At 29.4% G+C, this 144,179-nt stretch overlaps 5 protein-coding genes and 2 pseudogenes across 6 annotated transcripts in view; 4 read left to right on the plus strand and 3 right to left on the minus strand.

The window, feature by feature from the left end:
- Window positions 1–3,752: 3,752 nt before the first annotated feature.
- Window positions 3,753–4,088, minus strand: LOC122859877. The gene has a single exon (XM_044163560.1). It carries the CDS (start codon window positions 4,086–4,088, stop codon window positions 3,753–3,755), a length of 336 nt encoding a protein of 111 aa, XP_044019495.1.
- A 13,841-nt stretch (window positions 4,089–17,929) lies between these two features.
- Window positions 17,930–33,351, plus strand: LOC122859563. Its single transcript, XM_044163230.1, has 3 exons — window positions 17,930–18,528; window positions 31,759–32,129; window positions 32,237–33,351. The coding sequence occupies exon 3, from the start codon at window positions 32,292–32,294 to the stop codon at window positions 32,823–32,825; it is 534 nt and encodes a 177-aa protein (XP_044019165.1). The 5' UTR covers window positions 17,930–18,528; window positions 31,759–32,129; window positions 32,237–32,291; the 3' UTR covers window positions 32,826–33,351.
- Window positions 33,352–36,245: 2,894 nt separating this feature from the next.
- On the minus strand, window positions 36,246–49,676 carry LOC122859549. Of its 2 annotated transcripts, XM_044163212.1 has the most exons (8): window positions 49,482–49,646; window positions 49,246–49,330; window positions 42,282–42,489; window positions 41,316–41,472; window positions 38,742–38,810; window positions 38,178–38,325; window positions 36,952–37,132; window positions 36,246–36,386 (listed from the first exon to the last, which is right to left on the minus strand). In XM_044163212.1, exons 3-8 carry the CDS (start codon window positions 42,487–42,489, stop codon window positions 36,259–36,261), a joined length of 891 nt encoding a protein of 296 aa, XP_044019147.1. In that variant the 5' UTR covers window positions 49,246–49,330; window positions 49,482–49,646; the 3' UTR covers window positions 36,246–36,258. The 2 variants fall into 2 exon arrangements, with proteins under 2 accessions (XP_044019147.1, XP_044019146.1); XM_044163211.1 differs by lacking the exons at window positions 36,246–36,386; window positions 36,952–37,132; window positions 38,178–38,325; ... (1 more) ...; window positions 41,316–41,472; window positions 42,282–42,489 and adding an exon at window positions 43,750–46,843 and having other exon boundaries at window positions 49,482–49,676.
- A 22,423-nt stretch (window positions 49,677–72,099) lies between these two features.
- LOC122859878 lies at window positions 72,100–73,997 on the plus strand (annotated as a pseudogene).
- On the plus strand, window positions 73,447–94,805 carry LOC122859555 (annotated as a pseudogene).
- Window positions 94,806–98,548: 3,743 nt separating this feature from the next.
- Window positions 98,549–99,894, minus strand: LOC122859879 (cellular nucleic acid-binding protein homolog). Its single transcript, XM_044163562.1, has 2 exons — window positions 99,795–99,894; window positions 98,549–99,240 (listed from the first exon to the last, which is right to left on the minus strand). The coding sequence occupies exons 1-2, from the start codon at window positions 99,892–99,894 to the stop codon at window positions 98,549–98,551; spliced, it is 792 nt and encodes a 263-aa protein (XP_044019497.1).
- Window positions 99,895–139,457: 39,563 nt separating this feature from the next.
- LOC122859545 (open rectifier potassium channel protein 1-like) overlaps window positions 139,458–144,179 on the plus strand; it is a 101,163-nt gene continuing 96,441 nt past the window's right edge. The window contains exon 1 of the mRNA XM_044163206.1: window positions 139,458–139,850. Within this exon, the coding sequence (XP_044019141.1) occupies window positions 139,709–139,850 (142 nt within the window). The 5' untranslated portion in view covers window positions 139,458–139,708. The remainder of the gene's footprint in view (window positions 139,851–144,179) is intronic.

Raw genomic sequence — 144,179 nt, forward strand, 5'->3', positions numbered from 1 at the left:
TAATAAACCAATAAATAAATGTCTTTGATTTGCAAAAAAAATATCATTATTATAATACCAATTATTAATTTTTTTGTACTTACTGTACTCGTCTACTTTACACTCCTTACTCATCTTGTCATGTGTTAAATTGTTGTTAAATTTCTGTCATTTGTTGATAACTTGTTGCTAAATTTATTGTCTATCCAACTATACATAACCTTTATTTTTATTTTTTTTATAAATATCGGTCCGATAGTATCCGTCCCGATAGTATCACCTTGATAATATCGATATCCGATACTATCGATATTTTAGTAAAAAAATATATAATATCGATATATATTTTTCCGAATATATCGGTGATGATACATCGAGATATATCGATATATTATCGGTGCTTCCGATATTTTTTTGACTATTGCCCAACCCTAATGTTTATACAAGGTGCCGAACCATGCTGTCCGTGTGAGTCAATATAAAAAACATATTGATAAGTTAAATTGTAGCGAAATCACTTTCCCCATAACATGGGAAAAAATAAAAATTTTTAAAAGAAAAAATGAGTTGAAAATTGATATTTACGGAATAGAGAATGATGATGATGATGATGATGATGATGAAAGTGATGATGATGATGAGGAAAAAAAACGTAGAAAAGAAAGGATTGTTTCATATTATATCAGCAAAAATGAATCTAATTTGGAAACAATTCATCTCTTAATGATCAAAAGAGATGAAGAAGCAAAAAATGATGATGATGATGATGAGTTGGATTCACAAAAAAATTTATCACAATATCATTTCGCTTTGATTAAAAATTTATCAAGATTAGTAAGTGCGCAAATTTCTAAACATAATAGAAAGAAAATAATTTGTAATCGCTGCTTATGTCATTTTCAATCTCAGAAATCTTGTGATAATCATGAAAAATTATGTAGTGAAAAATGTAAAAGTGCAATGTTATTACCGACTGCAAAAAAAAATATTTCAAAATTTATAAGCTAAAAACATCAATTAACGGTACCATTTATAATTTATGGTGATTTAGAATGTTTATTGGAAAAAGTGCAGAATGAAGAACTTGAAAAAAATCAAATTTATCAAAAACATGTTCCAAGTAGTGCAACATATTATTTAAAGTGTAGTTATGATGACTCACTTTCCAAGTTCAATTTTCATAGAGGTAAAAATTCAATTGAATGGTTTATTACAGAGCTTGAACAAATTGCTCATCAAGTCAATAAATTAATAGATGATAATAAACCAATGTCTCTTACACTAGATGAAGAATTACAATTTTTGAATGCTAAAATATGTTATATTTGTAACAAAATTTTACAAAAAATGACGTTAAAGTACGTGATCATTCGCACTGGACCTCAGAATACCGAGGTGCCGCCCATCAAATATGCAATATTAATTATCAAGAATCATGTATTATCCCAGTAGTATTTCATAACCTCACAGGCTATGATGCACATTTTATCATTAAAAAAATTAAAAAACCAGTTCGAAGGTAAAATTGATATACTTGGAATCAATAAAAAAAGATATATTTCATTGACAAAACGTGTCAAGGGAACTAGAATAAGATTGAGATTCGATGACTCATATAGATTCATGGCTAGTTCCATCGATTCATTATCAAATAATTTAGATGATAATAAAAAAACAATAACAAAAAATCACTTGTGACGGAAATTAAAATTTTCAATACTCCGGTGGGTCATGTGCAATTATTAATTGGTTCATTTTTTTTTTTTTTTAAATAATTTTCTCATATTTCTCATAGGTTATGTCGTTTTGTTTACTACGGAATATTATTATAAACATATGTTTATCTGTGTGAGTGCGTTTTACTGAGCAGGGCTGCCAACTTCGTGCGACTAATCTGCCTCAATATAATTTTGACAGATTCCAATGTTAATCAGTTCCGTGACTCCGAAAATAAAATTTTGTAATTAACCATCAATATCTTCGTCAATTTTTAAGATATCGCGTTCATATTTGCGGCAAATTGTAGATAAAAATAAAATGAAACTTTAAATTAGTCAGTGGAAGTTAATCGGATGGATAGTTTAAGAGTTATTAATTTTTTAAAAAAAAAGACAAAATGACAAATTTGATATTTTTAGCATTTACAGCTTTAATAATTACTTTTTAAAAAAACGAAAATATACGAATTGTAGATATTAAAAATACGCTTCTTTTGATCATAATATGAAGTCTAAGTTAGTTAAGGAGCTACGACACTTTTTTTTTTTTCTTAGACAAATTCAATACGTAGGTGACGCGAAGCGTCCCACCTACGTAAAAGTCTATGTAAAAATGTTTATGAATTCAATTTAATTACAAAGAAGGGAGTTTTTCCATATGATTATCTTAATAAATGGGAAAAATTTAATGATACAACACTTCCATTGAAAGATCAATTTTATTCAAAATTGAATGAAGAAAATATATCAGATGAAGCATATGCACTAGACCGTTTCAAAAAAAAAAAAAAAATTTTTTTTTTCTTCTCTCCCACCCCCTAAAATCTTAGTATTTAACAAGACAAACAATCTACTATTTTCGATTTTTTTTTTTTTTTTTTTTTTTAATGTTGCTCATCGACTTTGAATATTTTCCATTTAAAATACATGTAAGCAGAGTGTTCATTTTATACTTTTGTTCATAACTTTATCAATTTTCAAGCTAGAGACTTGGAAATACGACTATTCGAAAGCGTAAAAAAAAAGCTTTAAAATACATATTGAAAAAAAAATTTGCAATTAACTGTTTCGCGGCTAGAAAACTTTGTAAACGTTGTTTTCTAAAAAAACGATAATTTATTTATTCGAAGACCTCTGAGCATTCATCAAAAAATAAAAATTCGGCATATAAGATATATTGTCTAAAGCTTTTTGATACAGCTTTCTAAATAATCATCTTGAATTCAAATATATTGATTATAAATAACAAGAACAACTGAAAAAATTGCTCTTAGTTGGGAAGATGATAAACGACAGCTAATTGATGGTGAGACTGACACTTTGCCATGGGGTTATATACCTGTTGAACGAATGTGTTTGAGTAAAAGTATATTTAAAAGAAAATATGAATGATGTAAATAAAAGTTGTATAAATGTATATAATAAAAAAATAATTGTAAGAAAATAAATACGCATTGTTTTTTTATTTATCAGTTCATTGATTATCTATTTACTGATTATGACTATTGTCAAATCCAAGATATTTTACATACATTTTATTCCCTCGTCTTTTCAAAACTTTTATAATCAAATAAATGTCAGAATGTCGAACTTTTTGTAGCTCTTCAGTATAAAAGCTTCCTTGTATTGGATTCTCTTGATAGTCTTTAAGCTTATACGTTACAGGTAATGTTTCATTAATTTTAGTAATTGTGAATATTTCATTTGTCCAATTTGGTTTATATCCTTTATCAAAGACATGCTTATATTTACTTATTCTTACATGTTGATTTAATTTAAATTTGATTTTAACATGACAATGATTTAAACTTTTAAATACAGTTTGTTTTAATATTTTAATATTTTTACCAACAACTTCAACATGTTTCATTTTAATTGTGCGATGTTTGGTATTATTATATTTTTTAATTAATTCTGACAGCAATTTCAACCATTTAAAATTTCCTTGCATTCTTAATTCAAAAAACATTTTGTTTTTTAGCGTTCTATTGAATCGTTCAACTATTGATGCTTTTAAATGAGTAAATGTTGAATACATATGAACATTATATTTTTTTAACATTGTTTTAATTTTGGATTATAAAATTCTGTTCCTTGATGCACATGAAGATTTTTGCATATTCGATCTTTTTCAAATATTGATTCCATTGGTGCTGATACCTCTTTTCCAGTTTCATTTTTAAGCCCAACAGCCCAGTTGAATTTTGAAAAAATATCAATGACTGTTAGAATATAATTGTATCCAGAATTGACCTTTGAATGTACAATCATTTCAACAAGATCAGCTTGCCACGTTTCATCCTTATCACGAATATCAACTTTACGTCGTAAAAAATTTTTTCTTGTTGGAGCATGTAACTCACGCACAACGTCTCTTTTATAGTCTGTCATAGTTCACTGACGGATGTATACAGACTGATTTTTTTTATATTAATATATTAATCCACATTCTCTTAAATCTTCAATAATTGACATGATCTCATCATCATGATTCGGATTACCAGCTGCTCTCGATGCTACTAATAATCGTAATCGATCAACAAGTTCATTCGGATTATCCCAGTAGATATAATTGACTCTATTTGGATTATTTTTTCTAAGAGTCATAACCGTTGGTAATAATCCAGTACCATAATAATCATTATTATTATGAGTTGCAATAAAATCAATATATTTTTGTGATGATGGATTTTTTATTGGCATATTAAATCTATGATATTGATGATATGCGTTTGTACTATTAATAATTTCATTATAATTTTTTTCATCAATATCAGTGATAGTTCTTTTGTCTGGTGATTTCATAAATAATAATTCCATCAATCCGGGTGTTATTTTGTATGATGTATCAAAAATATTTAATTCATCATCGTTAAAGAAAATTTTCACATTTCCAATTTTGTAATCGGATTTTATTTTTTTACACCATAATCCCACTGTATACTATTGATTTTTCCTAAGTAATTATCTATTAAATCTTTATTTGATTCTTCTACAAATGTTTCCTCACCTTCATCAGCAGTATCATATTCACCTTCTTGTTCAGTTCATCAATATCTTTGTCAATTTTTAAGATATCGCGTTCATATTTGCGGTAAATTGTAGATAAAAATAAAATGAAACTTTAAATTAGTCGTTGGAAGTTAATCGGATGGATAATTTAGGAGTTATTAATTTTTTTAAAAAAAAGACAAAATGACAAATTTGATATTTTTAGCATTTACGGCTTTAATAGTTACTTTTTAAAAAAACGAAAATATACGAATTGTAGATATTAAAAATACGCTTCTTTTGATCATAATATGAAGTCTCTAGGTCTATCGGTTAAGGAGCTACGACACTTTTTTTTTTTTTTAGACAAATTCAATACGTAGGTGACGCGAATTGATTCTTCAATATCAGAAGTACTATAATTATCCTCAATTAATCATTTTTTGTTGATCGTTGTTGTTGGCAGTTGTGCAGCTAATTTGTTAAGCGGTGTGACAACAGGTTTAAGATATTCATTCGCAGCTTCTGATATATTTTCTTTCCTCAATTTTATCAATTGATATTTTTTACGAATAACGTCTTGTACTTTTTCAATTTCACTTAAAAATTTTGTTTCATCAACTAGTTCTTGCTCACAAAGAAGCATGTTGATCCTTTGCGATTTGACAATTAACTAATAAAATTTAACAAATCGTTTTGTTATTTATAGTTATGAAGCAGTCAAAATTTTCTCTATATCTTCCTTTATCTATATCTCTATCTTTATCGATACACAGAAAGCAATATTTTTCTTTCAAACAATCCACACACATCTGACGGAATTTACTATACTCCATATCAATATTAACATGATCATGATGTATACGCTTTAAATTCGTATCATCTTGAGGAAAGATAATTAAAAAATGAATATTGTCACGTATCAAATGTTTTGGTATTCGTGCATATGATTGACATAAGTAAAAAGAATCAACAGCTTTGTGTCTTCCCATACAAAGAAATTCTTTAATATGATCCTGCTTTTCAGTTGCAACGTCATCAAATATAAACAACGAATTTGATTTTGCTTTGTCAACTGGTACGACTTGATCGTTGTCAGAAAATTTATAATAATTTATTTCTTCAAGTGGTTCTAGTAACTTTTTTAAATATTGATATTTTGGTTGGTGTAATGATTTACTATAAATATAAATATTTGCAAATCGTCAACCATTTGGATCAACAATTAAACTCATTAAAGCGTTCGTTTTACCACAATTACTTCCTCCAATTATCCCACATCTTATTGTATTTGGTAGTAAATCACCATGACGTTTTTCTATTAAACCATTACCACTTTTTGTTGTAATTATATCAAAGTTTATAACTGGTGATTTTAGAGCTTGTTTCTGGTATTCCATCGTGATGAGCACTGAGCTCAAATCATATAAATTCAACCGTTTTATACCATAGCAAATCAGTCTGTTATAAACTATGATTGAGCATACATCGAAAAAGAAAAAGAACAAAAAACGTTGTGGAAAAGAAATACTCAATAAAATAATCAGAATTACCATTTGAACTTCATCTACCTGGTTATTCATATTGCGGACCAGGTACCAAGTTAGAGAAACGTTTAGCAAGAAGTGACCATGGAATTAATCCTTTGGACGCAGCCTGTAAAAATCACGATATTGCATATTCGAAGAATTGTAACGATATCAAGGCAAAAAACGCAGCTGATGATATTTTAGCTCGTGAAGCAGCTAAACGTATTTTTTCCAAAGACGCAAGTTTAAGTGAGAGAGCAGCAGCTACATTCGTTACTGGAGCAATGAAAGTAATATCGAAATTTGGTATGGGTTGTATTACTGAGAAAAAGAAAAAGAAATGTACGAAGAAAAAACCATTATCTTCGTTGAAAAATAAAAAAATAAAAAAGAAGACTGGAGGAAAATTAATAAAAAATAAAAAACGTGCAGTTAAAAAAAAGAAAATAACAAAAAAAAAAATATCATTTTTAAAAATCGTACAAGCAGCAAAAAAAGCAATGAAGGGATCAAATAATTTATCAGTTCCAATTAAATCAGCAATAAACGGTGCGAGAGCAGCTATTAAAAAAAATGGTGGCAAGAAAGCTATTACAGTACCTAGAGTTTTACCAGTTGCTAAACATATCGGTGGTGCACTACCACTTTTAATCCCGATTTTCTTAGCTATATCAGCATTAGGTGGGTTAGTTGATGGAGCATCTGGTGTTGTGAAAGCTATCAATGCAGTAAAGACGGGTAAAGAACAATTGAATGAAAATGAGCGACATAATAAAATGCTGGAATCGTTTGCCATTGGAAAACGACTTTATTTAACACCACATAAAAGCGGTATGGGACTTTATCTGTCTCCAAAAAACTTCAACTGATGCTACCACAAAGAGCTTTAACTGACGGTGCTTTATTAAAATTTGTTGAACAATCAAAAATTGCTAATTTTCGTGGAGTTTTTATGCGAAATGATTTGCCAAAAGATGGACCATGGAAAAAAGAGTGTGAAATCATTAATTGAGATGATAAAAGAAACCCTGAAACACATTGGGTAGCATATAAAAAACTCAATAAAAATTCAGCAATATACTTTGATAGTTTTGGCAACTTACAACCACCGAAAGATCTTGTCAGTTATCTTAATGTTGGTAGCATCAATTATAATCATAAACGTTATCAAGATTGGAATACGTATAATTGTGGACATTTATGTCTCGCATTTCTCACAGGAAAACTATAAAAGCAGAAGAAAAAAAAATTTCCAATCAGTTATTTATCAACCTTCACAATGAACGATTCGTTTACTTTAGCTCTCACCGGTAAATCTTCAGTCTTAGAAACTGATTACTTTCCATCTATACAATTATCAAGTGAAAAAAATTATTCGTTAGCACTTATTTCATTTTTATCATTTAATTCATTACCAAATATCGATCATGAAAATAATATAATTTCATATTTTGACATTTATGATAAAATTGAAATACCAACTGGAAGTTATAAATTAAATGATCTAGCTGCTTACTTAGAAAAAAAAGGAATCAAAATTACATATAATAAAAATACTTTACATTCATATATCACAAGTGCAAAAGATATTGATTTTTTATAACCAAAATCACCAGCACGTTTACTAGGATTTACACCGAGACTATTAAAGGCTAATACAACATATGAATCAAACTACCCGATTAATATTTTAAAAGTGAATACATTGAGAATCAAGTGCAACATTACAACAGGAGCTTACGTGAATCAACAAAAAGTTCATACAATATATAACTTTTTTCCTGATGTACCACCTGGTTATAAAATAATTGATGTACCAGCTAATCCAATTTATATACCAATTACTGTTAAAACCATTGATCATTTACAACTAAAAATTGTTGATCAAAACGGAAAATTAGTAAATTTCCGTGGTGAAACAATAACCATTACGTTACATGTAAAATCATAGGAATGGGAATTTGCTTCAATTCACGCGCTATAAAACGTGGGGCATCGTATAAAAGCAGCACATCATGGACACCTCCAGTCAGTCTGAATCGAGCAGTCAAGAAGTTGACACTTCAGAATATAAATTACCTGCAGAGTCTAGGTCTAAAAGTAAAAAAAAAATTTGGAACTTTAATTGGATAAATATAACTTGTCTTAATTGTTTTACACGTTAAAATAAGTGATGAAAATATTTTCGATATAAACCCGTCAGTTCAATTCAACAATGAAATATCAAACTATGAGCTACATGCTCATCAGTCATTTGGATCAACCAGTTTCGATAATAGTGATGAAATAAGAATATCAATACAGAATCAAGATTTGTTTGTTCTACCATCAAAAAGCTATATACGTATGAGTGGAAAATTAACGCAACAACATGCTGCTGCAAATGCAGAAGATCCACTTGCTGATATTTTTTCTTTAACGTTAGTAAATGATGCTATGTGTTTTTTGTTTGATGAAATGCGTTATGAATTAAATGGAGTTTTAATTGATAAATCAAAGAATGTTGGCATCACATCTACAATGAAAAATTATTTGTCATTAAGTTCAAGATTGAATTATTAAAATGCAGGGTGGATAAATCAAAATGATATGAAATTAATAAATGATGATGGATATTTTGATATATGCATTCCATTAAATATAACTTTTGGCTTTGCTGAAGATTATCAAAAAATAATGCGAAACATGAACTTATTATGATACGATCACGTTCAAATTTGAATGCGCACGTACGAGATAATGAGATAGTTCCTGATATGCCAGAATTTGATTTAAAACTTACAAAAATTGAACGGCTTGTACCGTAATGTTATCAAACAAAAATAAAATTGATATAATGAAATATATACAAAAAGATCCTGTAATTTCTATTTGATTTAGAACTTGGGATTTATATAAATATCCATTGCTGCCACAAACAACTCATTATATATGGACAGTGAAAACTGCAACTCAACTGGAAAAGCCACGTCATGTTATTCTTGGTTTTCAAACGAATAGAAAAAATGATTGGCAAAAAGATGTAACACATTTTGATCATTGTAAAATAACAAATGTTAAACTTTATCTTAATTCTCATATTTTTCCATATGGGAATTTGAATCTTGATATTGAAAAAAATCAATTTGCTTTATTATACGATATGTATGCTAATTTTGCAGAGTCTTACTATGGCTCAAAAATAGGTTTAGTAACAAAAGATAATTTTATTAAAAAATCTCCATTAATTGTTTTTGATTGTAGGAAACAAAATGAGTTTTTAAAGACTGGTGCTGTAGATGTACGCTTAGAATTTAAATCGAAAGAAAACTTTCTTCAAGAAACGACAGCATATTGCTTAATTTTACATGATAAAATAATTGAATATAGACCAATAAGTGGAATAGTACATAAGTTAACATAAATTAATTATAACTAATGATTTTCTAATAAATAAATGAACACATGAAAATAATTTGGTTTTAGTCTATTCATATATTTATTTAATTTATTTCATTCACATTTCCTCATCATCATCATCATCGAAATCACGTAAATTATATGTACTATCATCTAATATTACATCTTGATTATTTTCAGCATCGAGAACCATGGTTAGTGTTCCTTTCTTGACAGCATTTTCTAGCTCCTTAAATTCTTGATCATCTTGATTGAAATGTGTAGCAAATCTTTTTGGTAGATATACATAATTTTCATTGTCGAGTTCAACTGTTAGCGCTGGACCATTTGATGTTGGAAATCTCGCTACTTTAGTAATTTAATAAACTACTTTACTCTTCAAATCTTTCAATGATTTGCGTTCGTTAGCTTTTTGAAGTTTTTTTGCTTTTGCAAAACCCATTTTTAATATCTGTAAATGGAAAAGTTATTTTTTAGTTAACAAAATAATTGAAAAAACAATGATAATATCAATAAGTTCATAAAAATTTATAAATATATAATAAAACTTACTTGTTGGTTTCTAAGACTGAGCGATGGACTGAACGATGAGTGATGTTTAATCTCTGTGCACGAGAATATATACTAAATCTCAAGTCCCCCACCAACGAAAAAGTTCCCTTTCCTCTCTTTACTAAGAGTGGGGGAACGTCGTGATTAGTTGATATTTTGTGGGAGAAGGAAAATCAGGTGATGCTTATCCCGGCTAAAAATTTTTTCTTCTCAGAAAATAGTTTTGACTTTTTATTATTCTAATCTTTTTAATCTTTTAATCCTATAATCTTCTTTATGGAATTTATAACAATAGATGAGAAAAAATATTTTTTTGAGAAAAGCTAATAATTCCTGTTTGAACATGTTTTAGTATATTTTCTAAAATTTAATTTTTTAATCCATTGTTGTAAGATGATTTATCAATTTTTATAATAATGAAATCTAGATGGTATTTTTCCTGTTTAAACATGTTAAAACTTGTTAAAACTTGTTTCTATTATTTTATTATACAAACTAAATCTTTATTTTTTATATCTTATATTGAAAGGAAGGAAAGAAAGATAATTTTAAAAAATTAACAACTTTCAAAAATTTCGTTTCACATCATTTATTCATTAATAAAATCCAATTCTCCATTGTCAGTTCTTTCTTTACATTTAAAAAAATCTTTTTCTAGTACATAATAAGAACTTCATCTTCACAATCATTTTGTATTGGATGTTTTTTGCATCGTTTTAATTTTTAAATTGTTGAATTTGAACGTTGTTCTACAGATAATTTTTCCCAAATTTCATCAATTTGATGTGATGCAAATTTTATAATAGCCATCACTGGAAGTGAAGCAATATTTTTTTGTGTCAATTCAGTTATATTTTCAACTGCACAAAAATGTAAAATGGATTTTTTCATGTTAGCTCTTGTTGAAAATTTGTTAACATACCAATATTTGTATCTTCGCGCATTTTCATATGCACATTTGTAAGAACTGCATAAAGGATGTGAATTCATATGTCGTATTGCTGGATGTTCCATCTCTAATATTTTTATATCTGTACAACCCAAGTCTTCTAAATTAAAAATTGTCATCGGATTAAAACGTAAAATCAATGTTAACCATTTTTTTCTATCTTCACCTTTGACAAATAAAGAATTAAACTTTCTAACTAATTCTTCAATGATTATTGTTGATACGTTATTATATTGATCATGATCAGCTTCCCAAGATATCCCATGACAATTTTTTTCACAATTATTCACAGTATTTTTATATTCTTCTGTTAGATGTGATTTTTCACAAGGTGGTTTGAATATTTTTATAGTTGGTGTTGGTGGAGATCTTGAATTTATAGGTTGGATAACCAATTCTTTTACACCAAATAAACCTTGAGGTTCTTGAAATCCTTCAAAATCAATGAATGGTGACATTTTGTTTTAATATTTATCTACTCAACTCAACTCAACTCAACTCAACTGAATAGTGACCAGTCCTGAACTGATGATATTTCTTTTATATCTCTGAATAACCACTCCCCTCCTTTTCTATCCCTTCCACTTCCTATTTACTCCTACCATTTTTTACCCCCTCCATAACTTATTTTACAAACATCAAATAGATGATGAAATAATGAAATTACTTACAATACTTTCTGTAATTTGTCTTGATGATGCAAAAGCTAAGGTTCCAATTTATAAAATGAGTGGTCCTCAGTTCGAACCATCATCAAGACAAATTTTTTTTTCTTTTTTAATTTCATCAACATTGATTTTTATACAAACAAAACATAAATTTACAATTGATGTCCCTGGAAGCTTCAATTTTACATGAGCTGTTAATTTTTTTATCATAGCTTTAATAATCAAAAGAAGTTAAATATAAAAAAAAATAGCAAAATTTTAAAGTATATAAAGGTAAATAATTTGCTGGATAAAAAAAAAAAAAAAAAAAAATCACTTGTGACGAAAATTAAAATTTTCAATACTCCGGTGGGTCACGTGCAATTATTAATTGGTTTATTTTTTTTTTTTTTAAATAAATGTCATATTTCTCATAGGTTATGTCGTTTTGTTTACTACGGAATATTATTATAAACATATGTTCATCTGTGTGAGTGCGTTTTACTGAGCAGGGCTGCCAACTTCGTGCGACTAATCTGCCTCAATATAATTTTGACAGATTCCAATGTTAACAGTTCCGTGACTCCGAAAATAAAATTTTGTAATTAATCATCAAATCTTTGTCAATTTTTAAGATATCGCGTTCATATTTGCGGCAAATTGTAGATAAAAATAAAATGAAACTTTAAATTAGTCGGTGGAAGTTAATTGGATGGATAGTTTAAGAGTTATTAATTTTTTTGAAAAAAAGACAAAATGACAAATTTGATATTTTTAGCATTTACGGCTTTAATAATTACTTTTTAAAAAAACGAAAATATACGAATTGTAGGTATTAAAAATAGGCTTCTTTTGATCATAATATGAAGTCTCTAGGTCTATTGGCTAAGGAGCTACGACAATTTTTTTTTTATCTTAGACAAATTCAATACGTAGGTGACGCGAAGCGTCCCACCTACGTAAAAAAAAAATTAGGCGCTTTTTATTATAATATTATGAACATGTATCGCAAGCGTTATCGTGAAAAAGCGCCTAATTTTTTTTTTTTTTTTTTTTTTTTATCCAGCAAAATATTCAACTTTATATACTTTAAAATTTTGCTATTTTTTTTTATATTTCACTTCTTTTGATTATTAAAGCTATGATAGAAAAATAAACAGCACATCTAAAATTGAGGCTTCCACTGACATCAATTGTAAATTTATGTTTTGTTTGTATTTCACTCATTTTGTTTAACTATAGTTATTATTATAATAATAATTTATGAAAATTCGCGAGAAAGAATATAAAGAATTATATTCGTACAATTCAGGTGCCTGAACCTGGTCTGCATAAGTCCTAGAAAAATTATCTAGAATACTCATCAGAAGCGTCTTGATTTGTACCACTTTGTAATAATTTGTACTAATTTGTACCACTAAGCAAGAAATTAGTATCTTAAAAATAACAAAAAAAAGTTATTTACTCAAAAATGTTAATTAACAATCGAATATCTGCTTTAATTATTGAGGTACAAATTCTGCTCTCCCTGGTGGAAATATTACTACAGCATTACTCCGGCATTTCTCTGTTTTGAAATTATTCCGGCAAAAAAATCGTGGCAGATTAATTTTTCCGACATTATTCTCATGCCGGAGTAATTTTTCCGGAAATGGGCCAAAAACGGAGTAATGCCGAAGAAAGCCGGAGTAATGGCGGAGAAATATTTCTTTCAGGGCTTGACGGTACAAGTTACCTCACGTTTGCTCTTTAAAATAAAAAATAAATTATTTTAAAATCTTGAATTTTGGAGGCACCATGCAATTTTTAATAAAAATGTTTGATTAACAATTGCATGGCGCCTTTAAAAATCAATATTTTTGAATAATTTTTACTTTATTTTAAAGAGCAGAACGTGGGCTAATTTTGTATCCTTAATAATAATAACAAAGTATTGTAAATTGAAATTTTGGAGTAACATGTTTTTTTATTATTATTATTATTGAGGTACAAATTAGCTTAACGTCTGCTCTTCGAACCAAAAAAAAAAATATTTGAAAATATTGAATTTTAAAGGCACCATGCAATTGTTAATTAAAAATTTTCATTAACGATCACATGGTGCTTCAAAAATATTTTTAAATAATTCATTTTTCATTTTAAAGGGTAGAACGTGAGCTAGAATGGAATGCGTACCTCAATAATTAAAGCAGATATTCAATTGTTAATTAACGTTTTGGAATAAATAATTTTTTTTTTTGTTGTTATTTTTGAGGTACAAATTCAGGGGTTTAGTACAAATTATTCTGCGTCTGTAGCAATTTTTTTCCTCCCTGAGTCATCTAGAAAAAAAAACTGGTTTTAGCCCTTTCTCCACTCTTTAATTTTAAGGTACAAATCAAAACAGTTGCGGTGTAAAATAGTACAAATTACGACGCTTCTAATGAGTATATTCTAGATAATTTTTCTAGGACTTATGCAGGCCAGGTTCACGCACCTGTACAATTCTTCTACATATTTTCATTTAACCGTGAATGATAAAATAATAACGATATTAATTATATATAAGAAATAACAAATCTTCTTGCATATAAATAAATCGAAAATTGAAACATGTATATGTGGCGTTCTTAGCCAAACCACGGGGTTTGCGGCCTGACCCGATTTCGCTCATTTTTTGATATGTTGTAGATTTTGGCCTTAAAAAAAACCCGAATTTTTTTTTCTTTCAATTTTTGGGAGCGCCACCATCGAATTTCAGAATATCTCGAAGAGCCCCCTTTTTTTTTGCTGAATTTTTGATCATATAATAATAATAATAATAATAATAATAATAATAATTACATAGAATGTATTAGTACTTCAATAATCTACTGTATAAATTTCGAAGCATTCTCATATTCGGAGAAAAATCGACAAAATCCCTTAAAATTAAAATTTTTGTTTCAACTTAAAAAAATTATAAAAAGATTTGCAAGAAATGACATCCCTTGAACAATTTGAGTTATAGGATGACCTTTAATTTTATTGAAAAATAAGATGTTATTGGATATTTCGATCAATTAATCCATATTAATAATTAAACTGCACCTGAATAGCCCAAGGAGGTATTCGAACATAGATGTACAGGCTAAAGTGAATAAAAATATTTCGTTCTGTTTTTTTTTTTGGTGCAGGGCTGATGTCAGCGCTGCAGTTGGCAGTTTTCGAACTGACTTACTCCGAAATTTTAGGCTTCAGCGACATCCTATGCTTCAACACAGTAAAAAGGCAAAGCTTACACTTCTTATTCAACTCCATGGTTTATACACATCATGCAATCGAATTTGAAAATTCAATATTTGTAGTCTTTTATAACTTATAATTTGTAATACATGAAACGTGTGTAAAAAAATGACCCATTTCATAAATTTACGTGTAATAACCCATGTATTTATCAAAGATTTAATTCAAACTAAAGAATCTAAGTAAAGGGATGATCTTGTCAATGCGAAGCTTCAAGTAAGACAGTCAGACTTAGACTAACGCTTTTACAAATATTATTTTTCATCTTAATTTCCTTTTTGCCTTTTTCAATATCCTTGAAAAAGTGAAATCTTCCAAAATATGTTTACAAGGACAACGCAACATACTTTGACACTTAAATGTAATAAAAACAAATATGTTCATTCTTATACCTGAGTTCCCAACATGCGTTTTACCTTTTACTTCGTTTTTACCATTACCCTCTTGTTCAAAGTCTACCGACAAGTAAAAAAAATTAAATATGTTCTTCTAACAGTAATAAAAAAATTATGGAATGACCCATATAAATTTTTCTTTTTTTATCTTAAAGCAGACTTCATTCTCGATGATTTAATATAATAAATGATTTTTCCCATGCATAATTGACGCTTTTAAATTGATTCTTACGTCTAAGTAAGAAAACCCCATGTATTTTAAACGGGAAACTTCACCCTCTTACAGGGGGTGGCTAGGATGAAAATAAAAATTTCTTATATAGCCCAAAAATTTTTTAAATTTTTTTCCAACGATATTAGGGGGCGGCACGATGAAAATTTTGCCATCACCCAAATAAGAACCACCGTAATATGTATACATGCAAATGCAAGTATTTTTCATTTACATTCATTTACAACATTAATATACCTATTAATATACTTATATTACCATTATTTATGTGAAATAATATTTCCTAAACTTAAAACAAAATATTGAATTATTATACAATAATAATTTATTCATAATATTCACGAATTTTATGTTTTAAAAGAAGAGAAATAGACATTGATGTGTTAGTTTGAAAAAGAAAATTATTATTGTAATTGTACAATTATTTCACAATATAATTTATTCATACTTTTTTAATCAAAGTAAAGGAAAAATGGTAAACTTGATACATATATATTTATAATTATTAAGTTTATTATAGTGAATTAAAAAAGGTACTTTTCAGTTTAAAAAATAATTTTTCGTTTAAACTCAAAAGTACCTTTTTTTCAATAAGTATAATATATTACGTATAAAAAAACACAGTGATATTCAAAGTTTCAATATCGATATTATTAAGATCTAACTATACATTATATTTCATCTGTCGATGTTTATTAATTTCCAATTATTCAAGTTCATTCAACATACTAAATGCGAAATAGTGTTTGTAAAATATAATTTGGAAACTGAACCATCGAGGTGCTGTAATGTATAGGTACACAGCATATAAAAGTAAAAACGTATTAATATGAAAATAAATTAAAAAATATCAATAAAACGAATACAAATCTATTATATCGACACTTTCAGAGGATATTATCATATCCCAGACAACATGTTTTTTTATCAGTTTTTATAGTAAATTTTCTCATAATTACGGGAAAAATTCCTACACATGTGCAAAGTAGTTGAAAATGGAGTTGAAGTATGGAAAAAACGGCTATTTCTCGGGTATATATCGTGAAGTTATTAAAATAACGATTAATTCTAAAATTTATTAATATCAATCAATAAAGCTCGTCAAGGAGAAAAAAATGTTTCGATAAGAATTCAGATAATAATTTATAAATTTCAATATATGGCTAGTTCCACGTGTTATTCAAATTTGAAAAATAGATTCGTCCAAAATATTTTTTTTATTATTTTTTAGCGAAAAATAAACAATACGTGTTTTTTTTTTTTTTTTTTTTTTTTTAAATTTCGACTTGTAATTTTTTTAGTTTTGATTTTTGAGGACTTTTTGAAAAATATACCAGATTTTGCATGCTTTTTACTCAAAAATTAGTGACTGAATCAAAAAAATTATAAAGACAAAAAGTTTAACTTTTATTCATAGTTTACAAATAAAAACTTTATAAAATTGTTTAAACAATTTTTCTACCATTATTTATTAAATAAACAATTGAAATCGATTTGTCTCAAACTTGGCCCCATTTTATTTTTTTTTTTTTTTTATCAATAAATAATCCTCGAAATACAAGAAATTCTTAAGGAAATTATGAGTTTAGCATTTTCATAACTTTTTGAGATACGAATAAATAAAGAGTGAAAAACACGGTCCGCGCGCTGTCTCTCACGGAAGTGTGTATCTATATATAGTCAAGCGGCACGCAGGACCGTGTTTTTCACTCAAAAATTAAAAATTTCCTCAAAAGCCTCAAAAATTGTTGAGAGATTATTATTGATAAAAAAAAAAAAAAAGATTTAATGGAGGCCAAGTTAATGAAATAAATAATGAAGTAAGTGTTTAAAATAAGCAAATTTTATTATTGTAAACTATAAATAAAATTAATTTTGATTCAGTCAATAGTTTCTGAGTAAAAAGCATGCAAAATCAGGTATATTTCTTAAAAAGTCCTCAAAAATCAAAACTCAAAAAATCACAAGTCAAAATTTTTTGGAAAAAAAAAAAAACACGTATAAAAGATATCATCCCGACAAAAATCCTGAAGATAAAAGAGCAACTGAAAAAACTCAGTATTTCATGAATATATCCCAATGTAAAAAGCACAGATGTCCTCGCTTATTCTCGCTTTTCTTTCTCACTTTAATCATTGCTGTCTCACACATTGAAATTCGGTCGAGTTCGTCATCTGTCGTCGTCATTCGGTTTGTACATTGAAATTCGATCAAGTTCGTCATCTATCGTCATTATTAGGTATATCTCTGTCCTCTATTCCAAGCATCACGATCACTTCACTCAACTGCACTCAACTCAACAGTCAACCACTCGAACCAGCAATTAATTATCTCAGCCATCTTTCATTTATTAGCATGTTTATTAGCGTCGTCCGTCGAGCGTTCACAAAGTGTCTGAAAATTTTATTGTTCAATTATCAAAAATAAATTCAGTTACAAAATACATTTATTGTATTTGATGTTCAATATTTATAATTGTTTATTTTTAAATAAAAAAATATGATTAGTGCCATCAAGTGAATATTAATGAATCTTAATATAATTGTGATATTGATCAAAGCATTTTTGGCGCGCCATTATTGAGTGGCATCCAGCGTCTAACCAAAAAAAAAAAACAAAAACCCATTAAATTATCATTGTTAAATTTGTTTGTGATAATAAAATTAATAAATTATTATGCTTCAATTCATTATAAAAAAAAAAGTTGACTTAAAAATCAAATCAATAAATTTTTTAGTGAAAAAAATAATTTTTTTGTTTCCAAGCACGTGGTAACAACGAGTGTGTTAAATAATTAAAAAATAAAAAATAGGCGAATTCGAATTCACATCAAATGAAGAAATTGCTGCATTTCAACCTGGTGAACGTAATGTGTAAGTATTTTTGTATCAGGAGACCCGGTGGGGTCACGCCTCAATTTCAGAACGAAAAAAATATATAGAACGAACGCGAACTCTCTACCGGGTATAAGTATTTTAAGTTTGTGCTCTGTGACGTCATAATTTCTAATTTATCAAATTGCAGTCTAACTATTGGCCGAAAAAAATAAATAAAAATAGTTTTATTATATATATCGATGACCCTCTTTCTAATAAGCCTACTTTCGATTTTTTCCAATAACTAATAAAAAAGATATCAACATCAGTAAAAGCCGAAAACAAAAACTTATTAAAAAATAAATTTCTAAGCTAAATGTCCTCGTTGCCCCCACTCTCGAGACGTTTCATGTCGTACATACGGATATGTGCATGTATGCATAGTTATCGATTTTTTTCTTGTCCGTGTGTGTGTTTGTTCTTTTTTTTTTTAATTCTCCCTTAGCTACATATATATGGGGCATTCCATGTCAACTCACAGGGTTTTTTCCCTCACCCTCTCGGATTCGAGAAGAATATTTTTTTTGAGTTATTCATCGACTCAGATGTACCTCTGATTTTTTTTTCATTTTTACCATCATTAACCGCCGAGCTAGAATCAAAAAATGCCTCCTTCACAAAAGTAAACTACGATTTCGCCATTTTTTAAAATTCTGATTTTTTAACTGCAGATAGTAGAGCACAAGATTAGCTCAATTTCCAAATTTTATCATGGGATAATGATGGGTTCATTATAAAAAATTTTTTTTTCCATGTGAAAATTACTAAAATCAGGCAAGATCATATCCCAAAAAACAGGTTTTTTTTTTTGTTTCTTATAGGAAATTTTCTCACGATTACGGGAAAAATACGAAAAAAATTCCCACGCATAAGCAAAGTGGTTAAAAATCAAGTTGAATTATCGAAAAACGACTATTTATCGATTATTTATCGTACAGCTATAAAAATAACGATTGATTCTAAAATTCAATAATGGTGATCGATAAAACTCGTCAAGGAAAAAAAAATGTCTTAATAAAAATTTAACATCTTGTGAAGTGTGGTTTCCTCACTTTATTTATTTATAATTAATTTAATTTCAAACAAGAATTTAAAAGAGAGACACGAAATTTATATTTAATATTAATAATAATGAAACAATTTATTTAACAATTAGACTATAATAATTTAACGAAACACAATATGTATATATTATTGATCGTGAGGTGGCATAGCCACATCACCAATACAAATTTATAAGTATAGTTCCGACGCACCGTTTGGCTTGGTGGCCGGACTAGAAGCGAAGAGAGCGGAGTCTCACGCAACAAGAAGTAGTGAGGGTTCTCGTACCCACACATAGATACATGGCTAAAACACCTCACTGACTATGTCACATGACCTGTCAGTGCGGTGGGAGACATCAAATATTCTATCTCGCTACAGTACCCCCCTATTATGTTTATTTTTTGACATACAATTAAAAAAATAGACATAATACAATTACTCAATATTTGATGACTCCAAAACAAAACTTATTCATACATAATTACAAAGACATATAAAATATTCAACATAATAACACACAATATTAATAATTACAAAATTAAAATTTCTCAATGATCATTAAATAAAATTAAATTATCTTTCTTTTAAAATTAAAATTTACCTTGAAAACTTTAACATAATAATAATAAATGAAATCAAAATTTAAAAATTTATATCAGTCATTTTTTTTTTTTTTTTTTTAAATTAAAATTATTTTGTTTAAAATTTGACCTTGAATATTTAAAATTTTTAAAAAATATATAAATTATTAATTGAATTATTTATAAGAAGGATATAATACATATTTTATAATTTTTATAAAATTTTGATGTCTTTGCGCCACTCATTGAATACTTCCAGCATATTGCAGGAGTAGCATCCACCATAATATAATTTGGTCCTCACATGGCATATATTGAATGCGCCATTGAAGTTCACATACAAGTACAGTGGTTATCATGTCACCTGGTCCTTGGCACGAGGCAAATGACAATAGCCAACTTGATTTCCCATTTTCCATCACTTAATTGACAATCCAAGACATATATATCACACATGTCCCAGTGACCATAATATTTTTTCCTGCCTCCAAATTTACCATCATGCTTGGACTTATTGAAGTGCCTATTATTATTTTTTATTAAATGCAAACAATTTAATTTTATCTTGCATTTAATTTTATCATCATTTATCATTTTATTATGTACCAATTTGGATTTTACTTTATTTTTGTGTTTATTTTTGGTACAATCTATTTTGTGTTGTTGACCAGTATTTATTTTTTCAATATTATTATTCATGACCTTGAAATGAATTTTCTTTTCACTGGTATTTAAATTATTATTATTAATATTATTTTTACACAGATTATTATCACAAATTACTTGGTGACAATTATTTATTTTATCAACACAATTGTTGTGATTTTCATGCACAATATTTAATTCATTTCCATGGTAATTATTTGTTTTTTCAGTGCATTCATTGTGATTATTATTCACAACATTTGTTAATCTATTTTTATTATCAACAATCTGTGCTGGATTTTGTTGATCACAAATTATTATTTCACCATGACTGTTGTGATTTTCATGCATAACCATGATTTTATCTTTATTTTTACATACATTATCAACACTTTTATTTTCACATATGTTATCAACAAAATTTAATTTATTTTGTTGATTACAATTTATTTTATCATTTTGATTGTTGTGGTTATTCATCACAACCTTGAATTTATTCTTATCTTGATTATCAACAACTATTGCTTGATTTTGTTGATCACAACTTATTTCATCACCATGATTAGCATTTTTTGAGGAATCACCCCTCTGCTGATCATTCATTTTATTCATGACTGCCGCACATACACTCTCAATACATATATTATTTATTATTTCATCAATATTTATTTGATGATAATCATTTATTTCTCCATTTTCTTGCATGTTTTTTATTATTGCATGCAGTATACATTCGAGCTCCTTGTCACCATGAATTTTATGGTAATCTTCATCATATGAGCCTCTGTTCATGTTGCATCGCATGAATTTTGATACATCAACATTTGATACATGCAACCACACGGTAGCACCTGAATATGCTCCTTGAATCACTGCCAGTTCTTTTATAGACGCTGTGATACATTTTACTTGTTTTATAAATTCATTTATTGTTGTATTGAATCTCTTAACATTAACCGTTATTTATTAATAAGAATTATTAATGAATTAATAAGAATTATTAATAAGAATAATAAGTTAATAAGAATTATTTCCATTAATTCTTCAATAATATCTATTTGATTCAATACTGCATCTCGATTTTGAACATCAGCCCTTCCAATAATTATTGGCTTACATGTTGGCCACATGTTCAATACAAATGATATTAATTTTTCCATTTTATGTTGTATATTGTACACAAGCAATTATTTCAATATTTTAATTACTATATATTATCGATTATTTTATATCACATATTATTTAAATGAAAATATTTTGTTTAATTTTCATGTATTATTTTATTATACAGTACATTTATTATTATTATTTTCTGATGGAATCAGGCGTGCCCAACGCTTGACTGCCACGTGTATCCAAATTTTATTATTATTATTTTTCTGATGAAATTTTCACAAATATGGCGTGTTCAACACTTCGTTGCCACGTACATACCAATTATTATTATTATTATTTATTCACAAGATTTGTTGATTTTTCTCCAATTTATATGCAAAAATTTTTCTCAACAATTTTTATTTTTAATTTAATGTAATGTATTTTATGCTTTTTATCACTTTGCACATCAATACTTCTCTTCTCACTCTCGTGATTGAGATTATAACTTTGAGCCAATTATATGTACTCACGACTGAATTTTCACAATTTTATCAATTTCTTTCTTTTATCAAATATTTATCTTTCTTTTTCTTTCTTTTTCTCACCTCGTGGTTTGAGCTGTTAGTTGGAAACCAATTATGAAATTTGGTCACAACTAAAATTTATAGTTATTAATTTATATAAATTATTACTCTTTTTTTCACCGCGTGGTTTGTGCCGCTAGTTGGGAGCCAATTGTGAAGTGTGGGCTTTTATATTTTTATTTTCTTTTATTGTTAAATATAAAAACGACCAATCTTACTTGTTTAAATTTTATCAAATGAATATGCAATGAAATTTAATTTAAAATATGAATATTAATTATTTAAATTTACCCTGAAAGTGAGTGGATGTAAAATAACAATTAAACAGAATTTTTATATTTCAATATATGAAAATTAGTTGTATTTATTCAAAATATTATGCCCTAATCATTCACACAAAACACACATACTCATACCAATATAACCTGAATGGTGATTGAAGTTCTTGATGCCAAGTTGATGATGTTGATGGAGATTCGTTGGCCTTAGAAGACTTGGTTGATCAGACCAAGTAAATGTCCAATATTTGATGTTGAGTAATTGCCAGCAATGAAAATTATTGATGCTGAATAATTGCCAGCAATGAAAATTATTGATGTTGAATTGATTTTATTTCTTCAACGCTGATGCAACAAGTTTTATTTTTTGAGTAATGGCGGCGTGATTTATGGAAGGACGCCGTCCTGATTCACGTCGTCGTTTACCAAGTTCTGATTTATTGCTCAGCTTGTTTAATTTACAATTTTTTGTGTACACAATATATTTTCTTTAATTAATGACAATTTGATATTGATTGTTGTTTTACAACAATCAATTCGTTGAAAAATCAGTTTAATGTTTTTAGATTCACAATTCAGTACTTGGATTTATTTGAGTTGGCTTGGCCAACTTAATATTTGCCAGCGTCTTGCTTGCCAGCCAAGACCCAAGTGTACGGAGCACACTTTCTCCGTAGAACTTTTCTCTCTCTCCACTCTCCTCCTTCCCTTACTCCAATCTCTCCGTCTCTCTAACTCACACACACACGCATCATAATAGGTGGCGCACCATCTAGCACTACTATCTCGCTACAGTACCCCCTTTTTTATTATAATACATTATGATAAAAAATAATTATTGCTATGATGGTGCATGGAACACATTCACACTCATTCATAATATTCATTTACATACAAAATTTACAATATTAGGTAATCCTTATTTCATTTCAAATGATCCCATTGAATTAGAATAATTAAATAATATTGAGCAAACTTATAATTACGTTACAAAATGTTATTACAATTAAATTAAAATTTTTTATGATATAAATCAAATATGGTACTTGGAATATGAAATTACAATATTGTTATTTTTTTTTTTTTATCATTTGAATATAGATATTATAATTAATAATTAGTTCAATTCAATTGAACATATATATCTATTTATCTAAAACTATTTTTTATATATTACATAAATTAATAATCATCAAATGTACAATGTTTTTTTTTTTTTTTTTTTTTAAACAATTAAACAATGTATGTACTTAATTATGACAATTGTTTTAACTTAAATTTAATGGTCAAACTTAAAGACTACTTTTGGTCTTGTAAGGTCATGTAAAAAATTTAAAAAGTTTTTTAATAAACATACTTGCGGACACTCACACGATTATAAGTACCCCTCAATGGTTTATTATCACTGACATTAGCCAGCACGAACGCATTTTGGCCAACCAACGCATGAATTTTAAATGGTCCCTCATAAAGATGAAAAAATTTTTGTGTAACTTTGTCTCCTTGGTTAGAGAGGTGGGGTATACGAGCCAAAATAAGGTCACCAACTTTAAGTTCTTCTGGTTTATTGCCAGACTGGTTGTTAACACGCAATTTATACTTCTTATCTAAATTTTCCCTAACTTTATTTAGAGTTTTCTCGACATCAAAATTATTATCAACAGGGAATTTAATTAATTCATGAATTTTATCGGGTGCATGTAATCCGAATTGCACTTCAAAAGGCACATGTCCTGTAGACATGTGATGAGTGTCATTGAGACAATCTTCAATACTTTTTATGGATTTAGCCTATGATGTATGTGTATCATTACATAATAACCTAAACATGCGGCCTAACTCTCTCATCACCCTTTCAGTTGGGTTTGATTGGGGATGTCTTATTGAACAAAACCCTACTTTAATACCTTCAGACTCCAATTTATCTCTCCAGATACGAGAGGTAAATTGTGTACCATTATCAGCAAGAATTTTAATTGGTTTATACCCAGAATCATGAATATAATTATTAAATATTTTATTTAATGTATTTCGAGTATCGGCTTTGACTAGTGGATATAATTTTACGTATTTAGAAAAAGCATCAATCATTACAAATATATACTGTACTTTACCAGTTGACATAGGCAATGGCCCAAAATAATCAACTGTCACCAGTTCACCGGGTTTATTACTCGTTACACGACCGAAATTTCCTTCAACATTTACATTTAAATATTTAATACGTTGACATAAATCACATTTTTTAATAAATTTTTTAACTTTATCATGAAGATGTTTAAACCAAAAATTATTACATATCAACTTTGATGTTTTATATACACCACGATGGTGAATTTTTGTGTGTTCACAATTAATTAGCTTATCAATTATACAATCGGGTACAATTAATTTCCATTTATCATCATATGATGTTTTATGAAAATACACATTATTATATAATCTAAAATTATTATCACCTGATTTTATCTTATTATCCACGTATATCATCAAATCACGATCACTCTCTTGAAGTTTATTTAAATTAATGTTATCACGTTCAAGGTCAGAATCTAATTGTAATTGATTTATAATTTTATTTTGATTATTCTCATCACAAACAATTGATGGGATACCAACAAATTTAGAGCTAGGCTCGTGAAATTTACTATCTGGATTTCTACTAAAAAAATCAGCAACAAAGTTATCACTACCTTCACAATGATCAATATTAAAATCAAATTCTTGCAATACTAGATTCCATCTAGCTAGTCTACCAGAATGATATGGACTACTTTTAATGAACACAAGTGAATGATGATCAGTTAAAATATCAAAAGTACGATTAATTAAATAAGTTCTAAATTTATTTAATGAATAGACAATTGCCAATAATTCACGTTCAGTTGTTGTATAATTTGTTTCTGCTGGTTGCAAACACCGGCTTACTACCGAAATGAAACAAGGATTACCATCATCATTTCTTTGAAATAATATCCCACAAATACCCTTGTCTGATGCATCTGTTTGCACCACAAATTTTTTATTTAAATCATAATGATGAAGTTGTTGGATTTTACAAAAATTTTGTTTTAAATTAATAAATGCTTGACTATGCATATCATCCCATTCCCAAGACTTACCAGATTTTAATAGGTCACGTAAAGGGTCAACAAAATACGCGTGAGCAACAGTAAATTTGCTATAATAATTACATACTCCAAGAAATTGTTGTAATTCTTTTTTATTTTTGGGTTTTTCAAAATCTAGAATTACTTTTAATTTATCTGGATTTGGTGCATATCCATTTTCAGATATAATAAACCCTAAAAATGATACCGAGCTACGTCAAAACTGGGCTTTAGACAAGTTAAGTTTATAACCATGTTGGTGTAACCTATCAAATACCATTTGCAAATGTAATAAGTGCTCTTCAAAGTTACTAGAAGCAACTAACAAGTCATCAACATAATACGTTAAAAATTCATTAAAATCATTTTTAAACGCGATTTTTAACGCGCGAATAAATGCACACCCTGATGTCTTTATCCCAAACGGTGATCGACAAAATTGATAAAGAGTTGTATTATACAAAAAAGCTGTGTATTTTTGTGATTCTTTATCTAACGGTATTTGCCAGTATCCCGATGTAAGGTAGAGCATAGTAAATATTTTTTTACCTCGAAACTTGGGCATGATCTCACCAATGATGGGTGGCTGTTCATTGTCACCCTCAATATATTCATTAATAAATCTAGCGTCAAGACATATTCTTACGCTACCATTAGATTTTTTGACTACTCGCATTGGGTTACATATATCGCTTTCTGACAATGTAATGATATTATACTCTAACATTTTTTTTATTTCAGCATCACATGCTTCACGCAATGATAATGCTATAGGATAATTTCTTTTTACCGACACCGTACCGTGCTTTATTCGTAATTTATGTATATATGACTTTGACAAACCCGGTTTGTCCGAAAAAATAAATTTATTGTTTTTTAATAATGTATCAAACATTAATTTTTAAGTTTCATTTAATTTTAGAGAATTATTGTTTAATTCAACAATAAAATTCTGATCCACAGAATTATCCTCAATGTTTTCAGAGATTATGTTTAACATTTTACTTGTGTTATTTTCATGACATAAATTATTATCACCAATGACTTGACTTAACATTGTTATCATTAATTTTAATTACCCCCTTTGAATATAATATATCAACGTTATTTTGTAAACACCAATCACTACCCATCAAGATACCTTGATTTAAATTTGGTACAATTCAATTTTAATTCAATATTATCAACGTTAAATTTTAATAACACCTGTTTTTTAATTAATATTTTATGTTTATTTATTGCAAGAGTAATTTGCGTGTTAACTACGGGTAACTCGCCTAAAATTGATGACCTTGGGATTTGACTGTATATTTCATCGGACATGGCAGTCACCTGACTACCAGAGTCAACCAACGCCCAATGCTCATTCTCACCAATTTTAATTTTAATTTTATTACACTCAATAATATTGCTGTTTGTATTATTATAATCCCCATTTAAAACTTCATTATTAATTTCCTCAATAACATCATTATTAAATATTTCCCCAACAATATTACTTTCAAAATTAATAGAATTTATTTGAGGTGTGTTAGGATTCACATTATACAATCGCGCATGTGCACCGGGCGGTGGCACGCTCGTGTCAGGCAGCTGCCTGTTAAACGACGATGATGCGTTATTGTTATTGCCATTTTTATCCCCACTACGCCAGTTTGAAAAATGACTCCTAGCTTGGCCTTGATGTGTACTTTGACCAATTTTACCATCCAAATTATTATTATTATTATTGTTGCTATGAGTATCTTGAATTTTGGTCACACTGATCTGCTCAAGGACTTTACAAATTTTATTTGTTTTTTCATATTTTATTGTTACTAAGTGTACTCTAACATTTTCTGGTAATTGTTCTATTATTAATTTATTTCTTTCCCATTCAGAGAACTGTGGTTCAAGATACTCCGCTTCATGGATTTGTGTATCAAAATACACATCATATGACCGACCAGATTTATACTTTTTATCTAACCATTGATTTTTAAATTTAGTTCGTTGAGAATCACTGTAAAATTTATTCATATATTCACGTTTAAAATCATCGAAACTATTAAAATTGTTTTTAAGGTTTAAATACCATATTTTTGTATTACCCGATAAAATATTTTGTGTTTCAATTAAATGGTCTTGTTGATAAATTCTACCCTCAACCAAGTATCTTTCAAGTTCTTGCATGAATTTTTTAGGGTTCATGTTATCATTATGTTTTATTTTTTCAACGCAAGCATGGACTTGTTGGTCTTTTGCTTGGTCCCTTACTTGCTGGTTAACCTCCCTGCGCACGAGCTGACCAATATCACCGACATTCCCACCGGCGCGTGTGTTCAGTTGCTGCTGCAACTGCGCAACCGTACCGAGTGCCTCTTGTCTTTCCCTCAACGCTTGCTAAAGTTGTGCTTTCAGTATTTCCACATCTTCATTTCTCGCCATGATTCTACCCCGTAAATTATTATTATTATATCCCAAATAATTTCTTGAATTTATTGACTCATTTGATGTACTACGCCTATTATTATTATTTCGTGTATTTGACATAGCATTATTATTTTCAAGATTTAAATTTTGATTATTATTTGTATTGATATTTAAATTTTCAACACTTAAATTATCATTACTATCAATATCTAAATTATTATTACTATCAACATTTAAATTATTATTACTATCAATATTTAAATCTTGAAAGTGTTCATTTATAACTTGACTATTATTATTGTTTTTTGAATTATTTTTAATGTTTGAATTTTGTGTATTTTTATTAATATTATTTCCACGCGTACGTTTAAGTCTAACGACACCAGGCGTTCCCGCCAACGCGCGCTTGGTTGCCCTGCGTTGCCGAGGCGTCTCTTTTTCGGCCGTTTTAACTTATGCTACTAATACACACACACAACTTTCTTTCTCATGCGTACCCTTGCCTTCAGTTGGGAGCCAATTGTAAAGTGCGGTTTCCTCACTTTATTTATTTATAATTAATTTAATTTCAAACAAGAATTTAAAAGAGAGACACGAAATTTATATTTAATATTAATAATAATGAAACAATTTATTTAACAATTAGACTATAATAATTTAACGAAACACAATATGTATATATTATTGATCGTGAGGTGGCATAGCCACATCACCAATACAAATTTATAAGTATAGTTCGGACGCACCGTTTGGCTTGGTGGCCGAACTAGAAGCGAAGAGAGCGGAGTCTCACGCAACAAGAAGTAGTGAGGGTTCTCGTACCCACACATAGATACATGGCTAAAACACCTCACTGACTATGTCACATGAGATGTCAGTGCGGTGGGAGACATCAAATATTCTATCTCGCTACAATCTCGAATAAATATTGATTGTTTAGCTAGAATTACAGCTATAGTAAAACATCTAACGGCTAAGTAAATCGTATGCATGTTTTGAAAAAATATCGATAAGTCGAAAACTATCCGAGATATCGAAATTTTTATTAAGACATTTTTTTTTCCTTGACGACTTTTATCGATCACCATTATTGAATTTTAGAATTAATCGTTATTTTCATGGCTGTACGATATATAACCGATAAATAGCCGTTTTTTCGATAATTCAACTTGATTTTTAACCACTTTGCGCATGTGTGGGAATTTTTTCGTATTTTTCCAGTAATCGTGAGGAAATTTCCTATAAGAAACAAAAAAAAAAACCTGTTTTTTGGGATATGATCTTGCCTAATTTTAGTAATTTTCACATGGAAAAAAAAATTTTTTATAATGAACCCATCATTATCCCATGATAAACTTTGGAAATTGAGCTAATCTTGTGCTCTACTATCTGCAGTTAAAAAATCAGAATTTTTAATAAATGGCGAAATCGTAGTTTACTCTTGTGAAGGAGGCATTTTTTGATTCTGGCTCGGCGGTTAATGATGGTAAAAATAAAAAAAAAATCAGAGGTACATCTGAGTCGATGACTAACTCAAAAAAAATATTTGTTTTCGAATCTGAGAGGGTGAGGGAAAAAACCCTGTGAGTTGACATTGAATGCCCCATATATACATGTTTCAATTTTCGATTTATTCATATATGCAAGAAGATTTGTTATTTCTTATATATAATTAATATTGTTATTATTTCATCATTCACGGTTAACTGAAAATATGTAGAAGAATTATACAGGTGCGTGAACCTGGCCTGCATAACTCCTAGAAAAATTATCTAGAATATATTCATTAGAAGCGCCTTAATTTGTACCATTTTGCACCGCAATTGTTTTGATTTGTACCTTAAAATTAGAGAGTGGAGAAAGGGTTAAAACCGATTTTTTTTCTAGATGACTCAGGGGGAAAAAAAATTGCTACAGACGCAGAATAATTTGTACTAAAGCCCTGAATTTGTACCTCAAAAATAACAACAAAAAAAAAAATTATTTACTCCAAAACGTTAATCAACAATTGAATATCTGCTTTAATTATTGAGGTACACATTCCGTTCTAGCTCACGTTCTACTTTTTAAAATAAAAAATAAATTATTTAAAAATATTTTTGAGGCACCATGCGATCGTTAATGAAAATTTTTATATAACAATTGCATGGTGCCTTTAAAAATCAATATTTTCAAATAATTTTTTTTCTGTTTTGAAGAGCAGACGTTAAGCTAATTTGTACCTGAATAATAATAATAAAAAAACATGTTACTCCAAAATTTCAATTTACAATACTTTGTTATTATTATTGAGGGTACAAAATTGGCCCACGTTCTGCTCTTTAAAATAAAGTTAAAATTATTCAAAAATATTGATTTTTAAAGGCGCCATGCAATTGTTAATCAAACATTTTTTAAACAATTGCATGGTGCCTCCAAAATTCAATATTTTAAAATAATTTATTTTTTATTTTAAAGAGCAAAAGTGAGCTAACTTGTACCGTCAAGCCTTGAAAAAAATATTTCTCCGCCATTACTCCGGCATGAGATTAATGTCGGAAAAATTAATCTGCTACGATTTTTTTGCCGGAATAATTTCTCCGCCATCAACCTCATGCTGGAGTAATTTCTCCGGAAATAGGCCAAAAACGGAGAAATGCTGGAGTAATATTTCCACCAGGGAGAGCAGAATTTGTACCTCAATAATTAAAGCAGATATTCAATTGTTAATTAACATTTTTGAGTAAATAATTTTTTTTTGTTATTTTTAAGATACTAATTTCTTGCTTAGTGGTACAAATTAGTACAAATTATTACAAAGTGGTACAAATCAAGACGCTTCTGATGAGTATTCTAGATAATTTTTCTAGGACTTATGCAGACCAGGTTCACGCACCTGAATTGTACGAATATAATTCTTTATATTCTTTCTCACGAATTTTCATAAATTATTATTAGTTAAACAAAATGAGTGAAATACAAACAAAACATAAATTTACAATTGATGTCCCTGCAAGCCTCAATTTTAGATGAGCTGTTTATTTTTTTATCATAGCTATAATAATCAAAAGAAGTGAAATATAAAAAAAAATAGCAAAATTTTAAAGTATAAAGTTAATGAATTATAAACGATAACGCTTGCGATACATGTTAATAATATTATAATAAAAAGCGCCTAATTTTTTTTTTTTTTTTTTTTTTTTTATCCAGCAAATTATTCAACTTTATACTTTAAAATTTTGCTATTTTTTTTTATATTTCACTTCTTTTGATTATTATAGCTATGATAAAAAAATAAACAGCTTATCTCAAATTGAGGCTTTCAGGGACATCAATTGTAAATTTATGTTTTGTTTGTATATATGTATATATATATATATATATTTTACGAATAAACAATTGATTATCTTTCAAATTTATTCATTGTTGTAATTTTTATCATTTTATAATTTTTTATTCATTGTTGTAATTATTATTATCTTATAATTTTCAGTGACTTGACTGGCTTTGTCGATGCAATTGATGGGTTAAAGATCGTTCGAACCGCTTAAGGTCATGTCTACAAGTTTATCTTGAACAATGATCAATCCAACAGGATGCGGGTTCTTATCTGGGGTACGACCATGGCCAGAATTTGGGACTCTCAAATTCAGATGCATTCGGTAATCGAATTAATTGGAGGAACTGTGAAAATATCACATGCTTCTTATCGTGACACTGCTCTACATGTGATGGAATATCATGTACAGCCAAGCACTGCAGTATCAATTTTGGGTACTTATATGCCTGGTAATCATCAACCAATTGCAGCAATTTACAGACCAATTGAAATGTCACAAGTACTGTTTGAAGAAGAGCAACTAGGTAATTTTTTTTGTTTTATGTAATAAAATATGTTTTGCATTTTATTATGTGTAAATAATAATAATAATAATAATCATAATAATAAAATTCTGTGTCCCATTTTTTAGAAATTCATTGTCACATCAGAACACCGTTTCGTGTTGTCCAATTCAACAGATCACAATGTGGCCAAGGACAAGTAACAATGGTCATTATCGTCTTACTGTTAATATTGCTGCATACACTCCAAATGACAATTTAACAATTGGTACTCCCATAACAATACATAGTGAAATGATACGTGAACCACCATATTTTTCTGTTGCAACAACAGATAACATTATCATATGTGCAGATAATCCATTAACCAGAGAGGCAGCACGTCGAGGTTTTAACGCAATTAGTACAGCAAGGCGTCGACTTGCTGATGATCAAGTTGTTGTACCACGTGTTGCTATAAATGTCATTGAAGCTGCAAATATAAATGTTGTGCCAGCAGCAGCTCCAATAATTCAAATTCAAGCTGCTGATGTCCATGTTGCTCCAGCAGATGGTGGTATTGTTCCAGTTCAAGTTGCGAATAATCATGCTGCACCAGGTGGTGGTATTGTTCCAGTTAAAGTTGCAAATGATCATGTTGCACCAGGTGGTGCTATTATTCCAGTTCAAGTTGCAAATCATCATGCTGCACCATTACAGTTAGTTTTGCTTAAATGAATGATTAGTAATAAAGAATGACTAAAATGGTGCTTTATATTTGTTTAAAAAAAAAAAACTGACTAGATTTGAATATTATATTAACATTCGATTTGTTGTAATAATAATATAATCATATTATTAAAAATGAGTGATATTATTGTAATGATAATGATACCAAAATATTAAAATATAAAAATATAAACATTTATCATGAATGTTGATTCTTAACTGGTCTCATGGAAAAAATATCATTTAATGATAGGTTTCATCAACATAAATGATTGTTTGTGTCATGTTACTCTAGATTTGTTTGTAAAAAATAAGTGACCAAAATAGCATGTTATGTTAACATTAAATTTATTGTAATAATTATTTAATATCCAAAATGAATGATGTAATGATTTAAAAAAAAACATAAATTACTTATAAAATTGAATTTTGACTGGTTTCATTTTCATTTAAAAAAAAAAAACTTATGACTGATTTTATTAATAAAAAATATATTTGTGTTTCGATAAATAAAAAAATGATGCTTGACCAAAAAGTTTTCGTTTAATTTATTATTATTAATATTTTTGATTTTATTAAGAATAAATAATTGTTTGTTTCAATGAATAAAAATCTAGATAATTGTACATCCCTAGATGTATGTAAATGCATCATTATATTATGAATTATTATATAATCCAATATTCATTACTCATATTCATATTGTACCTAATAATAACTTTTGTTACGATTATTGATAAATAATAATAATTGAACTATCATTCAAAAAGTATCTATAGTTTAATTCAATACAATTAATATCTAGGGATATTACTTAGTGTTATATCCCAAGATCAGTGTTGGGTAGATATGATACCGGTGTATCATACAGCAGTATCATACATCTCCATTATCATACACTAAAAGCACCTATACGTGAATGCGCAGCCATTGTGCGCGTAAAAAGGGTCAATGAACCGAATACATTCTAAAACCACTCATATCAGCCGCGCGGCCATCGGTCTCGTATACATAAAATAAAAAGTATACATAAAATAGTAATAGAAGTGTTCGGCTGACTAGTTGTTCAATAAATAAATATTTATATAAAATTATATTCTGTGTTACGTTTTTAAATCAGAATTTCATTTACATAGAACCTTAATATTATAACTAATCAATAAATTTAAAAATTTCTATCATAAATGTTAATGACTGAATGAACATAATAGTTCACCCGGAAGGAGAGCGAAAAAGACAACTAGTCAAAAATATATTTATGCAACGAGAGATCTTTCAATTACTATTTATTAGAATTACTAAAGAAGTTTTACTTCCCTGTGCGTTCAATAACATACATCTTTTTTTTTTTTTTTAAACCGCTAGATTTTCAACTGAGTCACTGGATTTTTTACTTAGCCGCTAGACTTTTTACTTAGTCTCCGTTATAACCAAATATATTTTCATCAGCTTAATTTTCCCCTCAGCTACATCTTTTCCTTGGCTAAATTTTCCCTTAGCTATATTTTTTACTTAGTCTCAATTATAGCCAAACAAACAATACCTACATATTTTTACCAGCCTTTCGGAATATATTAAAAAAATTTATTTTAACTTTTTTTTCTACTTCACGTGTTTCATCAATCGTTATTATAAAATTAGGAACAAAAATCGATATATCGAAATTCTAAATTCATTGATTATTGAAAATTACTGAACAACATTAATTGTATGAAAATAGAAAAAAATGAAATAAAAAAAAAACAATAATTTTATCAATGAGTAAAAAAAATTTGTTCAAATGTGTACTTATTATTTTTTTGTTCAATTACAACGAAACGCTAAATATGTTTACACATAATAAACCCGTGAGTCTAGATGGCTCACAAAATTTTTTTTTTTTCTCGTACTAGACGCGAGGCACTGTCGTGACTTTTAATTTCCGTTCAGTCACAAGAGGCACAAACGTAATTGTAGACTTAAAAAAAAACCAACAAATGCCAAAAAAAAATTAGAATTATTTGAAAATTGATAAGCTAATTTCAACAGTATGGAAAAAACAAAATGTAATTTTTTTTCATGGAAATTAGAAAAATTGATTAAAGCCCAGGTAGAAATTAGACTCGGGGATCGAGGCTTTACGCTCGGATCGACGTCGGAAGCGAGCTCAATTCGATGTCGGAATGTTACGCTATTCGACGTCAAAATGAGACTACAACGAGGCTCAAGAAAAAAAGTTGAAAAAAAACTCAAAAATGTTATTATTTGATTGTTTTATAGAGTTTTATTGTAAATTATAGAAAAACGAATAATTATTATTTATAAAACAACATAATTAATGAATTTTAAGGTATTTTTCTATTCAGTCTCGGCGTAACCGGTTTTAAGCCTCGGTTCGACGTCGAAATGAGACTGAAACGAGACTAAAAAAAAACAGTTGGAAAAAAGCTTGAAAATATTATTATTTATTTGTTTTATATAGTTTTATTGTAAATTATAGAAAGCAGTAACTAAGATTTAAAAAATGGAAATAGAATTAATACTATTTTAGTTAATCATTAACTTTTTAAGACAACTTTATTTTTTAAAGTAAATTACATGTAATATATTTATGTAAGAAAAATAATGTCCAAGGAAAAGCAGTAGCTGAGGAAAAGATGTATCTAAGGAATTGAGGTTGCCAAAGGGTTATATTTTAAGCAACATTATTCCCATAAAAATCAATTTACATGTATTTTATTCATACAATAAATAAAAATGTCCAAGGAAAAGCAGTAGCTAAGGAAAAGATGTAGCTAAGGAATTAAGGTTGCCAAAGAATTATTATTATTACCCAGATAACCACATACCAGTAATCTACTGGTAGATACCGGTAATTTTCATTGGAAATCTACCAGTAAGACCTACCAGTAATCTACTGGTAGATAACTGGTAGGAACTACCGGTAATTCCTACAAGTAACCTACCAGTAGATTACTGGTAGTTCTTACTGGTAGATTACTGGTAGGACCTACTGGTAGATCTTACCAGTAATCTACCGGTAGATTACTGGTAGGACCTACTGGTATCTCCTACCAGTAATCTACCGGTAGATTACTGGTAGAAGATACCGGAAAGACTTACCAGTAATCTACCGGTAGTTTACTGGTAGTTTCTGCCAGTCAATTTATTCGCAGTTTGAAAACTAAAGATTTAGCTATTAATTGTATCAATATCAATATATGCTCGGTGACACAAAATAAATTCAAAGCATGATGATTGAACGTGAAATAAATGTAGAAACATATATAGTTTTGTGATGAATATATAATTTTATAAATAAATTTTTTGAATAAAATCTACATGAATAAATATATTGTATATTTTGATGAAAATTTTATAACATGGATTAAATATAATATAATTAATAGAACAGAAAAATTAATAATTTTTTGTAATATTTTTTTTTTTTTTAAATGTTGATCTATGCTGCTCCGGCTGTTTTAGGTTTTTCACCCCTACGATTTTTGGTACTTTTGAAAGCACATTGCATGAATTTGTTGAAATCTTCATCTGTAGGCTGACGTTGTCTAAAAATACGTGAAACAGCTTCTGAAAAACCAAAGAAGGGTGCTCAAATATTATTTTCTTTATTATTAATACATATGTAATATTTTTTTTTATAACAAAAACTTCCAAGGAGAAGCAGTAGCTAAAGAATTAATTTTGCCAGGAAAATTATGTTTTAAGCAACATTAATTTCTTAGCTACATCTTCTCCTTAGTAATCCATTTATCTGTAAATAAAACACATGGAATTTTATTATTTATTAATTTTATTATTTATTAAATTCCATGTGTTTTATTTATTAATAATAAATTCCATGTGTTTTATTTACAGATAAATAGATTACTAAGGAGAAGATGTAGCTAAGAAATTAATGTTGCTTAAAACATAATTTTTCTGGCCACATTAATTCCTTAGCTACTGCTATTCCTTGGAAATTTTTGTTATAAAAAAAAATATTACATGTATTTTATTTATTAAATGAATAAATAAATACCAAGGACGAGCAGTAGCTAAGTAAAAGATGAGGCTCAGGAATTAAAGTTGCCAAAAAAATTATGTGGTAAGCAACATCAATTCCTTAGCTACATTATTTCTTCAGTTTACTTACTTTTGCAGCATTTGTAAAATCCCCCCTGGAGTAGGACAACCCTGTCGGCGTACAGTTTATTGTATTTCCAGATAAGATTTGGGGTGACGTTTTCCTTATCATCGAAACATTTTTTCCAGAATTGCGCAATTGTCTTCTTAGGACAGCTGCTGAACCCTCCCATCGAAGCAAGATACTTTGTCTAACAAAGAAAAAATTCAGTTATCAACGAATAAAAAATATTGGATGCATTGCTGATAATTAATAGTATATTGTGATACTAGGGGGTAAAGTAGGGTTTGATAAAATTCTGCTTAACCCCCTAATCTCACATATATTTTTCCTCACGTGGGCATTTTTTTTCTACTTTTTTAAACGCATTTGTTGTGGTAAAGTGAATTATTATCTCACTTTTCGCTGTACACGTCTTTTTCACTTTAACCGAAACTTCCGGTAAAATGATTTTTACGGTAAAATGAAAGTTACGCTTCCGGTAAAATGAAAGTTACGCACGATAAAGTAAAAAAGACGTGTGGAGCGGAGAGTGGGATAATAGTTCACTTTACCACCGCAACCGCGTGGAAACGTAGTCAAGACTAGAAATACAGGAGGACGAACTTGCCTCATAAAACTGTTCCGTTGAGGGCGTTGATAGGGTAGTATTGCGTCGACTTGTATCGTTTTTTATGCGCACAATACAAACATACTCTGACAAACATCATGTGTATATGCTCTATTAGTGTTTGTCAGAGTATGTTTGTATTGTGCGCATTGTAAAAAAAAAAGCGATACAAGTCGCGCACGTTACCCGGGTACTACTAGCGCCCCTCAATTATGCGGCGGCCATATAGCGGAACGGTTTTTATATACAGGCGAGATAGGGAGTAAGTCCTCCTGTATTTCTAGTCTTCTTGAACGTAGTAAAAAAAATGCCTCAGAGAGGAAAAAATTTTTTTCGCTTGGCAGTTTCACCTTGAAATACGGACATAAAGCTAGAAGCAGAAACAACGACAAAATAACGAAATTCTCTATGTAATCCCCCAGATTTCCGGTAAATATACCTGTCATCAATCAATTGGTAATCAAAAAAAAAAAAAAATTCATGAGTGAAACTGCAAACCGGAAAAAACATTTTGACAAAAGAATGCAGCCAGTTATTTGACACGATGTTGAATTGTTTACTCTGCAGTTTTTTTTAATACTATTTCTAAAAAATTCATGAAAACATAATAAAATAAAAAAATAACCAATTTTTTTTTTGTAATTCTATCACTATTTTCAAAATGATTGAAATCTTCAATATTAACAAATGGCATCCTGTCGGGCAACTCTGGAGAGACTTGATCAATATCTTGATGATTTTGAATCGCGGTTTGCACAACCTTGGTCAAATTACTAAAAGAAAGAAGACCAATATTCATTTTATTTCAGTTGGATTTTAATAAATAAAAAAATAAATAAATAAATAAATAAATAAATAGCAGATGTTCGCATCTAATTAACCTGGCCTATACCATATTCTAAATCTCTAAAAAATTAACTATTGACTCAAAGAAAAATTTAAAAAGTTAAAAATTGAAAAAGTCCAGGCTATCTCCACCTATAAATTTTAATTTATTAATAATAATCGAGGTGTAAACTCGCAAAGAATTGTAACTACATTTCAATATTCCCTAAAAAAAAAATTCTAATAGAATGAGTATTATAGTTTGCTTTTCTTTTATTAACCCCAGGCTTATTACATGCGAACGTAATGGACAATGTAACAGTACTGATAACAGATACTATAACATGATATATTGTAAAGTTACCTGATTGATGCTATGGATCTTTGTTCCATGTCATGAAGCTCATTTAGTATCTGCTGTGCTACATTCACCCTTCAGAATAGAAAATGAAAAAAAAAGTTGATTCAATTACGGATTTAGGGCGGATTTTTTTATTTAATCAAGTTGGTTGGACTACAAAAACAATATGTATCTAAGGGAAAATAATTCGCCAGTAATTTCATTATTATTAAATTCAATAAACAAGGATAATATGTAGCCAAGGTACAATATAGCTAAGGAATAGTAATTCCGCTTTTTTATCAAATTAAATAAAACAATCATCGATAATAAAAAGTGGTTCGTGGGTAATTTTTTTTTTATTAAATTGAAACATCAAGAATAATATGGAGCTAAGGAAAAATATAGCTAAGGAATAGTGAGTCATCAGGAACTTTTTTTTATTAAATGAAAACAACAATAATAATATATAGCTAAGTGAAAATTTTTTAGCTAATTAATATTCATTTATTGACGAGGTAGAAATGTAATATTTTTTTTGTTATTAACCCTATAAATTACAGAAATACAATGTATAATAATCCCTGATAGCCAAAGGTGTAGGCACTATTGTACACGCCAGTGCATGCACTGAATGTAGCCATCGTGCACACACCGTGTATGTAGTCAGTATTGCTGATTTTGTGTCACGTCTGAATTCTCTATCTGACTGCACGCTGCGTCCACGGCGTGTACACGAAGTGCAGGCATTTAAAATACACATCAATGAGCATCGTGTATTCACCGTGCATTCATTGCGAGTATTTTTAATAACTTTAAAATAGATTTAAAAATATACATATATATATTGCCACATTAATTCCTTAGCTACTGCTTTTCCGGACATTTGTATTTTTTAAAATCAAATTTACATGTATTTTATTTATAAAATAAATAAAAATGTCCAAGGAAAAGCAGTAGCTAAAAAAAAAAGATGTAACTAAGGAATTAATGTGACTAAGGAATTATTTCCTTGAAACATAATTTTTATTAATTCCTTAGCTACATCTTTTCATAGCTACTGCTTTTTCTTGGACATTTGTACTTTAAAAAAATAACTTTACATGCATTCTATTTATAAAATAAATAAAAATGTCAAGGAAAAGCAGTTAATAATAAAGTACAAGGAATATTTCCTAAAACATAATTTTTTAACATTAATTCCTAAGCTACATCTTTTCCTTAGCTACTGCTTTTTCTCGGACATTTGTATTTTTAAAAAATAAATTTACATGTATTTTATTTATAAAATAAATAAAAAATGTCCAAGGAAAAGCAGTAGCTAGAAAAAGATGTAATGTTAGCAAAATGTTTCAAGGAAATAATTCCTTAGTCACATTAATTCCTTAGCTACATCTTTTCCTTGGACATTTTTATTTCTTTTATAAATAAAATACATGTAAATTTATTTTTCAACAACAAAAATCCCAAGGATAAGCAGAAGCTAAGAAAATGATGTAGCTAAGGAATTGCCAAATAAATTAATTCGTAGACTAGATTATTTTTACAGCATTATTTTCTAGTTCAAAAGAAAATTATTTGGTCAAATGGCTGTAAAAATAATCTAGAGTGGCAATTAATTCATTTGGCAACATTTTTTTCTCAGAACCATTTGCCGATAGCTTTTTTATTAATTCATTATGGTAAATGTATTTCAGGAAAGAATGTTTCCAAATAAATTAATTCGTAGCTTAGATTACTTTCACAAACATTTGATCTATTAATTTTTTTATAAACTAGAACATAATGCTGTAAAAATTATGTAGTCTACGAATTAATTTAAATGCTATCGGCAAATAATAAAATCTAAAAAAAATTTTTTTATAAATTTACATTATTTCCATAGTTATTTGCCACTATAGAATAATAAAATAATTTTGGTGAATCGGTCAGGAATTAATCAAACCAAAACATTTTCCAATGTTTTATCTAAATTTTTACTTTGTGAAGGAAGTACACGGTCAAGGCACTACGTGATCCACTAATGCAGCTCGTATGGCTTGCATGGTGTCTGCTCCATCTGCCGTACATTTTACGAATACACTTTGCATACATTATGAAGGCACGATAGTGCATGCACGGCGTGACCTCAACGTGAACGCAAAGTGTACGCCGCTGGCTATCGGGGAAGTTAAAGAATTTCCGTGAGATTGTGAGGGACGTAGGTGAGTTCGGAGGTAGGTGAATTCAGTTCCGTGGTACCCCATAGTGCCCCCCGTGGCAGCTTATTGCGGATTATGGCCATCATGACCGTCCGTAGTAATTTTTTTTTTGACTCGTTTCGTCTAGTTTTGCAAAATTCAAAATAGAGGACTTCGTTTTTTTTCGTAAAATTTAATTCATTTTTCTGGGTCCATTATTTTGCACTTGGCAAAACTAGCCGAAACTAGTCGAAAAATAAAAATGACAACGGACGGAAACCAGTATGGACGATAAGTCACGTCCCTCGCCACGGGGGCCACGGGACTGAATTCGAATATTCCCATTGTGAGGTAGATAGAATGAAATTTAAATTGAATAAATTATAGATTAATGAATGGATTCAATGATATGACTTACGGGATGGGTTCAGGAGATGGACGCTGTGCATTACCATTATCATTTGCAATAATTGAATTATTTTCTTCTTCCAACGTTTCATATTCGTAATAATAATCATCATCATCATCATTATGGTGATTTATCATTGTCTTCTCTGGTAATAAGGTCGAAGTGACTGTAAAAAATTATAAGTATATTAATATAACTTCAAGGCCATTTTGCGAGGCATAAAAAAAGAAGCCATTTTTAAGAGGCCAAAAAAAATAAGGCCATTTTTTCCATGTACGAGGTTCAGATCGTCTTTTTTCTAAACTATATTTTACCATGTCGCCATGGTATTTACGGCAAGCTGAAATAACAGACGAACTTCTCGGCTCTGGTTATATTATACTGTATATTCATAATTTTAGTTATCAAAAGATGTGGAATACCGTGGCACCAGTACTGGACGCCCCCTAGTAGTCGGACACTTGGCTGTTATTCAGTAATTATGCCGATAGTTTTTATTTTAAAATTCAAACCATTTTTTAAAATATTTCTACGTCTCATATTCTTTGATTTAAACAGACGGTTTTTTTTTAATAAATAATAGAAATATTTTTTTATAAATATTAAAGGTAGAATAAAAATATGTGACACTTAATGGGCTTCAGAGAGCATTGTGAGTAGTCGTCGTCGAGTGATTGCTACTAATTAAAGTATCAGTTTATGCGTCTATCAAATATAATTAATTTTAGTGTTTGATATCAATTTCCGTAAAATTTTCATTGAATTTATAATTTATACGAGTTTTTTTTTTTTTTAAATGAAAGCTATTATTATAAAGAATTTAAAAATAATAATAATGTTTTTTTTTTTTTTTTAAATATATTTTTTATAGTTCAAATAGTTTAAATTACGTCTCTACCGTCCGAGTACTGGTTCCACCAGGGTATTCTTAAGAAAACTAAAATTTTTACTTAATTGTTAATTTATTTTACTTACTTGATGTGTTTGGTGTGTTTGATGTCTCGGATAGTGGTGATGATTTCGAAAGTTGCGATTGCAGATCTGCAGTCGCAACTTCTGATGATTGGATGTTATGTGGGAATGAAATCCGGCGTTTATCTTTTAAGGTTTTCGGGATTACAAGCCCACGACCTCTACCACGACCACCCGGTGGACTGAAGAACACTCCTGTATTTTGGTTCATCTTTTTTCAGAATAAAAACAATGAATTCACAACCATTTGAGTAATACTAATATATTGCCAACAAAATTCGTTTTTTTAAACTAAGCTTGAGGTGATATTGTCATCACCTTTGCCTAGTTTAAAAAGAACGTCTCTTGCTAGCAATATAATAGTATTACAATATTGAATCAACGACTGTCCCTATTCTAAACAACATCAACTTTAATCCTAAATGTCTCAGAATATCTACACAATAAATAATTCCAGAAAAACAACGATGTGAATAATTATTCAATTTAAAAATTGAGGGAATAAAAACCTTCTATTGGAAATTCAAGTAAAATTAGTCAACTTTCAAACAATTAGTTAATAAAAATTATTATCGGTAGCTATTTCAATGTTAAATAATTTTCCTGAGCTACTCATCAAAAAATTTCAAAATACTGACAATATGAATTCAAACCTATCCGAAATTCAAATATTTGATATCGACTTTAAAGACAATTCATAAGTTCAATAAAAATATAATGAAAAGGGTGCTACTTTTATATGCTGAATAATTAAGGAGTATAAATATATATGATCATCCAAACAAGACATAATAAACACAAGATAAATTTGTCAATATTTTTTTATTCGTTAATTTTATTTATTTATTTATATTTTTGGAACAGCTCAGAATTTTTTTGACAAGAAAAAATCATTAATTTATTGATGATTATTTTCACGTTTGTGGCGAATTGCTAGTTAATTATTAAAAAGAAATTGACAACTAATTATCATGAGTTTAATTTATATCAAGTTTGAATTTTCATGATTACATTTATTTTAAATATTGTACAAATGGAAATGAAAAATGAGCTGTCCAATCTATTGAATGCCCAAATGAATGCTTCACAGAATATTTCCACACATTTGTGTAATGGGGAACCCAAACGAGCAACCATCGAACCCCAATCAGAGACCCATACTCTTACAATCCGATCTTTCGAATGTCCAAACCAAATATGCCACCGAATACTGAAGTTTTTAAACCAGTATCTTGCCATCAGTAAAAGCAGAATGTCCTTGCCATAGCACATAATCAACGACTGTCCCTATTCTAAACAACATCAACTTTAATCCTGAATGTCTCAGAATATCTACACAATAAATAATTCCAGAAAAAAAACGATCTGAATAATTATTCAATTTAAAAATTGAGGGAATAAAAACCTTCTATTGGAAATTCAAGTAAAATTAGTCAACTTTCAGACAATTAGTTAATAAAATTATTATCGGTAGCTATTTCAATGTTAAATAATTTTTCTGGGGAGCGTTCGATAGCTGGCCGAGGGCCTCGGCCTGGGCCAACGGAAAGACAACTTGATAAATCAAAAACTCACTATGAGAAAATCCCATGTAAATATTTGAAATTATAATGTAGCAGTGCTGATACTACGAACATATAAAATAAACCATGATAAAAAATTGGCCGGATTTTTGGCCTCGGCCAGCTATCGAACGCTGCCCTGAGCTACTCATCAAAAAATATGAATTCAAACCTACCCGAAATTCAAATATTTGATATCGACTTTAAAGACAATTCATAAGTTCAATAAAAATATAATGAAAAATGTGCTACTTTTATATGCTGAATAATTAATGAGTATAAATATATATGATCATTCAAACAAGACATAATAAACACAAGATGAATTTCTCAATATTTTTTTATTCGTTAATTTTATTCATTTATTTATATTTTTGGAACAGCTCAGAATTTTTTTGACAAGAAAAAATCATTAATTTATTGATGATTATTTTCACGTTAACAGTTTATCATCATGGCTGTTTGTTGAATTGAAAAAAAAAAAAATTAAAAAAATAATCTAGTTAATTATTAAAAAAAGAAATTGATTCGAATAAATTATTATGAAAACAAAAATAATTAACTATTATAATTATCATGAGTTTAATTTATATCAAGTTTGAATTTTCATGACTACATTTATTTTAAATATTGTACAAATGCTTTCAAAAATGAATTATGATACTCAGCAGAGCTGTTGAAAAAAATGACTATAATCAAGTAATCATCACATACTCAGAATGTTTATTATCTTTAATTTTAAAATCTCGTGTCAATGCTTCTACAAATGGAATATAATCATAGCTGTGCTGTTTGGATTTTAATAATAATCAAGATTAGAATGAAAATAATAAAAAGTAACCCAAGAAAAAGAATTAAACTGACGATCGTTGCATCCCACCCACTTGCTCGAAACCTGTTAATCACAGACTAAACTAAATTTCTAAGATGAGGCTACTGAAAAGACAGAACATAAAAAAAATTCACGCGATAGTAGATTCTATTAATGTAACAATAAACTCGCCTTCGGTTGGCGTTACTTCGTTATCATGGAAATAAGGCATACAAAAGCATTTCGCATGGATGTCTTCAACATCTATAATTTGTTGTTTATCAGAAAGATCCGAACAACGAAAAACCCCGAAAAATGATGATTGCCAGTTACCAATTTGAAAAAATGAATTTAGTTGTATATTAAATTTCTGGAATAGAAGCTTAAATTTTCCCTTATCAAGAATAATATTTTGAACCATGCCGAGAGTTTTATTTTTTAACATGAATATATTGTCTTTATTATTAGTATTAATTTTATACTTTGGTGTTTGAAGGGTTTGATATTGAGCAGCTGCTGATATGAGTTCTGTTGGCAAAGGGAATGGGCTAGTCCAAAGTTTACCAGGAATAAGTGAAAAATTGACACGAGGGTTTTCTTCAATGTTACGCAATTTACGTTCTTCGCGCCTATTAACGATTTGTTCTAAATATTGAGTAGGTTTACGACAAGTTGCTGCGAAGTACTGCATATTATTTTCGTAAGGAAATGCAGAAATACCATCAAGTGGTCCGAAATTTCTGACATCTTCAGCTAAATGTAAAAGAATATGACAATTATAAGTTAGAAAATGATGATTAAAAAAGTTTTCAACATTTTTGACATATGTTTTTATTAAATTTTCTGCAAAAGTAATTTCAGCCTCACTTACTTTTGGACAAGTAAGAAGACGAATCGCACAAGAAAAGGTTAAAAAATGTAAATATATTGCTGAATTTATAATACCACGAAAAGCAACGGCACCTGAATATAAAAGAATCTGGCGAAATTCAGTAGCTTTCATCTTAGAAAATTTAGTAATATCCTCAGGCCTACGAGCAAATTCTTCTGGACAGCAGTTCTTAATAAAAGCGAGTCTAACATTAATCTTGACGATATTTAATTCATCTAACTTGAGATTAGGATTATCCCTGCCTCCAACTAAAATGCTAAGAAACCGTTTCACAATACCAAGAAAAACAGCGTGCATAGAATCGAAAACTACATTATTTACTATATCAAAATGTTCAAGATCTGCCAAACCACATGCTCGACTAGCTTTATGGTGAAATGCATCTTCGCGATCCCTATACTCCCTGTCATTTCTTTTTTCATCATCTACTGTCCGTAGGGCTCTATTATCTCCTTGAAGAGGAGTACGACAAACTTTACATCTGGAACAGGGTGAGTCTGAATTGTGTGCCATATGTCCTAGAGCAAAAGCACGAGCTGGTGCATCAGCAATAAAACTCCCAGGTCGAACAACTTTGCAAATACCCTTGAAAACGAACCCACTAATCATCAAATCATTAAAGTTTTTAATAAATTTCGCGAAAAAAGCTGATGCGTCAGTTGGCTGGTGAGTGAATGAAGTTCCACACCAAATCCCTACAATTCCAGGTGGACAACCGGGAATATTATGAACACGAATTTGAATGGGCCAAACATTGCGTTTGGCCTGTTTATCAAGGTTGCCTCCATCGGTACTAAAATCTATAATGAGAGTGTCGGGAATTAAAGACGGCGTGATTTTAAGTAAAATTTCAGAAAGTGCATCCTCCATCCCAAAATGAACGTACTCACCTCCCGCGAGGTGATATATATTTTCAGCAACCTTACGTGGTGTCTGAAGCAAAGTTCGTGCATCTTTTGGCCAGTTTTTAAAACATTTATGTTCTCTAAAAACTTCTAACAAACTATTAATTTGGACATGAGTTAATTTCATAGTCGAGCAAGCTTGAGCAAATTTCGATTTAATGTCTACCGGTTCACTTTGTGATTCATCTGAAGTACTATCAGTAACGGTGGACCTAACACTGTCAGAGGAGGAAGAATCACTATCGGAGTCAAGATTACAATCCATATCCGTATGGTACAAAATATCAACAATCGAAAAAAAATAAGGAATAATCTAGTAAGATAACAACGTAGTTAAAGATGCTCTCAAATAGAACTAGAATATATTATTAATATTTTAATACCGCTACTGTAATCTGAAAAATTAAAAAAAGAGTCTAGAATAAAATTTTATTATGACGTCGCCAACAGGCAAATTATTTATATAATTGTTGTTAACTTTCTAATTATTTATTTTAATATTAAATATATTAATAAATTTATTTATTTTTTTTATTTAAAAGATTTATGTATTAAAAAAAGTAGAAGGATAATTTAAAAATAAATCAAAATAATCATCAAATTTACTATTTAATAAAAATTTCAAAAATGGCTCTAATGAGGAATAAAAAGACGTCGGTGTTAGATTGTTGAAACTTGGAAAAAATTAAGAAACCCTGTGGTTTAGAGGTTAATGGTAAGGGTAATGGACCTACGTAAATTCAGATTCGTGGCATCCCATGGTTACCCCCTGGGCCATTCTTTTCCGACCGTTTACATACATTTGGATGCGTGTCTGATCACATCTGGTAAATCTGAATTTACCGTTTCCCAGCGTTTGCAAAAGATTCGGGTCCGATTCCCGGCGGGGAAACTTTTCATTTTTTCCAAGTTTCTGTGTTTTAAAAATGGCAACTTGTATAACATTGTATATACAAGTAAGCCACATTTATTTTTTAAGCCATTTGCCAATCACTTTTTAATTAATTATGAAAAAAATATAGCTAAGGAACAAACGTAGCCAAATAAATTAATTTGTAGTCTAGATTAACTCCTCAGCAATATTTTCTACGAAAAATTAAAATTATTGTCATATGGCTGTGAAATTAATGTAGACTACGAATCAATTTATTTAATTAGATCGTTTCCTTCGCAATATTTGCCATAATTAATTAATTGAAAAGCTTTCGGCAAATGTAACTAAAGTAAGAATGTAACCAAATAAATTGATTAGTAATCTAAATTAATTCCTCAGCAATATTTTATTATTATAATAAATCAAAATATATGTGGCAAATAATTGAGGAATCAAGCTAGACTAATAATTCATTTATTTTTAATTAATTATGGAAAAAAAAGCTGAGGAAAAGATATGGCCAAATAAATTAATCAGTAGTCTAGATTAATTTCTCAGCAATATTTTCTATAATAAATTCAAATTATTGTGGGAAATGGCTGCGGAATTAATCTAGAATACGTCCTTATTTATTTGGTTACATCCTTTCCTTAGCTATTTTTGCCATAAAAAATTTATTAAAAAGCTATTGGCAAATTTTGCTAAGGAAAGGATGTAACCAAATAAATTAATTTATAATCCAGACTTATTCTACAGCCATTTGACACAATAATTTTAATTTAATATAAAAAATAATGCTGAGGAATTTATTTAGACTACAAAGTAATTTATTTGGCAGCATCCTTTCCTGAATGTAATGTAATCGACGAAATGCCTCTCTCATAAGTAATCAAAATATAATTAAAAAGAAACTAAATATAGACAAGATAAACTCTCTCTTGAAAGTTTTTATTCAAAAGTTTATTTAAAACACGTAAATTTGGTGATACAAATTTTATAAATACACCAACAATGAAATCAATGTCAAATCAACAAAAATTATTAGCCCAACAGCATCATTGTTTTTTATTAAGAAATTTAGAAAAAGTAAGAAGAGTAAAATTACCATTATCACAATTACAACAAGAACAACACCAACAACAATTTAATACAAATGGTAGATTAATTGATAATAATAATAATAATTGGTAATGGTAGTGGTGATACAGGTGGTGGTGGTGGTGGTAATTGTAGTAGTGATAGTAATGGACAATCAACAGATAAAACAGATGCATTTTATTCACAATTAATAGCGTTAGCAAATAATTAATCACGTACTGTTAGAACAAGAAGATTAGCACAAGCACAAGAATTACACAAAATAAGAAAATTATTGTGTAATTTTTATTTATAACATTACCAGGTAAACGTAAATTACCAGAATATTATGAAAAATCACAAGAACCAATTGATTTAACAATAATTGAAGAAAAAATACAAACTGGTAATTATAAAACACCAGATCAATTTGATAACGATATGATAAAGCTATTTGATTATTATATAAAATATTATAGTAGAACGAGTGAAATTGGTATATCAGCACCAAGATTACGTAAATTATATTTATGTAATAAAATAAATTTCATAAATACAATAACAGAAGCAACTGGTAAAGTACCAACAAATAGTTTTCCACCATCACAAGGCTCAACAGCTGGTGATGAAGATGTTATAAGATTGTAAGGTTTAATGATACAATGTGAACGTTGTTTAGTATGGCAACATTGTGATTATGTCAAGGCTGACACGACAATTAAATCATAATATGTGAACGTTGTCAACCACGTAAAAAAAAAAAAAAAATTGTATAGGTAGAAAATAATAATTTAACAATATGTGATGTCAAGTGATAAAAAATATTAAATAATAAAAGCAGCTTACCTGAAAATATAGAGACCCAAAACAATACTCTTGATCATTCAACAACTTATGAATTATTGTATTTTTTTTAATTGTTTTTTTTCACCTACAAAAAAATAAAGTCATGTTTTAAATAAAACATATCACAATATTAATTTATTTCATCAGCATCAAGGCAACGCCTACTTTAGGCAAAAAGAAATCAGGTTAGAATTGACAAGCGTTACCATGATGCTGATAAAAAGTTGTGCACTTACCTCTGAATATTAAGTTACAAAATAATAAATCCTTTTTATTTTATTGGACTAAATAAATTAATTTATCAGTCAGTGAATTCTGCTATTGTAGTGTTATGTGTTTTGTACAGTTTTGTATATTTTTTAGTTGTTGCTGGTTGTTGCTTAGATTGGCGTCACAGCGAATAGTACATATGCAACAGTATGTAAACTATAGCCTGGGTGGCGTCATCAGCGATGGGTAATCCGACGATTTTTCAGGTATCATACGTATATACGTATGATACTACATCAAATGTATGATAGTTGAAAAAGCGCTTAATATTAATATAATAATAATAATAATTTAATAAATATGATAATAATATATAAATATAATATATTTAAATATAATAATATTTCATTTTGAAAAAATAAAAATCCCAAAGACGAGCAGTGTACTGTATTTAATTAATAAAACACATGTTATTTTATTTTTTAAAAATGAAAAGGTCCAAGAAAATGTAGTAGCCGACGATAAAATCGAGCTAAGGAATTAATGTTGTCAAAAAAATTATGTTTCGAGCAACATTATTTCCTGAAAACATAATTCTTTGGCAAAATAAATTTCTTAGCTACTTATTTTCCTTAGCTACTGCTTTTCCTTGGACATTTGTATTTTTAAAAACTAAATTTCTTATGTATTTTCCCTGGTGGAAATATTACTCCGGCATTTCTCCGTTTTTGGCCCATTTCCGGAGAAATTACCCCGGCATGAGGTTGATGGCAGAGAAATTATTCCGGCATGAGATTGAGGGTGGAGAAAATATTCCGGCATAAAAGTAGTGGCAGATTAATTTTTTCGACATTAATCTCATGCCGGAGTAATTTCTCCGCCACCACCCTTGTGCCGGAGTAATTTCTCCGGAAATGGGCCAAAACGGAGTAATGCCGGAGAAATATTTCTACCAGGGTTATATTTAAAATAAATAAAAATGCCAAGGAGAAGCAGTAGCTAAGGAAAAGATGTAGCTAAGGAATTAAGGTTGCCAAGAAATTATCTTTTAAGCAATTAATTTGGCCTAAAACATAATTTTTTGGCAACCTTAATTTTTTAGCTACATCTTTTCGTTAGCTACTGCTTGTTCTTGCGATTTTTATTTTTGTGATGACTAAAAAATATATTTCATTTTTCGAAAATAAAAATTCCAAGGAAAAGATGTAGCTAAGGAAAAGATATAGCTAAGAAATTAATGTGGCCAGAAAAATTATGTTTAAAGCAACTTCAATTCCTTAGCTACATTTTTTCCTTAGCTACATCTTTTTCTTAGACATATTTATCCTTCAAAAATTAAATTACATGTACTTTATTTATTAAATAAATGAATTTATATATAGGACAAGCAGTAGCTAAGGAAAAAATGTAGCTCAGGAATCAATGTGGCTAGAAAAATTATGTTTTAAGCAACATTAATACCTCAGCTACATCTTCTTCTGGGACATTTTTGTTTTAAAAAAAATAAATTTTTTTAGCTGCATTTATACTTTAGCTGTATGCCGTAAAATATTAATTTATTCAATAATATTATTACAATTAAGGGTGATATTTATTACCGCAAATACTCTGATGCTGAGGCTTTCGGGTTTATCAAAATGATTTACCAGTAATCTACCAGTAGACTACTGGTAGTTGATACCAGTAATTTTTTACCGGAAATTTACTGGTAGATTACTGGTAATTCCTACCAGTAATTTTTTACTAGAATTCTACTGGTAGATTACTGGTAGTTCCTACCAGTAATTTGTTACTTGAATTTTACTGGTAGATTACTGGTAGTTCCTACTGGTAGTATCTACCAGTAGAATTCCAGTAATATACTGGTTGGAAATTACTGGTAGGAGCTACCAGTTATCTACCAGTAGTATTTACTGGTAAGCTACCAGTAAATTACCGGTAGCATATAATCCTACCAGTTGTGGTTATCTGGGTAATGTTGTTTTAAATAGAATTCTTTGGCAACCTCAATTCCTTAGATACATTTTTTTCTTAGCTACTGCTCTTCCTAAGTCACATCTTTTTCTCAGCTACTGCTTTTCCTTGGACATTTTTATTTATTTTTTTAAGTAAAATACATGTAAATTTATTTTTTAAAAATACAAATGTCCAAGGAAAAGCAGTAGCTATGGAAAATATGAAGCTAAGGAATTAAGGTTGCCTAAGAATTATGTTTTACGGAAATAATGTTACTTAAAATATGATTCTTTGGCTACATCTTTTCCTTAGCTACTGCTTTTCCTTGGACATTATTTTTTCTCACATAAATATATTACATGTAATTTACTTCAAAAAATAAAGTTGTCGCTTACCGCATAATGTCGCTTACCGCATAATTTTTCTGGCTACATTAATTTCTTAGCTACATCTCTACCTTAGCTACTGCTTTTCCTTAGACATTTTTATTTCTTTTATGAATAAAATACATGAAAATTTATTTTTTAAAAATACAAATGTCCAAGGAAAAGCAGTAACTAAGGAAAAGATGTAGCTAAGAAATTAAGGTTGCCAAAGAATTAGGTAACTCTTTGGAAACCCCAATTCCTTAGATACATGTTTTCCTCAGCTACATTTTTTCCTCAGTCACATGTTTTCCTTAGCTACATCTTTTCCTTAGTAATTGCTGTCTATAATTTGCAAGAAAACTATATAAAACAATTAAATAATAATATTTTTAAGTTCTTTTCCAACTTTTTTTTTTTAGCCTCATTTTAGTCTCGTTTCGACGTCGAATCGAGGCTAAAAACGGGTTATACCGACACTGAATAGAAAAATACCTTAAAATTAATTATTTATGTTGTTTTATAAATAATAATTATTCGTTTTTCTATAATTTACAATAAAACTCTATAAAACAATTAAATAATAACATTTTTGAGTTTTTTTTTCAATTGTTAATCAAACATTTTTATTAACAATTGCATGGTGCCTCGAAAAATCAATATTTTTTGATAATTAATTTTCGATTTTAAAGAGCAGAACCTGAGCTAACTTGTACCGATAATAGCGGAATCTGTACCTCAATAGCAGATATCTCAATTGTTAATTAACATTTTGGAGTAAATTATTTTTTTTTGGTTGTTTTTTTTGCCGTACAAATTAGTAGAAATTATTTTGCGTCTGTAGCATTTTTTTTTCCCCTCTGAGTGATCCAGAAAAAAATCAATTTTTAACATTTTCTCCAACCTTTAATTTTTAGGTACAAATGAAAACAATTTCGGTAAATAATAGTACAAATTAAGACGCTTCTAATGAGTGTTCTAGATAATTTTTCTAGGACTTATGCAGGCCAAGTTTACGCACCTGAATTGTACGAATATAATTCTTTGTATTCTCTCTCACGAATTCTTATAAATTATTTTTAGTTAAACGAAATGAGTGAAATAAAAACAAAACATGAATTCAAAACATGATGTCCCTGAAAGCCTCAATTTTAGATAAGCTGTTTTTCAGGCACTTTTTATTATAATATTATTAACATGTATCGCAAGTGTTATCGTGAAAAAGTGCCTTATTTTTTTTTTTTATTTAATCCAGCCAATTATTCAACTTTATACTTCGAAATTTTGCCATTTTTTTTTATATTTGACTTCTTTTGATTATTAAAATTATGATAAAAAGATAAACAGCTCATCTGAAATTGAGCTTTTCAAGGATATCAATTGTAAATTCATGTTTTGTTTTCATTATTATTATTTTATTCTAATAAATTAATAAATATTTATTAATATATCAATTTGTAAACTGATCCTCACCATTAATATTTTACGATTGTTGAAACATTTAAAAATATTTTTTAAAATTTTGTAAGTGTTCAAATTTTAATATATTTTTTAAGTGTTGAAATTATGGAAAATTTTGAAGTTCCTTTATTTGGAGTTGGAAATTTTTTCAATTTCTAAAATTTCATGATTGAGTCGTTGAATTAACGTTATAATGAAGGAATTAAATTTATTGGAATGTATTTATTTTCTTATTCTATACATTTAATAAACCTTTAATAATACCAAATATTATTTTATATAGATATCATTTTATATATTTATATAAATATATGTCAAATAGATACTATAGTGTTCATCAAGAAAATGTATGTATATATTTTTTTTTCTTTCGATTTTATATTCCAATACTTTTCATTAAAAAGATTTGTACTTTTTTTTTTAATGTTTATTGAAAAAAAATTTTTTAATGTCATTTGAAAAAAACCAGAAACTTAGAAAAAATAACGAAGTTCCCCCGCCGGGAATCGAACCCGGGTCTTTTGCTTTCCGGGCAAATGCCTTGACCACTAGACCACCAGGCTTCTTATTTTTTCTAAGTTTCATCGATTAACTCCGACGTCCTTCTATGCGTCAATTCATTTTTTGAACTGTGATCTCATTTTTCTTTTTTTTTTCCTTTATTATTGCGAATGACTCCATAATACTACGAAATACTACACTATACTACATAAAAGTACAAATAACTACGTGAAATAACTACAAAAATAGTAGTCAAAAAATTACAATTATTTCATAACTAGACCTTTACTACACCATGGCTACATCAATGAATAGCTCCCCGTCCCGGGCCATCAATAATCAAAAAAGTTTTCTGTACGGTCTATATAAATTCAACACTTATATCACTGATAAAAAGTTTCCGTAGAAAGAGAAAGAATTCACTTGATTGAAGTGTGACACATTAAAACAAAATGAAAAAAAAAATTTTTTTAAATAAAAATATTTTTACTAAATTCAAGTGTATCGATTCATAAATGAGCAGAAATTACTCTTAGAGAAAAACCTAATCGATTCAGAATCGAAATAAAATTTTTTCTCGGAAAACGAAAATTGTAGCAAGCAAGAACAGAACAACTCTGATACAGAGAAAAAAAATTACTCTAAAGTTAAGTTTTCTTGGATAAAAACAATGAATTATGTTTTTTATATAACTATAATTATTCAATCAATGAGTAGGTTTGCGAATTTAAAGTTTTCATCTACTTTTTTTCAGAAAGATTTATTGAAGTCATGAACTTGTGCTCTATAAATATATATTTTTTTCTTTTTAAAATAAGTATTGTGCCATTGCCCAATAAAGACAAAACTTGTGTAAGAAGTAAAAAAATTATGAAGCGTCAGAAATTATAAGCTTGTTCGAAAATTTTGAATTCTTTCTAAAAGTAAAATAATTTCCACCATGTGTTTTTAAATCCTTAAAAAAAAAAAAAAATTGTTTTTTCTAAAAAATGATATATTCAATTTGTAAAAATTCATTACAAAGAAAACAAAGTTTTTTTCTTTTGATTTTTTTAGTTTTTTTATTGGAAAATTATTTGCTGGAAAATGATAAAATTTTTTTTGAAAAATAAAGAGCGTTCACTTAATTCAAGTATTTCTATTTTTCATTCTGAAATAAATTGGATTCACTTATAAAGAGTAAATGATTCCACTCGAAATTTTAATTTTTAACTACATTTTTTTATTTTTAATAGATCATTAATTTATCTTTCTAAAAAAGATTGATAAAAATAATTGATGTGAAAAAATACATTCAAATTAATGAAATATTATTGTAAACCAAAGTGTAAACAATTCGTTGCCAAAAGAAACCATTTTCATGAAAAGAAAGTAATATCATAATAAAGTTAGTTTACATTTTATAAATTTCAATAAACTTTACTATTAAAAAAAATATGTCTTTTTCAATATCACGATAATTATTTGAGCAATGAATAGTTTTGCGAATTTAAAGTTTTCATCTACTTTTTTTCAGAAAAATTTATTGAAGTCATAAACTTGTGCTCTATAAATATATTTTTTTCTTTTTAAAATAAGTATTGTGCCATTGCCCAATAAAGACAAAACTTGTGTAAGAAGTAAAAAATTTATGAAACGCCAGAAATTTTAAGCTTGTTTAATAATTTAGAATTCTCTTTAAAAGTAAAATATCTTCCACCGTGTGTTTTTAAATCCTTAAAAAAAAAAAAAAATTTGTTTTTTTGAAAAAATTATAAATTCAGTTTGTAAAAATTCATTACAAAGGAAACAAAGTTTTTAGTGTTCCGTAGGACACTTATGTTTTCACTTTCCGTGTGACTTTTTGTTATTTCGCGATAAAAATAAAAGTTATGAATCGAATTGGCTTCTATGGAGCCCATTAGGTTCCATTTTTTTTTCCAAAAGCAATCATCGTATTTATTTTTAATTTTTGGCCCTTATCAGTTGGGATAGTGCCATTTTTCTACAGGGCCCAATTTCAAATATTGACGGATCGGATCCGGCAATGATTCAATCGACGACGCTTCATCTGTAGACTCTCCGATATTTTTTTGAAATTTTTTGGTCGTTTATTTTTTTTTTTTATTAAACAAAATATAGTGTCAGAATTTGTTTTTGCAAGATATTTTTTGAACCACCGAACCGAATTAGTTGATGTTAAATGAAATTTATGTTTTTTTTTTTCCCAAAAGCAATCATCATATTTATTTTCAATTTTTGGCCCTTATCAGTTGTGATAATGCCATTTTTCGATAGGGCCCAATTCCAAATATTGACGGATCGGATCCGGCAATGCTTCAATCGACGACGCTTCATCTGTAGATTCTCCGATATTTTTTTGAAATTTTTTGGTCGTTTATTTTTTTTTTTTATTAAACAAAATGTAGTGTCAGAATTTGTTTTTGCAAGATATTTTTTGAAACGCCGAACCAAATTAGTTAATATTAAATAAAATTTATGTTTTTTTCTTTTCACAAAAGCAATCATCGTATTTATTCTCAATTTTTGGCCCTTATCAGTTGTGATAGTGCCATTCTTCTACAGGGCTCAAATTCAAATATTGACGGACCGGATCCGGCAATGATTCAATCGACGACACTTCATCTGTAGACTCTACGATATTTTTTTGCAATTATTTGGCCGTTTATTTTTTTTTTTATTAAACAAAATGTAGTGTCAGAATTTGTTTTTGCAAGATATTTTTTGAACCGCCGAACCGAATTAGTTGATGTTAAATGAAATTTATGTTTTTTTTTTTTTCCCAAAAGCAATTATCATATTTATTTTGAATTTTTGGGCCTTATTAAATTTAATATCTGCATTTTTCGATAGGGCTCAATTCCAAATATTGACGGATCGATTCCGGCAATGTTTCAATCGACGACGCTTCATCTGTAGACTTTACGATATTTTTTTGAAATTTATTGGTCGTTTATTTTTTTTTTTTATTAAACAACAGAAACAAAAAACATTAGGAAATAAAACAGAACAAAAAAAAACAGTCATTTATTTTACAACAAAATGAGAAAACAAATCAAACAACAAAAAAAAAAAAAAAAAATCCTACGGAACACTTAGGGTGCACCTTGTGGGACTTGACTATATTTTTTTTTTTTCTTTTGATTTTTTTACTTTTTTTATCGGAAAATTATTTGCTGGAAAATTATAAAATTTTTTTTAAAAAATAAAGTGCGTTCACTCAATTCAAGTATTTCTATTTTTTATTCTGAAATAAATTGGATTCACTTATAAAGAGTAAATGATTCCACTCAAAATTTTAATTTTTAACTACATTTTTTTAAATTTCCAATTAATGATTTGAAATATCGTAGCCGGATCATTTATTAGACAATCAGTATTGCCCTGTAAAATAATCCAACTTGATATGTAATTAAATTAACCCTGTTTTTCCTGCGCAGCAATGGCGCATAAGAATGGTAGGGAGACAGAAATGCGTAATGTAGGGAGGTAAAAGGAACCTGAAAATACGCGAAAATATAACACAATAATACGGTAGAAATAATTTTAAATAACACTTGTAAATTCGGTAAAAATCGGAGCACTATTTATTTGTAAATTACCCTGTTGTTATTACATGAAAATGCGATACAAAACAATTATTAAATATGTAACAATTAAATTTTACTCGCGCGTCGCGTCGAAAAGAGAGAAAGCCATGCGGTCGTGACGGAGTCAGAGACAGAGAAATATTAAAATTGCGAATAACCCGATTAATAATTAAATTATGACGGCCGAAATACAAGCGATGGGATTGAGAAGCAATCCAGTCGATTAATTAAACAAGTCACTGACTCTACATTGACGCTACGATGACGCTTGGCTTTTACAATATTAATATTTTTACACTTGTCATAAATTCACAGAACAAACACTGAACAAAATTTATTTAAAGGAAGGTACTTACATTGATTGTCGGTGATTTAATCTAGCAATCTAGTGACGGCGTGTACCTTGGCTTGACCTCGGAGACGCTCGCAAAATTGACAGGTTGGCTTGGTTACAATATCGCCAGTAATGATGTACAAAAAAAATATATATATATATATATATATATATATATTTTATTGAATGTAGTACAATGTAATTATACGGATGGTTGTATGTGATCGACGATTAAATTATGTCAAATTGTAGACATAAACGTAGCACTGACTTTACAATAAAATCACAGTAAATGTTACTTTTGTTTGAAATTAAAATAAAATTATTATACGAGACTTTTTCACTGTACTTTATAAATTGTATTCACTATAAAATGGCTGACCACGAGGTCGTAAATTTGTATAATTAAATATTTAATTATTTTAAATAAATAACTGATTATTTGTTATCGCCAAAATGTAATTTATTCTATTCAATATTTAATTGATTAGACAATGCAACACAATAGGTGCTTTAAGTTTAATTTATTCAAGCAAGAAAATTTTAGACCATGCGGTCGTAATTTATTTCAAGTTAAATTTGTAAGTGATTTAATGAATTTAAATTACTGATTTAAGTAACCAAATGTTACTTAAATATTATTGAAACAATAAATTGATAAAATAATCAATAAGATATTGAATAAGTATAACTTACAGTTGTGCTGATTTGTAGAAAATATTCTAAGTTTTTTTAGAGCAATTAAAATGCGACGAGGCAAAGTGCCTATGCTAGTTAGAGCTGGAAGAGCTGGTGTGGGTCAAGCAACTAACTCTGACCGAGTGACCGAGATCTAGCGATCAATCTCGCTTGATGCCCTCAGAACATAAGGGTAGGTGGGGATCCTTCGGGGATGTTCGGTTTTCCTCCTTGGTCCAGTACCACTTTCCTTATGTCTACTATTTCTTATTGGTTGAGGAAAATCTTAGGATTTTCCAACCTTAATTAAAATTATTTCTAATTGTCTAATTATGACATGAGTGGTACCGAGAGAATCCCTATATTTTTAGGATTCTGTCGATATCACTCATTATATTAATTTATATTTAATTTTCCAAAATAAAATTGGCGGTAGATGCGCTTAATAGTGCTCTAGTAGTTTGTTGGGGGTGCAAAACCTCTAGCTCCCTTAAATATGGTAACTTGACGATCTGCAAGATGGAGCTAGGGGTATTAAAAAGTACCCTGAATATTTAATATATAATAATAGAAAGAAAAATAAAAAAAATTTGTGCGGCTTACCGCCGGACATTACAGATTAATTACTTCTCTAAAACAGAATAATAGATAGATTGGTTGATAAGCTCACAAAAATTTATAAAAATCTAAACAGATTTGCAAAATTCATTAGTTCACACATTTATTTTTATGTAACATTACCCAAATTATTTCTTAATCGTTAAATTCTAACTATATTTTATTTTAGAAGGATAAGCAACTTATTGCGATTCTTCATCCTTCTATCCTAGGACATAATTATTTGTAATTATTAGAAATTAACCCAGAAAGGAAGGAAGGACTTCCTAATGTTTAATCTTTTTAAATTCATTAATAGTAAAAATTTCTTAAAGTTAATGGTCTCTACTATTAGACGCGTTTATTTGAAAAGAATCTAATAATTAAAGATATGAGAAAATTATCCCCTTTTTTTTTTTTTTTTTTTTTTTTTGTTTAATAATGGTTTTTTTTTTTTTTTTTATACTAATCCTCCTGTCTTCCGCTTGTTTTTCTTAGCAGAAATTTCTTATTCTTCCGCGATACTGGAAAGTTGTACTAGGGTTCATATTTTTTTTTGTGAAGGCTATTGGATTTGTGGAGGTAGACCTTTTTTCAAGGCTTTGGCAGTTTACTGCGATATGACCAATGTTGCCACATGAATAACATCGGCGACGAGATACAGGTACAGTGGGTTTGCACTTGGAGCATTTTTCATCTAATGCTTTCCGCTGTTCCAGAATTTTCCGTTGTTGAATAACCTCTGCTTGGCTTTGATCAAGATTGATTAAAGACCACAAACTTGGACAACAGTTAGTGATGTGATATCCTGATTTGCAGAATGAATCTCTGTCGTCTAAATTTTCAAATGTTTCCAGCTTATCTTGGATTAACTCTAACTTGATAGTAGCTAATTTTGCTGCCAACCAACTTGGACATTGTCCTGCAGAGTGGTCGTTACCACAGAGTTGACATTGAATTTTGTGATTTTTGACTATAGCTTCTGCTTTCTGGATTTTGGTTAAATGGTAACGCAACTCATCCCTGTGAGTGTCGTCTGGTCCCCGACTGGTAAGTTTAACTGAGGCAGTTGGGCATACATTTGTGGATTTTGTTTTCATTTGAATAACATAATTTCTTGGTGTCAGTTCGCGTGGGGGATTTCGATTTGTTGCGGTATTCGATGGGTGTAGCCAGTTCAAATTTGATGCTGGTTCCCAAGGTGTACTAATAAAACCCCGCACTATGATTGTCTTATATTCGTTTAGCAGGTTATCATGAAGGACATATTCCGCTAAACAGTCTTCGCATTCTTCCGCCCGTTTTTCTATTAACAGGGTTTGTTGGCATTTATGGCAATTTAAATTAAAGTTTCTTTCCAAAGTTAACAGATGAAACCTATGTACAATTTTGTGGAAACGAGATTCTGAATTTCTAAATGTTTTTGCGTAACACGGTACGCACGACAATTCTTCCCTTGGGTCGTTCGGTTTCTTTTTAATGATTACTGTGTCCACACCCTCTTTTAATTGTATGCAAGAGGCTGGGCTGATACCATAGAACAAGCTGGCACAACTTGTTCTTCTGGCTAAAACCACTCTTTCCAGCTGGGCAGAAGACCATTCTGTTGAACACCTACGTAGTTGGCATTTTCGCAGGTTTTCTGCTGCTATTAAATATTGTGGCGCTGCCATTTTTCGATGGTATTATTCTGTAATAGTGGGCAGACATGAATTTCTTTTAGTATTTCTGTAATAGTGGGCAGACAGTGGATTTCTTTTAGTATTTTTACCTACTCGACACGAATTTTCTTACGTAACTTAGATCTAGCAGACGAATTATCGTAGTAGTGGCCTTCCTTGAAGGGGTAATTAATTCATGATTAATTATTCCTTCAATCGGAGAAGGGTATTTTTCAGACAAAAACATTAAAATTAGTTACTTATATGATATAGGAATAATTGTTTAGGGCGTAAATTATAACAATGAAATTTAACATAAAAAAAAATTATTATTTATAAAAAAAAATTGGTGTTCTTAATTGTTATACATCATGGTAAAGTGAGAATATAAGAGGACCACCATCCGGAGTTCCGGCATCATCGGACTTTTGTAGGCACCTAACACTGCAGTGGTGTGTATCGTCCTGACGTTCGTGGAGGAGGAACATCATCGAACAACCAGTTCCCTTCACCAACGCTGTTTTGGCCAGGTTGTGGTGGAACTGTGTTATTGTTTGTTCTAGATGAATTCTTGGTTAATCTTCTTTTTTTTCTGAGTGGTCTCCTTGGTGTCGAAGTCCTTGGATCCCAAACGTGTTCACCTAATACGTTGTCGTCATCGGAATATGGTCGATATGGGGCGAAAGCAATTTTTTCCATTGTTTTTTGAAGTTCTAATTCTTTGGTATACCGTATCCATTCGCAAACCCTGGTATTACAGGAGAGAGACCATTCTATCCCCCGTATTCCGTGAGTTTGTCTTTGTGTGAGTAACCATCCCAGAGGTTGATTTTGTTTTCTCATAAAGTTCATTTCTATTGATTCGTCCATGAGCGATCCGGGTTTGGAATCCTCCGGTGATAGATCTGTATTTACGATATGCTGTGCTTCCATCTATAATCAAATTAAAACAAAGACCAACCCAACACACATATATCGTAGATTTATTACCTTTCATTGTTTACCATGATGTTTATTAAACGTAACTTAATTTTTAACTTATTATTATTATTAGTATTATTACTTTTCTTGAATCTTATTAATAATTATGTGGGTTTTGGTTGGGGAATCGAGCGGTATTCGTTATTGGCGGGAGCGGTTGGGTACAAGCCTGTTTCTACGTTTTTGGGGAGCAGTTCGATGTCAGAAGAGGTCTCTTTGAAGTATTCCCCATCGTTAGTTCGCTTAGTTTTACGCTCGTGTAAGAGCCCAGTGGCCAGAGTTGACCATAGTGCTGCTAATAAATGTACTGACCAACCGTATACAGCGTGGAGGGCGTAACCATGTAGAATGGTATCCGCTATTGTCTTAAAAATGTGCACAATAGTGAATATTCCAATAATTCCAGCGCTAATATTACCAAAGTAGGTGAATTTACCCCATGTCTTTTCCCAAACACTTTCAGATATCTTTTCATAATCTTCATCGCTGAAGATCCCCATATAGGATCTTTTAGCGTATACAAGATTTGTACCAGAAGCTTGAGCTGCGAAGTCGCTCAATATCATGGATCTCTCAATAGGGAACATGATTCTTTCTCTCATGTTCTGTAAATCTTCTGAGGTGTAAATACCTGATGAGGCTAGTTCTGTCAATGCATTGCATCTCCAGCTAGCTGTAGTGGCAGGTTTCAAGATTGAAGGTGTTTCTCCGAAGACTGGATTAGGAATAAATTTGTACCATAGATTGTCAATTTTAAAATATTGTGGTAGGGGACCGTTACATGGTAGTTGAGTTGCCTCAGGGGTTATGATGTGTGTGCGAGGAGTCATGAACATACTTTCATTTCTACCTTTCGTGATGGGTAAATTGCTGTAGCATTTACCATCTTGTCTTATTTTTACCTCCACAGCTACACATTGGATCATATGAACTACTTCCCCTGCTACTATTGCTGTGTAACCAGGTTTACCCATATATTGGTAGGCGAATTCATCGGGGAGGTTTGCAGCGAGGGACAGGCTTGCACGCAGTTGCTTCCTTTCTAATCTACATTCATTTTCTAATAAATTATAATATAAATCGCTCATCTGATTCCTTGCCCAACGCTCTACATAAACGAACTTAGCATTTACATAACTCATCATATCGTGGGTTTCAAGATCGTTTCTTTTTTTGGTCGAAAGTGATTGACCTTCTGTTATAAATAAACGGGGGTGTTCGGTAGAAATTATTTTAACGCCGCAGTTTTCAAATGAACTTTTTGTTTTAAGAGAAAAACTATAATCGTCGTGAGCTACTGTATAAACTGTACCTTCTTTGCTTTCTGTTATATCAGCCTGACCATACCATATGGTTACGTATTTTTCTGAGTCGCACCATTGGTTTGATAGTCTACTATCCCAGAAGGCATAACCGCCGTACATGTCGATACATGTTTCAGCACTCAACTGGCAAGAAGTTCCCGAACTAAAATGGATTTTGTCTTGTTTTAACTTAACTCTAGCGCTTTGTTACGTGTATGTGATGGTTATGGAGGCTGTTACGACAACATGGTTCCAGCTTCCATAAGCATCCGAATAACTTGCCCCTGAACAATCTCCATCTGAGTTCTGAGTCCTGCCAGTGTAACAGCTCTATAATTTACAATGTTTGGTGACAGTTGCTGTATAACCGTGTTGCCGACTGTCACCGTACCGTGATTATAAAGCGTTTTACACGCATCCCTTGAAATAGGATTTATATATTTAGCGTTGCCATTATAATCTGTGGCGGCTCCACAGTTGAAGACTATTCTAGATACTTCAACCTTACACAGCCACGCTTCCGCCTGGGTGTATGTGGCTAGTTTGCTCAGCATCACCCGTGCTTTGCTAGTCTTCACTGGCTCTCGAGCGATATCACACTCGTCGACGTCCAGCAACGAAATAGTGGTGGTGCTTAGCATGGGTCCAGTGCAATCGAACCCAATGAGGGCCTCGACCGTGGCTAACGCTAGTATCAATATGGCTACGCTTTTCCTAATCATCTGTAAATTATTATTATAATACTCTGGCATCTATACAATGTTATTTACACCGGTTTCTACTCTTTTGGACTCCCGCTTCCCCCCCCACAGTAAGTTTGGACTCACTGGAGACGGAGTTGACTGTTAGTCCAAAATATCTACCTTATTTACTAAACATGCGGAACAGACTTTGTAAGTGAGTGTTTTTTTTTATTTATTAATTATATGTAATTTCCTCCTCTTGCTCTAATTCTCTTAATTTAGTTTTATTTTTATCAAGTATTTTAGCCTCTTCAGGCGAGATTTTAGATAACCTGAGACGGTTTGGGGAAACTTCTTCCCTTTTTCCACCGTCTATCAGTTCTACCTCTCCTCTATCCGTCACATTTAAAATTTCAAAAGGTCCATCCCAGTAAGGGTAAAGCTTCCCTGGTTTGGGTCCTTTTTCAATGTAGACGTAATCTCCAATCTTAAAATTTACTGGGTTTAATTTTTGGTCATAGTATTTTTTTGTTTTTTCTTTGCTTTGAATTAGGTTGCGTCTTGCGCAATCTTGAATTTCATGTATGTTCGTGACTAGGTCTTCCATGTACCCTTGAAATGTGGGTATTCTTTCCGACTCTAGTAACGGTTTACATGACGGTAGTCTGGCTCTTTTTCCATAGACTAATTCATATGGGGTAAATTTTGTGGATTCATGGACGCTCGTATTGTAAGACAAAATTGCCAACTTGAGCCATTCATCCCAATCATCCTTTTTATTATTTACATAATGTTTGAGATACTCCCCCAACGGGTGATGTGATCTCTCTAATGAGCCATTGCTCTGTGGATGAAAAGCAGTAGTTCGACATTTATCAATTTTAAATCGGCCAGCCATTGCCTTTAAGAGCTGACTCTCGAAATTTCTTCCCCTGTCACTGAGGATTGTGACTGGAGTACCGTAAAGGCTTACGAAATTATCAATGAAGGCTTTGATTATTTCTGGGGTAGTTCGGTTAGGAATGGCTACTGCCACTACAAATTTGGTCAATAAACACTGCATGGTAAGGATGCATTGATTGCCTGATTTAGTGATGGCTAAAGGGCCTACCACGTCCATGGCAATTTTTTCAAAAGCGGACCTTGGTGTATCGGTAATTACCATTGGTTGTTTTGTTCTTTTACGAACTAATTTATTTTTCTGGCAGTCTAAGCAATGTTGTATTCGTGACTGGATATCTTCTTTTAAATTTTCCCAATAAAATCTTTCTTTAATTCTATTGTAAGTTTTATTTACCCCTTTATGCCTCCCTATGGGTGCCTGATGGGCCTCATTAAAAATTTGATCCCTTTCTTTTATATCAACAAATTCGATTTCATTTGTACAAATAATAATTTTAATTTTACTATTCATAAATTCTTCTTTTATTATTTCTAAAATTTCCGTCCATTCTATATTGAAAACTTTATTTGATTTTGAAATGACTACAGATTCTATTTCTTTTTCCAGCATAATTTCGTGAGCATGGTTTAATGCTCCTCTTATATGTTTAATCATTGTAAGTAATGACTCCCCCTCCCTTTTTTTTATTACAAGAGGAAAATGAAGTTTCTTACCCACCACTTTACAACTTGCTTTTCCTGCTTTGACAGGGTGTTTTAAAATATTACTATGCTTTTTACATAATTCTTTGGCGCCTGAATCACAAGGTTCGCCGTTTTCTGATACGAAATACATTTTATGGTTCTTTTGAACTTGGAAGGGTTCTCTAGAAGTTATAATATTTTTTGAACTGTGTTCCATTTGAGTTTCGATCTCGTCCTCGCTCACTTCTGAGTCTTGGGAGTCTGAGTCGTCTTTATTAATTTGGTCTATATTATTTGGCAAGTCTACAGCTATTTCAACATCAATTGGATGTTTACTTGTTGTAATTTTGACTGTTTCGCCTTTTGAATCTCCCTCTTCTTGCGATTCGGAAGAAGGTAGAATCTTTTTGTGTCTGCCCCTTTTTTTCAGAGAAGTTGGGGTTCCTTTTGTTTCCACAAGTTCCCCTTTTTTGGGCCTGCCTCTCTTTTTCAATAAGATTGGAGGCTTATTTGTTACAAAAGATTTCAACTTTTTTGGTCTACCCCTCTTTTTCTGAGTGGGTTCTGGTGTTGTCACCACCTCAAGAGGCCTTGTTTCAACAATAGGTTGAGGCTTCCTATTTTGGTTTCTTGTGACAACAAAAATATCTTTTCCGCATTCGCTTTCAGGTTCCTCTACGGGGTTCCTGGATAAAGCGTCTGCGTTCAAATTTAATTTGCCTGGTTTATAGACTACATTAAATTTATATTGGGCTAATTTTAACCTCCATTTACATATTCTATTATTATTATTTACTGGGTTACTGAACCACTTTAAAGCTTCGTGGTCAGTTACTACTGTGAATTCTGAATTATACACGTAAGTTCGGAAATTCACCACCGAGTCTAAAATGGCTCTGGCTTCTTTCTCGTACGTACTATAATTCAGCTCAGCTTCTCTAAGAGCTCTCGAGAAGTAGGCGATTGGTTTATCATTTCCAATTTCGCCTTGTGACAAAACACCACCTATTGCGTATCCGGAAGCATCCGTAGTGATGATGTACGGTTTACTCAAATCCGGATACTGTAGAATTGGTGCGTTACAAAGGAGGTTTTTTAGAGTTGCAAATGCTTCCTCTTCCACTTTTCCCCACACATATTCTACGCCATCTTGCAGTAATTTTGTAAGAGGTTTTGCAATTTTCGAATAATTTTTTATGAATCTGCGGTAATATCCACTAAGACCTAAGAATTGACGAACATTCTTTTGGTTTTTGAGCTTAGGGAAATTTTTAACCGCTTCGATTTTTTTGGGATCGGGTTTGACCCCGTTTTCGCCAATCACGTGGCCTAAATAATGTACTTCCGGTTTTAAGAACTCGCACTTGTCTGGTTGCAAGCGCAGGTTGGCCTGACGAAGTCTTTCCATCATTTCCATGATTTTTTCGTCATGTTCTTCAAGGGTTTTTGCAAAAATGACTATGTCGTCTAGGTAAATGAACATGGAGATTCCTTGCATACCGACAAAGATTAAATTCATTAATCGCTGGAATGTCGCGGGGGAATTTGCCAGGCCAAACGGCATGCGCGTGAACTCCCAGTGACCACGTGGAGTTGAAAAAGCAGTCTTGTGCGCATCTTTGGAATCCATTTCTATTTGATGGTATCCAGATGCTAAGTCAAATACAGAGAAATATTTTGAACCCCCCAACTGGTCTAATATATCCGTAATGTTGGGCAGCGGAAACGCATCCGGAATAGTTTTTTCATTTAATGGTCTATAATCAATTACCATTCTATGTCTAATATTGCCTTTAGAATCAGGCTTTTTAGGGACAATCCAGACAGGACAATTATAAGGGCTTTCTGAAGGTTTAATTATACCCTTCAAAACTCCCTCTTGTACCTGTCTCTCGACTTCTTCCCGCAAATTATGAGGAGGTCTATAAATTTTATTATTTATGGGGAGTTTGTCCGTCGTAGGAATACGATGACGAACCAAATGTGTTGAACTCAGTGGTTCATCAGGTAATTAAAACCTATCAGAATATTTTTTTATTATGTTACATACATGGTCCAACTCTTCCGCATTTAAGTGTTCGAGTCTTAATAATTCTTTAACTTTATCGTAACGTGTCATAATTTTTACTTCATTTATTGTATATATTTTATTAGTTGAGTTTATTTCCGCATATCCGGAAAAATTGGACTCTGTATTATTTGGAAAATCTAATTTGTTTTTATTTACTTTAACATCAGAATTTCTTCGCCAATTTTCTTTTTTCTTTTTGATACTATTAAACGCTTTATTATTATATGGATTAAAAATTTTAGTTTCATTTTTATTTTCATTCAAAGAAATTTCATTTAAATCAATATCATTTGTTTTTAATAATTTTTCATTTGAAACCCTACTCAAAGAAATTTCATTTAAATCAATATCATTTGTTTTTAATAATTTTTCATTTGAAACCCTACTCAAAGAAATTTCATTTAAATCAATATCGTTTATTTTTAATAATTTTTCATTTGAAACCCTACTCAAAGGAATTTCGTTTAAATCAATATCATTTGTTTTTAATAATTTTTCAGTTGAAACCCTACTCAAAGAAATTTCATTTAAATCAATATCATTTGTTTTTAATAATTTTTCATTTAAAACCCTACTCAAAGGAATTTCGTTTAATTTTAATAATTTTTCATTTGAAAATCTACTCAAAGGAATTTCGTTTAAATCAATATCATTTATTTTTAATAATTTTTCATTTGAAACCCTACTCAAAGGAATTTCCTTTAAATCAATATCATTTATTTTTAATAATTTTTCATTTGAAACCCTACTCAAAGGAATTTCGTTTAAATCAATATCATTTGTTTTTAATAATTTTTCATTTGAAACCCTACTCAAAGAAATTTCATTTAAATCAATATCATTTGTTTTTAATAATTTTTCATTTGAAACCCTACTCAAAGAAATTTCATTTAAATGGCTTGGGGACGTGAGCGCCGAAAAGGTTCTGTCCGACCTGAGTAAACTTATAAATATAAAAGTCCCCACAGTCGTGACTAATTGAATTTCTATTGGAAAAAGCTGTCTAGTGATATATTGTAGGATTGTTCGAAGCGGGGTTTTGTGCGAGGTCAGATTCATTTGAAGTCCATTTAAAACTTACTTTCTTCAATTTATACATCACGTAGTATTAAAAATGCCATTATTTTAACTATTTTTTAGTTGATTTATTCTTCTAGGTACATTGATTTCATGCATTTTCCCTTAACACTACCTTAGATATATTTATTGTTGCACGATTAATTTCATGGATTTACTTTGCTAATTTTACAATTTATTATTAACTATCAATGCAGTTTCGAGATTCAACGCATTAATTTTTGCCAGTATTTAGAAAATAGGTATATGAAATCATACTACAATCCAATAATTGAAGTTTATGCTTTGAATAATTCGACTTTTATTCGCATATAGGATTTTGATTATTTTATAATATGTGTATCAATATAAGTTATTGAAAAAGAGATCAATCACCAATAATGTTTATCTGAATCTAATTGTTGATGAATGTGATATTGATAAATGTATTGTGAATGATTTATTCTTCAATGTGCCAACTTGAAAATGTCTGGAATATCCAAGTATCAAACAGATATTATTCTTTGAACCAATGAAATTACCAAATGATCAAATGACAACTATATGAACAAGATAGAAGTTCAGTTTTACTTCATATATTTACTTGTATTATTAATTGATAACGGCTGAAAATTTTCATTGTAGATATGTGTTTCCATGTGCATTATATTCATGAGTTTGAAATCTTATTAAAATATTATGTCTCATAAATTTCATTATATTACTGTCTTAATTATTTAATATATTTTATAACATTTGTATAAGTTATTTAAATATTATTTGAACAGTTTTCCGACATTCATAAATTGGAGTTATATATATATATAGTTTACATGAATATCTGAAAGAACGAAAGACGATTATTCCTAAAATACTTTCTAGATAAAATAATAATTTTCTTTACCAACATATTTTGATAGACATCTACCGGCGGTACTCTCAGTCTGCTGACACTTGCTGTCTGCTGACACTCAAGTTAACATAACCTAGTCTTCTTGGCTTCTTGGACTCAAGTATAAATAAAAAAATAAATAGCTTAGTAAACAATAGCTATAGCATAAACAATAATAAAGAGATCATACAAACTAAATTGTTTAAGAATAATTCAAACGTACTTATGCTTCAACAGATAAATTTGTTGCTGTTAAGGGTTAAAATCCAACATCTGATCTTTTTATTGTAACGAAAATGTTGTCAACTTGTAAACCACCAGTTTTATCATTACCAAAACTTAAAGAACAATTACAAATTATTGTTTCATCAGGACCATTTACTTATCCTGATATATTTGACGTGGAGCCATTGATTAAATTAATTGAATATTTTGCTGAAAATGAGATAAATGTATTGATACTTTGTGGACCATTTGTTGATGATTGACACGCAGTTGTTAAAGAATCTATTTTTGACATTGCATTTGAAAATGTATTTAAAAATATGATTGAAAAAGTTATGGATTAGGTTAAAGGGTATGTGTTTTCTACTAATAATAATTACTATATAATTTTATTATTAAATTTCTAATTTATTATTATTTTTTGGAATTTTTAGATAGTCTACAAAAGTTGTGCTTGTTGCTTCAATGTATGATGTACATCATCATAATATTTATCCAACATCAAAATTTCATTTACCTAAACATTTTTTAATATATGAAAATTTATTTTGGATGCCTGATCTTTGTATTATGGATATTGAATGATTAATTATTAGTGCAACAACAGTTGATGTCATAACACATTCTATGTAAGTCTATTAACTTTACATTTATTAAAACTTGTTTTGTCATAAATGTGTCTTGTCATCACATTCATAACTTTTGTTCAATTTTTCAGATTTTTTACCACCACGTGTGTTGCCACCAGCCAACTTAAACTTGTTGGAGGAGTTTGACTTTCCAAGGTATCGAGCTATTTTACGTGAGGAACGGTTACACCAACAACAACAACAAGCAGAACAACATCAACCAGAACCAATTGGAAATCAACAACATAATGACAACGATCAGCAACCACAACAGGTAGTTGTTGAAAATGCTGATGATGAAATATTAAGATGCTATGATTGGAAATGTAAACAATGTGAAAATTCAACAATAAATATTATATGTCGTCCATGCAACTGTGTCACCTTATGCAACACATGTGCTGATTTGAATTTAAATGGCAATGGAAATGAATTAGCATGCCTTTTGTGCACTCAAAGAGTGAATAATTATGATCATGTATTTATGGATAATACAGATTCAGATGGTAATACATGTTTTTATTACATTATAAAATTCATTTGTCAAGAATTTGATAGAAGCATTACATTAAATTTATAACACATTTATTTTTTTTTTAGAGTTTCCAATAGATTGGAAATGTAACGTTTGTTTTATCAACCCAAAAACACATGTATTATCATGCAGACACTTTTTGTGTGAAATGTGTGCTCTGACAATCATCGGAGATGCTGTATTGTTGACATGTCCATTTTGCAGGACCCGAGGAAGATATGTTGAAGCCAATTTCAGGCCAATCAACACACAATAAAAACTAAATGTTGCATGTGAAATAAAAAAAAATATTGCTAACAATTATTGGCAACGTGACATCGTTCAACAATAATTGATGGTCAATTAGTTGGTATTCCATTAGATTGGAATGTGTTTGTGTCAACTTTTAATACAACTAAATGTTTGGTGGTGTCTCCAACAAGCCACCATAAAAAAAAAGTTAAAGTTAATTATTATTTTTATTTAATTTTTTCATTTAAACCATATGTATCTTTTAGAATTACTTCACCGTGTGGCTACAGATATCTTTGAGAGAAGATGTAGTCACCTGTTTGCACCTGTTGATTTAATAAAATTATATTAGCACAAGTTAAATCAAACAATAAAATAATTCATGTTTTTGTAATGATAAATGCCTACTGTATTATTTTATTTTCATCTTTATTTTTTCTTTCATCATTAAATTTTTATGGCATTTTTAAATTAACTCATAAGTCATTAAGTTATATGATTATTATTTAACAAAATATAATTAATAACACTTGCTGAATTATATTATTCAATTTTTATATTGATCTTTTTGTTTTTTGTACTCTAGACTAGCATTAAATATTTATTCATCTTTTTATTTTTTTTATATCAACTCATTCATTTACAATAATTTAAAATTTATTTATATATATATTTTTTTTTCTATTATTTAGGAATAATTTTCTATCACTTTATTGAACTTTATATTTATATTTATTAAAATAGTAATATAATTTTATTTTTATGGAAATGTAAACAAAGATGGATCATATGTCAAATCAGTATCAGGGTTATGATATGACACTGTATTTGACACAATTCTAATTGATGCATTTTGACATTATGTCAACAAATAAAATAATTTTTTTTTTAATTATTAATTTGAGGATTTCATTGAGGAGTTATTAATTTACATTAGAATTGTAATGTCATTTTTTAAAATAGATATTCTAATCTAATGGAAAAAAAAAACAGTGTGCAGCCATTTTTTCTAATCAACTGTCAGAGCTGTTTTAATTAAAATTTTACAGTTAATTTGAATATTAGTTAACACATGTCATTGAGGTATTATTAATTATTGAATAATTATCATTTTATTATGTTAAAAAGTATATTAATAATTATGATCAATTGCAAAATAAGAAAAAAGGTTTTTTAAATTTTTTACCTGTGATTCATCAACATAACCTGAAAATTAGTTGACAAACATCAAAATATTTCTGATTTTTACAGATAAAATTCTGAAAAGTTTAACTAGTTGATAATTTATTTAATTAAAAAAAAGCAAAATGTCATTAATTGAATTTGTCAGCTCAAGAGTTAAAGATGCTGAACGTGAAAATCTCAAAAGAGCTCGTGAAAAAATATTAGCTGAGGTAAGATTGTTAAGTAAAAATATAAATTTTTTTTTGTTGCTATTAATAAGTAATTTTTTTATGATGTTTTAGGCTGAAGAAAAATATAAAATAAAAGAAGCTAAAGCTGAAAGATGTAGACAAAGAGGTGATGACAAATGGATGTTGCCATCAGTTGAAGAAAAATTATCATCTGATAAATCAAGGAAAAAGATTAAAAGAAGAAAAAAACAAAAAAAAAAAAAAAAAGAAAACGTAATATAATAGTCTTGATATTGTAATGGCAAAATTTTCAATAGCAAGACCACCAGGTATTTATAAAAATGACTATATTGAAGAATTATATTAACGTTATGGAGAAGGTGCAACACCACCACCTCTCCCATCAAGACCAGATTGGTGTTTTGAATATGATAATAATGACGATGATGACAATGGAATAAATAATGACAATGACGATTGTGATGATAATAATGGATGTAATGGTGGTGGTGGTGGTGGCGGTAGTAATCTACCACCAGCAAAACGTCGTAAAACTGAATTTAAACATAAAAATCCAGTATTTATAAATGGTGTTTCTGGTGTATCACCATTATCAGATAGATCAAAATTATCACATGTACAAAAAAGAGTACAAGATATATGTAAATGGACAAAATCTGGATTTCCAGGCTCACAACCAGTATCAATGGGACTTAATAATATAAAATTGCTAAATGAAAAACCTTACAGAGTATCATGGAAAGCTGATGGAACAAGGTAAATTAATTTTAAAAACAAATGATAAGTTATTTTTATTAATAACTTTTATATTTATTTACAGATATATGCTGTTGATACAAGCAAATGGTAAATTATTTTTTATTGATCGTGACAATAGTGTTTTTAAAATAGATGTTATTAAATTTCCACATTACAAAGAAACACATAGATTACTTAATGATACACTTCTTGATGGGGTAATTATAAATAATTTAAAATTTTATTCATATGATAAACAAAGTAAATATAAATATGGTTTTTTTCTTTTTGTTAATTAGGAAATGGTAATTGATCGTGTTGGTGGTAAAAAATATCCTCGTTATCTGGCTTATGATATAATTATGTATGACAAAATAGATGTTTCACAATTAGCCTTTTATCCTGATCGTTATGATATAATAAAATATAAAGTTATGGCTGGTCGTCATAGAGCAATAAGTGAACGTAAATTAATAAGAGAAGAAGAACCATTTTCAATACGTTTAAAAGAATTCTGGTCAGTTATGCAAGCTGATCGTTTATTAAGTAATAAATTTTCACAACAATTAGGACATGAACCAGATGGTCTTATATTTCAACCATCAAAAGAACCATATCGTCCAGGACAATCAGATAAAGTATTAAAATGGAAACCACCATCATTAAATTCAGTTGACTTTAAACTTAAAATTGTTGGGGAAAGTGGTCTCGGTATTGTTAATAAAAAAATTGGACAATTATTTGTTGGTTCACAATCAATACCATTTGCACAAATTAAAATTAATAAAACAATTAAAGAACTTGATAATAAAATTATTGAATGTAAATATAAAAATGGACAATGGGTATTTATGCGTGAAAGAACTGATAAATCATTTCCAAATTCATATGAAACAGCAAAGTCTGTTTGTGAAACTATTAGAGATCTAATTACAACTGAATTTTTACTTGATTTTATACTTAAAAAAAGATTTGTTGATGATTCTGATCTAATGCCACCACTAGCTAAATTACAATCAAATAGTTCATCATCAAAATATGTTCATAATAATCAAAGACGATAGTATTTAGTTATTTAATTATCTACTTCATTTAAGTTTGTTTTATTTTGTTATATAAATTCTTTTTAGCATTATTATTTAGTCATTTGTTGTTTGTTCAAGTGAATGCTTTTGTTGTAATATAAAAATATCAAAAATTAATTGAGAATTATGTGAAAAATACTTTGTACAAATTTCTTTAAATAAAAAAAAATTTCTACACCAATTTATTTGTTGCTAATTTATTAATTAATTAATATTTTTCGAGTATTGGGTTATTGTTATTAATAATATTTTTTGGAGCATTTATTATCTGGTTTAAACATACATTTTCAACACCGAGATTATATTTTTCTAGGTTGGAAGAATACTCTGTGACGAGTTGTACTCGCCCACCTTAAATTTATATATTATTATTATTTCATTTTATTATTATTATGTTATCGGGTGGGGCTGGCCAAATAAGAAGGGGAATGTTGTTGGGGAAAGGGAAAATTTCTCTCCTATTTAAACTGGTGATCCAGCTGAATAGGACACTTCGGTTTTTGCCTCCCGACTATTAAGTTCGAGTTTCTTGAGGAGCCATCCCAGATCCTCGAATAGTCTTATCCCCACCCAGGTATCGGAGCCATCCATACCTAAAACTTAGGAGCAGGAGTCATCCTCTCCTAAAAAGTCCCCCTTTATCTCATGTATAGTTGGTCAGCCTTGCTTCGTTTTTTTTTGTCAGTTAATTATTCTTTTTATACGTTATTTTTCTTGTTAAGACCATGACTTGAAGTCGGGTCTCATTATCTTATATTTGTGTTCAACTTAATATTAATTAATAATTTTGATAAAACGTAATTTACGAATAGTAATAATTTTTGATACTTAAATTAACTTTATAATAAATAATCTTGTTGTTTGTGTGCCATAATTATCGTTTGTTAATTAATTTATTGTGCTACCCTTGATTCTATCTTTTCAGTGACTTAATTTTAACATTCTTTACCCGGCCCTCTCTCCACGAACCAGCATACTGAGCGACCCAGGCAAACCCCCCAACTTAATTTTAGAATTATATTTTCAGGAACGGATCAGCATCATTGGACTCATTGGATTATTGGATTTTCGTGATTTCTGTGATTTTTGTGATTTCTGTGATTATTTGGCTATTTGGTATTTGGTATTTGGTATTTGGTATTTAGTATTTGGTTATTTGGCTATTTGGATATTTGGTTATTTGGTTTGTTTTAGTGACGTTTTTAGGTAAATTTTAGCGTCGTAGAATAAAATTTTCCGTCCCCCCTATTTTGTCTGTAACATTAGTTGATCCGCGTCCCGAGCAAAATTTTAAAATTGAGTGAGAAGGTAATGTCACGTTACAAAATGGCGCCCAAACAGGGACCTGAATGACAAAATTCAGGTTCCTACTTCCCACCCTTTTTTTTTACATGTATATTAGAATAACTACAACCCGCGTCTACCCCCCCCCCTGATAAATTGATAAAATAAAAAAAAAATTTTTGAAAAAAAAAAAAACCTAAAATTAAAAAGAAATTATAACAAAAAAAAAAAAGTAAACCCTTTAAAAGAAAAAAAAATATATATAAAGAATAAATAATAATAATAAAAAAAAAAAAAAAAATAAAAGTAAAATAAAATTAGACTTTGTTTTAAACCCACAAATCCCCCCCCGAAATTTAGGAAAAAAAAAACTACAAAACCCCATTCTAAAATTTAAAATTTCCCACCCTCAAGCTTCGCCGGTATTCAAGACAATGGCCGTCGAGTTGACCGCGCTTGCGCGACAACCGACGACGCTTCGTCGTGCGATTTTTGTGCCCCAACCGGCACAACCTGTTGGAACATCGCACGAGGGATATCGCGTCGCGAGTTGCCCGCAGATAATACACAAAAAAAAAAAAAAAAAAATATATAATTTAATAATAATTAACACAAAAAAAAAAAAAAAAAAAATAAATAAAAATAGGAATGAAGAAAGAAGAAAAAGATTAAGTGAGAAAAAAAAAAAAAATAATAATAATTGTGTGTAGCGGTGATTAGTGTTAATAGGAAAGAAGAAAGAAGAAAAAAAAAAAAGAGATTTTGAGTTGTGTGTGTAGGCGTGAATTGAAAAAAAACAACAGTTAGTTTTGTGGATAGGAAGGATAGTAAGGAAGGATATAAGTTGTGTGGTCGGTGCGTATGCTGTGTGGTTGGGTTGTGTGCTGTGTGTAAGGAAAAAAAGTGCGACAACCGACGACGCTTCACTGTGCGATTTTCGTGTCCCAACCGGCACAACCAGTGATACATCGCACAGGGAACATCGCGTCGAGGGTCGCCCGATAAACAAAGAAAAAAAAAAAACTAACTAAGACTAAATAATTAACATAAAATAAAAGATAAAGCAATATAAAAAAAAAAAGTGTGCGTATTTTGTGTGTGACGGATAGGAAGAAAGGATTGTAGTTGGACGTAGGTTGTGTGTATATAAAAAAAAAAAGTGTGCGTATTTTGTGTGTGACGGATAGGAAGAAAGGATTGTAGTTGGACGTAGGTTGTGTGTATATATAAAAAAAAAGTTTGCGTGTGACGGATAGAAGGAAAGGATTGTAGTTGGACGTAGGTTGTGTGTATATATAAAAAAAAAAAGTTTGCGTGTGACGGATAGAAGGAAAGGATTGTAGTTGGACGTAGGTTGTGTGTATATATAAAAAAAAAAGTTTGCGTGTGACGGATAGAAGGAAAGGATTGTAGTTGGACGTAGGTTGTGTGTATATATAAAAAAAAAAAGTTTGCGTGTGACGGATAGAAGGAAAGGATTGTAGTTGGACGTAGGTTGAGTGTGTATAAAAAAAAAGAGTGTATTCAGTGTGCTTTGTAAATTAGTGGAAAAAAAAAAAGAGAGAGAGAGAGAAAGGATTCAGTGAGGGTTATTGGGTTATGGGAGGATTGGAGACACCGAAGGGATATCCAAGAGGCTATATCGGGTACCGGGACAAGGGGATTTTCGTGAAGGAAAATAAACTGGTGGAAGGAAAAGACATTAGGATTACGACGCATTATATTTTGGTGCATTCTTATTGTCACCGTAATAAGGTAAGATTACCAGATTTAATTAATTTTACTACACAAACAAAAAAAAAGAAAAGAAGAAAAAAAAAAGTTTATAGTTCCTGCCACATATATCCCCCCCCCAAATCTCGTAAACTCGTAACCCTATACAAATACCCCCCCCCCATTACTATAAAATTCATTGGCATGCCCCGTTATAAAATAAATAAAAAAAAAAAAAATAATATATCGCGCACGCCCCCACTCATTTACTGTTATACCAAAATCCCCACTATAAAATTAAATGTGTATAGACAACCCCCCCACTATTGACCCGTTATTTTAGTTACGATTTTCCCCTGAAAAAAAAAAAAAATATATATATCTATTAATATTGATATAAAAATATAAAAAAAAAAAAAAAAAACTATGTTCATCGGCGAGTCATCCCGGAACCATAGTTACGAATCCCATTTATTCCAGATTAATTATGTTATAATAAATTAAATTTTGTTGTAATAATTAGTCGGCCCTCCGGAGAAATATAATTCCCATTTAAAATTGACTAATTATGTTATAATAAATTAATTTTTATTGTAATAATTAGTCGGCCCACCGGAGAAAAATATAAATCCCATTTATTCCAGATTAATTATGTTATAGTAGATTAATTTCTGCTGTAATAATTAGTCAGCCCTCCGGAGAAATATAATTCCCATTTAAAATTGACTAATTATGGTATAATAAATTAATTTTTATTGTAATAATTAGTCGGCCCTCCGGAAAAATAAATAATCCCCATTTTTATTTGACTAATTATGTTATAATAAATTAATTTTTATTGTAATAATTAGTCGGCCCACCGGAGAAAAATATAAATCCCATTTATTCCAGATTAATTATGTTATAGTAGATTAATTTCTGCTGTAATAATTAGTCAGCCCTCCGGAAAAATATAATTCCCATTTAAAATTGACTAATTATGTTATAATAAATTAAATTTTATTGTAATAATTAGTCGGCCCTCCGGAAAAATAAATAATCCCCATTTTTATTTGACTAATTATGTTATAATAAATTAATTTTTATTGTAATAATTAGTCGGCCCACCGGAGAAAAATATAAATCCCATTTATTCCAGATTAATTATGTTATAGTAGATTAATTTCTGCTGTAATAATTAGTCAGCCCTCCGGAGAAATATAATTCCCATTTAAAATTGACTAATTATGGTATAATAAATTAATTTTTATTGTAATAATTAGTCGGCCCTCCGGAAAAATAAATAATCCCCATTTTTATTTGACTAATTATGTTATAATAAATTAATTTTTATTGTAATAATTAGTCGGCCCACCGGAGAAAAATATAAATCCCATTTATTCCAGATTAATTATGTTATAGTAGATTAATTTCTGCTGTAATAATTAGTCAGCCCTCCGGAAAAATATAATTCCCATTTAAAATTGACTAATTATGTTATAATAAATTAAATTTTATTGTAATAATTAGTCGGCCCTCCGGAAAAATAAATAATCCCCATTTTTATTTGACTAATTATGTTATAATAAATTAATTTTTATTGTAATAATTAGTCGGCCCACCGGAGAAAAATATAAATCCCATTTATTCCAGATTAATTATGTTATAGTAGATTAATTTCTGCTGTAATAATTAGTCGGCCCTCCGGAAAAATAAATAATCCCCATTTTTATTTGACTAATTATGTTATAATAAATTAATTTTTATTGTAATAATTAGTCGGCCCACCGGAGAAAAATATAAATCCCAATTATTCCAGATTAATTATGTTATAGTAGATTAATTTCTGCTGTAATAATTAGTCGGCCCTCCGGAAAAATAAATAATTCCCATTTATACTAGACTAATTATGTTACGATAAATTAAATTTTATTGTAATAATTAGTCAGCCCTCCGGATAAATAAAATTCCCCTTAATCCCAGGACTAATTATGTTACGATAAATTAAATTTTGTTGTAATAATTAGTCGGCCCTCCGGAAAAATAAATAATCCCCATTTTTTTATCTGACTAATTGTGTTATAATAAATTAATTTTTATTGTAATAATTAGTCGGCCCACCGGAGAAAAATATAAATCCCATTTATTCCAGATTAATTATGTTATAGTAGATTAATTTCTGCTGTAATAATTAGTCAGCCCTCCGGAGAAATATAATTCCCATTTAAAATTGACTAATTATGTTATAATAAATTAAATTTTGTTGTAATTAGTCGGCCCTCCGGAGAAATATAATTCCCATTTAAAATTTGACTAATTATGTTATAGTAGATTAATTTCTGCTGTAATAATTAGTCAGCCCTCCGGAGAAATATAATTCCCATTTAAAATTGACTAATTATGTTATAATAAATTAATTTTTATTATAATAATTAGTCGGCCCTCCGGAGAAATATAATCCCCATTTTTATTTGACTAATTATGTTATAATAAATTAATTTTTATTGTAATAATTAGTCGGCCCACCGGAGAAAAATATAAATCCCATTTATTCCAGATTAATTATGTTATAGTAGATTAATTTCTGCTGTAATGATTAGTCAGCCCTCCGGAGAAATATAATTCCCATTTAAAATTGACTAATTATGTTATAATAAATTAAATTTTGTTGTAATAATTAGTCGGCCCTCCGGAGAAATATAATTCCCATTTAAAATTTGACTAATTATGTTATAATAAATTAATTTTTATTGTAATAATTAGTCGGCCCTCCGGAAAAATAAATAATCCCCATTTATATTTGACTAATTATGTTATAATAAATTAATTTTTATTGTAATAATTAGTCGGCCCACCGGAGAAAAATATAAATCCCATTTATTCCAGATTAATTATGTTATAGTAGATTGATTTCTGCTGTAATAATTAGTCGGCCCTCCGGAAAAATAAATAATCCCCATTTTTTTTTATTTGACTAATTGTGTTATAATAGATTAATTTTTATTGTAATAATTAGTCGGCCCACCGGAGAAAAATATAAATCCCAATTATTCCAGATTAATTATGTTATAGTAGATTAATTTCTGCTGTAATAATTAGTCGGCCCTCCGGAAAAATAAATAATTCCCATTTATACTAGACTAATTATGTTGCGATAAATTAAATTTTATTGTAATAATTAGTCAGCCCTCCGGATAAATAAAATTCCCCTTAATCCCAGGACTAATTATGTTACGATAAATTAAATTTTGTTGTAATAATTAGTCGGCCCTCCGGAAAAATAAATAATCCCCATTTTTTTATCTGACTAATTGTGTTATAATAAATTAATTTTCATTGTAATAATTAGTCGGCCCACCGGAGAAAAATATAAATCCCAATTATTCCAGATTAATTATGTTATAGTAGATTAATTTCTGCTGTAATAATTAGTCAGCCCTCCGGAAAAGTACAATTCTTATTCCCATCATACGATATTAACTTTTATTTATTTTTATTTAGAATTAATTGAGTATGGAGAGTAAGAAGGACCTTGTTGGAAGGAGTGGGAGTCATCCCCTCCTAACGTTTCCCCTCTTCTCCCGATGAGAAGTGAGAGGCTATCCCCACTTTTGGCCAGAGTTTCCCCCACCCTTAGAGCTGCTCGCTAACCACTATATAAGCTGACGCAGGGCGTCCGACTAGTCAGTAGTTAATCGCGCGCGAACCTGTAAGGTCAAGGATATAAGTTCAAAATATTATATGTGCAGTTTATTACTTTAGAAGATTTATTTAGTTACAATTTAATTTCTGAGTTGTTGTTTATTTTAATTGTGTTAATTTGTAGTTGCCCCCTCCATTATTTATAATATTACCTGCGTCAATTTAAATTTGCCCTAATTTTACGTTGCCACACACGATCCCTACGGTGATATTATGGGTGATGAGGAGACATCCTCACCACCTGGACCATCGGGTACTATACCCAAGCGTCGTGGGCGGAAACCCAAAGCCCAACCAGATCAACTTGAAGTTGATGAAACCCCAGCGGATTCAACTAGTGAAGGAGACTTTCCTCCTAAGAGAAACACCCGCAATCGCAAGAAAATAACCGCGGACCCCCCCGTCAATATTTTCGTCACAGGCGCTTCGCCAGAGGATCTCGGAGCTACATCCAGACCACCTGGTGAGGGCCGTGTTCCTACCCCACCTGTTCAGAACGCAGCCCAAGGAACTGACCCAGTTTCGCCCCCATTAGTCGATATTAATGAACCCCCTAAAAAGACTGCTGCTAGACCACCCCCAAAGACAGTTACCAAAGACCCTGCTGTTTTTTGCAGCACAATTGGGTCTAGGTATTTGGCCACCCACAAGAACATTGAGCCATTTGCACTAACCCCCAACCCCGCGAGCAATCACGAGCTTCACGCCGGCAGTGGTTACCGTAGTGACTGCCGCTTATGCGTGACTGAACGTTTTAATAATATATTACGTACTCGTTACGCCGGTCTAGACGATGACGACCCAAACAATGAGCCTGCCTCATCCACCCGTGTTAATCCACCTCAAGGAGGATCAAACCTCAATCCACCCACGCGTAATGAACCCCGTTATCCGGTACCTAAACGCGTACTTACGCCCTCGGTTGAAGATTTTCGGATTTCCGAAAGCAGTGCTCATAACCACAGCATGCCCAATTTATTACGTATTTTGGGAAGCTGGAGGCTGACTTATTCCGGCCATCCAGGCGAAGATGTAGAAGAATTTTTATATCGAGTGGAACAAGCAAGGTTGTGCACAGGCGCAAGTGACCGTGAACTGCTGCAGACTTTGTCCTTCTGTATGAAAGGCCCCGCCCTAACTTGGTACATGACGCATGAAGCTGAGTTTGATTCTTGGTTAGCCGCGAAGGCAGCGTTTCGCGCCAGTTTTTCCGACCCCGATTACCAACGAGCATTACGCGAAGAGATCGATAAACGCGTTCAAGGCCCAAACGAGTTAGTTCGAAGCTTTATATCGTGTATGCGTGGTCTATTTCAAAGAACAGATCCACCCTGGTCTGAATCAGAGCGCGTCCACTACACCGTCCGCAATATGTTGCCCATTTTCCAACGCCAAATTTCACCCCGAGACTTCCCAACAATGTGGGAGGTAGAATTGGAAGCGTTGCGCCAAGAGAAGATTACGCAATCTGCCCAACAACGCCGATTACCACCTCGACCTGAGCAGTCGTTGTGTCCCAGTTTTGCTTGCCCAACATTCCGGTCACACCCTAACCCTGTTCCACGTCAAGGTGTTCTTCGCTCTTTGGTAGAAGAGGAGCCATCCCTACAGGGAAGCGAGGAACATGGTTTATTGATGGAGGACGAATTACTGTCCACCCTGGGTGATTTACTCCAGAAAAAGAGAGAGGTCACCTGGCCCAAGACCCGCAACGTCACGTTTGCCACCCCAATCGCGGATTTCCCTGAACCAGGTCCCAGTCCTTCAGCTGTACCCAACTTCCAGCCTTCTAATTTAGTGGAATGTTGGAATTGTAAGCAACCCGGTCATATTTTTAGGGATTGTCAGGAACCCCGAAGAAGATTTTGTTATCGCTGCCGTCGACCGGATGTCACGTTGGTTACGTGTCCATTTTGCAATCCGGGAAACGACAGCGGGAGAGCATAACTTCGGCACATGCAGCTCCCGTTTCAATTTCGCCGATTAACAACCCACCATTGAAACCAGTCGAGGCTACCCAGGTCCCACGGATAGTTGACATGATTGAACCCGATTTATTACCCAAGGAGTTGGTGAAGTTAGTGCTTAAACCGTCTGGCTCGGTAGAAACTCCAGCCGAGACGTTGGCAGCTCCACCAGCCCCGATCCCCAGACTTCGTGCCTTCCATCTTAATATAATAGTTGGACCGGTAATAATTCGAGCCTTGGTTGACTCAGGAGCTAACCGAACCTTTACTGGGCTCGAAACGTCCCAACTCCTCATTCAGTCCGGTTTCAAACAACGTGATGTACTCCCGCGACACGTTATGACTGCATCAGGTCATCTTGAAACAATTAATACTGCGGTTACAATCCAAGTTGAAGTTGAAGGTAAATCCACCCCTATGGACGCATTGATTTTACCCACCCTATCCGAGGATTTTATCCTAGGGTTAGACTTTCTACAAGCCGCCGGTATGGTCATTGACTTCAGCGACCGATCATGGTATTATCATGACAATCCGGAGCGAAAGTTCTTGTTTGTGCCCGTTGATAAGGTAGCTCAGGTCGTACAAATGAACGGTCTCAGTACCCTTACCCCCCACGAAGAGCTTCAATTGGAACAGTTCTTAGCCAAAGAATTACCCCCCGTTCTAATTGAAGACGATAAATTCCCTATAACCCACCTCACACAACATCACATTGACGTAGGTGAAAGCCCCCCCATTAGACAAAAGCCTTATCGTGCTAACCCAGCAATGTGTGGAGTTATGAAAGAAAAAGTAGACCAAATGTTGAGAACTGGAATAATTGCAGCTTCACAGAGTGAATGGGCGAGCCCTGTTGTTCTAGTTCCAAAAGGGAAAGGTAACTATCGGTTTTGTATTGATTTTCGTAAGGTAAACGCGGTGACGAAGAAAGATGCATATCCAATCCCCGATATGTCTTCCATCTTGGACGAGCTGCGTCAAGCCCATTTTATCACCACCATCGATTTATCACAAGCTTTCTTTCAAATTGCCCTAACACCCGAATCGCGAGAGATAACCGCTTTTGTCGTTCCTGGCTACGGCCTTTACCATTTCCTGCGCATGCCTTTCGGATTGTCCAATAGTCCTGCAACGATACAGCGGCTCGTCGATAAATTGATAGGTCACAAATATTATCCCAAGGTTTTTGTTTACTTGGATGATATAATCATAGTGACACAAACATTCGCGGAACATCTGTCATATTTAAAAAAGGTGCTAACTGATTTGCGCAGTGCTAATCTTGCCATTAACCGCGAGAAAAGCCATTTTTGCTGCGCACAGGTTAAGTACCTGGGCTTTGTGGTAAATCGCGACGGACTCATGGTCGACCCGGACAAAACTTCCCCTGTGGTAAACTATCCAGCCCCGAAAAACATCCGCGAACTTCGTTGTTTCTTAGGAATGGCTTCCTGGTACCGAAGGTTTATCCCGGAATTCGCGACCTTGGCCGAGCCCCTTACCCGTTTAACCAAGAAAGATGTTGAATGGGAATGGAAAGAGCCCCAAATCAATAGTTTCCGCGCCCTGAAAATTAAATTGACCACAGCCCCAACTCTCGCATGCCCAGATTTTACCCTCCCCTTTACCCTTCAAACAGATGCAAGCAGTGTTGGACTCGGAGCAGTGCTAACCCAAGAATTCAATAAGGTCGAAAAGGTAATCGCGTATGCTAGCCGTATGATGTCCGAGACCGAAACGCGTTACTCTGTTACCGAGCAGGAATGTTTAGCTATGATTTGGGCTATACGTAAATTTCGGTGTTATTTAGAGGGTTACAAATTCACCGTTATTACAGACCACAGTAGTCTTCGTTGGCTTAACAACTTGCGTAACCCCACCGGTCGATTGTCCCGCTGGGCATTAGAATTAATGCAATACGACTTCGAGATAATTCACCGTAAGGGAGCCCTCCATCATGTCCCGGATGCCCTTTCACGGATCCCCGACCAACAAATTGAAGCCCAAAACTTGACTGATGTTGACGATAGATGGTACTGCCAAAGGTATCGCAAGGTGGAGTCATCCCCAGACAGTTATCCTGACTGGCAGATCATTGGTGGCCAACTATATTTTCATAGACCCTTGTCCTATATTTCAGTCGAGATTCCCGACCTGACGGCCTGGAAATTGGTAATGCCTCGTCATTTTCGCGAACGAGTCGTGTTGGAATGTCATGAACCCCCCCATATGGGCCACATGGGCATTGATAAAACTTATCGTAAAGTCTCTACTTTGTACTATTGGCCTAATATGTTCCGTGAAGTAGCGTCAATAGTAGCCCGTTGCGAGATTTGTCAGAGGACTAAGTTTGACCAAGGCAAACCACGCGGTTTAATGGGCACTCGCGTTGTACAAGAGCCATGGGCAATCGTAGCTGCCGATATTGTTGGTCCCCTTCCCCGTTCTCGAGCTGGCTATGCGTATCTTCTGGTCATGCAGGACCAAATGACCAAGTTCATAGAACTGGCCCCCCTCCGTCAAGCCACGGGAAAGGTTATCCGCGAAAAACTCGAGGACCTCATTTTATTTCGCCATGGTACTCCCCGGACTTTAATCACTGATAACGGCACAGAGTTTGCCAATAAGGAGATTAAATCCTTGGCTATCTGGGCCGGTATCAAATTACAAAATACTCCCCCATATCACCCCCAAGCAGATCCGGTGGAACGGGTAAACCGCAGCCTCAAGACTATGCTTCGCGCATTTCTTGATGGCAACCACCGTGACTGGGATCATTATTTGCCCGAGTTTAGGTTTGCTTATAACACAGCTTACCATGACTCCCTTTTATCCACCCCTTCATTTGCCAACACTGGGCGCGAACCTCGTCAGCCCCACACCCTTCGTAATGAAATCGATGAAGACCTGCTTGTCACCCCCATCCCCATGACCGAATGGAATAAGAGAATGAAAAGACTCAACGTCCTACGCCAAGCCCTAATCTATGCCCGAGGTGAGGCTGAACTGAAACAGTCCACCCAATATAATACCCACCGCCGCAAAGTCGAATTTGACGTTGGAGAATTGGTGCTCAAACGAACCCATCCCTTGTCTAACGGCCCCAAATTTTATTCAGCCGGCTTAGAAAAGCCGTTTGAAGGCCCCTTTATAATCACCCGAAAATTCTCGGCCACCCGTTATGAGGTTTCCGATTTTTCCGGAGTCATCCGAGGTGAAATATCCATATCAGACTTGAAGCCTTGGGTTAAAGCATTGGATCAGAAAGTAGTTAAAAGTCCACCCACACCTAGTAATTAACCATGCTATACCCTGTTTCGGGAAACCCAGTAGGAGACATCCCGGGTGACCCATAAAACTTAATTATGCAAATTACTAATCTCTACTGTTGATGGAATTTAGATGGAACAAGCTGAATTGGGAGATATGGACCCATTATTACTCGCCACAGTTGAGACCACACCACCAATGACGTCATCCGCAGAGGAATCAATGCTGCACGAGACATTCACATCAGCTGTTGGAAATACCGTCACAACACCTACCATCTCACCACGTCGGCCAGTTGCTGGCAAAGATCTGGCAAAGCTTGCTGACAGCGGAGCTGGTATCCTCAGTGACGTGAGCGAATCTGAGTTTAGCTTAAGTGACGAAGAGGTAGGGAATATTGCGTTTGAGCACAGCAATGACGAATTGATGTGGCCCACTAATCCACCCCTTCCCAAAGCAGTTGTGGAGTCATCCCCTGCAGGCCTTCAGCCAATCCCCCACAGCTCACCAGACGCTGACTGCCTCGACCTCGGCGTCTTATTCGGAAAGGATTTCAAGGAGATGGTAAGCTCGGAGCCATCCGCTGACCAAACATCTACCTTGAAATTTGATTCACTGGACCCACGACCAGGTGACAACTATCATTTCACTTTTGGAAATTTTGATAAGCCCCTTGATTCTGCGGCCGCCCGCCAACTCAGTGATCCCGGATTGTATTTGGACCGGAATCTCGAGGACGACCGTGGAATCCAAACCCCTTACTGTGTGGAGTCATCCCCAGTAAGTTCCCCAGAAAAATCCCCAGAACCTCATAATAGTGCTCCTGCTCTCATTGTGGAGCAGTCACCAGCTGCGAGCTCATCCGCTGGTGATGGCTCTCCGGGAGCCGGTAGTGCTGTTAGTCACCCTTCTGGTGCGATTCCCAAAGCAAAACCCCCTTCCCCCATCAAAACCAAGAGGACTCGCATCCGTTGCAGCCTGTGTCACGGCCGTAGCCACCTTCGCAACAATTGCCCCGACCGTCCACTTGAGCTTATTGATGAAATAGGCTCACCCCGTTCAGTCGACTCAGGTGTGGACGCTCATTCGGTCTTTTCCGATAAAACATCACCAAGCCCCACTCCCCCTGCAATCCCAGCTCTAATGAGCCTAAAACTACCACCAATCTTACTCAACCCTTTTGTAGCCAAGTCGTTGCTGCCCTCAAACGCACAAAGAGGGTCAAAGCGGGGTTACCGTTCAGGATCACGGCGCCCAGCCGAACGATCTGGAAATCCAAGGGCATACGAACCCAAATGCAGGGATTTCGATTGTTTTTGGAGGGATCCAAGGTACCCAGGTCCTGGACCCAATGACCTCGCTCCATGTCGTGATCCCAAATGTAAATTGCGTCGTCACTGAGGGTATCATTGTTCATATACCTTTTTTATTTTTTTTGTTTGTTTAGTCAAGTATTGTGATAAGGAGATACGTGGTTGGACCACGTATGAATAAAAGTACAAATAATTGATAATAATAATGTAAAACAAGAAAAAAAAAAAAAAAATGTAAGACTGATAGACGTCACGAGGGAGAAAAAAAAAAAAAAAAAAAGGAGAAATTAGGGTGGATGTTGTGACGAGTTGTACTCGCCCACCTTAAATTTATATATTATTATTATTTCATTTTATTATTATTATGTTATCGGGTGGGGCTGGCCAAATAAGAAGGGGAATGTTGTTGGGGAAAGGGAAAATTTCTCTCCTATTTAAACTGGTGATCCAGCTGAATAGGACACTTCGGTTTTTGCCTCCCGACTATTAAGTTCGAGTTTCTTGAGGAGCCATCCCAGATCCTCGAATAGTCTTATCCCCACCCAGGTATCGGAGCCATCCATACCTAAAACTTAGGAGCAGGAGTCATCCTCTCCTAAAAAGTCCCCCTTTATCTCATGTATAGTTGGTCAGCCTTGCTTCGTTTTTTTTTGTCAGTTAATTATTCTTTTTATACGTTATTTTTCTTGTTAAGACCATGACTTGAAGTCGGGTCTCATTATCTTATATTTGTGTTCAACTTAATATTAATTAATAATTTTGATAAAACGTAATTTACGAATAGTAATAATTTTTGATACTTAAATTGTCTTTATAATAAATAATCTTGTTGTTTGTGTGCCATAATTATCGTTTGTTAATTAATTTATTGTGCTACCCTTGATTCTATCTTTTCAGTGACTTAATTTTAACATTCTTTACCCGGCCCTCTCTCCACGAACCAGCATACTGAGCGACCCAGGCAAACCCCCCAACTTAATTTTAGAATTATATTTTCAGGAACGGATCAGCATCATTGGACTCATTGGATTATTGGATTTTCGTGATTTCTGTGATTTTTGTGATTTCTGTGATTATTTGGCTATTTGGTATTTGGTATTTGGTATTTGGTATTTAGTATTTGGTTATTTGGCTATTTGGATATTTGGTTATTTGGTTAGTTTTAGTGACGTTTTTAGGTAAATTTTAGCGTCGTAGAATAAAATTTTCCGTCCCCCCTATTTTGTCTGTAACATTAGTTGATCCGCGTCCCGAGCAAAATTTTAAAATTGAGTGAGAAGGTAATGTCACGTTACAACTCCTAACACTAATTGCATCATACTTGATCATACTCGGCGATATATCCGAACAGCTGATATATTGTGTTGATAATCAGAAATGGGCATGTATAAAAATTGAAAATTGATATATAAATAATTGTCTTATAAATGATAAGAAAAATAGTTGATGTAAATTATTATCATAATATTGAGAAAAAGAGAGAGACATAATTTAATAAGTTAAACCAAGTTGGTCTAGGTGGTGACTGGTAACTGGTGACTGCTTGAGGTTATGGTTAAATTGGGTTAAATTCAGTGTTTATACAATTAATATTATTAACAAAGATATATTTTTTAACAACTATTATTTATCATAATAAGATTGCCATTGTATAAATAATATAATGATACAGTTTAACAATGAAACTTGTTGATTTATAGAGATATTTTGTTTTGTTGACATACTGACACTGGAGATAAACAACACAATACAATAAATGAACATTGTAAGTATTACTATAAAATTATTTATACCTAAATTAATAAATGTATTAATAACACAACGATTAATTATCAATTGATTTTAATATTTAAAGATGCTCACTGGAATGGTATGTCATTTACTACCAAAATCAATAGACTTGTATGGCGTATTACAATGTCTCGATTATGGATGAAATATTTATTAATAATTTCACTATTATTATGTGATTTTTATTTATATAAAATTATTAATGGTAAGTTTTCAATTTTCAATTATAATATGTTTAATTTTATTAATTTAAAAGCAGTTTTATTTATCAGCAAGAGAGGCTGAATTAAAATTATCCAAAGAAACATTAAGTATACCAAATGTATTTGTTGATGGTATACATCAAGCCAAAGATCAACTTGTCAATAGTCAATATAATGTAAGTATTAAATTTTGATTTTTATTTTAGATACTTGGAGTAATATTATAATGAAATTTTATTTGTAGAAAAAATGTGATGTCGTTCATATTGCCATGGTTGGTGACAGTTGTCAAATCAATAATATTTTATAAATCAAAACCAATTCATTTTCAGCTACTTGTCGATGAAATATCACTGAGAACATTAAAAACATTATTCGATACCTAGAATTTACCAGAAGGTATGTATATATTTAAATTATATAATTGATTTAATTTAATAATATTTTATAAATCAAAACCAATTCATTTTCAGCTACTTGTCGATGAAATATCACTGAGAACATTAAAAACATTATTCGATACCTAGAATTTACCAGAAGGTATGTATATATTTAAATTATATAATTGACATGTGACCTGATGATTGACAAATAATTACATTAAATTCATAAAGTTAGTTAAAGTATTGATACTTAATGCAATTAAAATTTTATAAAATACTATTTCAATAATGAAAAACGAAATTGTGATAAATTTCGTAAATTTTAGTCGAACAAAAGTTCAAATTTTTATTTAATTTTAAAAATAAAGTTAATAAAATTAACTTTTAAATTTTAAATTCATTTATTACATTAGAATTATAATTATCATCAATTTGAAAATAATTTATTCTATATTTGTAAAAATTAGTATGATTGAATTATTAATGCAATTAAAATTTTTTTAATCTAATTTTATTATTTGAAAGTTAAAGTATCACTACATTCAGCTGAGATATGGATACCAAACAAGCATTATTCTGGTGTTTATGGATTATTAAAATTAATATTTCCGGATCTATTGAGCCAGGATAAAGTATTGGCACTTGACACAGACATAACTGTTCTCGCTGATATATCATTACTCTAGGATGAATTTGATAATTTTAAAAATAATAATATGCTTGGATTAGTAGAAAATCAAAGCAATTGGTATATTAAAAAATTATCATATGGACAATCAATTTGGCTCGCAATTGGACGTGGTTTTAATACTGGTGTTATGTTGATGAATCTCAAAAAATTGCGAGAATTTAATTTTAATAAAATTTGGACACGAATAACAAAACAAGTATTAATGGAAGTTCATGAAACAGTATTAGCTGATCAAGATATTATGAATTCAGTTATTAAAAAACATAGTGATATTGTTGTTACTTTGGATTGTGTTTGGAATGTACAATTGAGTGATCATACACAAAGTGAAACTTGCTACAAAAATTCAAAACAAATTAAAGTAAAAAAGACAAATAAAATAAAATTAATTTTCTTCACTGAGGCATATTTTACCCTACTTTATTCCACGCGTTTGCGTTCACAAAGTGATACTTTACCCCATCTTTCGGCTAACACGCACTCATAATGTCCCCAGGCTACTAAGTTGCTTTATTTAGGCTGCTAAGTTGTTTTATTTAGGCTACTAAGTTGCTTTCCTAGGTATTTTTAATCACTAGAGTTAGTTTTTCTTGTAAAATAATTAGAATTATGAGGTTGCTCCATCTGATGTGATACAACTTCAACTATTCTATTTCATCTGACTGCATTTTGTGTGTGTGTTAGTGTGTGTGTATCAGTTTACGTAATATTTGACATGCTTGGACCTGTTGCAACTTGTTGATGTTGTTTATAAAAAAAAAATTGATACTGATAATAAAATATAGCTGTATTAATTAAAATGAATCATATAATTGAAGAAAGTAGTGAATATAGTAGTGATGACACAAACACAAGTGGAAATGATATACAAAAAAAAATTAAAAAAAGTTGTGATGTAAACAAATGTGTTGATGAAATAAGTGGTAAAATAAACAGTGTATCACAAAGAACACTTGATAATGTTCAAGAAGATGGTGATGATAGTAATGACAGTTCACAAAGAACACTTGATAATATTCAAGAAGATGATGATAATGATGACAGTACACCACAAGAAATAATGGATGAAGTTGAAATGATTAAAATTGAATTATTACCAACAATTTCAAGAGAAAAATATGATGTTGAATATAAGAAATTTTTATCATGGAAAAATAAACAAAAAAATGGTAAAATAAATGAAAATTATTTATTAATTTATTTCAAAGAATTAAAAGCATCATTTGCATCATCAAGCTTGTGGAGTAAATATTCCATGTTAAGATCCACAATACAAACATATGATGGTATTGACATATCATCATATAATTTATTGAAAATGTTTTTAAAGAAGTCAACAACTGATCTACGAGTTAAAAAATCTAAACAATTTTCTGCACCGGATATTGAAAAATTTTTACTGTCAGCACCAGATAGTGAATACCTAGCAATGAAAGTAAGTTCACCAATTTTTTAAAAAAAAAAAAATAGATTATGACAAAAAAAGGTAGATAAATAATTGTAATTTACATATTAATTAATTCCAGGTTGCCATGATATTTGGCATTTGTGGTGGATTAAGAAGAGCAGAGCTGACAGAATTAAAAGTATCTGACATTAAAAAAGAAGGAGGTATAATAGTGGTCAACATCGTTAAAAAAAAAAACAAAGCTCCTCAATTATTCACAATACATGATGAGTTTGTGAATTATGTTGATAAATACCTGGAATTAAGACCTGATAATGCAACAAGTGAACGTCTTTTTTTAAAATATAACAAAGGGAAATGTGCAAACCAAAATATTGGTATAAATACGTTTGGTAAAATGCCACATTTAATAGCAAGTTATTTAAAACTTAAAGATCCAGGTCGTTATACTGGGCATTCGTTTCGACGAACTGGTGCTACACTTTATGCTGATGCTGGAGCTGACATTTCAATGCTGAAAAGACAGTTCAAATGGAAATCTGACAGTGTAGCAATGGGATATGTGGAAGACTCAATTCCACAAAAATTAAAAGCTGGTAAAATGATCACTGGTAATATTAATTTGAATAAAAAAAGAAGTAGCTCATTTGAAACACCATGTGTTAAAAAAGTACACCGAGAAAATCGTGAAAATATCAACAGCATTGCAAACACTGGTTCTGGAGCAATTGATTATAATAATATTACCAATTATGGTGCATCTACATCAAAACAACAAGATGAAATTAATACAATAAATTCACAATCAGCTGATGAAGAAACACCAGAACCAAATAGTGTTAAATCAAACAATAATAAAAGCAAGAGAAACAATGTCACAGTTATATACCATTTACATAACTGCACAAATTTATCATTCAACAACTGAACTTGATATTTTTGATAAAAAAAAAAGTAGATGACTTGCTGGTGTTATAAAAATATTATTATTTAAGTAGTTAATTAAAAAGTTTGATTTTTTTAATGATTTAAAAAAACTCTGCTGGTGCAGGGATAAAAAGTATCCAACAATTACGATACTTGACTGATAAAAAATATATAGAAAAATATATTGTTAGTGCAACTACAGCAATGTTATCTTTAAAAAAATATTTACATTTATATCAAGTCAATTCTAAAATTTTCATGTTTTGGATGACTTGAAAATAAAAAAATATTTTGCAATAGTATTGCAATATCGTTATAATATAGTTTAACTTGATTTTCAGCCATATTATTGTTAAAGTAACTAGATTTTTGATTTAAAAAAAATAATTGAGAGTGCCATATTAATATTTGAAAAATTACTTTAAATTTAAAGAATATTTTGTGTGTTTTTACTTTATAAAAAAAAAATTAAAAAAAAAAAAAACTGGTTTTATAATAGGTTGTAATTTAGATTTAATTGTTTGATGATTTTGATGAGTATAAAATAAATAAATAAAAAAATATTTTGGTGCTATTATAATAATATGAGATTAAATTTTGATCCAATGAACAAAATTGATTTTGTTTGTAGTCATTTTTTTTTAGGTTGAAAAAAATTTTACTTCATCAAATTATTATTTTTTTTTTTTTATCATTTTGATTTTCTTTTCGCTTTTTTTCTTTTTTTTATTCTGGGGGGGTCGGGGCGCCTTTTGCTTATGTTTCCACTCTGTCTCGGGTATCACTCACCGCGTTTGACTAAGTCCTATTTTAAGCACTTGTATCACAAAGTACTAATACAATAAATTAAAATTGAAATTTCATTAACAATTGTTTTTATTTTAGATATTACATTGGAATTTACCTCGTAAACAGGAAGTACAAAATAAGCATGCAATTGATTTTAATAGAATGCACAAAGTTTTTCTTGAAATGGATGGTAACTTGTTACGACGACAATTATTTCAATGTTCTGAAATAAAAGTTGACAACAATGTGAGTAAAATGATATGAAAAAAAATAATTAAATTTAAAAAAACGAAATCTATCTATAGGAATTAATTTAAAAGAATTTCATTGTTATATTTTTTTCTTATCAGACAAATAAATTTGATGATTGTACAAAATTTACAATGGGCTCATCGATTGTTTATCGAACTCATTTATATTTTTTTGAATGAGGTCATACTGCAACGAATTACAGCAATTAGAAGACGGCAGTTGTGCCTTATGAAGTCACTTGGGAGCCTTACGTTGTTGTATCTAAAACAGCACCAAAATTTAATCAAAGATTTATTGGTTTCGGATAGAACAAAGTTTCATTTATAACTCACTTGACTGATCTTGGATATAAGTAAGTTTTTTTTGTTTTTGAAACATTAATTATGTATTTATAAAATTTGTTTAATTTTATTTTATATTAAATATTTATTTGACAGGTATATTGTCTTGCCAGATGCTTTTATTATTCATCGACCTCATGCTCCTAGTTTAGACATTGCTAAATTTCGAACAAATACAATTTATCGAAGGTAGTAAAATTAAATACTAATTACAAATGTTTGACCTTGTTTTAATAATAAATAACGTCAAATTGTTATTAATAAATTTAAATATTTTAGATGCCTCAAAAAGTTGAAAGATAAATTTGTCGATGAGTTGATAAATAAATTTGGTAAAAATACATTATCAAAAAAAAATAATGATCAATGGGAAGAGTTGATAAAATTAAATAACAAAAATACAATCGTAAATATAAATGAGCATAAAACAAATCTTCTTGATGATGTATATTTTTGTAATTCACCAAATAGTAATTATGTAAAGAGTTGTCATTGGTACAGATAATGATGATAAAAATTTATGGTCATTAGAGGATGTATTAGCACAGTGTCATATTGATGCAATGTTACGAAAAAATAAATATTTTACATTAAATTGTGAAATAAAATTAAATCAACATAATAATGATGATGGTAAATGTTGTAACAATTGGTCACCAGCAAATTATGTTGCATTTGTGTCAAATCGTACATCATGCCTTGGTGTAACTGATGTGGATTTATTAAAAGTTGAAAAATTATTAATATGTCGTATGTATTTATTAATAAAACTCCATGGACAGTGATGAGAAAAAGATAAAAAAAAAAAAAGCTTCTTTCGATGCCGGCAGAGAAATGGTAAATAATTAATTTATTAAGATATTTTTTTTTTCATTTTATTATGTTTATTATTATCAATTAATTTATAAAATCTTAACAATAATAATATACTGTGCTATTAATTTGCTAATTCCAAGCAGCACATGTAATTTATTGTTTAAATTTCAAAAAATAAGTTCGAGTTAAATATAAAATCATTTTAAATGAGTACACTTGAAATAAAATTAACAAGTTTCTGTTATTAATATGTTAATGTTATCTTTATCTTACTTTGTTAAAATTATTATTATTATTATCGTTGTTTTTGTTATTTAGTTGGCAAGATACAAAGTATCAAGAGGAAGAATCTCTGACACAAATCAAACAGATTCATCAGATATTGATGAACTTTTGATGCTACACAATGAATCATTGGATAATCAAAGTGTAAATATGGTTGAGGATACGTCATTTAGAGATACACCACAAAGTAGTATGTCAGCAAGTGAAAATAAAGCCGATACTGATATTGATAAAATGACTGGACGTATTGCTGAACTTCAAGAACTTGGTGGTAAAGAAGCAATAATACAATCATCAACATCAGAAATAGATATGTGAAGATTTAAAATGATTCACCAAATTCATCACAAAGTCACAATTTGAATAAAAATTCAAGATATAAACAAAATTTTAAATAATAATTACATGAAACTTATTAAATTAAATACTTGGATATTATTATTTGTATGTAATGACAAATAACACAAGGGACTTGAGTTACTTTTGTTAAATAAGTCACTTAAAATAACAAATAAAATACGAAACCATTGTAAAAATATAATAAATACAACAACAACAACGATTTATTATTTGTAAATTATTTGATAGAATGTTTAATGCATAATTCACTCTTCAGTATATAATTATTACATTTATTTTTCGATTATCCTGCTAATCAATTATTCTTTCCAATAAATGCTCCTATAGAAACATAAAATTTTTTATTTCAAATTAGCTTAGGCATAAATCACCTTATTTTAAATTTAAAAACATTATCATACGTTATCATACTAAAATGTTAATTATAAAAATTCATCTTGCAATACTAATTTGAATTTATTAATTTAAATAATATGCATCTAAATTCACGGTAGCTATCGCCGTGGTAGAAGAAATAGTGGTGACGTCACACACTCACACATGAAAAGTTATAGATTCTATATTATCAACAGACGTCAGTCAAATGATTCGTTTGTAGGAAGAATCGGAAAGTATAATATTGTGTATATTACTCAAAATCGTCAATAAGTGATACCTGCTATAGTTGTATAGACCCAGTTGGATACAAATAATATGGATCATTAGTCATGTAAATACATATTTTTTTGCAAAATTGATGGTGTACTATAAATTTTCAGTATGAAAAAAAAATTCTGAAATGAGTCCGTGTTTCGTGTATTGAAGAAAAAACTTGAATACTCCTTTGCAATATTCAATACTTTTTTTTTTTAATTTTTATTATATAAATTGGTAAAGAATTTTTTCTAATGGAAATTTGAATTTTAACACAATACAATTTGAAGATAATGATAGTATGGAAAACATTTTCTTTTCGGTTATTTTTTCATAGGGAGAGCTTATTTAATCGATACATTACCTATATTCGTAAATTGTAGTTTAAAATTTTGAGATTTTCCATGAAAATGAATTTAAGAAAATTCAAAACGAAAAAAAAACCACTAGAGCAACGATAACAATTCAGTTTAATATTAATTATGTACGAATAAAAATGACTATATCTACATAACTTATTTTCTTACAACGATTGAGAATAGTAAATAGTAAAACCAACGAGTTCCCTTCATTCGGAATTCTTGTAAACGAATTGATTGGGTACTTTGTTGATAAATAAACAATTTTATCGATAAACAAGAATTAATTACGATTGTAAAAACAGACTGTGTAAGAAACATCATGTAGTAAGTTAACAAAATCATATTGTAAAACTAATCGTGACGACTATGATAAACGTTTTCATTAAACTTATTAGCCGTGTAAATTTTTATAGACTTTAATTATTCATTCATTATTTTATAATTATTGGCTAACGGCATTTTCGTTTTAAAAACTTTGCGACTTATCACACTCGTTGTAACCTTCGCGCATGCGCAAAATTCCATGATCAGGGACTTTTATATTTATAAGTTTACTCAGGTCGGACAGAACCTTTTCGGCGCTCACGTCCCCAAGCCATTTAAATCAATATCGTTTATTTTTAATAATTTTTCATTTGAAACCCTACTCAAAGGAATTTCGTTTAAATCAATATCATTTGTTTTTAATAATTTTTCAGTTGAAACCCTACTCAAAGAAATTTCATTTAAATCAATATCATTTGTTTTTAATAATTTTTCATTTGAAACCCTACTCAAAGAAATTTCATTTAAATCAATATCATTTGTTTTTAATAGTTTTTCATTTGAAACCCTACTCAAAGGAATTTCGTTTAATTTTAATAATTTTTCATTTGAAAACCTACTCAAAGGAATTTCGTTTAAATCAATATCATTTATTTTTAATAATTTTTCATTTGAAACCCTACTCAAAGGAATTTCGTTTAAATCAATATCATTTATTTTTAATAATTTTTCATTTGAAACCCTACTCAAAGGAATTTCGTTTAAATCAATATCATTTGTTTTTAATAATTTTTCATTTGAAACCCTACTCAAAGGAATTTCGTTTAATTTTAATAATTTTTCATTTGAAAACCTACTCAAAGGAATTTCATTTAAATCAATATCATTTATTTTTAATAATTTTATATTTGAAACCCTACTCAAAGGAATTTCGTTTAAATCAATATCATTTGCTTTTAATAATTTTTCGTTTGAAACCCTACTCAAAGGAATTTCGTTCAAATCAATATCGTTTATTTTTAATAATTTTTCATTTGAAACCCTACTCAAAGGAATTTCGTTTAATTTTAATAATTTTTCATTTGAAAACCTACTCAAAGGAATTTCATTTAATTTTAATAATTTTTCATTTGAAATCAATTTGGCCCTCTCCAGAGAATTTCCGGTTCCGGATTCCATCGTTCTCGAGCATGTCGTTTACCGTTTTGAAATCGACCATATTTATTTCTGGTCCTATAATAAACCCTTCTATTTTTGGGTTTTCAAAGACAATAGATTTTTCATTAATTTCCAATATATGTTTATCGAAGTTTATAATTGCGCCTGTTGATTCGAAAAATTCCGAACCCAAAATACCTGCGCAATTAATAGGTACTTTGTCAGGAATGATTAGGCAGATTATTTCTTTGCCCAAAATATTTATTTTAGCTTTTCCCAATGTATTTATAAGACCCTCCGATATGCCTTGCAAGGTTTCTATTTCACCTTCATTTATCTCAAGGCCTTATGCCTGAGATTTTTTTAATAAATTCGGGGTTGCTCCCGAATCTAACATCATTTTTACCGTTTCATTACCGTTATTTAGCTTGATCTCTATATATGGAATAGTGTTAAAATTTGTTGCATTTATGGTGATAACTGGTTTATTTATTTTAATTGACTCTACTTTCTTATTTATTTTTAACATTTCATTATTTAAATCATTATCTATTTCTTTAATAATTACGCAATCATTATCGGATATAAAACCAGTTGCCTCCATAGCCGCAATATTTTTACTATTAATTTCTTTAATTATTAGTTTAGGCCGTCCCTTCTCGCTTAGAGGGACGGTTGCAAGTTTCCCTGCACTCTTTGTTGGAATTTTTTCTTAACACAATTTATTTCTATATGATCATCACCCTTGCAGAAATCGCAACCTCGAATTGAACCGTCTTTTCTATTATCCGCATATTTATTACCAACCATGTTACCATTATTATTACCCATATTATAACCATTATTATAACCGTTCGTGTAATTATTATTGTAGCCATTTTTATTACCATTATAATAGCTACCATTATTACCATTATTGTAACCATTATTATAACCATTATTGGTTCCATTATTATAACCATTGTTTGACCGTCGTCGCTGATTGCAATCTTTTGCTTGGTGACCAATTATATTACATAGTTGGCAAGTAGGGCGTTGATTCCACATTGGTGTTGGTTTTTCATTGAATCTCACTTGCGGACGCTGTTGATTTTCTCGTTGCATTCCGCAATTTCTCGCAGCATGCCCCCTTATTCCGCATAATTGGCATGTTGGTGATGCGTAGTTTTGTTGTGGTCTGACATAATTTCCAATCTTATAGCAGGTTTTTGCGTCATGACCTTTAATGTCGCAAATCTGACATACTTTGTCATTTTCTAGTTTTGATGCGATTGTTGGGCAATTTTTTGCTATGTGTTCCGTACTGTCACACAATTGGCATTTTTGTTGATTCTTATTTTTCCAACAATCTTGTTCTGAATGGTTTTTACCATTACATTTTGTGCATTGTTTCAAAGTGATAAACTCTTGAGTACATTCACTTGCAAAATGTCCCTTTTGTCTACTAAGCTACCTTCATTAAATCTTTTCATAATCTTCAGACCAGTTTATGTAATCACCAAGTTCAGGTTTGATTCCCGGCCTTAGTACGTCTTTTGCTAGCTCTTCATTTCATTTTTGATTTGTTTTGGTCTTTCATTTTCTGCGGGTGTATGCATTTCTTCAATAAAATTTGTGCATTCTCGAATTCTTTTGACGAAGTTTCTTATGGGTTCATTATTTTTCTGAATGAGTTTGAAAGCTTCCCCGATTAGCACTTTTTCGTTTTTGGTTTTGCTTATCAATTCCCTGAGTGACTTCATCAAATCTTCAATGCTTTCAAATTTCTTTTTAGTCATATCATCTCGTACTTCTCTACTCACTTTGGTACGTACTATCATTTCCACCAAATTCTTTTCTAGGTCCTTACCCACATAGTCTCGACTTTCCTCACATTCTATTCTGAATCTTGTGAGTTCTTGTGATTTACCTGTATAATTGGTAATACTTTTACATAATTTATTCATAAGAGTCATAAGATGTGTTGTTTCTTGGATCTCTGCTAATCTTTTTGCTGTTACGTCCGCCATTTTGTTATTTATTGGAATTCTTTGTTCGGGTTCGATATTGAGATTACCTGTATTTTTATTATCGTTGTTCTTATTTCCCTTATTTAGATTATTAGTTGCAACTGGACTTGTTCTTAACTCTTTTTCTTTTTTCTTTGTATTTTCAAGATCGATTTCAGCTATCAGATTTTGTGCTTATATAACTTGTTGAGTAAGCTCGTCTTCCCAATATTGTTCTTCCAAGTTTTCTATCGATATTTCTTGTTCTTGTTCAATTGATGCTTCACTCTTGCTGTCACTGCTGTTGCTGTCTGGCAAAGTTGTATTTCTTGCAATATAATTACTGTAGCTGTCGTTATAATTATCGTCGTCGTTGGTTATAATAGAATCGTTATGATGATGTATATTTATTGCGGGCGAATTAATATGAACTTTTATTGGGGTGTTAATTATAACTTTGGTTAATTCTGGTTCATGCGTTTCAGTTACGTTCTCCAATGGCGATGGTCTTTTTTCTAGAATTTCTTTGTCAATTTGATTTTTGATTTCTTGGCTTTGTTTACTGCTAAAAAACAATTTAGTTAATAAACTAAAACTTTGCCAACTCGAATTGGTCTTAACGTTCTCGCCAAAAACTTTAATTTCTTGACTTTTTTCAAATTTTTCTTTTGCGAGACGGTCGACTTCAAATTTTTGGCTCCAAAAATCGTTTAAGTCTTTGTTTTTGCGTTCCAAATCGGATTTCTCTGATTCTAGACGCTCTACTTCAATTTTCTGTTTAATTTCGGAAATTTCTTTATTTTTTCTTTCTTCTTCAAGCTCGAATCTTAATTTTTCTGATTCTTCTTGATATAATCTTGTCTCGAAATTCGGATTACATGGATTTAATGGTGTATTCAAGTTTATTAAATTGAAACTTTCGTTTACCCCGCTTTTGAATTGATTTTTCCGTAATACCAAACTTTTTAAGCTATTTCTCTTTTTAATTGATCGTGCTTCTGCCCCTGACAATTTTTTCCTGTCTGGGCCGTAATACAAATCCCCTCTTTGTCTAAGGTTATATCTTTTTACAGGTTGGCTTATTTCCGTGTTTTCACTCGACATTAGAGATTTTTACAATTTTTATTCTATGCTAAAATTTATGTGGCTGAATAAGGGCCACCATCCATTAAATCCGATAAAGGGAATTTCGTTGCAAGATTATTGTTGTTTGTCAATGTTTTTATTATTTATTTCCCCCAAATTTGTAATTAGTATCAATAAAAATTGTTATAAACTCAAACTATTATTTATAAAATTTTGTAAAGAAAAAAAACAAAAATTCAAGAAGGGTAAAAATAATAATAAAAAAAATTTATTATTTATATTCAAAAATTTCTGAGAATACTCTAATTCTGTATTAATAGGTGATTGGAAATGTTCAGTAATTGTACAAGAAATGATTTCAACCTAGACGTAGGTTTGAATCCCAGTAAAGGCAATGTTTTATTTCTAAATAGTAAAAAAAAAAAAAAAAATTTAAACAAGTCAAATTTCAATTAATTAATTTTAATTTTCAAATTTATAAGAATAGTATTAATTCTGTATCCATAAACTATTTGAATGATCCATTAGTTGCCTAAAAAAAATAATTTTAACAGAAATGTGGGTTCAAATCCCAATAAGGCGATGTTTGTTTTTTTTTTTTTTTTTTTTGTAAGTAGGTAAAATTTAAAGTGTTTAAATTTTTATCAATTATATTTAAGTTTAAAATTTATAAAAGCAATATTAATTCTATATCTATAGTTCATTAATTGTGAAGGAAAATGATTTTAAGATAGACGTGGGTTCAAATCCCAGTAAACACATTGTTTTTTTTTTTTTTTTTGTAATTAAGTAAAATTTAAAGTGTTTGAACTTTAATTAATTAAATTTGATTTTAAAATTTATAAGAATAATATTAATTTTGTATCTATAGTTCATTAATTGTGAAAGAAATTGATTTTAAGATAGACGTGGGTTCAAATCCCAGTAAACGCAATGTTTTTTTTTTTTTTTTTTTTTTTTTTGTAAATAATTAAAATTTAAATTGTTTAAATTTTAATTAATTAGATTTTATTTTAAAATTTATAAGAATACTATTAATTTTATATTCATAAACTATTTGACATGTTCATTACTTGTGAAAGCAAATGATTTTAACATAGGCGTGGGTTCAAATCCCCGTAAAAGCAATGTTTTTTTTTTTTTGTAAATAAGTAAAAATTTAAATTGTTTTAATTAATTAAATTTTATTTCAAAATTTATAGGAATAATGTTCATTTTTTATTCATAACTATCAAATAGTTCCTTTCTTGTGAACGCAAATGATTTTAACATAGACGTGGGTTCAAATCCCCGTAAAAGCAATGTTGTTTTTTTTTTTTTAAATAAGCAAAAATTTAAATTGTTTTAATTAATTAAATTTTATTTTAAAATTTATAAGAATAATATTAATTTTATATTCATAAACTATTTGAATAGTTCATTTCTTGTAAAAGCAAATGATTTTAACATAGACGTGGGTTCGAGTCCCAGCAAAAGCAATTTTTTTTTTTTTTTTTTTTTTTTTTTTGTAAATAATTAAAAATTTAAATTGTTTAAATTTTAATTAATTAAATTTTATTTTAAAATTTATAAGGGTAATATTAATTTTTATATTCATGAAAGGAATAAATTTTCCGTTACGGTTAAAAAATTTTCTTATTTATACTTTTTTGTATCCCAGAAAAAGAATTTTTTAGTAATTTAAATTAATTTGATATCATTACTAATTGTTATAATGTAGGTGGTATATATTTAAAGGGATGATATTAGCCTATCGATCATTTGGACACAACCGATGTACTATTGATAGTTAATATATCGATTAGTCAAGAATAAAATCGATTGTTTATTATTTGACAAGGTGTAATTGTTGAATATTGAAAAGGGAGTAATAATATATCGATTATTGGAAATAAATTCGCTTGTTTATTCATTTAAAAATGTTTAAATGTTAAAATATTGAAAAGGGAGTGATAGTATATCGATTATTTAGAATAACTCGATCGTTTATTTATGAAATGTGTAAATGTTTAAATGTTGATAAAAAAAGATTGTTTAAATGTAAAAAGGTATTAAAATCGAAATAATAATATATCGATTATATAAAAAAATAATAAACTCGATTTGAAATGTTTAAATGTTAAGGTATTAAAATCGAATTAATAATATATTGATTATAAAAAAAAATAAACTCGATTGTTTATTTATTTAAAATGTTTAAATGTAAAAGGTATTAAAATCGAAATAATAATATATCGATTATATAAAAAAAATAATAAACTCGATTTAAAATGTTTAAATATTAAAAATATTAGAAATCAAAATAATAATGTCTCGATTATATAAAAAAAACTAACTCAATTGTTTATTTATTACAAATGTTTAAATAAATAAATATTCAAAAAGGGAATAATAATATGATGATTATTAAAAAAAATTTGAGGTCGGTATTTCGTACATATTATGTAAAATGCTGGAATATTTTTAAATAAACGGTGAATTAAATTATGTGTATCTATTGTTTAAATGTTTATTCACTAAAATGCATAAATAAATAAATAATTAAAAAGTGAATAATAATATAATAATTATTTAAATAAAATTGATTTTTTTTTTTTTTTATAAAAATGATTTAATAAAAATCGTTTTTAATTAAAAGAGGGACTTAACAGCCGACATTGATGGGTTGCAACGCCATTGCATTTTTTAATGGTGGCTAAGGGTTGTTGGGACCCGCCCTCCGGTGTTGGCTAGGCCCGCTCGTCCAGCTTTCCTCGTACGCCTATTCGGGGGAGGAGTTTGGGCCTTAGGGGTGTTTTCAGTTTTCCCGCAATGGCCGAACTTCTTCCCTCTAGTTCCGTTTTTCCCCGCGTGTCGTGTTTTCCCTTTTTTTTTTTTTTTTTTGAATTCTGTGTTACCCCAAATATTTAATTAATTAAATTATTATTTATTTGTACTAATTATTGTTGACAAGGGTTTTTAATTCCCAAATATTTAAATAAATTAAATTATTATCTATTTATAACAATTATTATCGCAAAGGAATTTTAATCTCTCAAATATTTAAGTTGGATAAATTGTTTTTTTTTTTTTATTAATTGAATTTTTAATGTGTGTATAGTAATTATTGAAAAGGGGAGATAAATTCTTAAGATTAATTTTGATTGGTTATTATTCATATATGATTAAATACTGTTGTATAAGGGAATTAAATCTTAAATATTTAAACCAAATAATTTGTCATTAATGTATGCGTACTTGACAAAGTAAAATAAAATTTGGATGTTTGAATTAATGGCTTTTATTTTTACTGTAAAGAAATTAAATAAATTCCAAGTCTTTCAGTATTAGTGCTTGCGTGCTAATTACTAAAGATTTAAAATAATTTCTCCATATTTGAAACCATTGATTTGTTATTGATGTATGCGCGTTAATTGTTATTAAAGGACAATAAATCCCGCGTATTTACATCTATCAATTAGCTATTAATGTGTGTGCATTAATTATTGAAATAAGAGAATAAATTCCAAATGTTCAAAATGAATTTATTTATTATTATTGATTGCTTAAAACAGACAATAAATCCCACGCGTTTAAAATTCATTAATTTAGTATTAATGTATACGCAATAATTAGCGCAACAGGAAAATAACTTCCAAATATTTAACTAAATTCATTTACTATTAAATTACGCATATTAGTTGTTGAAAAAGTACGATAAATCCCGCTTGTTTAATTTCATTAGTATTAGTGTGTGTACAATAATTATTGGGATAGGAGAATAAATTCCAAATATTTAAATAAATTTATTCATTATTATTAACTGTTTAAAGCGGATAATAAGTCTCGCGTGTTTGAATTCATTAATTTAGTATTAATGTATGCGCAATAATTATCGCAATAGGAAAATAAATTCCAAATATTTAATTAAATTCCTTTACTATTAAATTACGCATATTAATTGTTGAAAAAGGATTATACATCTTATTTATTTTAATCCATTAATTTGATATTAATATGTGTGTAATAATTGTTGAAATAAGAGGATAATTTCCGAATATTTAAATTAATTTATTCATTATTTAATTATGCGTATTTAATTGTTGCAAAAGGGCAATATTAAAGTCCATTAATTTGGTATTAATGTGTGCGTAATAATTGTTGAAATAAGAGAATAAATTCCAAATATTTGAATGAATTTATTTACTATCTAATTATGCGTATTTAATTTTTGCTAAAAGGGCAATAAATCCCATTTATTAAAATCCATTAATTTGATATTAATGTTTGCGTAATAATTGTTGAAATAAGAGAATAAATTCCAAATATTTAAATGAATTTATTTATTATCTAATTATGCGTATTTAATTTTTGCAAAAGGGCAATAAATCTCATTTATTAAAATCCATTAATTTGATATTAATGTTTGCGTAATAATTGTTGAAATAAAAGAATAGATTCTAAATATTTAAATGAATTTATTTATTATCTAATTATGCGTATTTAATTTTTGCAAAAAGGCAATAAATCTCATTTATTAAAATCCATTAATTTGATATTAATGTTTGCGTAATAATTGTTGAAATAAAAGAATAGATTCTAAATATTTAAATGAATTTATTTATTATTTATGTATGCGTACACTGTAAAAAAAAAATAATTAGTTTTACTATGTTACTATAGTACTGAGGGACGTTTTCGGAAATATGGTTCAACATATTATTTTTTATAATTTTTTTTACGATGTGCATTTTAAATTTCACGATAGTAACATAGTAAAAAGTACTCTGCTGAGGTAAAACCGGTTTTTATTATGGTTTTAGTAGACTTTACTTGTTCAATAGATAGTCTTCACTATACCAATGATACGAACAACCATAAACTTGTTACTTTGTATTATGTTGTGTGTTTAAATTCACCATGACCGTGAGGGTACATTTGGAAAATGAACCGTACTATGGAAACCTTTAAAGGTAGGTGTTACTATATACAAAATGGTAAAAATTATTAGGTCTGTAGTTAGTTTCACTATGCTAGCATGAAAGAAGAAGGGAATAAAAGAGAATAAATATATATAGACATTTTCGATTCTTCTACTGTTTTATACCTGAATGGCAATTTGGGTAAACGATCGGAGTTCAAATCCAGAAACCCGGGTTCGAATCCCGAGTTAGGTCAAGAAATGGCCAAGTTGAAAAACATGTATAAACATAATAATAATTATTATAAATAATTTAAAGTTATTTTTTAAATAAACAAATAATTCTGTTTTTTTTTATCGAAAATACAAATAGAATATAATGAAATGTACTATTGAACATCGTAAATCTCACCATGCAACATAGTAGATTCAACGAACGCTAGACTTGACTATGCAACATAGTACTTCTTAACAAGATACATCGTATCTTCTCCAATTGGAACATTGTAAACTATACTAGGATAAATAATTTTACTATGTGCATAGTACATGTTATTATTTTTTCGAAAACGTCCCCGAGTACCAGAAAAAATAGTAAAAATAATTCTTTTTTTATAGTAAAACTAATTATTTTTCTTTTACAGTGTATTTAATTGTTGCAGAAGGGCAATAAATCTCGTTTATTAAAATTCATTAATTTGATATTAATGTTTGCGTAATAATTGTTGAAATAAAAGAATAAATTCCAAATATTTAAATGAATTTATTTATTATCTAATTATGCGTATTTAATTTTTGCAAAAGGGCAATAAATTTCGTTTATTAAAATCCATTAATTTGATATTAATGTTTGCGTAATAATTGTTGAAATAAAAGAATAAATTCCAAATATTTAAATAAATTCATTTATTATTTATGTATGCGTATTTAATTGTTGCAAAAGGGCAGTAAATCTCGCTTATTAAAATCCATTAGTTTAGTATTAATGTGTATGTAATAGTTATCGCAATAGGAAAAATGAATTCCAAATATTTAAATGAATTTATTTAATATTATTAATTGTTTTAAAAGGGCTATATATCCACCGTGTTTAAGTCCATTAATTTAATATTAATGTATGCGTAATAATTATCTAAATAGGAAAATGAATTCCAAGTGTTTAATTAAATTAAATTACTATTAATGTACGCATATTAATTGTTGAAAAAGGACGATAAATCCTGCGTGTTTGAATTCATTAATTTGGTATTAATGTATGCGTATTAATTGTTAAAAAGGGCGATAAATCTTGCGTATTTAAATCTATTAATTTGATACTAATGTGTGCGTAATAATTTATTGAAACAGGAGAATAAATTCCAAATATTTAAATGAATTTATTTATTATTTATGTATAAAATAATAACTGTCGCCAAGGGCTAATTAATTTACTATTAATTTACGCATAATAATTGTCGAAAAAGGACATCAAATCTTAAATATTTAAATCACTAATTTATTGTTAATGTATGCGTGATAATTATCAAAAAAAAAAAAAAAAAAAAAAATTGGTATATCTTTAAAACAATTAAATTATTATTTATTTGTAATGAACTATTGTTGAAAAGGGAAGTTCAATCCCAATCATTCAGACCAATTAAATTATTATTTAATTGTTGTTGAAAGAGGATGTTAAATCCCCAAATATTCAATTAGAGTAAATTATTATTTATTTATAGTAATTATCGTTGAAAAGGAAATTTAATCCTTTCAATAATTTAAATTATTATGTATTTATTATAATTATTGTTGAAAAGGAATTTTAATCCAAAAGTTTAAATTAATTATTATTTATTTATAATAATTATTGGGAAAAAGGAAATTTAATCCAAATAATTAAATTAATTATTATTTATTTATAATAATTATTGTAGAAAAGGAACTTTAGTCCAAGTGTTTTAATTGATTAATTTATAATTAACATGAAATCAAATTTCAATTTGATAACAATAATGTCTGCTCGCCCTCACTTACGTAGTTTGTTTGTTATTTATTATAATTATTATTGGTTTTAATATTCCTAAAAGTATTATTTTAAATTGTTAGGTAAAGATTAATTGATTTATTTGGTACAGGCATATTTAAACAACTTAAGCCTACAATTAGTCAAGCACTTTTTCCATGCTGTTATTTTATTTTATTTTTCTTCTCTCTTTTCTTTTCTTTTGTTTGACCTTCTTCGTGCCCGGATGTCGGCTATCGTAACGATTACAAAAGGGGGTACTTTGACCGTGAAAGAAAAAAAAAAATTTTAAATTTGGAAAAACCCAACCACACCCTAGGTAGTAAAATAAAAAGATAAGAAGGGGCCGGAAACATTAAAATAAATTTTTAATGTTTTTCCGAAGAAAAAAAACTATTAAATTTTATTGCTAAGGGTCGTGTAGATTTGTGCAATTTTATCTGCCGACCATGGCAAATTTTATTTAGTTTTATTTTATTTATTTTATGTTATTTTATGTATTTTTCTCTCTTCTTTTTTTTTTTTTTTTTAAAAGTGTAACTAATTTACCCCGGAAAAAACAATTTTATTTGCCGCCCTTAGTCCTTTTTATTTTATTTATTTATGTTATTTTATCTCTCTTTTTTTTTTTTTTTTTTTTTTTTTTTTAAACAAAACGTGTTAAATTTTACTCTAAAAACGCGATAAAACTTTATATTTCCTTTCCCTTAACAAAATTATTTATTTTGCCGACAAAAGAGACGCCGCGTTAGACTTTACCCCCTAAAAAAAAATTATTTTAAACTTATCTATTTTATTTTTCGCGCAACAAAAAAAAAATTTCTTCTCCGAATTTTCCCGCGCGCGTAATTAATTTTTTCGGCCTAATTCTACGCTCCGCGTACGCGTTTTATCGTCTTGAAACCGGACGAGCCCCCATGAAATATCGTAGCCGGATCATTTATTCAAATTCAAATATTGACGGACCGGATCTGGCAATGATTCAATCGACGACGCTTCATCTGTAGACTCTACGATATTTTTTTGAAATTTTTTGATCGTTTATTTTTTTTTTTATTAAACAAAATGTAGTGTCAGAATTTGTTTTTGCAAGATATTTTTTGAACCGCCGAACCGAATTAGTTGATGTTAAATGAAATTTATGTTTTTTTTTTTTTCCCAAAAGCAATTATCATATTTATTTTGAATTTTTGGGCCTTATTAAATTTAATATCTGCATTTTTCGATAGGGCTCAATTCCAAATATTGACGGATCGATTCCGGCAATGTTTCAATCGACGACGCTTCATCTGTAGACTTTACGATATTTTTTTGAAATTTATTGGTCGTTTATTTTTTTTTTTTATTAAACAACAGAAACAAAAAACATTAGGAAATAAAACAAAACAAAAAAAAACAGTCATTTATTTTACAACAAAATGAGAAAACAAATCAAACAACAAAAAAAAAAAAAAAAAATCCTACGGAACACTTAGGGTGCACCTTGTGGGACTTGACTATATTTTTTTTTTTTCTTTTGATTTTTTTACTTTTTTTATCGGAAAATTATTTGCTGGAAAATTATAAAATTTTTTTTGAAAAATAAAGTGCGTTCACTCAATTCAAGTATTTCTATTTTTTATTCTGAAATAAATTGGATTCACTTATAAAGAGTAAATGATTCCACTCAAAATTTTAATTTTTAACTACATTTTTTTAAATTTCCAATTAATGATTTGAAATATCGTAGCCGGATCATTTATTAGACAATCAGTATTGCCCTGTAAAATAATCCAACTTGATATGTAATTAAATTAACCCTGTTTTTCCTGCGCAGCAATGGCGCATAAGAATGGTAGGGAGACGGAAATGCGTAATGTAGGGAGAGGTAAAAAGGAACCTGAAAAATACGCGAAAATATAACACAATAATACGGTAGAAATAATTTTAAATAACACTTGTAAATTCGGTAAAAATCGGAGCACTATTTATTTGTAAATTACCCTGTTGTTATTACATGAAAATGCGATACAAAACAATTATTAAATATGTAACCCAATTAAATTTTACTCGCGCGTCGCGTCGAAAAGAGAGAACCTAAAGCCATGCGGTCGTGACGGAGTCAGAGACAGAGAAATATTAAAATTGCGAATAACCCGATTAATAATTAAATTATGACGGCCGAAATACAAGCGATGGGATTGAGAAGCAATCCAGTCGATTAATTAAACAAGTCACTGACTCTACATTGACGCTACGATGACGCTTGGCTTTTACAATATTAATATTTTTACACTTGTCATAAATTCACAGAACAAACACTGAACAAAATTTATTTAAAGGAAGGTACTTACATTGATTGTCGGTGATTTAATCTAGCAATCTAGTGACGGCGTGTACCTTGGCTTGACCTCGGAGACGCTCGCAAAAATTGACAGGTTGGCTTGGTTACAATATCGCCAGTAATGATGTACAAAAATATATATATATATATATATATATATATATATTTTATTTGAATGTAGTACAATGTAATTATACGGATGGTTGTATGTGATCGACGATTAAATTATGTCAAATTGTAGACATAAACGTAGCACTGACTTTACAATAAAATCACAGTAAATGTTACTTTTGTTTGAAATTAAAATAAAATTATTATACGAGACTTTTTCACTGTACTTTATAAATTGTATTCACTATAAAATGGCTGACCACGAGGTCGTAAATTTGTATAATTAAATATTTAATTATTTTAAATAAATAACTGATTATTTGTTATCGCCAAAATGTAATTTATTCTATTCAATATTTAATTGATTAGACAATGCAACACAATAGGTGCTTTAAGTTTAATTTATTCAAGCAAGAAAATTTTAGACCATGCGGTCGTAATTTATTTCAAGTTAAATTTGTAAGTGATTTAATGAATTTAAATTACTGATTTAAGTAACCAAATGTTACTTAAATATTATTGAAACAATAAATTGATAAAATAATCAATAAGATATTGAATAAGTATAACTTACAGTTGTGCTGATTTGTAGAAAATATTCTAAGTTTTTTTAGAGCAATTAAAATGCGACGAGGCAAAGTGCCTATGCTAGTTAGAGCTGGAAGAGCTGGTGTGGGTCAAGCAACTAACTCTGACCGAGTGACCGAGATCTAGCGATCAATCTCGCTTGATGCCCTCAGAACATAAGGGTAGGTGGGGATCCTTCGGGGATGTTCGGTTTTCCTCCTTGGTCCAGTACCACTTTCCTTATGTCTACTATTTCTTATTGGTTGAGGAAAATCTTAGGATTTTCCAACCTTAATTAAAATTATTTCTAATTGTCTAATTATGACATGAGTGGTACCGAGAGAATCCCTATATTTTTAGGATTCTGTCGATATCACTCATTATATTAATTTATATTTAATTTTCCAAAATAAAATTGGCGGTAGATGCGCTTGGCAATAGTGCCGGCTCAAGTAGTTTGTTGGGGGTGCAAAACCTCTAGCTCCCTTAAATATGGTAACTTGACGATCTGCAAGATGGAGCTAGGGGTATTAAAAAGTACCCTGAATATTTAATATATAATAATAGAAAGAAAAATAAAAAAAATTTGTGCGGCTTACCGCCGGACATTACAGATTAATTACTTCTCTAAAACAGAATAATAGATAGATTGGTTGATAAGCTCACAAAAATTTATAAAAATCTAAACAGATTTGCAAAATTCATTAGTTCACACATTTATTTTTATGTAACATTACCCAAATTATTTCTTAATCGTTAAATTCTAACTATATTTTATTTTAGAAGGATAAGCAACTTATTGCGATTCTTCATCCTTCTATCCTAGGACATAATTATTTGTAATTATTAGAAATTAACCCAGAAAGGAAGGAAGGACTTCCTAATGTTTAATCTTTTTAAATTTATTAATAGTAAAAATTTCTTAAAGTTAATGGTCTCTACTATTAGACGCGTTTATTTGAAAAGAATCTAATAATTAAAGATATGAGAAAATTTTCCCCTTTTTTTTTTTTTGTTTATGTTTTTTTTTTTTTTTTTTTTTTTTTGTTTAATAATGGTTTTTTTTTTTTTTTTTATACTAATCCTCCTGTCTTCCGCTTGTTTTTCTTCACTAAGACATTTTCAAAAATAAAAAAAAAACGATTGCAATCTCAAATGAATGTTTTTACAACGTGTTTCTGAATTCTTGGAATTACGATAGACTCGTTTCATGGAATCAATCATATTCTCAATTTGATAAATTCCATTACGATAAAATGGAAATCTCTCCGTTTGATTTTTCTGATTAAAAAATTCAAAGGAATATGAAAAAAATATTTGTTTGGAAATGAAAACATAAAATTTGAGGCTCAAAGCGCATTCATTAAATTCAAGTATTAAAAATTTTCAACATCAAAAATTTTTGCTTCTTTCAAATAAGTGAAACATTCTATCTAAAACTCTAAATTGTCAGTACAGTGATTTCATATTACCTGTGAAAAATAAAAAACTCGACTCAAAAAATTTTGAATGTGATTTCAGCAAATTTTTTTAATAAATGTAAAAATTTTTTTTTGGATTCAGAAATTTATCCTTAAATCCTAAAAAATATTCACTTAAACGTAAAAAAAAAAATTCTATCCTTATCGCATTTATTATTGAAAAAAGCTCTTCAAATATTATCAATTTTTGATAGAGAATTCCTATCGAATCAACAAAAAATCGATAGTCAGCGTACAAGACGTGGACATGAAATTTATCATGATCATCGACAGGAGCGTTGAATCGATCAGACCTAAAAAAGATCGTCGCATATCAGCGAAAGAAATCGACTGTAAGCATACAAGTCACAGCAATTAAAAGTTTTATCGATAGAAGTATCGAATTAATCAGGCAAACAAAAAAGACCATCGCAAGCGAGTTCTGAATTACTAAGTATCTTTTCAGGATATTAAAAGGAATCAGATCGATGTGTAACCTGCGAAAAAAATTCAAACCGAGCATCCTCCTACTGGTAAAAATGGGAGTTAAACGTAATATAAATTCGATGTATCACATTCAAAGGAATAAATCCAATAATTCCTTGTGAAATAATTTTACTGCGATAAAAAAAATATCAACTTTACTCCAGTAACATACGACGAATATTGAGTGTCAAAAATCTCGTCTCAATCCCTTATTCCCTTGAATCTAGTGTGGAATATTCGATGATGAGATTATTTTCACTAGCCGCGTAAAGTAAACAAAAAAATATAGACGGAAATATATCAACTTTTTATTCAAATAATTATAAATTTATCATGTTTTTCTTCAAACAAAAAAAAATCCATACGAATATTTATTTATTACGTTTAAATAAATAAATCCAATAATTCCGTGTAGGATAATTTTACCTCGATAGAAAGAAAATCAACTCTAGTGCAGTGTTATACGGCTAATATTGAGCGTCAAAAAACTCGTCTCGATCTTTTATTCCTTTGAAACTAGTGTAAAATATTCAATGATGAAAGTATTTTCACTGGGCGCGTGAAAAAAACAAAAAAAAACTAGACGGAAATATATTAACCTTTCATTTAAATAATTCTAAATTTATCAAATTTTTTTTAATATAGAAAATTAACCATACGAATATTTATTTATCACATTTAAATAAATAAATCCGACAATTTTATGTGAGATGATTTTACTTCCATGAATAAAATAATAACTTGAGTGCGGTACTATACGGCTAATATTGAGTGTCGAGAAACTCGTCTCGATCTCATATTCTCTTGAATCTAGTGTAAACTATTTATTAATTAAGTGACTTCCACCGGCTGTGTGAAAAAAAAAAAAAAAATCTACGCGGAAATATATCAACTTTTCATTCAAATAACTAGAAATTTATCAAGTTTTTCTTCAAACAAAAAAAATTGATACGAATATTCACTTATTACGTTTAAATAACAAAAAACCGATAATTTTATGCAAGATAATTTTACCTAGATAAAAAAAAATCAACTTTAGTGCAGAACTATATGGCTAGTACTAAGCATCAAAAAACTCGTCTCGATCTGTTATTCCCTTGAATCCATGGTAGAAGTACTGCAGGTATGGCAGTAGTCCATGCTTTTTTCGTCGCGTTCTGCGCAGCCTTATTTTTTCAACCAATCAACAACGCGCCATCGAGCTGTTTTGCTTTTCTTTCTAACACGCAATCTCTATTATAAGAGCCTCTCTCTCTGTTTTAACAACTATTTTTTATATTATTGTAAATACTCATAAATATATGTGGAGCATGTTTATAAAAAATCAGAAAAATAAAAAAACCAAGACAGTTTAACAAATAAATTATAATATTTTCATTATTGTTGTTTTTTTTATGCCACAAACAATGGAGGTTGTGTTGTATTTATTATACTTGGATTTATTTATTTAATATAAATAATTAATTTTTATTTTTGATGTATGTGAATCATTATAAAATATACCAAATCTAGTTGAATAAATATGATAACTTTTGAAAAATTTAAAAAAAACTTGAAAATTTTCTTAACAAGTCTTCCATTTTTGTGGCGAGAAGGCGATCTTTTGATTGGTCGATTCACAGCGGCCAAACCAGGCTGCGCACTGCCATACCTGTAGTATTTCTACCATGCCTTGAATCAAGTGTAAAATATATGATAATTGAATAATTTCCACTGGCCACATAAAGAAACTATAAATATCTACATGGAAATATATCAATTTTTCATTTAAATGATTTAAAATTTATCAAGTTTCTTTTCAAATAAAAAATTAACCATACATTTGTTTATTTATTACATTTAAATAAATGGATCCGATAATTGCGTGTAAGATAATTTTAATTGGATAGAGAAAAAATCGACTTTAGTGCTGTAAAACACGACTTATATATTAAACGTCAAAGAACTCGACTTAATCTCCCATTCCCTTAAATCTAGTGGAAAATATTTAATGATTCAATAGTATTCAAGAGACGCGTAAAAAAAACAAAAATATTTAGAAGGTAATATATCAACTCTTCATTCAAATAATTGTAAAATTATTATTTTTTTCTTCAGACAAATAAAATTTATACGAATTATTATATTATTTATTAAATTTAAATGAATGGATCCAGTTATTTCATGTGAGATAATTTTATAATGATAATGAAAGAATTATACTCCATCGCAGTGACACACGACTAGTATTAAGCGTCATATGACTCGTCTTGATATCTTATTCCCTTGAATCAAGTGTGAAATATTAAAATAACAAAGTCGTGATAAGAATTTTTAATGGTAATTTCAATAAAATTTTTATCAAGTGCAATGTAACACTGTTACCTTTGTGAACAAAACAATAATAGAAATAATATGCGTTTACATTGAAAATTAGATGTCACTTCATTTCCATTCTCCCTATATAGTTAATACTGGAAAAGTGCGCGATCCACGAACAAAAATGGCAGGTAATTTATTAATAAATAATTGATTCATATTATTTTTTTTTACATTTATATTAAATATAAATTTAGTAAAAAAATTATTAATAAATTCTGGTAACCATTTAAAAAAGATTAAATTAAAAATACAAATTTGATATTCATTATAAAATAAGTGATAAAGAAATTTTATTATTATTTTTAGCTTGATGTTGGTGGTAGGTAAATATTTGATTTTAATATTATATTATAAATTCTATAATAATAAAAAAAATTATTACTTCTTGTTATGAAATTATTTAATATAAATGTCGTGTTATTATTTATTTCTGTGACTGGATAAATATGCAGTGCCAGAATGATATTTATTATAGTTAACTTTTAAATTTAAAAACAACAATCATGAAAAAAAAGTTATATGAATTAATAAAATTATAAACCAATTAAAAATAAAAATATAAAATTATGTGACTGTTTTAGATAACAAATTAATAAATTTTTTGTTTTGCAGCTTTAAAATGTTTGATCATGTCCCCAGGTATTTTTATGTTACTTGTTGATCCACACTTGTATAATCCTTGTGATATTAATTCCCAAATGTGGTAACTTTCCAATGGGTATTTTAAACCCAATACATGGAATAATTTGTAACACAAATCAGCCAGTTTTTGCCATTTGTGATTTGTCAAGTTAACATATACTTTTCAGCTTCATCAGGATATTCATTATTGCACACAGCTATTATGTAAGGTTGAATTGCATTTTTTGATTAAAGTATTTTTTTGTTAATTGTTGTTCGCAAATCAGCTTCAGTCTGTATAAAACAAATGAAAAACAATATATTACTTTCTTTAGCTATTAATAAATTGAATAATAAAATATTAATATTTATTACATTTTATAATTACTTACAGCCACGCACACAACTAAACTATTTATTGTTTTGAGAACACTAATTCCTCGAGTTTTGGTTTGTTTCGTTGCTCCTGCTGGATTATCGTCTTCATCATCTTTTTTGCCTTTTGATTGTGTGATGTTTGGATTTCCTTTCAAGGAAATAAATACGCCAAGTGAATTAGTTCTACTAAAGTTTTTCCACTTGGCGTCGTTGTTTCTCCTTCCATGAGTTCACACAAGTTATTACAAATTGCATTTTTATTACATTTTTTTTATTTCTCCTATGTATAATATAAATTTATCCCAATTTTCTATTCCTCCTTGAATAGTGGGAAATAACGTAGAAAAATCTTGATGAAATAATTTTGCTGCATAAAGGCACTGGAGATGAGGCCACTTTTTATAAAGTTGAACAACATTTTTATCATTTTCTTCCTTCATCCATATCATTCGGCCCTTACATTTAATTTTCCAGTGCTTCTTTGTAATTTCAACATCTGATCCTACATTATTAGAATTAATCAAGGCTTTCTTGAACTTTTGGATCTAAAAAAAAATAATAATAAATGAAAAATATATTTTTAAAAGGAGACAAATATTGATTTCATAAACAATTTACCTTCAACACGTTTTCATTTTAGTAGTGACAAGTCATGTCATTTCAGAAAGTCATTAATTGATATTTTTTATTTTTTCTAGTTTTCTGTATTTATGCAATTCATTTTCAAATTTTCTTTAAATTTTACCTCCATTAGGCTCATAATATGTTTCAAGCTGTTCCCCTTCAAAAATATTTATTATTGACTCTGAAATTTCTTTATAATGGTCGTCTGTCCAATATCTAAAATAAAAATAATAATAAGAAATATATAATATTAAATTATATTATGATAAAAAACAAAATAATTTGTGTGAAATAAAAAAAAAACTTACTTTTGACTTATGTCTATCACATCTCTGACAATTATCTCAACTATCCTATTGTCATAATTGAAATTTTTTTTTTCTTGATAATCTTTTAAAATACATTGACTTTCATAATGTTTATTTAATATTTTTCCAATTCTTTCTTTACTACACTCTTCTAACAATTTCATTCGTATGACTGTAACATTGTTAGATGAATATACGTAGTCTAGTTCATCTGGCATCTTGACATTTTGTCGAAAAAATGGAACCCAGTGGTTCCAGAACTCCAATCGATTAGATCCATGTGGTATTATTCGGTCAACATCACGAAGTAAAATTCTTAATAGTTCTTCTTTGTTTTTAATATTTTTATCTATAAAAAAAAAAAAAAAAATCATTATAAATATGTTCTTTTAAAAAACTCATGTTATTAATTCAATTTTCATATAAAACAATAATTATTTTCAAAATTATTAAACATGTATTTTTGACGTACCATGAAAATTATCAATGTATGATCCAAGACCCCAGCTTTCTAGTACATCCAACAAAAAATTTCGATCATTGTCATTTTCGTTTTCCATGTTTTGATGAATTTCGTTCATTTATTATATTTTATTAGCGAGTAATGATTCAATCGATTATCAATAAATCGATGTCCACTGAGGCGATCGGAACACTAATCACGTGTGACTTGTCAGTAAAAAAAAAAAAAAAAAAAAAAACCGACAAAAAAAACACACTTCTAAAAAACTGACTTGAAATGTTTTTGACACTTTAAATATAAATTCAATCTATTTTTAATATAAATCACTATAATTAAATCTTAATTAACGAATAATTACAAAATTTTACAACATTCAATAAAGTTTAAATAAAAAAACGAAAAAAAAAAAATAAATAACACAATAAGGACTTTGTCTTGTCTAGAATGTTCCACGCAATATTTTTAATTACCGTTTAAAATTTGTAATACAGCTTAATAATACATATATGAAAAAAAAAAGTTTTCATGTAATAATTAAAAACAAAATTATTAAATAGTATTCTTAATTACAGTTTGAGTGATTTTTTTTTCAAGTGCAATGCAACACCGACACCGTTGTGAACAACAAGAAAAATAGATGATATACGTTTGCACTAAAAAACCAGACGTCGCTTCATTTCCCCACTCCACACTTATTACTAAAAAAACGCGCGATCCAAAAACCATCATGGCTGATATTTTATTAATAAATAATTGATTCATATTATTTTTTACATTTATATTAAATATAAATAGTAAAAAAATTAATAATAAAAAAATAATCTCACGTATATACGGTTGCATTAAAAAACCAGACGTCACTTCATTTCCCCACTCCACACTTATTACTAAAAAAAGCGCGCGATCCAAAAACCATCATGGCTGATAATTTATTAATAAATAATTGATTCATATTATTTTTTACATTTATATTAAATATAAACAGTAAAAAAATTAATAATAAAAAAATAATCTCACGTATATTCTTTTAAGTAGTTTATTAAATAAAAAGCAATTTATTATTAATTTTTTTACTGTGTATTAAAACATTGAGTGTATCATCAAGATACAGCTGGCTAACAAAAAAATTCATTGATAAATCATATAAATACTGACAAAGTTGTTGTCATTCACGTGGTAAACTTTAGCTTCTCGCACGTTTTTCTTGTATTCTATTTAATTCTATGACTGTACCATGTTTTGGACATGGCCGTTGAAGAGCACTAGTTGTTTTTTATTACCAAGTTGACCCTTGTCATTATCATCCCTATATCTTGGTCTTCTTACATGATGTATCAGTTCCATGACCTAATCGATGTTATTCACCTTTTTCCTTTGTATATAAATAGCACCTAATCTTGTATCAGCAACTTCATCATCTTCCACAAATACAGCATCAGCTTTTTCAAGCAACTAAGCGACAACTGTTTTTGGTGTTATATCATCAGTACCTAAACTTTTAATTGCATATTCAACTGATTATTTATTAAAATCCATTTTAATGAGTTGTATAATTATTGGATTTATAATTTTATTAATATTATTTTGACGACCATGTTTTCTCTTGACTTGATGTTATATTGATGCCATTGAATAATCAGAATTTTGTGTAACTGGTCTAGATCCACCAGTTTGATGAATTGGAATGTGACGTAATTCAGATACAAAATATTGTGATATTGCAACTTTTTCAAGTTTTTGAAAGAAGCTCTATTGAAAAAGTGTTTTTGAATGATAATGTTTATCTGTATCATCAACAGTATTATCACTCTTTTCAACTTGTTTAAGCAAAATTTAACGTAATCTCATTTGATAATTTGAATCAAGTTCTTGATAGTACAGTGTTATCAACAAGATTACGATAAAGATTGGTTATTGCTAGAAGATATTTCACTGCCTTGTCTAGATAAAAAATAAATGACAACAAATAAAACATCTAAAATAACTAAAACAAATAATGAAGCTGCTGTTGGTCATGCTGAAGTTGGTACACGTGCTGGATTAAATAAGTCAATTGCTTGTTTACAACGTACCTGGCGATCTGGTGAAGATATTGAATAAATCAATAGACACATTATAATTATAACCAGAAGCAATATTATTTGAAGAAAATAGTGTATCCCAAAGTATGACTTGAAGGTGTTGATAAATCAACAAAACTTTTACGTCAAATTGTAAGTGGTCAAATGTATCAATTTCACCAGTTACAATTTGACATAAAAATTTTGTTGTTTTATCAACAACTTCAAGCCATACTTGTGATATACTATTTTCTTTAAATAATGCTGCTATATCTATTCTATTCTATATAATGACAAGGCAGTGAAATATCTTCTAGCAATAACTACTCTTTGTCGTTATCTCGATAAATCAACAAAATTTTTATGTCAAATTGTAACTGGTGATTTATCAAGTAACATATCCTGGTTTCAAGTGCCAGTATCTGATCAACATACTGCACTTTGTTTATTACTTGAGCTTGTTGTTTAACGTGGTACATTATCAAGTTTTCTTGATTCAGTTTTATTATTTGAAATTAATGAAAGAAATAATAAAAATTGCAAGATAATCGTGTTATACTTTCTGGCTATTATCAGCACCACTATTAAGTACTAGTACCATCATTAAAAAGATTAAATTCAATACCATTTGAATTGTCCATGTGAAGTATTACTTCAATAGTTAAATTTACCAAATGATGATATTATTGCTGTGGATTTACGTAAAGCAGCAATTGTTATAATATTTTATTTAAGTCGTTTATCAACACCATATTGACCACCAATTTAAACTTATTCAAGTTATTTTAAAAATCGACAACAAAGCCAAACATATCAACAGGCAGTTGCCTGGGGTGGTGTTAAATTTAACAATGGTACATGACTATTTTATTCCGGTTTTATCAAGTGATTTAGGTGTCAAATAGTTGTGTTGTACTGAACGTGTATTAATGACATTAACATAAATTACTCAAATATACATGATGCAAAAGTCGATACATTCGAGCGTTTACTGTTAAAATGATTGCATCACATGCAGATGGCATTAACATTGTATGGTATTAACTGAAGAAGACATAACTTCTTCATGGGGTAATGGTGATAGTGGTAGACTTGGTCATGGAGATACTGTTTCATATGATCAACCAAAAATGATTGAAGCATAAAATAAAAAATCTGTTGTATTTATTGCATGTGGTAGTACATATTCAGCGTGTTTAACTGCATCTGGTCAATTGTATACTTGGTGAAGAGGTATTTATGGAAGAATTGTATTTTCATGGGGTGATGGTGATTATGGAAAATTAGGAAGAGGTGGATCTGATGGTTCTAAAGTACCTCAAATGATTGAAGAATTGCTGGATAATAATGTTGTTAAGGTTTTTTGTGGTGGTTAATTTTCAGCTGCTGATGGTAAAGTTCATACTTGGAGAAAAGAAAGTACTTTTCGTCTTGTTCATGGTGATGAAGAACACACGAGGTATCCAAAGCTAATTGAGGCACTAAAAGATAAAAAAAATTAAAAAATTATCGGTTGGCAGTGTTTTGGTACTTGCTTTAACTGAAGATCAGCAAGTTTATGGTTAGGGTCGTAATGATTTTGGTCAAATTGATCCAGCATTTGGTTTTACTGTGCCAAAACTATTACTGTGTGTTGCATTAACTAATAAAAATGTAATTATTCTTGTTTGTGGACCGATATAAAGTTTTGCATGGTCACTTAAACTTGTTGCATGTTTGGTATTATTGCAAGTTGATATTCCAATTTTATCGGACAATATTAATTGAATGGATACACTTGCACCAGTGTTCAATGAACTGGATAAATTTAATCGTTCAGCACCGACAATTAAAAAAAAGATGCTGATGATTTTTACGTTGGGCTGATTTAGAAAATCATAATCGTGAAATGGGCTGAACAAGATAGTACACGACCTGGTAAAGAAAGAGTTATTGGTGAACTTGGTAAAGATGGGTGGATCAGAGCACAGTGGGATAATTGTACGACAAATTCTTATAGAATGTCAAAATTACTCGGTCAAATGTCATTGAGTTGTAGTGCTGGTTTAACTGGTGAATTACATGCAAATAAATGTCGTGTATCAATAATAGCATCACATGCAGTTGCATTTACAAGATTAGGTGCTGTTTATATATATATGTGATGGTCCACTTTTTTATATACAAATGAATGAAAATGGTAGTGAACACAGTACCAATATTCAACAAAATATCACAATTATAATGTCTAAGTCTTCCATAAATACCTCTTCTCCAAGTATACAATTGACCAAATGCAGTTAAACACGCTGAATATAAACTACCACATGCCATCATGGTTGATCATATGAAACAGTATCTCCATGACTAAGTCTACCACCATCACTATTACCCCATGAAAATGTTATGTCTTCTTCAGTTAATACCATATATTATATATTATGTTATACCATATATTATCATAATTATATTATACCAACCAAAAATAATTGAAGCATTAAAAAAAAATCTGTTGTATTTATTGCATGTGGTAGTACATATTCAGCGTGTTAAACTGCATCTGGTCATTTGTATACTTGGAGAAGAGGTATTTATAAAAGGCATGGACATGGTATTTGTGATGACACATTGGTGCCAACACTTGTTCTTGAATTGAAAGGCTATGTTGATGTTCATGTTGCTTGTGGATCTTGGGATTAACGAACATTATGTGTAACAGCACGCTGGCATTTAAATTATTTATAAATCAGATAAAAAAGAAACAACAGTTTCACGAGAAACAAAACAAGTTAAAGAATTAAATTCAGAAAAACAACAACAACATATTATAAAAGTATCTTACTTAATATATTACTTGATAAATCACCAGTTACATGTTAATGATGGTGATGCTTGTGCTTTAGATAATGTTGAAATTAAATTAACAACAGTTGCTAATTTATATGTATGAAGAGTTTTTTTTTTTTTTATTGTTGTCATTTATTTTTTATCTAGACAAGGCAGTGAAATATCTTCTAGCAATAACCAATCTTTATCGTAATCTTGTTTCAAGAACTTGATTCAAATTATCAAATGAGATTACGTTAAATTTTGCTTAAACAAGTTGAAAAGAGTGATAATACTGTTGATGATACAGATAAACATTATCATTCAAAAACACTTTTTCAATAGAGCTTCTTTCAAAAACTTGAAAAAGTTGCAATATCACAATATTTTGTATCTGAATTACGTCACATTCCAATTCATCAAACTGGTGGATCTAGACCAGTTACACAAAATTCTGATTATTCAATGGCATCAATATAACATCAAGTCAAGAGAAAACATGGTCGTCAAAATAATATTAATAAAATTATAAATCCAATAATTATACAACTCATTAAAATGGATTTTAATAAATAATCAGTTGAATATGCAATTAAAAGTTTAGGTACTGATGATATAACACCAAAAACAGTTGTCGCTTAGTTGCTTGAAAAAGCTGATGCTGTATTTGTGGAAGATGATGAAGTTGCTGATACAAGATTAGGTGCTATTTATATACAAAGGAAAAAGGTGAATAACATCGATTAGGTCATGGAACTGATACATCATGTAAGAAGACCAAGATATAGGGATGATAATGACAAGGGTCAACTTGGTAATAAAAAACAACTAGTGCTCTTCAACGGCCATGTCCAAAACATGGTACAGTCATAGAATTAAATAGAATACAAGAAAAACGTGCGAGAAGCTAAAGTTTACCACGTGAATGACAACAACTTTGTCAGTATTTATATGATTTATCAATGAATTTTTTTGTTAGCCAGCTGTATCTTGATGATACACTCAATGTTTTAATACACAGTAAAAAAATTAATAATAAATTGCTTTTTATTTAATAAACTACTTAAAAGAATATACGTGAGATTATTTTTTTATTATTAATTTTTTTACTGTTTATATTTAATATAAATGTAAAAAATAATATGAATCAATTATTTATTAATAAATTATCAGCCATGATGGTTTTTGGATCGCGCGCTTTTTTTAGTAATAAGTGTGGAGTGGGGAAATGAAGTGACGTCTGGTTTTTTAATGCAACCGTATATACGTGAGATTATTTTTTTATTATTAATTTTTTTACTATTTATATTTAATATAAATGTAAAAAATAATATGAATCAATTATTTATTAATAAAATATCAGCCATGATGGTTTTTGGATCGCGCGTTTTTTTAGTAATAAGTGTGGAGTGGGGAAATGAAGCGACGTCTGGTTTTTTAGTGCAAACGTATATCATCTATTTTTCTTGTTGTTCACAACGGTGTCGGTGTTGCATTGCACTTGAAAAAAAAATCACTCAAACTGTAATTAAGAATACTATTTAATAATTTTGTTTTTAATTATTACATGAAAACTTTTTTTTTTCATATATGTATTATTAAGCTGTATTACAAATTTTAAACGGTAATTAAAAATATTGCGTGGAACATTCTAGACAAGACAAAGTCCTTATTGTGTTATTTATTTTTTTTTTTTCGTTTTTTTATTTAAACTTTATTGAATGTTGTAAAATTTTGTAATTATTCGTTAATTAAGATTTAATTATAGTGATTTATATTAAAAATAGATTGAATTTATATTTAAAGTGTCAAAAACATTTCAAGTCAGTTTTTTAGAAGTGTGTTTTTTTTGTCGGTTTTTTTTTTTTTTTTTTTTTACTGACAAGTCACACGTGATTAGTGTTCCGATCGCCTCAGTGGACATCGATTTATCGATAATCGATTGAATCATTACTCGCTAATAAAATATAATAAATGAACGAAATTCATCAAAACATGGAAAACGAAAATGACAATGATCGAAATTTTTTGTTGGATGTACTAGAAAGCTGGGGTCTTGGATCATACATTGATAATTTTCATGGTACGTCAAAAATACATGTTTAATAATTTTGAAAATAATTATTGTTTTATATGAAAATTGAATTAATAACATGAGTTTTTTAAAAGAACATATTTATAATGATTTTTTTTTTTTTTTTTATAGATAAAAATATTAAAAACAAAGAAGAACTATTAAGAATTTTACCTCGTGATGTTGACCGAATAATACCACATGGATCTAATCGATTGGAGTTCTGGAACCACTGGGTTCCATTTTTTCGACAAAATGTCAAGATGCCAGATGAACTAGACTACGTATATTCATCTAACAATGTTACAGTCATACGAATGAAATTGTTAGAAGAGTGTAGTAAAGAAAGAATTGGAAAAATATTAAATAAACATTATGAAAGTCAATGTATTTTAAAAGATTATCAAGAAAAAAAAAATCTCAATTATGACAATAGGATAGTTGAGATAATTGTCAGAGATGTGATAGACATAAGTCAAAAGTAAGTTTTTTTTTTATTTCACACAAATTATTTTGTTTTTTATCATAATATAATTTAATATTATATATTTCTTATTATTATTTTTATTTTAGATATTGGACAGACGACCATTATAAAGAAATTTCAGAGTCAATAATAAATATTTTTGAAGGGGAACAGCTTGAAACATATTATGAGCCTAATGGAGGTAAAATTTAAAGAAAATTTGAAAATGAATTGCATAAATGCAGAGAAATACTAGGAAGCATAAGAAAAAAAAATCAAAAAAGAACAAATAATGACAATGACATCATCACTACAAAACGAGCACGTGTTGAAGGTAAATTGTTTATGAAATCAATATTTGTCTCCTTTTAAAAAAATATATTTTTCATTTATTATTTTATTTTTTAGATCCAAAAGTTCAAGAAAGCCTTGATTGGCTTAATTCTAATAATGTAGGATCAGATGTTGAAATTACAATGAAGCACTGGAAAATTACATTTAAGGCCCGAATGACATGGATGAAGGAAGAAAATGATAAAAATGTTGTTCAACTTTATAAAAAGTGGCCTCATCTCCAGTGCCTTTATGCAGCAAAATTATTTCATCAAGATTTTTCTACGTTATTTCCCACTATTCAAGGAGGAATAGAAAATTGGGATAAATTTATATTATACATAGGAGAAATAAAAAAAATGTAATAAAAATGCAATTTGTAATAACTTGTGTGAACTCATGGAAGGAGAAACAACGACGCCAAGTGGAAAAACTTTAGTAGAACTAATTCACTTGGCGTATTTATTTCCCTTGAAAGGAAATCCAAACATCACACAATCAAAAGGCAAAAAAGATGATGAAGACGATAATCCAGCAGGAGCAACGAAACAAACCAAAACTCGAGGAATTAGTGTTCTCAAAACAATAAATAGTTTAGTTGTGTGCGTGGCTGTAAGTAATTATAAAATGTAATAAATATTAATATTTTATTATTCAATTTATTAATAGCTAAAGAAAGTAATATATTGTTTTTCATTTGTTTTATACAGACTGAAGCTGATTTGCGAACAACAATTAACAAAAAAATACTTGAATCAAAAAATGAGCCAATTCAACCTTACATAATAGCTGTGTGCAATAATGAATATCCTGATGAAGCTGAAAAAGTATATGTTGTACTTGACAGTCACAAATATGAAGTAAAGACTGGCAAGGAAGCTATTGATTTGTGTTACAAATTATTCCATGTATTGGGTTTAAAATACCCATTGGAAAGTTACCACATTTGGGAATTAATATCACAAGGATTATACAAGTGTGGATCAACAAGTAACATAAAAATACCTGGGGACATGATCAAACATTTTAAAGCTGCAAAACAAAAAATTTATTAATTTGTTATCTAAAACAGTCACATAATTTTATATTTTTATTTTTAATTGGTTTATAATTTTATTAATTCATATAACTTTTTTTTCATGATTGTTGTTTTTAAATTTAAAAGTTAACTATAATAAATATCATTCTGGCACTGTATATTTATCCAGTCACAGAAATAAATAATAACACGACATTTATATTAAATAATTTCATAACAAGAAGTAATAATTTTTTTTATTATTATAGAATTTATAATATAATATTAAAATCAAATATTTACCTACCACCAACATCAAGCTAAAAATAATAATAAAATTTCTTTATCACTTATTTTATAATGAATATCAAATTTGTATTTTTAATTTAATCTTTTTTAAATGGTTACCAGAATTTATTAATAATTTTTTTACTAAATTTATATTTAAAATAAATGTAAAAAAAAATAATATGAATCAATTATTTATTAATAAATTACCTGCCATTTTTGTTCGTGGATCGCGCACTTTTCCAGTATTAACTATATAGGGAGAATGGAAATGAAGTGACATCTAATTTTCAATGTAAACGCATATTATTTCTATTATTGTTTTGTTCACAAAGGTAACAGTGTTACATTGCACTTGATAAAAATTTTATTGAAATTACCATTAATAATTCTATTCAACGAATTTGTTGTCAATTATGCAATGAATATTTTTTTCACATATATATAAAATTTATTATCAACCTACAATATATATACTCCAAGGTAATTAAGAATTTTGCTTGCGGCACTTTCCATAACCTCAAATATTACTGCATATATAAAGCTTAATGTCAAAGAGTATATAAGTCATTAAGAGACATTGTTATTCTGAAAATATTATCTATTAACTACTTGCTGAGGAGATGTCTTAAATGATTGAACGCCAACTAAGGTATGTACCTTTTCTCTGATCTGAGATATTATTTTTTAATAATCGTTCATCATCAAATAATATACTATCATTTCTTTTCCAGATAGTCACAATCCTCGTATAATTAATTTATATTTTCATAAAATATTACTATTACATTTACAATGGATTGCCCAGTTGACAAATGTATTTCTGTATTGACTTTAGACTCGTTCAATAATCACATGGAAGAATCACATTTGACGATAGTAACAGATAATTGGGAATGTTTTATTTGTCTTAAAATCTATAAAAGTTATTCAACCCTTTTTGATCATTTGGCTCATCAACACAAAGAAACGATTGATGATTTATCTCACAAATCTAGTATTCGACAAACTAATTGTACCAATAATGAAAAAAAACGACAAATTGATGTAATTACCAGCCCGCTCGAATTATCGTCTACACAAAATACCAAAAAAATAAAGCAGTTTCAAAGTGGATTAACTGAATCTTTTGATGATGATAAAGGGTTTGGAATAATCGAAGCAGAGATAGAGAAGTTAGTTGGATTTCTATCTAGTCATAGTAAAATTCCTGGATCTCTTGCAGTTGATATTAGCACAAAAATAACATCACTGATGACTGTAATATTTAATGAAGCCTTCAAACAAGTTGATCCATTTTCTCTTTCAAAAATTAAAATTCTTTCAAAAGTTATTGACTCAAAATTTTCACAGTTTTCCACTAACTATCGAGTACACAAAGAATTTGAAAAAAAAAATCTTATAAAACCAATAGCAAAAACAATTCATTCAACGTTTGGTGCAAGAAGACAAAATGGTAAACGAGTTCTTGGCGGTCGTAAAATAACCATCCAAGTTTACCCAATGCGAACGATCTTGAAAGAATTTTTGTCGATTCCTAACGTCTTCCAAGAAATTATACTACATATGGAAAAATGTGAACAATGTGATAAAATAAATTCTCCAATGCAAGGAACAAGTTGAAAAAACACCAAAATTCGATTTGGTGACAAAACGGTATTTCCAATAGCACTCTATTGTGATGATTTTGAGATCAATAACCCCTTGTCAAGTTCCAAAGGTGTACATAAAATAGGCGGAGTTTATTTTTCTCTATTGTGCGTGCCCAAAAAATACAAAAGTGTTTTGAGCAATATCTTTGTTGGTCAAATCCATGATTCCAAAAGTCATCAAAATTATGGAAATTACAGATTGTTTTCTGCTATACTATCTGAACTACAATATCTAGAAAAAGAAGGTATTGAAATCACCATCGATAACAAACAACAACGTATATATTTTGTTTTACATAATTTTCTTGGAGACAACTTGGCTCAAAACACTATACTTGGTTTTGTGGCGTCTTTTAGGGCAAATTTTTGTTGTCGTTTTTGTAAAGCAACGACTAAGCAAAGAAACACTCAAGAAGTTGTAAATCATAGGTTATTACGGAATAAAAAAAACTGTATCGTCAATCAAAAAGATCAAGGAATCAAAGAAATATGTATTTTCCATAAATTAGAACATTATGATGTCCTAGAAAATATGTCGACTGATATATTCCATGATGTTGATATAGGTATAGCGAGATAAGTGATGGGAAAAATAATAAATAAACCAGTTTATGAGTATCACTATTTCGATATAGCTGACTTGAATGATAGAATTAAAATGCTTCAATGTAGAACATCCAAAGGAACAAACATCGTCCCTCATATTAATGAAAAACATATAAAGAAGGGATACCTTATAATAACTGGTTTCGAGATGAAAACACTCGTTGAGTTTTTTGGTTTTTATGTTGGATTTTTAGTACCGGAAAAAAATCCGGAATGGAAGTTGTACATAAAACTAAGGAAATTAATGGCCTGCCTCCGGAGTTCTTCATTTGATAAACAAAAAATTTTAGAACTAAAAAGCTTATTTAAAAACCATCATGCTCTTTACAAAAATCTGTTTGGAGATTTAAAATATAAATTTCACAATATTCTCCACACTCCAGATTTAATAGAAAAAATGGGACCTTTAATATTTTACGATACAGGAATATTTGAAAGCAAACACCAAACATTAAAGGATATAACATCATCGACTAAAAACCGTATAAATCCTCCACTAACAATAACACGTAAATATTCGATTCAACTGTTACAAGAATTCCAAGCTCAAACACATTTTTCTGATAGATTAACATGGGGTCCAACAATCCACGAAAATTTGACTCAATCGGAGAAATTCAATATTTTAAAACAATTTATATCACCTGAAGACGCCAATGAAATATTTTTAACCAAATGGGTTAGTGTACATGGTACTAAATATGAAAAAGGTTTATGTATTGACTTGAAAGATATTGAAGAAGAGGATATAGCGGAAATTGATGAAATTGGAATTAATAATAAAAATTCCAAAATAATATTTTTTTACAAAAAACTAAACATCATAAGGATTTCAGAACATATCCAAGGTTCAGTAATCAATAGGACAAATACATGGGGATCAATCTATCAAGAAACATTATCTGTATATAAACCTCGTAAAATAATAAAGCTCACTGATAGACAAGAATATGTAGTCCATACATTGTAAATAAGTTTGAGCACTAATAAAATTATACCAATTCACTTTTTTTTTGTTTAACTAGATAAAGCTTGTATAATCAATGGTTATTTTTTGTCTGAAATACAAATTGCAATATTCCTGGTTGAAAATATTTTCCAATAAAGAATATAAAATTTTTTCTAAATGATATTTTTGTATATATATTTTGATTTTTGTACGCTTCCAGTGATGATTATTTGATCGATAAATAATTTGCACTTGATTCAAGGGAATACAAGATCACGACGAGTTTTTTGACGCTCAATGTTAGTCGTATGTTACTGCGCTAGCCCAGGTAGAAATGAGACTTGGGGATCGAGTCTTTACGCTCGGATCGACGCCGGGAACGAGCTCTATTCGATGTCGTAATGTTACGTTATTCGACGTCGAAACGAGACTAAAACGAGACTTAAAAAAAAAATTACAAATGTTATTATTTAATTGTTTTATATAGTTTTATTGTAAAATATAGAAAAATGAATAATTATAAGGCAACATTTATTTTTATAAATGAATAAATAAAATAAATGAAGCTGTCCAAGGAAAAGCAGTAGCTAAGGAAAAGCAGTAGCTAAGGAAAAGATGTAGCTAAGGAATTGAGGTCGCCGAAGAATTATGTTTTAAGGAATTAATGTTGCTTAAAATATTATTCTTTGGCAACCTTAATTCCTTAGCTACTGCTTTTCCTTAGCTACTGCTTTTTCTTGGACATTTGTATTTTAAAAAAATAAATTTACAGGTATTTTATTTATAAAATAAATAAAAAATGTCCAAGAAAAAGCAGTAGCTAAGGAAAAGATGTAGCTAAGGAATTAATGTGACGAAGGAATTATTTCCTTGAAACATAATTCTTTGGCAACCTCAATTCCTTAGCTACATCTTTTCCTTGGACATTTTTTATTTATTTTATAAATAAAATATATGGAAATTCCTTTTTTAAAAATAGAAATGTCCAAAGAAAAGCAGTAGCTAAGGAAAAGATGTAGCTAAGGAATTGAGGTTGCCAAAAAATTATGTTTTAAGGAAATAATTCCTTAGTCACATTAATTCCTTAGCTACATCTTTTCCTTAGCTACTGCTGTTCCTTGGACAGTTTTATTTATTTTATTTATTCATTTGTAAAAATCAATGTTGCCGCATAATTTTTCTGGCTACATTAATTTCTTAGCTACATCTTTTTCTTAGCTACATTTTTTCCTTAGCGACTGCTTTTTCTTGGACATTTTTTTTTAGCTACATTCATGTAGCAAATAAATTATAAGATAAGCAACTTTATTCTTTTAAGTACCCCTTTTTCTTGGTATTATAATTCATTAACAATTGAAATCGAATTTATAAATGAGTTAAAAAATTGAGAAATATAAGACGCGCAGTATGAATTAGCGCATGTTCGTGGCTCCACCTTTAGCCTCGTTTTAATCTTGTTTCGACGTCGAATCGAGGCTAAAAACCGTTTACGCCGTGACTGAATAGAAAAATACCTTAAAATTTATTAATTATGTTGTTTTATAAATAATAATTATTCGTTTTTCTATAATTTACAATGAAGCTATAGAAAACAATTCAATAATAGTATTTTTAAGTTTTTTTATAACTTTTTTTTTAGCCTCGTTTCAATTTCGTTTCGACGTCGAATCGAGGCTGAAAACCGGTTACGCCGAGACTGAATAGAAAAATACCTTTAAATTCATTAATTATGTTGTTCAATAAATAATAATTATTCGTTTTTCTATAACTAACAATAGAACTATGAAAAACAATTAAATAATAACATTTTTCAGTTTGTTTTCATCTTTTTTGTTTTTGAGCCTCGATTCAGTCTCGTTCCGACGTCGAGTAGCGTAACATTCCGACATTGAATGCTCGCTTCCGGAAATGAGCCTCGATCAATGTCGAGTCGAAACTGAATTTCTACCTGGGAGAGTTAATAATTTTTTTTTATCGAAATAAGTTTATCTTACGTGAAATTATCGGATTTATTCATTCGAATGTAACAAATAAATATTTATACTGTTAATTTTTTATTTGAAAAGAACCTTGATAAATTTATAATTATTGAAATAAAAAAAATATAAATATTTTCATCTACATTTTTTTGTTGCCTTTACGCAGTCAGTAAAAATTATTCAACTATAGAATATTTCACACTAGATTCAAGGGAATAAGAGATCACGATGGTTTTTATGACGCTCAATATTAATCGTATCGTTCTGCACCAAAGTTGATTTTTTTTTATCGAAGTAAAATCATCCCACATGGAAATATCGGATTTATTTATTTAAACGGAAAAAATAAATATTCGTATGGATTTTTTTTTGTTTGAAAAAAACCTTGATAGATTCAGAATTATTGAAATAAAAAATTGATATCTTTCTGTCTAGATTTTTTTGTTTCCTTCACGCGGTCAGTAAAAATTATTCAACTATTAAATATTTTACACTAGATTCAAGGGAATAAGAGATCACAACGAGTTTTTTGACGCTCAATATTAATCGTATCGTTCTGCACCAAAGTTGATGTTTTTTTTATCGAAGTAAAATCATCCCACATAAAAATATCGGATTTTTTAATTTAAATGTAATAAATAAATATTTATACTGTTAATTTTTTATTTGAAAAGAACCTTGATAAATTTATAATCATTGAAATAAAAAGTTGATATCTTTCTGTCTAGATTTTTTTGTTTCCTTCACGTGGTCAGTAAAAATTATTCAACTGTTAAATATTTCACACTAGATTCAAGGGAATAAGAGATCACAACGAGTTTTTTGACGCTTAATATTAATCGTATCGTTCTGCACCAAAGTTGATGTAATTTTTATCGAAGTAAAATCATCACACATGGAAATATCGGATTTATTTATTTAAACGGAAAAAATAAATATTCGTATGGATTTTTTTTTTGTTTGAAAAAAACCTTGATAAATTTAGAATTATTTAAATAAAAAGTTGATATCTTTCTGTCTAGATTTTTTTGTTTCCTTCACGTGGTCAGTAAAAATTATTCAACTATTTAATATTTTTCACTAAATCCAAGGGAACCAGGCTTTGCTTCGATTTTTTTTACACTTGATTTTAGTAATTTGTCATTGCTTCCGAATGCTTTACCTTTTCATTGCGAATAAATTTTATATTATGGAATAGTTGTATTTATTCATTCAAATGCATTCAATAAATATTTAAATATATATTTTTTTTATCGAAAAATTGTTCAATAGTTTATACACATTCAAATTAAAAGTAAAAATATTTCAGTTTATTTTTTTTTTTTTTTTTCACGGAACTAGTGAATATTAGTCGATCACCAAAGATATTCCACTTGATTCAAGTGGAATAAGCTCCATGTCGAGTTCTTATGCTCTTCATTTCCGTATTTTTATTACCATTCGAAGTATTTCATTTTTGTTATTTATAATGTTTGTTTTCCGGTCAAATTAAGTTTTTTTCCTTTTCTACATGTTTTTTCCTGAAAAGATTTGTAGTTTTTTTAAATGAAGTAGGTTGGTAGCCAAGTTCACTAATACTTCGTACATGAAATTTTTTTTTTCATTTTAAATTTTTATCATTAAATCCAAGTGAAATTCACTCTTTTTTAATGTCTTTCTCATTCAAGTTTACATTCGTTACTCTCGAATGATTTTTCCCTTAATTCAAGAACGGTTTTTAGAATTAAGTGAAAATACTTAAATCAAGTGAACTCTTTTTGGATCTAGGGAAACTTTTTTCTCAGTATACTGCTTAAATCGTAACGGCTGAACATAAATATTTTAACAATTGCAGATAAATTCACGAATTTATTAAAAAATTCAATTCGCTGGGTTTAGTCAAGTTAAAAGATTTTAGATCCAGGCACAATGATATATTGGTAAATCAGACTATAATTTCAATTGTAATTATCTTCAGAATTCATTATTATCATCATCGGTTTCATCTCCAGAATTACTTCGTTCGGCCATCAACTAATGTATTGTATTTTTATCTGATTTATCACGCCTGATATAGGAAGGTTTTTTTTCTATATAAGCTAAACCTTCAGTTGAAAACTTTTTTATTCTGATTATGTTTGAAATTAGTTTAGGGACATAAATCGTGTATATATGTTTTGTTTCTTTTGCACTTATTCTATTTAAACTAATAATAATTTATATTTTTAATAATTGTAATTCGTCTACTTTGGATTAACCGCGTAACACCGTGATAGATAATAAATAACAATCGAATACTAATTTTTTTAAATACAAAATTAAAACGTGTATATATATGCTTTGAAGAAAGAGAAAAAAAAACGAATTCTGCTATACCATCAATGGTAGAATAACCAACACGTGCGGCTGCATACATACACATATATATGCATGAAAAAAAAATTCAGGAAAAGGGATGGGCGCGGGTTAAGCGCAACGTATTAGAAATTAGACATTTCAGCTCGAAAATTTATTTTTCAGTTAGATTTAATACTTGGCTTTTACTGACTTTTATAACTTTTCTATTATTCTATGAAAAAAATCGACAATAATGTCATTGGAAAGAGAGGCATCGATATACACACTGAAAGTATTTTTAGTTTTTTTAAAGCCATCAATTAGAAAGATATTCAATTAATTCAAAATGGTGACGTTCCGGACCACTGACTTAAAATACTTATACTAAGTAAGATCGCTCGCTTTTTAAGAATTGAGATGAGTTTGATATTTTCAGAGTCATGCTTGAAGCAAAACGATTAAAAAAATTTAGTCATGAGCTAAAATGTTTGGGGGGATAAAACTTTCCAAAAATATATTTTGTCTTCCCCGTATCAATCGTGATTTTTATTTGTTTGCGTCTTTTACATATAAATAAAAATTTGTGTAAAAAATAGAGAATTAAACCATGCTCTTTTTTATCGATCACAAGGAGAGTGCATATTCACATATTACAGTCCATCACTTCTACCAACTAAGCTATTGAAGGCAATATATATTTTTTCGGAGTAATATATTATTGTTTAAATAACAGTTTTACAAAAACAAATAAGCATGAGCGAAACGTCCTGTGGTCAAGTACACGGAAAAAAATTTATAGTTTTTATTACTATACTTATAGTAAATTCGGACAGCGACAAAAGTATGGTTGAATTTACTATACCGTATAGTAATAAAAACTATAAATACAATTTTGGTTACTATACCAGTATAGTAAGTATTACTATACTGGTATAGTATATACATGAAAAAATGTTAAAAAGTACAGTTACTATTACTATACTGTATCGTAAATATTACCATACTGTATGGTAAATATTATTGTACTGTATTGTAATCATTATTATACTGGTACAGTTCTTTATTTATATAAATAAATTTATTTAATAAAAAAGAAAATTTTTACTAAATAAATCATTTGAATAAGTTGCTTAAAGAATACAAAAAATAAATTTAAGGCAAGACATTCAAAAATATTTAATAAAATTGAAATTTATTTATAATAAAAAATAAAAAAAAACTATAACGAATAATTACTCGAATTTGTAGTTTTTTTTTTTTTTTCTTCAATTTTCTTAGTTTTATTTATAATTTAGCTCAATTTATTATTTGATTACGTAAAAAATTACAAGTGAATTTAGAATTCCATGTCTCAAAAATTCAACAATATTATTTCATATAAAAACCCTTTGTAAATAAGAGAAATTGTTTAAGTGGGCTGAATTAAATTGCAATAAAATATATTGGTCACATCGTAGTTTTGAAAAACATCGACTGAGTGATCATGACACTGATCAACATATTGAAAATATAAATAGCCATATATAAAATCTGTTTCAATAAAAAATTCATCAATATAGATACTGATAAATAAGAAGAGGATAGCTCTGATGAAAGATGTGCTTAATCATTAGAAAATTTTCTATTTAGATTTAGATAAACAAGCAACCTTATTCGTTTCTAAATTATATAATCTTTATGAATTACCACGAGTCAAAATTACTGAAATTATTATTGAAGTGAAAAAATTATTAACACTGGAAGCTACTAATATTTGAAATCAGTTAACTAATGAAATATCAAAAACTGATTCTCTATGGAAAAAAAAATTTAAAATTTATATATTTTTTGACGTATATCTGAATTACTCAATTACAAAAAAATAAAATAAATCATTTCCGTGCTGGAGGCAATAACTTCTGAATTTATTAACAATATTCATGACAATTGGTTTATTCACCACTGGACAAATTTGAAACTGAACAACGTGCTTTTGAATTTCGTAAACAAAATAATATATAAGTATTTTCCTCGTAATGATTTCATTTAAATTATTCCATCGGAAAAAGGACCATGTTTTTATTTGGTATACATTGTATATCATATTAAAAATTGAAAATAAAATTTGTATTGTAGTCAAAAAAATCAATTGATATTGAATGAGATGAAATTAAATGAGATTTTGTCAGGTAATGCAGTTATTACGTACGTAATAACCTTAAACAATCAGAAAAATTTTATACCTAAGCTGTAGTTATACTTGTATAAAATGTATAGTTTTTTAATGAATATTTTTTATTTTAAAAAGTAAATAAAAAATATATATTTTTTATATTTGATTTAAAAATTTATCAAATCCCATATATTATCAACATCGTTTTTCTGAATATTAATATTTATTGAATTTTATCTTCATTATTATTTAACTTATATTGAATATAAATTTTTTTTTTTCAATAAACTATAATGTTTTACTTTGTTAAAATATTTTTTTATTTTTTAATTAATTTTTTTTTAAAAAAAGCATAAATTTACTATACTGTATGGTAAAAGATACTATAAGTACAGTTAAATTTACTATACCAGTATAGTAAATCTGTATAAAATTTTCTTTTTGTTTTACTATACCGGTATAGTTTTAATTACCATACCAGTATAGTAACCTTAACTATACTTTCTAGTAAATCTAATTATACTTTTGCCGTTGTCCAACTTTACTATAAGTATAGTAAATTTAATCATAAAACATAGTAATAAAAACTATAAAATTTTTTCCGTGTAGGTAGCCTGCTGGAATTCCACGCCGGAGTCTTAAGTTCAAATCTTATTTAGAAAAAATGTTTTTTGCAAAAAAAAAATTGATAAGATTTATTTGTAAAAAAATAGGGCGTGATCAAATCACAAATTATAAGTTGGCGTCGACAAAAAAATAAAAAGGTAGCCGTGATGAAAATTCAAGATAGTGGCATCATAATTTCAGTGACCACCTTCCTTCCTGCTGCTAGTACTAAACCAGGAATTAAATTAATCCGCGACCACCTGCCTGCTGTTATAAACTACATATTAAATTTATTTGTGGTACGAAACCAGCATAGCTATAGACTCACTTACAATATTTCGCTTTTCAAGAATATGTGGCGTTAGAGGCACCAATTCATTTTTTGTGCCTTGAGGAACCTTAAGGAGGCTACTCACAAATTCATTGCCGGGATCACGAGGTGCTTAACGACAAAGTGTCGAGCAGCTGCTTTTATACATAGGATATAAGACTGTGTGTGTGTGTGTGTGTGTGTGTGTGTGTGTCATTGTAAAATTCAACCGATCAACATAAGAAAATAATTATGCCAAAGAATTTAAAAGAAAAAGACAGTATGTACAAAATTTTAACTTGATAACTTGCTTGATAACTTTCCAACAAAAAATTCAAATTATATCTAAGAACTTCTTTATGAAATTTGCCACAGCCAACGCTACCACAGAAATCCATATCAAAATTTTTCGAAGGCTAGCCATCAACTATAATAAGAAAAACATTAACGTTAATCGAAGAGTGCTCGTCAAAAAAATTATCCTGACAAAAGTTTGCATCTATGATTTATCATTACTTTTCATATTGTTAGTATTAAGAATTTTACCATCATCTATTTTCATCTAAGCTCGTTAGTTCAGAAGCTATAAGCTTTATTTTTTTTTAGGAGCTGTTGCAATACGAACAGTGAATTTCATTAACTTTAGTGAACTGGCAATATTAAATTTTGCCACCCAATTGTCGTGCTTTTTCAACAACTATTGTCAAATAGTAATTTTTTATATTAGTTTTTTTTTAAAAAGTAATTTATAAAAAAATTACAATAATTGAAATACTGCATATCAGTTTTTGTTCAATAATTTCTGTAATAAGAATACTCTGCTTTGACATAATTTTTTCAAAACGTAGAGTAGCTAAAAAAAAAATATTACTTTAATATGCACTAGTTACTTTTTTTTCGCTCCATGACATTTAACGTTAGATATTGGCTACATCTTAGAAATAATCAGCTGAATTCAATGAGTTTATTACAGATAGATACGCGAAATTTTTCAAGTTTCTTAGAGTATAAAAATCGAGGAACGCATATATAGAAATGAAAATTTCCGATTATATGTTGTTTGAGACATTCAAAACTTATATATTGTAGCCGTAGTGTTGACCACTCTGAACCTTCAATATTCTTGAATATTGTCAAAAACTAAAGTTAACGTGGATGGCTTGCAATACTTATCAGATTGTTACGAATGATCTGATCAAACAATATATGTGTTTAATAGACTCAAGGTAAATAGAACTGAGGTGTCAACTCATCACGACCTTGACTGACTTCAGAGGTGATTCACGTGATTAACAGATTTCTTTTTCCTCATCTTATATTTTAACGAAAATTAACAATTATAGGACAAAATAAATCAAGAACGCAGAAACAAGTTCGACATATGAACTGATGGAACATGAAAAATTTATTGTTTTCTATATGTTTTTGTCACACTGTGAAGATAAAGACTTGATATATGCATGCATGACATATTTGACCGTCACATGATCAATACAAATAAAGTTTTTCAATAGTGTATACATATTATGAACAATAATACATTACTAGCTTATAGTACTAGTCAAAAAGCTATTAAAAAAACCTAAAGCATAGTACTTATGATGCTTATATTTCCTCTTGTAGAGGTCATACATAATAGACAATTCAATATACAATACAAACTGTTTGAATGTCACGGATTTTATTGCTGCCACTGATGTAATTCTATGCAATGTTTGAGAATGAGAATAAATCTCTGGCACCTACATTCACATTATGCGTGAATTGATGAATCCAGTAAATATATTTTAAGATGAATTTCTGAGATAAAACATGATCAGTATTCTATTCATCTAAATTCAAGAAAATATATACCGATGACTAAATTTTTCGCGAAAAAAAAAAATTCAAAAGCTAATATCATTTTTTTCATATAAACTGGAATTTTAGATTTTCTACTTTTAAAAATATTGAGATTTTTAGCATATATCTGTTTTGAAATATATATTGATTTTTTCAATCATACTTTCTCAAAGTTCAATGTTCACAAGTAAATTTGTCTAATAATTAAATAATGGACCCTTGAAAATAACGGTGTCCACAAAAATATTTTTACTCATGCTTTTGATGGACTACTTTTATATCCGTCTTTTTTACATATTATTGAGGCGTTGATAGCTATTCAATCATTTTTACAAGATAGATATAAGTCCGTAAGCGATAAGAATAAAATAAAACAGTCAAAAATGTGAGTGGGGAGACCGAGTGTCGGTCAAAAAGGAGATACACAACGATCATGACAATCCACGATTAACGGCCTCCAGTTGAGCGCGACGATCCAAGCTGATCGATAAAACTGTTAAAAATTACCAACTCATAACAAACAGTTAGATAACGTGATCATTTCAAGAGGAATCAACTCGTGCTCCGGAATGTCTTTTTTTCTTTAGTTCCATTTCCTTTTTATTGAAATATTTTATTAATAACTACATCTTGAACTATAATTTATAATTTAAAAAAAAAAAAAAGATTACAACTGCAGAGTTCGAAATATGTCTAAAAAACAGTGGATGGCTCTTCTCATGCTTTTTTTGGCCTATCTTCTCCTTGGAGCTTCGATTTTTTATTACATCGAACATGCTATTGAAATTGAACAAGTTCGAAAAATTCGTGACAAACGTATTGAGATTAACGGTATTAACATTCAACATTTATATTATTTCTAAATTTCTAAAGCATTTATTCAATATACAGCGGATCATGAAACTGTAAGTTTTTGAATTAAGATCGTCGAAACGTATCTCGCCAAATTCGATGATGATATTCTGGTGAGTCATGGTATCCGTTTTCCAGTGATATTCAGTTGAACAGTTGCTAATCAATCAACGCTTACTTTTACATCAACTTTATCAAAAACAGTTTACGTCGTTTGCTCTCACAAATATGTACACACGCATAAAGATCCAATAGGCATGACGTATTTATCCATATATAAATTTCAAATATGTGTAGATAATTCTAGTTCTATGGAATGCAGTGTTCAAACTCGTCTATGCTATATATTTTTTAAATACAATGTGTTTAAACGACGGGTATTTGTGTTTATACCTTTTTGTATGCCCAGAAGTGCTTTGTTATTGAATTTGATGAGAGGATCGCTTCGGTACTATCCCAACTATAAAAATAAAATTCCAATTAGTAATCGCAAAAGATAAATTAACCGAAAAGACGTGAACATATACATGACAAATCATAGATAATTTAGAATAATTTATTAAATAAAATAGCTCAAAACCCAGGTTCACTTCCTCTGATTGTACAATTTGATGCAGAAAAATCTATTATTGACGTTTATTAATAATGGCTAATACATTAATATATAATGCTAATTGAAAGACCTTTGAGAAATAAAAAAAAGTACCTATTTAGCTTGAGAATATTTCTACTATACTACTACTACTTGGATTTCTGAAAAATTAATAGAAAAATGTTTTGTAGCCTACATAGCATTTATAAAGAATTGAACAATAATTATGATTATTATCAATAATGATAAGAATTTCCACAACTATTTGATTTTATAATGTCACATCGTGTACCAAGTCTTGGTAGTGCAGGCTTGTGACTAGTTTTCACCAGTTGCTTTTGCCAGACTTGACACGAGTTTCGGTAATTTAGGCTTCTGCCAAGCTTTTGCTGGATTGTTTACTACGCCTGTCACAAATCCTGGTGGACCATCCATCGTTGGTTGACGTTTTTTCAACCTTTTCGATAGTATTTCTTATATCTATATTGAATATATGGAATATTGGTATTTGAAATTTGCGTCAGATTTGTGTTGACAAATTTTACAGGCATTAGCCAAAATCGAAAATTCCAAAAATGTCACTTTACTCTTTCCACCCATACGGAAAAAAAATACATAATTCATATATAAAATTATATATAATGATTATATATAACATTTATATATAAGATTGGGTGAAAACGTGTATATAATTTATTAATTATATATATTTTTTATATAAATTTTATCATATCCCCCCCCCCTCTCCCTCCCATGAATTGTTTTTATTCAAGAATTTTCATCAATTTTAATTTAAAAAAATCAAAAACAAATCTTCCATCAGGATTCGAATCCGGGACCTTCTGGTTGGGAGGCAAGTACTTAACCTCGAAGCCACAAATCTTATGATAGATCTTTGTAAAAATATGAATAAGAATATGACTTTTATCAATTTTTTTACTTTGTGGTTTTAATACCTATTTTATCTTTTTTTTCATAAAAATATGAACGAAGAGATGTTAAAATTAAAATTTTATATACTCGAATAAAAATCAGTAATAGAATTGTGATTAAAACAGCAAAGTAAAAAAATTTAGAATTGTCATATTCTTATGTATATTTTTATAGAAATCTATCATATGATTTGTGGCTTCGAGGTAAAGTACTTGCCTCCCAACCAGAAGAGTCCAGGTTTGAATCCTGATGAAAGATTTGTTTTTGATTTTTGTATATTAAAATTTAAGAAAATTTTTAAATAAAAACAATTCATGGGAAGGGGCGAGGGGGGAGGGGGAGGGGATGTGATAAAATTTATATAAAAAATATATATAATTTTATATAAACTATTATATATAATCGTTATATATAAATTTTATATAAATTTTATACACGTTTTCGCCCAATCTTATATATAATTGTTATATATAATTATTATATATACACTGAGAGAAATTTTAACTAAAAATTAAAATCATGGTTGAATAGAAATTACTATAGTACTTTGTAATTTTTGTTTTAATTCTGGGACTGGCCGCGAGAGTCGGAATTCTACAATAAAATTATGTAAAATGTGTAAAATGTCAAAAAATTGTTGGGTTACTTCAAGCCTCTATACATCGTTATCTATTGCAGATGGACATGGGGTTGAGTGAAGTTTATTATTGAAAATTCAATTCTAAACAATTTATAAAGAATTACTTTTTTTGATTAATCTCTTAGATAATGAGTTATGAGTTAATTAAAATAAAGACATACATGTTTTGTGAAAACAATAAAAATTATTATATGTTTGAATGAAAAATACTGCACAATTTAATAAATATTCTTATATATATAATAAAAATTATCATGTAGACATATAAAAGTTAGCATAGACTTAAATATTTTTTACTATATAGCTTTGTAAAAATGTGGGACGAAATAACACAAAGATGGCCGACCGATTGAACAAATGATTGAACTGTCATGTAATTTCAAGCATTTCTACAGCCTTATCTGTTGAAGCTAGGTATGGGGTTAAGCGAGGTTTATTGTTGGTTATTTATTTCTAAACAATTTATCAAGAATAACTTTTTTCTATTTAACAATTAGTTTTCGAGTTTTGAGCGTGTAAACAGAAAAGAAAAAATGTTGCCGGGAATTGATTGCTATTCTCCGTGAATCTAGCACAAACTGCCCAACTTAACACAAAAAATGTCCAACTTTTAAATAAAATTTGTAATAAAATTTAGTAAATTCTAAAACCGGTAGTGGGTAAATTCTCAGTCTGCTAGAATTTACTTGTGAGTGTCGTGAATTTAGTCATTTTTTTAAACAGAAATTACAATAAAATTGTGTAAATTTTATGGCTTAGTAGTGTATATAGTCAATGGCCAGATTTTTTACATAATTTTATTGTAAAAATTATCTATCAATATACGAATAATTCTTATAAATGACGGGGGAACGCAGTTTTTACTATTTATTTTGTAATTTTTTCTTTTACGTTTGTAATTCTTAGTTAATATTTCTCTCAGTGTAATTTTATATATAAATTATATATTTTTTTTCCGTGTGGGGCATGCACTGAAATATAATAAAACTAGAAGCCGAACTTCGTGTCGCCGAGAGAGAAACTCAATGGATGTCCTTGTCAGTAGTCACGTCAACTAAAATTGGTTGAGACTACTGAAATACAATGTAACTTTCATACCATGTAGTACTAGTTTGTTTTGACGTTGACTGTACAAGATTTAATGTGTGCATGCGTGAGTGAGAGGGAAAGCCATCCAATATATTGTTATCTTTAGTGACACTCCGTGCATTGGCTAAGCATAGGAGTTCACCTTCCAGTTTTATTATACTTCAGTGGGGACATGCGCCTTAATACATTGTTAACTACACACTAAGAAAACAAATTGCAGTCGTTCGAAAAATAATTTTTTAAAATATCGAGTTTTTTTCAGGAGTTTGTTGCTTAAATAAGCAGAAAAATGATCAATTTGAGAAATAATATATCATCTTGAAATTTATTTTTTTCTCAATTTCAGACGAATTTAGATAACTTCTACTTCTAGTGAGTGTATGAACAGGCGAATCAAGAGAGAAATTTCCAAGTCAAAAACACATTTTTTATCATTCAAACAGTTGGTCACTCAATTTAGCCATTTTTTTTTTTTTTTTGACTTACATTAATAACGAATTGAAATTAAAATAACATCAAATTTTCTAAAATTAACAAATCGCTCCACGTCACATACACTGAGAGAATTTTTTTGTTATTTTTAAGTTAAAATTTTTTTATAATTACGGGGTAGCCACTCAAAACTGGGCCAAGACGACAACACCGTAATTTGTACGAGATAGTTTGTTTTTTTTCGTGGGTTACAAAGATAAGTTTACGCACGAATATTGAAATTCGGATTTTATAAATACGTACGAAACACAATAATTTTTACGGGGTACACCGATTAAAAAAATGTGCTCGCTTTTATTTTTTCAGGAAGAACTTTCTACTTTTACGGGGTGGTCTGTAAAAAAATAATATGATGTCAAGTACAAATAAATTCAACTTTTATCGATCCCTACACAGTAAAAAAAAGTTGGTAATTCGTTTGTAATTTGTAGACTTTAGTCGTTTGTCAAATTTTTGTTTGTTAATTTAACAAAAAAAAATTTGTAAAATCTTTTGACAAATTTTATTTGTTAATTTTACAAACAAAAAATTTGTAAAATATTTTTACAAACTCTGTTTGTTA

The sequence above is a fragment of the Aphidius gifuensis genome, linkage group LG6 (genome assembly GCF_014905175.1).
Source record: "Aphidius gifuensis isolate YNYX2018 linkage group LG6, ASM1490517v1, whole genome shotgun sequence".
Lineage (NCBI taxonomy): Eukaryota > Metazoa > Arthropoda > Insecta > Hymenoptera > Braconidae > Aphidius > Aphidius gifuensis.

Excerpts from the sequence above, each read along its gene's own strand:
- LOC122859877 (XM_044163560.1), bottom strand. The coding sequence starts at position 4,088 with ATGACAGACTATAAAAGAGACGTTGTGCGTGAGTTACATGCTCCAACA.
- LOC122859563 (XM_044163230.1), top strand. The coding sequence starts at position 32,292 with ATGTGGCCAAGGACAAGTAACAATGGTCATTATCGTCTTACTGTTAAT.
- LOC122859549 (XM_044163211.1), bottom strand. The coding sequence starts at position 46,713 with ATGGATTGTAATCTTGACTCCGATAGTGATTCTTCCTCCTCTGACAGT.
- LOC122859879 (XM_044163562.1), bottom strand. The coding sequence starts at position 99,894 with ATGGCGGACGTAACAGCAAAAAGATTAGCAGAGATCCAAGAAACAACA. Across the intron at positions 99,241-99,794 it reads AAGTATTACCAATTATACAG|AACAAGATTGTTGGAAAAAT; the intron begins GTAAATCACAAG and ends AAAACCATTCAG.